Source organism: Ursus arctos, unplaced genomic scaffold (genome assembly GCF_023065955.2).
Source record: "Ursus arctos isolate Adak ecotype North America unplaced genomic scaffold, UrsArc2.0 scaffold_3, whole genome shotgun sequence".
Lineage (NCBI taxonomy): Eukaryota > Metazoa > Chordata > Mammalia > Carnivora > Ursidae > Ursus > Ursus arctos.
Genome location: NW_026622985.1, coordinates 95,481,011 through 95,623,543, shown reverse-complemented (window position 1 = coordinate 95,623,543; position 142,533 = coordinate 95,481,011). Strand labels below are relative to the sequence as shown.

Sequence of the window (142,533 nt, the reverse complement as noted above, 5' to 3'; positions counted from 1 at the left end):
AATGGAATCTTGCACTAGTCTGGGAAAGGGTTATGCAAATGTGCAGCACAGGGAGGAGACAGATTTTGATAGAATATAAATTCAACTAGGGCAAAGACCTGTTTTGTACACTTATGTATCCCAAGTGTTTAAAACAGTGCCTAGGTATCAGGTGTTTGATATGTATTTGTTGAATAAAAAAGACAAATGAGGGAAGCTTTCATAGAAGGGGGCTTATAGGGGCACCTGGGTAGCGCAGTCCTTAAGTGTCTGCCTTCGGCTCAGGGCGTGATCCTGGCGTTCCGGGATCGAGTCCCACATCAGGCTCCTCCACTGGTAGTCTGCTTCTTCCTCTCCCACTCCCCCTGCTGTGTTCCCTCTCTCGCTGGCTGTCTCTCTGTCACATAAATAAATAAAATCTTAAAAAAAAAAAGAAGGGGGCTTATAAACTGAGTTTAAAATAGAATTTGGTTCACAGAGAAGGGAATTCCTGGAAAATGGAAAGCATGGCTTATTCACTAAATGGCAGCAAGCCCGACGTGGCAGCAGCACAGACAGTGAAATGTGAAAAAATTCGGAGCAGGTTAGGTCTGTCAAAGTGTAAGTTCTATACTAAAAAGCTTGCTCTTTACCAGTAGCCAGTCACATCCTTATAAGTCTTGGAGGAGAGCCCATGTCCCAATTCGTGGGACAGGACATTAACTCGTAGCAAAAAGGATGTGGTTAAGGGTAGGAGAGCAGTTGGGTTATTGGAGAGTTTAGGTGCGTAATGATCAGGACCCTACCTGTAGGAACAGGAAGATACACAGATTGGAGTCACTAATGTTTGGCATTTAATTCTTCCTCGTGTTGATTTAACCTAACTTGATCATCTCTATCCTTCAGATAGCTCCACTTCCTGTTTCCTTCTCAGCACCTAGCAGAGCTGGCTTTTGATGGACAGTTAAAGCAGGAAGGAGGTTGATATTTTTTTCTCTCTCAAGAAGGTATTTCTGTGTAGAGAGACTAATCTGGAGATCTTGTTAAAATCTCCAGATTCTGAGGCACCTGGGTGGCTCAGGTGGTTAAGCATCTGCCTTCAGCTCAGGTCATGGTCCCAGGGTCCAGGGATTGAGCCCCATGTTGGGCTCCCTGCTCGGCAGGGAGTCTGCTTCTTCCTCTGCTTCTCCCCCATACTCATCTCCCTCTCACTTGAGTAAAATCTTTAAAACACATCTCCAGATTCTGATTCAGTGGGTCTGAGTCTGCATTTCCACCAAGCTCCCAAGATATGCCGATACTGCTGGCTCACGGTCCACACTTTGGGTAACAAGGACTCAAAATCCAGCCTGGACCCGAAGTGCCTGAGTGTGGTCAACCAGAAGCAACAGCACCCATGGTCAAGTGTACAGGATCTAAGGCAAGATGGCCTGGGTTCCCAGCCACCACCACCTGCTACTTCGCCTCTCAGAATGCTTCCCACATCTCGTGTGTAAAATGGAGTATAATCATACCCACCACATAGGGTTATGTGAGGAATAAATCCATTTTAAAAGGAGTGCCTCACACATTGAACGCTCAGTAAATATTAGCCATTACTGTGGTCCAACTGCCTAATGCACTTATTCTCCTGCCTCAAGGAAAACAACATTGCCAGAGAACCAGAATCCTATCCTGTACTTTGTTTTTCTCCCCACAATGCAAAACAAAGACTGGTCACATTAAAACACTCAGTTGGGGGGCACCTGCGTAGCTCAGCCGGCTGGGCATCTGGCTCTTGGTTTTGGCTCAGGTCAAATGAGATGAGTCCTGCATCAGGCTCCACGCCTGGCACGGTGTCTGCTTGAGATTCCTTCTCCCTCTTCCTCGTGCTCTCCCCCTCCCACTCATGCTCTCTAAATATATAATACATATATACATACATACCACTCAATTGGGACATCAAAATAATCAAGGATGAGGTATAGGGGAATCTATGAGCAAAAGTTTGAGGCGAGGAGAATATAGAAGGAATTTAGGAGAGTAGCTCCTTAGGTTGTCCTACATCTAGTGAAGCTGAACACCTCAGCTGAGCACTGTGCCTGCCCTACAATTTCCCTCCATGCTCAGTTGCTCCACCAAGACAATCCCATACTACAAGGACCCAAGTTTACTTTTATCTATTTATTTTATTTATTCCTTTTTATTCCTATATCCCACTCGCCGCTCCCACAGGCAACTGTAATGCCTTTAAGGTTTAACTTTGGGTTTCTACGTGTTCTTGCCAAATGTTTTGTTTTGTGTATGTACATTTTTAATGTACATAAATAGTATTGACATAGATATCTCATTCAATCTCTTACATTTCCCACTCAGCATTATACATTTCTCTAAGCCAATATCCGTAAGTGCTACCCAGTAGTCCCCGGCGCATACCATAGCTTACCTGCCCTACCTTCCTACCATCTCCAACAACCAACACCCAGACTGTCTGCAGCCCTCGACCACCACACACAGGGTCCCAAGAATACTCTCATACATGCCCTCTGCTCATCTGTCCTAAATTTAAGTAAAAATGCAGGTCAGACTGGGACTTCAGGCCTCTGTCACTGCTCCACGTCTGCCACCTCCTCCACCTTGGTATTCTTGACAAAGGGAGAAAAATATCCAACATGAGTTTTGTTTTTATTTTTGCTAGTACCAAGTTTTATTCTAGGCAACTGTAAATCATCAAAGGGGACATTCACATCGGACCCAGAAGCCCACTCCCATCTCCCCAAACAACAGTGGGGCAGGCATTCAACACTCCTGAGAAACAAGCATTTTTGTGCTTTTTCTCCATCACCTCTGGAACAGTCAATCCCAGAACTAATTTGGAAAATGTGTAATCTACACAATCTCAAGAAACAACTGGTGTATTAAGAACGAACTCCAATACCCACTGGAACAAGTCAGACAACCGAAGTAACGCAGCAGTCTTCTACCCTGGGCGGCAGCAGAACCCAGCGAGGACCACGTCGGAAGGGGAAGAGGATGATGGTGAGAAACCTGGATTCCCGAGCAGCAGCAGCACGTTCTTGGCTCTGTCACAGGACTCTTCATTCTCAGCAGGGGTTTTGGGGTCTTCCCTACCACTCTCCTCCTCTTGCTCCTCTGGTTTCAGTTAGCCCCATATGAACAAGGACCACCACAAGGAGCTCAGCACTCTGCCCCCGATATCTGACCTAACTAAGCGTGGATGGGCTAAAAGAGCCCCATAAACAAATCCCTCGTAGAGGGTAGGCCCAGTCCCCATGTTAGGAACAACTTCTACAATGCTGGAAATTAAAAAAAACAAGTGTCAGACTGTATTTTTTTAAATCAACTAAAATCTAATTCCAAAAAAGTTTCCTCAGAACAGGGTAAGCAGTCATTTAAATTATTTCTTCTACTTATTTTTAACAAAGAGACTACAAAAGAAGAGGAAAGAGAGGGTTATGCGTCCCAGAGCTCTTCCACATACCTGCTTGCTCCACTGACCTGACCCAACCTCACGGGGAGACCTGAAATGCTGGGACAGGACCTGGAACCAGCCACCAGTCCCTGCAGGGTCAGAGAGCCAACCCCAGCCCACGAATATCAGCCCCGATGGGAAAACTGAAGACCTGAAGGTGCCAGAGACAACAAGCTCCACAGCAGGGTAGAGACAGCAGAGAGAGGAGTGGCCCCGGACTCCTCCGCTTCCACAGTTCAAAGGACAGCCTCTGGGCTGGGCCTGGTCTTAGCCAAGGGAAGGCAAATCAAAGTGACTCTCCTCAGGAAGCAGTCAGTCCCTGACTGCACAGTGTCTCTTCGGGGGGACCAATGCCAGCCCCTTCTGCCCCCCCCGGACGGATAAGGGGCTGGCACTCTTAAAGCAGGCCATTGGGCCTCCCGGGCTCCAGGGCCAGCCCGCCCCGCTCCCGCTGGTGGATCTTCTGGTGCTGCAGAAGGTGCTGCTTCTGGACAAAGCTCTTCTCACACTCGGAGCAGCTGTAGGGCCGTTCGCCCGTGTGGATGCGCTGGTGCCGCACCAGATCAGACGGATGGCTGAAGCTCTTGCCACAGTAACCGCAGATGAGGGAACTCCGGCTTTTCCTCCAAGGGATGTGGCCAGGCAGGGCAACCAGGCTGTTGGGCGAGAACCTCTCCTGGACACAGTGGCCAGCACTGGGCCCCTCCTGCAAGTGGCAGCGCTGGTGGGTCACCAGGCTCACCCTGCAGCTGAAGCTCCTCATGCACACATCACACTGATGCAGCTTTGCCCTCTTGGACTGGGGCTTAAGTTGCGGCCTGGGTCTAAGGCTCTCCTCTGGCTCCGACGATGTGTAAGTCCCCCACCCTGAGTGGGTCTGCAGATGTGTAGCTAGCTGCTGTTTATAGTGGAAGCTGATCTCACACTCGGAACATTCATAGGGGCCAGAAGCGTCCCTTTTCAGCTTTAGACCCTGCCCGCACTCCTGACCCAGATGCACCTGCCTACTAGGTTTCTGCTTTGGCAGGCAGCTCAGAGTTCTGCCACTGCTAGGGTCTCTACTGCCCTCAATGGGATCCTCCAGGTGAGTGTCCCCGGGGCCTGAATCCAAGAGGACAGAACCACCCTGACCATCCCAGAGTTCAGCATGTTCTGGGCTCAGGAAAGCCTGCTCTTCAGCAATGCCAGAGAACTCTCCAGGAAGATCCGCAGAGCCTTCCTGAGCATACTGTATCTCCTGCTTGATCATAACCCCTTCTGCTGCCGAGAGAAAGACCAACAAAAAAGATCACATTCTGGCACTGTCGGTTTCTTCAGAGCTAAACAAACACCTGTGAATTTCAGAAGAGCTCAAATCAAAGCACCCCAGGATAAGGGCAGTAGGCAATTTGGAGAAGGACACTGGGTTCTAAGACCTGAAAAACTAAACCCATTTTCAGGTAGAGAAATCTGAACAGATTATTTTTCTAGAACGATGTTATAAATGATAGTTCTCTAAGGCTGTCCATAAATGTGTATTCAATTCCTGTAAAAAATGGCAAAATATACTATAACTATACTAATTTAAGAGTTTAAAAATAATAAATGTGAACGATTAAAAAACAAAAAACACCAACCACCCTTAAACCTAATGCTTAAATATTCATGTATCCAGCCCCAGTCTTCCTGCACATTCCCCCCAAATACCTGGCTTATAAATGCTCTGCCTGCCTCTCACCCAGACAGCTTCACTCCTAAGATCTGACCAACCTCAATCTCCAGCAGGTTTTCACTAGAGCTACTCTATTCTGTACAGTAGCGTAGACATGAAGTAGGATATGGTCACAACACTTAAGGACTCCCTGGTGGTAATAAATGAAGATGTATATATGTAGGTGAACTTACAAAAACCATAAAGAAATCTAAAATAAATAATACCAGATAAGGTTGCTGATAATCAGTGTTTGGCAGTTTAGCAGTGGGGAAGCTCATTATAGGCTGCAGGGAGTGGAGAGAGGGATGGAATATTCTGGATCCACTCACCTGGGTGGACATCACCAGGACCTTCCTCCTCCAAGTCACCCAGCATCCCTGCACCCAATTCCGCTTCTCCTTCTGGCTGGCCAAGGACCTCTGGGTTGGAATAGGCACAGTGTGAGCCCAGGAGATAGTAAAAGCACACTGCGCACTGGTCAGTTGCCAATGAGCAAGGTGACCAATGTCATGGGGTTCATATTAAAAGTTCAAAAGATTAAAAGACTACTGTTCTTCCCACTTTCCCGCCAGTGGCAGCTTGGGACAACTGGGAAATGAGAGCCAATTCAAAACATCTCCTCAGTCAGCGGCTGCCTCCGACGCTCCTTCATTAGTCACCGTGGCTCCGGCAGTCAGGCTCCCCAGCCCACTCCCTTTTCCGCACCACCCCGCCCTCACTCGTACATGGTCTCAAGTGCCGCTTCCTTTCAGCGTATCTCATTTCACCCACGTTGACACACTGTGAGGTGAGGGGGCACCATTATCCCCAGCTGGGACAGACTAAGAAAAAGCCACTAGCAGAGCACAGAACTCGGCCCACGTCACAGACTCCCCTCTGCTATTTCCTTCTCTGCTCCAGTCACACTGGCCTTTTTGACACTCCTCCATGGACCTCAGTGTTAAAAGATTTTGTCAGAGGTCCCTGGGTAGCTCAGTCGGTTGAGTGCCCGACACCTGGTTCTGGCTCAGGTCATGGTCTCAGGGTTGTAGGGTTGAGCCCCACGACAGGCTCCATGCAGTCTGTCTGTCCCTCTCCCTCTGTTCCTCCCCATGCTCAATCTCTCTCTCCAATAAAAGAATAAAATATTAAAAAAAAAAATTCTGTCTACCAAAATCTAACAGCTAATATTTTATATATAAAGATGTACATCTATTAAGCAGCACTTCTAATTAACACAAAATAGACACTGAGCTCACAGGGACTGAATGTAATTCCAGCCAAGGCCAAGAAAAATTTTTTGGTTAACTTGTGCTGCCTGCCTCATCTCAGGTAACAAAGGATTTCCTGTCAAACAGTTTTAAGTATTAAAAACAGTATGAGGAACCCTGGTCACATTACACTACAATACACATTACACTATAATGATGACATCTTTTCTACTAGTAAATATTATCAAGAACTATGTGACCACAGAAAAGTAATAATATACAACACCAAGACCTTTCCAAAAGTCTTCATGAATTGAGGACCTAAAGACTCCCATTTCTTTTTTCTTATTTTTCAAATTTTTATTTAAATTCTAGTTAGTTAACATATAGTGTAATATTTTTTCAGAATTTAGTGATTCATCACTTACATATAACTAACCCGTGCTCAACGCAAGTGCCCTCCTTAACGCCCATCACACATCTAGCCCATCCCCCTGCCCACCTCCCTCCATCAATCCTGTGTTCTCTATCGTTAAGAATCTCTTACGTTTTGTTTCCCTCTCTCTTCCTCTCTCTCCTTTTTTTTTTTTGGAGACTCCCATTTCTCAACCCAGCCGAGACCAACAGAGGACCCAAAGCCAACTAGAATCACAGGTGTAGTCTGAGTCACAAGCTACTCGGCCAGGGATGTAAAGATGTCTGAAAGAGAATTCTCCAGAGAAAAGTGTTACTTACTCAGAGAGACCAAAGTCTCATAGTTGCTCTTCATCACATTTCTATAGAGCTCCTTCTGCCAGTCCTCCAGATTTTCCCATTCCTGCTCTGAGAAACAGACTCCATCATTTTCAAGTGACCTGGACACCTGAAATCACAAATGTCGTACAATGAGTGTCTCCCGTCATAGTCATGAAAGAAAAGCCAGCAACTCAGAATCTTAAATAATAAAGGGGAGGGCTCCCCATTTAGGGTCTTTTGTTTGTTTGTTTTAAAGAGGTTGCTCACAGGTGACATTTTCTTTTAAGATTTTTATTTATTTATTTGAGAGAGAGTGAGCAAGAGAGAACACAAGCAGGGTGAAGGGCAGAGGGAGAAGCAGACTCCCTGCTGAGAAGGGAGCCCAAACTAGGACTCGATGCCAAGACTCCGGGATCATGACCCAAGCTGAAGGCAGACGCTTAACTGACTGAGCCACCAGGCGCCCTAGGCTAACCTTCAATTCCCAAGGGGACTACCTTAGGGACCTCTCCACTGCTACCCGGGGGCAGCCGCAGGACCCAGAAGTTGCTGTTTCTCAGCAGGTTCTCCATGTTCTCCAGCCGCCTCTGGAGCAGCCCGTACTCCTGCAGCAGGGTCCCCAGCATGGCCCACTTGCCCTCCAGCTGGTTCCCGAACTCCACGGCCGTCTTCTCGCAGTCAGCCAGCTTCTTCTCGGCCGTCCCCGTCCGCCCCTCCAGGCTCTGCAGCCGGGCGGCCTGGGACTCCATCTTCTTCTCCACGGCTTGAATGGCAGCCACCACGGTCCACAGCGAGAGCTCTGTGGTCTGCAAGTAAGAGCTTTTCTCTGTCGCTTGTGGGGGCGGTGTGGAAGAAGTCAAAGGTGTGGAGCGGCGTTTCCTCCTGTGCTGAATGAAGAATCACACACAGGGTCAGTCGGTGTCGCTTCCAAACATCAGGTAAAGAAAACTATGGGTCCAGTGGGTCCAAGAGTGCTTAGAATTACCTAGTTTCTACTTTTTTTTTAAAGCAGACTCTTTTATATTCTGATACTGCAAATTACACACACGTACAGTATGAAAAGAAAATACTAAAAAATAGAAAGAAAAAGTTATGTGAAATACCACCATTATGAAAAAAGCTATTAGAATTCTGGTGTATTTCTCTAAGCGTTTTTTAATCTTTTAACTTAGTAGGTTTTTCCACAAAGTTGAAATCATATTGTACATAATGTCTTATTACCTGCACTTCACACCTGGCATATTCTCCAAGACAAACAAAGACACAATTCCTCAGCAGGCCCTATAGGGCTCAACTCATTTACCTCTGCACCCAAGCAGCTAGTAGAGTGAATAACACCAACTAAATCCTTTATAAATGATTACGGACATGATTTGATGAAGCCTACTGATATTTTCCTTACACGGTTCATTTTTATGATCTGTCCCTGAGGAGGAAAATCACTACAGCTGAAGCTCAACATTACTAACGTCAACATGTGGGGAGTCTCCCCACAGCTCCCTTTGACCCCCATGTATCACTCACTGCATGTTCATTTCAGTCCTCAACCCCCAAAGCTTCTGGTTCTTTTATATGGCATACACTTTCTTCAAGGCTGCTTCTCTATCCACAAGGACACTGAGACCAAGACACTGAGAGGAAAGAGCTGTGAAAGAACTGCTGGGGCCAGGACTTAGTGTCTGGAGAAACGGGACAAAATGAACCCACATGGCACAGAAACGAACACGTAAGCTTGGCCATGACCTACTCCAGTGACTCAACTCAGTCAGTTCATTATTGAAACACGTGGATTTAAAGTTTAACTATCCCCCCAGGGGCGCCTGGGTGGCACAGCAGTTGGGCGTCTGCCTTCGGCTCAGGGCGTGATCCCGGCGTTATGGGATCGAGCCCCACATCAGGCTCTTCCGCTGTGAGCCTGCTTCTTCCTCTCCCACTCCCCCTGCTTGTGTTCCCTCTCTCGCTGGCTGTCTCTATCTCTGTCGAATAAATAAATAAAATCTTTTAAAAAAAAAATAAATAAATAAAGTTTAACTATCCCCCCAAAAAGGATTTGAATAAAAGTTTAATGTAAAAGATAAATACAAATGAAACAAAACAGAACATCAGATTGTTGGACAAGCTCCTTTCATCCCATGTTCTGCTTTTCACTTTCAGTCGCTCATCTCTAGCTTTTTCAAGCCTCATTAGCCTTTCTGCGGCCCAGCATTTTGTTGCTTGCTTGGCACAGGAAGGTGGGTCAGGATCTAAGCACTAAGCGAAAGGCAGAAGAGAGGTGTTAAATCAAGCTGCTTCTTCTGTTTTAAACTATCTGTTGAGATGGAAACAATTCAAATGTCCATCGACTGGCGAATCAATAAACAAATCACGGTTCATCCATATGTTATGGGTTGAATTTTATTTCCCCAAAAAGGTATGTTGAAGTCCCAACCCCCGGTACTTCAGAATGTGATCTGATCTGGAGAGAAGAATCTTTACAGAGGTAATCAAGTTAAATGAGGTCATCATATGGGCTCTAATCAAATATGATTTGGTGTCCTTATAAAATAGGGGAGAGATCTGGACAGACACAGAAGTGCACTTAGGGAAGACGATGTGAACACACACAGGGAGAAGACAACTATGTGACAATGGAGGCAAAGGTCAGAATTCTGACCAAGAATTCTGGTCAGATGCTTAACCATTTGAGCCACCCAGAAAATGCATGGGGCCACCAGAAGCTATGAGAGAAGTCTGGAACAGATTCTCTGTCGTGGCCCACAGAAGGCATCAAGTCTGCGGACACCTTGATTTCACACTTCCAGCCTCTAGAACTGTAAGACAGTACACTTCTGGTGTGTAAGCCCCTCAATCTGCAATACTTCGTTACAGCAGCCTTAGGGTGTACACCATACAATACTGTTACATTATTAATATATTAATAATTAATGTATCAAGCATACATTAGCAGTAAGAAGGGAACAAATTATTGATACACCTAACAACATGGATCTCAAAATCATTATGCTATGTTAAAGAAACCAGACACAAAATGCGACCTATTCTATTGCATTTACATGACATTCAGGAAAGACAAAACTGTAGGGACAGAAAACAGATCAGTAGGGGCACCCAGGTGGCTCAGATGGTTAAGCGTCTGTCTTCAGCTCAGGTCATTATCCCAGCGTCCTGGGATCGAGCCCCATGTCGGGCTCCCAACTTGGCTGGGAGTCTTCTTCTGCCTCTCCCCATTTGTGCTCTGTCTCTCTCTCTCAAACGAATAAATAAAATCTTAAAAAAAAAAAAAAAATCAGTGGTTGCCAGGGGCTGGGGGTGGGGGAAGGAGAGTGAATGCAAAAGAACACTTTCTGGGATGATGGAAATATTCTATATTTTGGTATTATGATGGTGGCTGCACATTTATCAAAGCTCACTCAACCATATGCCTGAAAAGTGAATTTTACTCTATGTAAATTATCTTAGTAAGCACGACTGAGAGTATCAAGATAGAAAAAAATGTTAGCTGCCATGAACGATGCCATAAACAAAGGGTAAAAACAAACAGGGAGAGGACATTTCTAAACAAAGTATAAAATGGAAAGAAAAAAAATAATACCAAATAAAACTGCAAACTCTCAGTAATTATGAGAGCAGAAATGCAGGTGGTCAAGAAGCACTTAGGAGTGCAAATACAACCAAGGGAAACCACTTTTCACCCACCAGGCTGACACACTTGAAAAACAGGGATACGAAACTACATTCAGAGGTGACTAGGATATAAAACTGGCACTTTCATTAACATTCCTGGAAGGAATGAAAAATACTACAAACTTTATGGAGGGAAATCTCATAAAAGTCACTAAAAACCCTTTCACCTAGCAATCCCACTTCCGGGACTCTATCTTATAAAAAACAAATGGTATTACTTACTAACACCCATACACAGATGATTACTGATAATATTCTTTAAAAATTCAAAGTTTGGAAATAATCTCGGGGTCTATTCATAAAGGAATAGTTAAATAAATTATGGCACAACCAAAAATGACACTATAGTACCTTTAAAAATAATGAGTTAGACCTGTATGTATGGTTTGGAAGAGTTCTCATCATATCATGCTGATTAAAAATCTAACTTTTAGGGAAATATATTTACTATGATCCCATTTTCCTAAAGAAGAGAAAATACATGAGTGCATGTTTGTTTCAGCCCACAAAAAGGTCTAGAAAGATATTCACCAAACTAAACTGTTAACATGACTTACCTCAGGGAGATGAGAAAGAGATATTTTAATCTTTCCTTGTAAACTATTGCTTGTTTGACTTCTTCAATAAACATGTATTTTTTTTACATAAAGTCCATGTTTAAGAGTATTCCTGATGGCAATAAGAAATATAAAAAGTACACTTACACTGCCCATACTTCTGAATTTTCTGGGGCAGTCCTGCTCGGATATTCTATCATACTGTCAGATCAAGTATCATACAATGGGCCTGCCACTATGGTCTGAAACCTGTCACCATTAAGACACGGTCCCTGTTGCTAAGAAACCTTCAATCTGCTGGAGTGAAAAACTAAATAAATAACATTCTAAAGTGGTATCTAAGGTGGACTAGACAATATTTAAGGTCACTTCTGAGATACCATGATTTTTTAATATTGAATAGTTAAAAAAAAGAAAACTTACACAATACATAAGATGTACCAGGTAACGGCAACAAATCTTCATTAACTACCACTCAGTTATACAAATATCACCTCTGAAATCCTCTGTACAACTCCCTAAAGTAACTACTATCCTGAATTTGATTTTTCACTAGCAATCTTTTTCACATTTTCACCAAATGCTTTTTTTCCCCAGAACAATATGGGTTATTTTAGTTTTGCCTATCTTAGGACTTTATATAAATGGAATCCTTCTTCCACAACTCCTGAGAATATCCTGCTGCTGCAGATGGTTGTAATTAATTTCCACTTCTGCATAATATTCCGCTGTGACACTATCACAATTTACTTTTCCATTCCACTACTGATGTGTCCCCATCTTTGTAATTACAAATAGTGCTACAACGAACAGGACTGTACATGGCTCCTAGCAGACATGGGTAAGTTTCCTGAGGGTATAGTCCTAGGAAGGAATTGTAGGCTAACAGAATATATACACAACTTGAACTTCAGTAAATAATGCCAAATGTTTTCTAAAGTAGTTGTACAAATTTCACGCCTGTCAGAAGTACCTAAGTATTCCGGATGTTTCTCAACTATGTCAATACTTGCTACCGTCAGACTAAAATTTTGTCCCTCATGGAGGTCTGAAATATGTCATCGTGGTTTCCATCTACATTTTCCTTGATTACTAACAAGGGTAAGCATCTTTTAAGTATATATTGGCCATTCAAATTCCTTCAGTAAACTACCAGCTCAAGTCTTTTATCCGTTTATCTTTTGGGTTATGTGACTTCCTTTCTATCTCAGAATTTCTGACAATTCTGGATACTAATCTTTATCCATGCTATACGTGTTGCAAACATTTTCTCTTTATGCATCATCTTAAAAATTCACTTAATTATTTTTTTATTAAAAAATTAATGTAGGGGCGCCTGGGTGGCTCAGATGGTTAAGCATCTGCCTTTGGCTCAGGTCATGATCTCAGGGTCCTGGGACTTCTCCCTCTCCCTCTGCTGTTCCCCCTGCTTGTGCTCTCTCGCTGTCAAATAAATAAATAAAATCCTTAAAAAAATTATTGTAGTTGAGTTTCATCAGAATTCTTTTATGATTTGAACTTCTGGGTCAGGTGAAAAAAAATATCGATATCCCACAATACTGTCTTTTAAACACTTCATGGTTTTGTTTTCACATTTGAGTAACTCAACTAGAATTGGTATTTGTGTATGGTACAGGGCTAAATTTTCATATGGGAACTCAATAGATCTAATATTACATGGTGAAAAATCCATCAATTTACCCAAAGATTTGTAATGCTATCTCTGTAGTGAATCAAATTTTCATACATGGCAATCTGCATCTGGGATCTCTAGTCTTGCTCTGTAGGGTATTTTTCATATTGCCTTCCCAATATTACAGTTTTAACCACCATAGCTTTTTAAAAAATAATTATTGATATTTGGTAAAACAAGTCCTACCTCCTTGTTTTAGAGGATTATCTTGACTATACTGGATGTTGATATTCTTTATACACTTGAAAGGTCTCACGGGCACCTGGGTGGCTCTGCCTTTGGCTCAGGTCATGGTCCTGGGGTCCTGGGATGGAGGCCCACATCAGGTTCCCCCTGCTCTGCGGGGAGCCTGCTTCTCCCTCTCCCTCTGCCTGCCATTCCCCCTGCTTGTGCTTTCCGTCAAATAAATAAATAAAATCTAAAAAAAAAAAAACAGTCTCACAAAAATATCTTTAGAGATTTTGTCTGCATCCAATCCATAGATAAATGTATCCATACACAGTCTGCCACTCCTTTTTTAAGGTATCTTTAAATATCTTTCAATATTTTAACATATTCCCTAGGTACTTGTTCCAACCACTAATTACTACACAACAAACAATCCCAGTATTTAGAGGCTTAAGACAGCATCTACTTTGCTCATGAATCTGCAATTCAAGAAGGGTTTGTCAGGAACAGTTTGTCTCTACTCCACTCCGTGTCAAGTGGAACAGATCACTCACTGGCAGGCAGGCTCTGTGAAAACACCTGAAGAATCCCAAGCCACACAGAGAAAGCATGTGGAGATATTCTGTTCCACAGCCCAACCTAAGGTCCCAGCCTACAGTCAACTGCCAGAACACACTTTCATTTCTAATGGGGCTCCTTTGCTCTCTTCATTTTTTCTTCATTAATCTCTCTATACAGGCATACCTTGGAAACATTGCAAATTTGGTTCCAGAACACCACAATAAGGCAAGTATCATAATAAAGCATGTAAAATGAATTTTTTTTGTTTCCCAGTGCATATAAATTTACACTATACTGTAGTTTTATTAAGTGAACAATAGCATTATATCCAAAAAAATGTACATACCATAATTAAAAAATACTTTATTGGAAAAAAGAAAAAAAAAGGCTAACCATCATCTGAGTTTTTAGCAAACATAATTACTGGTCACAGAACACCATAGCAAATATAATAATAATGAAAAAGTTTAAAATATTGTGAGAATTACCAAATTGGGACACAAAGACACAAAATGAGCAAATGCTGTTGGACAAGGGCAGCTGAGAGACCTGACTCAGGGTTGCCAAAAACCTTCAATTTGTTAAAAAACAAAACACAGTATCTGCAAAGTGCAACAAAGCAAAGCTCAATAAATTGAGGTATGCCTATACACTGATATTATGTATTAACAGATACATGGATTAAAAAAATGTGTATCTGTGCTGTCTAAAAGCCACTAGAAACATATGGCTATTTAAATCTAACTTAATTAAAACTGAATTAAAAGTTCAGTTTCTCAGCCACACTACCTACATTCCAAGTGCTTAACAGCCATATATTTCTAGTGACTATATTGAACAGTGCAAAGCAGAATATCTCCATAATCTCAGAAACTTCTATTGGATGCACTACACCTTAATTTTTTTTCTGCTTGGTAGAAAGGAATTGTTACAGTCTTCTATGCTAGTTTTCCTGGTAGTTCTGTCAGTTTATTTTACATATTTTGAGGCTACATAATTACATGCAAAATATTAGAAATGTCATATCAAGCTGATAAATTGAGTCTTACCATTACAAAAGTAGTAGTGGCCTTCAATCTCTAGCAATATTAATACAGTTGAACCAATTTTCTTTTGATTATATTAGTCTGATATGTTTTCATACTGTTTTATTTATTTTTTTAAAGATTTTATCCATTTATTTGACAGAGAGAGAGACAGCCAGCAAGAGAGGGAACACAAGCAGGGGGAGTGGGAAAGGAAGAAGCAGGCCCATAGCGGAGGAGCCGGATGTGGGACTCCATCCCGGAATGCCAGGATCACGCCCTGAGCCGAAGGCAGACGCTTAATGACTGAACCACCCAGGTGCCCCTCATACTCTTTTATGTTCAACCATTTGTCTTTTAGTTGTATCTCTTACAAACCATATAGTGACAACTTCTTGCTTTTTAACTAGAACATTTAGTCCATTTACATTTATTGTAATTGTTGATCTATTTTTATTGATTTTTTGCCTTTTTTGTGCTTGTCTTTCTTGCCTTCTTTTAGGTTATTTTTTTTTTCTTATTCTATTTCCCCTTCTAACTTGTAAGCTTTACAGCCAATTTCTAGTCTTTTAGCAAGTATCCTAGATGTTACAGGAAGCATATTTGTAAGACCTTTGAACAAATGATTTCTGATCTCTTTCTAACTTTTACACCAATGCTGCCACGTATTTTAATTTGCCTTTGTTTTTAACTTCACAAAAGATTATTACTGTCTTATTCAGTCAGTATTTGTTCAGATTTACCCATTTCCATGAATCACCATACTTTTCTTACATTTTCAGACTTTACATTTGGGATAATTTTCCTTTTACCTCGTATATCCTTTACATTTTCCAGCTCCTAGATGACTCAGTCAGTTAAGCCACTGACTCCTGATGCTGGCTCAGGTCATGATCTCAGGGTCATGAGCTGGAGCCCCAATTCCAGGTCCCTGATAGGCATGGAGCCTGCTTAAGATTTTCTCTCTCCTCCTCTGCCCCACTCCCCCAACCCACACCCCTCCCCCAGCTCTCTCAAAAAAGAAAAGATTCTCTCTCCCTCTCCCCCTACCACCCCCCCGCAGGCTCTTAAAAAAAAAAAAAAAAGATTCTTGCTCCCTCTCCCCCACCGTTCGCGCTCTTAAAAAAAAAAAAAAATCTCTCTCCCTCTGCCCCTCCGCCCCCTGCTCGCGCTCTTTAAAAAAAAAAAAAAAAAAAAAATCTCCTTCACCGCCCCTCCCCCCGCCCCCGGCTCGCGCTCTCTCTCTCTCCCCTCTGAAGAAAAAAGAAAAATCTCTCCCTCTGCCCCTCCCCCAGCTCGTGCGCGCGCTCGCTCTCGCGCTCTCTCTCTCGCTCTATCTCTCAAAAAAACAAAAAACAAAATACAAATAAAACAAAAAACACAAAACAAGCCTCGGAGAAGTTTCTTGGCAACAGTGTGTGTCGCTGGGGCTCCCGCCCGACGAGGAAGGAGCCCAAGAGGGGGAAGGCAGAGCCCTGGGGTCGTGTGAGGAAAACGGTGTTGGCTAAGAGCAGCCCGGGGAGCCCCGGGACCCCTAGCCCCACAGGAGCCCCGCCCCGGCCAGGAGCTCCGCCATCCCGAATGCGCCCGCGATCCGGCCGGGAGCACCCTTACCCGAGCAGGCGCCGACTCCGCCATGGCTGCCAGTCGCCGCTCAACACCCGGGCCCCACCTGATACCCCTCGTGCTGCGTGCGGGTCCGGTGGGCGCCCCCTGCCCCTCCTCGAAGCCGCCACCAGCGCCGTGTTGATACAAGGTGCATTGTGGGAGTTCGGCCCTCCCGCGCCAAGAGCCGCTCCAGCGGCTCGTCCTCACCTCGAGGGATTACCAGCGCGCCCCCGTGCGGTAGGAGGACGAACAGCAGCTCGCGCTCGGGCTGGAGAGTGAAACCACGGAAGGGCTTCCTCCCTTCAAATCAAGTGTAGGTTGAGAATTTAAGGCAAACACGGGCCTTTGTGTGTCTTCTACGTGCCCAGCACCCGGCAAGGTGCTTTGAAGGATTCAAAAATGTATAAAAGTCAGACTTTGCTCTGACGGAAGAATATGTAATTTAGTTGAGGAAAAGAGATATGGTGCCAGATGGCATGTGGTTTTATTCTATTTGTTCGTCTGTTATTTGGCTTTATAGAAACTACAAATATGCTTTCCACATCAACAGTGTGGGGTCAAGGTGCCCAGGCCAACCCACTGTATCCTGTTAATTATGGTAATCACATGCCTTGGAAAATCCAAGAGAGCCCTGATTTCAAATGTTTAATTCAGTCCACATGTTACTGTTAAAGGAGGAGTTTGGAATTTTGATTTGGAAAGCATGGCTGCATTTCCATTTGATCACCCAATACAAAACACTACTGCAACCATACTTGACTAATTTGTACCACATGGTCTCTATAGAGACAGGCAATGAACTTCCACTTTGAATTATAGTCCTGAAGCGCTTCCCCTGAGAACTAAACTCTTAAAATCAACAGACTGGCTCTTTCTTGGCATGCAGGGCTCAGTTCAGACTTGACCTCCTCAGAGAGACATTCCCTGTCCATCCTGCCTACAGCCCAACACCCTTCTCTATCCCAACACTCAATCCTGATTCTCTGATGAAAAGTTTTCATAGCATTATCACTAACCGAAATAACTTCATTTTTTCATCACTTTACATGGTAATGATGTGTTCCTTTCACTAAAATGTCCCTCCACAGTATACACCATGTCTTGCACACAGAAGTGCTCAGAAATATCTTTGGATGATTGCAAGGTGAATCAGAGAATAAGTGTAGGTAAAGTCACCTCCAAGAGAAGGCATAATGCCCACGGCAACCAGATCAACAAGAGACTGACCAAATCATTAATACATCTAAAGAAACGATGCGTCAAGCTGAGGAAACCAGTCAGCAATTGAGATATGTCTAGGGTTTGACCTACTTTCTCAGACCAACAAAAACTTACTGTCAGACAGAAAAAAATGTATGTCTGTGGAGACAGACATACCAGGACATAGGAGACTGGGTACTGGGGTCGTTCAGCGGTTCAGTTCTAGAACCCTCTATTCTGTTTCTGTGTTCACCAGTCTGATGATGCAGGTTCCCATGTAGCTACTGGGAGACAACATGCAGGTCAGGCTGATACAAATGTCCAGTCCGCCCCTGGAAATGATTAAACTGATGGGCTGGCTTATCCATCGGTTCCTTGATTCGGCACCCCTGACTCTGAGCCTGGTACAGTGGGAAAATATTTAGATCAAATTTCCAGTGTGCAAAGGAGACAGCACCAGGCACTGGTCTGAATCTCATGGGCTTGCAGAGATGGTGTGCATGATGCTTTAGAAAGTGGAGCCAAGGATGGAGCCAAGGATGGATGAAATAGGTGAAGAGGATTAAGAGCACACTTATCTTGATGAGCACTGAATAATACAAGGAATTGTTAAAGCACTAAAAAAAAAAAAAAAAATAGAAACCATTTTTTCAAATTATAAATGTTTTAAAATTGGGGGCAAAATAATAGTGTCTATATTGATATTAAGAGAGAAAGAAAGAAAGAAAGAAAGGGAAGAAAAAGAAAGAAAAAGAGAAAGAAAGAGAAAGCGAGACCATTGATCTCTCCCGCTTGCTAGATGTGGGCAAGTCATCAACTTCTTGGCACCTCCATTTCCTCGTTATTAATGGGCAGTAATAATAGCCCATACTTCACAGAGTTGTTGGGCAGATTAAATGAGTTAGTTCAAGCGCTTAGAACAGTGCCTATCAGGTGAAGAGTTCAAAAAGTGTTCCTGATCACTGTTACTCTTTGTGTTCCGTCTCCTTCCCTCACTAAGTGGCGTGACCTATGCTCACTCTGCTACAATGTCTTCCCAACCCAGAATATGAACATCACATTCTTGAGTTGTTGATGGGATTAAAAGAAATCACATGTGGAAGTAAAGTGCTCGTGTCTGCTGAGTGCCTGGCGCATGGCAAGCCCTCAGTGACCAGCGATTTCTCAATTTGGTATGTTTTTGCTGTGGCAAGGTCCAAGCCTTGAGCTGCGATGAATTTACCAACATAAATGTTACCTTGTCCTGTGTCTTAGAAGCTTCCCATTTGTCCTTTCCCAATGACACTCAGATCTTGACACAGGCCTTTAAATAAACTTTTCGATAAGGCTCATAATTATTCCCATGGGTGGCAGTGGTATTAAAGCAATCGAGAAAATGTACTTAGTACCTGTAACCTGTCATCTGTCTGTAAAATACGAATGTAACATGCAGAGCTGAAACTGACCTTAGACATTATCTCACCCACATCCTCGTTTCTAGTGACAGAAAAAAGTACCCTTTGAATCACATATAATACAAATTAAGTTTTAAATAATGCTTTAAAAATATTTTCCTTGTCCTTTAAATGTTCTATTGTGCATACGATTTATAACATACATATGAACATATATACATACATATATGTATGCCCATTTTTTTACTGGAGAAAGTTTATAGACCATGGCTTTATTCCACTTAGTCGAGACCCTTTCTATTCTGTTCCCCTTATTATCCTGAAAGTCTCTAGATGGCAGAGATCAGGTCTTTTGTGTTCCTTCTCTCACATAAATAACCTCCTGGGGGGCGTGCCCAGCAGGCCTCAGCTCAGTGAGACTCCTAGAATGAACACATCTTGGTTCAAGCTGCACACCTCCTCCACCCCCCGTATATGTAAGTGTGTATGGACACAGCAGTTAACACACACACACACAGTGTGTCCACAGGCAAGTGGACATCTGTTAGATTTGTCAACCTAGCACTTTTCCCTTCTTCTGGGCATACATGCACCTCCCTCTCTTTGGAGACAGCTCCTCCCTAGGCTCCAGCCATGTGCTTAGAATGGGTATTGCCATCTTGTTCCATGACAATGCCAGCCTGGGCACAGTGACTGTTGAAGGGTGGGCATGACTCAAGCCAGTCCAATCATAGCATCCCAGCCTCCTGGCCACAGTTATTGAGCCAGGGGTGGGCATATGACTTAAGCTGGACCAATCAGAGCTCTTCCCTGGGATATTTCTAACTAGAGCTGAGGGGACAGGTTAATTTCCTCTGTGGTGAATCTATAAATATATGAGTCAGGAACAGTCTTGTCCCCGTTCTTTGGAGTAAGGTGGTTTGAAAGAATGATCCCATCATACAGAAAGGAGCAGAGATGAGAGATGCATTTCTGTCTCTGTCCAAGATTGGTTGTTTTATTGTTTTTTTGAATCTGTGAAGGATTCCAGGTTCCTTCCAGAAACTTCCCCCTTTCTCCATAGTTGACTAGTCAGCTTCAGGTGGAGGAACTGGGTGACTAGGTGACAAGGTGCTTGTTTTTTTGGTTTTGTTTTGTTTTTTCTGCATATCCTTTTATCCATTTTGAATTCTGAATGAATTAATGTAAAATCTATTTGAAACTCCATAAATGTATTAAAACCTGATGCAGAATTCCTCTTAGGGTTGGAAGAGCGTTTTGTTTTGCAAGAGTTTTACTGGCCATTTTAATTGTGGAAAAACAGGCCCTAGGGAATGGCTTGGAAGGCAGAAGGTGAGGAAAGATAAAACTAAATTGCTCTCCATAATAAATTAGGATTTGGGGGTTTCCTTGGATACTCTGGGAGGGAGGGCATGAGAGACCTCAGAAAGGGGGAAGAGAGCTGCTCTTTAGGGAGGTAGGTAAGACATAAGATCAACAATCGGAGATGGTGAATTCTGAGAAATTCCTGATGGTGAAAACTGTTCAGTCTTTTAAGAATAGAGTAAATATTTTCGGTCTAATCTTGGATTGTATGCTGTTCTAGGCTGAGATGAGACCCTCTCTGTAATCTCCAAAGGATAAAAGTCTGCTACACATAAAATCTTATCTAGAGAAGGCAAAGAAAAGGCAAAGAGCTGTCTGGGTTAATGCAGAGCTGAGAGCAGACCAGCAGCACGAGGCAGACATATGCAAATTTGTGAATCCAGGAAGCATGAGTTAACAAAGGAAAATGAACCTCTCCTCACCCCCACATCCTTGAAATGTGGGGCAGGAGCTGCTGGTTGGGGACTCAAGTTATATTATAATAGAGGATATTGGCCCCGTAGGGATTGAAGTTGTGGGGACACCCCAATAACCAACACTGGCTTTCACTTCTAAGACTGGATATGGGATCTCCCTTGACTCTTAATGGGATACAATTCAAAGGCAGTTTCCTCTTTTAACAGGAGAGAGGAAACCTATAGAAATTACTATGCTGGGGGATGATGTTGGTTTAAAGTACATCTCAAGAGATTTGAATAGAGGTTCTCAATCTTTAGGACACAGTGCCAGCATCACACTAGAAGATTCTTAAGGAAGGGAGCCTATGGGAATCTCACTGGCTGGTGTGGGCCGGGAGAGGGGAGTGAGATTCTCACACCCAAGATCCCTCTTCTCAAGAATTACTCTTTTAGGGGAGCCTGGGTGGCTGTCAGTTAAGTGTCTGCCTTCAGTATGGGTCATGATCCCAGGGTTCTTGGATCCAGTCCCGTGTCCGGCTCCCTGCTCATGCTCTCTCTTGCTGTCTCTCTCAAATAAATAAAATCTTAAAAAAAAAAAAGAAAAAAGAAAGAAAAAAAGAAATATCCCTCCACAATAGCTCCCTGAGTCAGTGGCAGATGGAATGGCAGCCATGGCCTCCCCCAAAATGGTCCTGCTCAGGGCCCCAGGCTGATAGGATGCTCTGTTGCATGTTTTTCTAACAATCAGTTGGGCCAATACCATTAAATATAGTCATAGGCTGGTTCATCTTGAGCCCGGTGTGAAGTTCCCAAAACCTTGATTATAAGAGAACTGTTCACTTGTCATTGTTCATTTTCAGTGGTGTCAAGCTTAAACTTGCTGTCTCAAGACTTCCATTTTCACTCCTTCTGACCTCTCAGAGCTATACACGCGGGGCTTCTAAAGATTTTTTAAGTAATCTCTATACCCAACGTGGGGCTTGGCCCCGCAATCAAGAGTCACATGCTCTACCGACTGAGCCAGCCAGGCACCCCTGGGCTTCTAAAGAGTTCTAAGGGGACGATGAGTGATCTGTGGCACAGCAGATCCCACCCAGGCTAATTGGCAACCTGTCCATGGAATAGTCTTGGCATTCAAGGCCTTCCATGGCCTGGCCTTGACTCACCTTGAAACTACATCACCTACAACTTCCTCATATCCTGAGTATGAGCAGGCCAGTCTCCTGTTTTACAATCCTAATTCCCATCTCCCTGTTTCATCTTCACCTTGACTCACCTTGAAACTACATCACCTACAACTTCCTCATATCCTGAGTATGAGCAGGCCAGTCTCCTGTTTTACAATCCTAATTCCCATCTCCCATGTTTCATCTTCATCCCACATTGCTTTCCGCCTCCTCTCCCCCTGCCCCATCCAACTCATCCTCCGAGCCTTGACTTCTCTGGTACTGGAAGGACATATAAGAAGCTCTTAGCGGAGGATCTCTCTCAACAGGGAGTCCAGTAGGAAAGAGTTTTACTCTCTTTTTTTTTAACCATTTAAATTTTTACTGCATGCATTTTTTAAATTAAAATAGTTAACTTTAATTAACACATTATCAGAAGGAAAATAAAAATCCACCTTCAAAGCAGGACCCTTGGCCTTTGTCCTGCTTTAGTAAGTGGACTCCAGGGTCCATACTGAGGACCCCAGCTGCCTGGTGGAGGTCCACACCGAGTGTCACCACCTTTAATCAGCTCCAGGAGTGGAGCTCACTCTAGGACATGCCCAAGGCCAGTGCCGGAGGCTGGGGTGTCTCATGGTGTAGCCGAGGGACATTTGGTGCGGTGGCATCTGCCAGACCAGGATGTGGGAACCAGACAGCCCTGTCCCTCTCACTGGCTCACTCACTAACCCTCTTTGGGAATCAGCTCCTTGAGGTTAAAATAAAGGGAGGGACTCCAGCTATGTGTTCAGGTGTTCCAAACCCATGTCTCAAACGTGAGTTCTCCCCCTTCTTCGCACTCTCAACAGCCACAAAAATAAATTAATTTAAAAAATTAAAAAAAGTTGTTGGTCTTATTCTCCATGATTTAGATTATGAAAATATTGATTTCCTGCATATACTTTTTAAAGCAGAATACTGCCTCCTCCCAACCAAGACACTGGACTAGAGTGTTCCCTCCCGCTCTGAACAAAACAAAACTCCACTGAACTTGAACTTCTCAACTCCTTAGAAAGCAGAAGGAAGAAAAAAAAAAAAAATCCCAGTTAGTTGGATTCCAGTTCACTGAGGCTTCACTGCACGGAGGCACGCTGCAGAAGCCCCTGGCCTGGTGAAAATGCAGTCTGCAATCTGGACACCGTTTATTTAATTTCGAGAATTCCCTTTGCATGGCAAAAAGGGGTCTGAGGAAAGCAGAGCGGCGCCGATGAGGGGAAGGGTGGAAGCAGAACGCTCACAAACGTGGTGCCGCTGCCGGCTGCCCACCGTGCTCCCTGAGCTGGGAGAGAAGCAGGATCCATGGGAGGAGCAGGAAAAGTCATTCTTGACACAAACAAGGGTCTTGGGGCGCGCCACCCCATCCCAGTGCCTGGTCATGCAAAATGCAGAAATGGAGACCGTGGCCCCTCAGGACCACGGAGCAGTTGCACCAACTCAAGGGAGTCCTTTGGGCGCCTCCCGAGGCGCCTGCAGGGTCTGGGGCCGAGTAGGGACTGTGTCCATGTCCTTGAGCATGGTCGGTTAACAGATAGCACCAGCTGGGAGGCCCAGGGCAGGAGACTGAGGCTCTCAGACTCTAGCACCCACTTGCCCGGCCTTCCTGGGAAGAGACTCCCTTCCTTGCCGGCTGCTCCAGCAGCGGGAGCCTCTCCCGCACCCCTTAGCCCTGGGGGAAACTGGAATAAATCAACAAAGTGAGGTCTGACCCAGGGCACCAGCTGCCTCTGGAGGGCCGGGTCACTATGGGCAGTGAAAAGATGCTGCACCAGATTGAAGGACTGGAGGTGGGAAGGACAGGCTGGGGGAGGGGACCTACTGCCCAGGAATGCCTACAAAGGAAGAGCCTTTCAGATGCACAACCCAGGGCATTGTGTAGCTGACCGGTTCCCCAACCCCCAGAAGCCCCAGCAGTTGGCCCCCTGCTGCTTCTGAGTTTTTGGTGGCTCAGGGGAAGGAGACAGGAGAGAGACCAAGAGAGGCCAGGCCAGAGAAGTCTCTCAGACATGGGAGGTAGGCAGTGTGTGTGGTGGGGGACACTGCACTGGGGTCAGGAGCCCTGGTCCCAGCCCTGCCGCTCTCTTCTTGTGTGATCCTGGTAAACCATCCACCTGGGTCTCTTTTCTCAGTAGGGACAATCCTACCCCACGTACCTCAGAGGGACAGGCTAAGGGTAAAAACGGATAACGGATAGAAAACACGTTTAAAAAAGTATAAAGCGCTATTAGAACGCGAGGCAGTGCTGTCATCAGAGATGTTACCCCTTAGCTCATCCCTCATCTCCCCGCCACACTTCTGCTTCCTTACTCAGCATCTCTTAACCTTAGGGCCTTATTTATCTCAGAGGGCTTCAGAGACTCTCTAGTTGCTTCCCCCGATCACAAACTGTGACTCCAGTGGCCCAACGGGCACGCTAGGTGTCTGAGGGGGATGCCCGAAGCCTCTCGCCTCCTCACTGTTCGTTCTGGCACCTTCCCTGGGGGCAGATGCTCAGCCAGCCCCTTGGTCCACCCTATGAGATGAGCTGGCCATCCATTCAGGCCGGACAGGTCTAGGGGACCCCTGTCCAACCCTTGGGGGACCCTGTCTGGAGTGCAATTCCTCTTCCCAATTTCCAGCAGGTGACAGGCAGAGGGAGGGAAGGCGCGCCGAGAACCATGGGCAGGACCAGGGGTGCTCCGGCCGCCTCCCCAGGCCCTCCCCCCCACCCCCTGCTCCTGCCGCCGGGCCCTCCCCTCCCCCAGCCCAGCCCTAGTCGTGCTCGGGCGGCGCCTGCAGCGGCCGAGGGGCGCCGAGCCCGGGGCCGCCGCTGTGCACGCGCAGGTGGTCCTTGAGCGACTCCTTGTAGCGGAAGCTCTTGCCGCACTCGCCGCACGTGTAGGGCCGCTCGCCCGTGTGGATGCGCTGGTGCTTGAGCAGGTTCTGCTTGCGGATGAAGCTCTTGCCGCAGAGCGCGCACTGGAAGGGCCGCTCGCCCGTGTGCAGCCGCTGGTGGTTCTGCAGGTGCTCCTTGCGGCTGTAGGTCTTCTCGCACTCGGAGCACTTGTAGGGCCGCTCGCCGCGGTGCGTCATCTGGTGGCGGATGAGGCCCGAGTGGCAGTTGAAGCTCTTCTCGCACTCGGCGCACTCGTACGGCCGCTCCTTGGTGTGGCTGCGGTGGTGGATGATGAGGCTCTTGCGCACGCCGAAACTCTTGCCGCACTCGGGGCACGAGTAGGGCTTGCTACGCGCGCCGTGCAGGAGCAGGCTCCGCCGCAGGCCGCCCGGGCAGCAGCTGCCGCAGCCCCCGCCGCCCCCGGGGCCCCCGCCCGCGCCCCCCGCCGCCCGCGGCCCCCGCCTGCGCCCCGCCCGCGCCCCGCTCCCCCGCCAGCGCGGGGAAGCCTTCTTCTGGGGGCCCGGCGCCCGCCGCGTTCGCGTTCTCGGCCGCCGGGAGCACAGGCAGGCTCTGCGGAGCCGGCTGCGGCTGTGGCTGCTGCGGGGCGGGCGGCGGGTTCTTCACCAGCAGCAGGCTGTCACCTGAGGGGGAGACACGGAGAAGTGACGTGCTGACGGCGCTCTGTCCGCCCCGCACCCCCGCCGTCCCTGAGAGGGGCCCAGGTCCTTGATGGATTTCCCCTGTGGCTTCGTGCGAGTCGCAGGCAACCTGGGCCTCAGTTTCTCTGAAAACTGAGGGGGCTGAGCCAGGCCAGTGGCCACGTTCCCTATGGCTCTGGGGCTCCTTGACCCTGACCCGTCCCAAGCCACGGGGCGGGGGGGGGGGGTACCAGAAGTGCGTGGAGCAGGTAGCACGCAGTTAGGAGAGGAAACACCTCCAGAAAGCAGGGGCTGGGATGGGGGTGGGGGTAGGGGTGGAGCTGTGTGGAAGTCACATTGGAAGGCAGAACTGGCAGGAAATAATAGGACTTAATTGCATTCTGATGTTCAATGCTAATTTAAGGAGAATCTCTTGACTGGGGGAAAGAATGTACTAGAACGTATCCAAGGTGAAAGCCAGACAGGTGGCACAGAAACGAAATGCAAGGAGTGGGGACCAAAACCATGCTGCGATTTTCAGTCGTGTTTCCTCTAAGCAAGTGGCCTTCGGACTCGAACAGCAGCATGGTCCCGGGGCCCACCCTGGCGTCTGACCCCATCTGCACCTTGACCACACGGGACCGGGGCTCTCTCACCCCGGTGTGGAGATCGCTGCCCTGCCAGCCCTCCCAGAAAGCACTGTTGTGGCCCACAAAGGGTGGCCTTTTCCTCGGATCCTTGGTTCTCCGCTACCTTGGCAGTCAGTGGGGCACCAAGTCCAGGCTCTGAGCAGCCAAGCAGCGAGCCCAGGCCCAGCCCTCTAGACTTCTGCTTCAACTCCTCTGTGTGCCCACTGTATTTAGGGGTCGTTTTATTCCTTCACCGCCGCCCCCCCCAAGTGCCCATTCACAGTCCTCTCTCCCTGGAGGAGTCTCTCCTCCATGAGGGGCAGTTGGTAGATGAAGTGGAGAAGCCTTTGTCCCCAGGTCTTGTTGGCATCCTCGACCCAGGTCCCGTCTGCTCCCGAGGCCATTTCTCAGGCCACCTCAGCCAGGCTTCCACCCTGCCATGCTCTCAGTGTCTGACTGAGGCCCGTCCTCCTTACATGACACCCCTAAGCACATGGGGCTCAGCCTGCCCTCTCCATTCCCATCAAAACTGAGCAAGCAGAGAGCCCTCTCCACAGGACAGGGGCCAGCAGCCCAGGCTGAAGTTACTCTCCTGGTCTCGCTCCCGGTGCCAGATCTTCAATCCTGGGGGCCTGACTGTGGGCCTTGTTTGTCCCTCCACACAATCTGCGCCTCTCACCCCTTCATAGCTGTTATTCTCAAGAGGACCCCAAGGAAACCACACGCATAGGGGCTGTTTCCTAGGAAACCCAGCCTGAAACAGTCCTAATCCTACCGTGATAACTCTTCAGACACGGTGTGTGCGTCAATCCGCTTTTCTCACCCTTTGATCTCCCTTCCTGATCCAGCGTGGCTCCCGTGGTCAGCGCTGGGGTCACTTGCCATGAAACGTCCTTTATACCTCTGCTCCTCTCTTCTCTGCCCTGCTTGCCTGGGGACCCCCAACCATACTCAAGCAGCTGAAGACAGCTGGAGAAAATTGCACAAATCTCAAAAGCACACCGCCCCCCCCTCCCCGGCCCCAGCCAGCCAGGCACCCTATTGCACTTCTCAGTGTGCCCTACTTTTCCATTCTCTGCGAGGATGTCGTCACACCTTCTCCTCCAAGCCTCCAATGTGAGGACTTCCACTCCGGACCTCACTGGCCAGGAACTGATTCAGACAGAAGCACATGACCTCGTTCTGGCTGATGACATGTGAGGAGGAGGCTTCTGGGAGTTTCCTCACTCCTTAGAGTGTAGGAAGGATGGCCCTTCCTTTCCCTCTGGTCTGGAGGTGACTGCTTGGAACAGCTGCCGCCATCTTGTTCCAGCCATACCAAGAAAGCAGAGCCAAGAGCTGGAAAGAACCTGGGTCCCGGATGATGTAGTCTCATCCTTGAATCCACTGAGGCTGAAACCGAACTTCCTCTTAGTTTGAATCAGGGTTCTAAAGCAAATGGAGAGCAGCCTACTGGACACAGTGGTCCAGTTATCCCCCAAGTTAACACTCTCCCGGGACCCCATGTGCTCCCAAGCTCCAGCTACTGTGTCACCTCATCTCTCTTCCTTTTCATACCAATATTCCTGTTGAGTTCTCCACCCTTGATTTTACCGTTCGCTTTCAAACTCTTGACAGTCCCCACCCACTGGGTCCCAGCACAGCACCGAAACTACTGTTGTCAAGGTCACCGCCAACCTCCAACCTGCCAAATCAATCCACCGTCCTCTTCCCAGTCCAGGATATTCAACCCCTCTGTGTTTGAGCTAGTCGACCCCTCCCTCCTGGAGGAAGTCTCTCCTCTTAGCCTCAGGGATGCCGTGCGCCTCTCCATTTCCTCCAGGCTCACACCTGGGCCTCTTCCATTCGTGGTCTACATTCCCCCTAGATCTCAAAGAGGCTCCAGCCTTAAAACAGCCTCGGTGTAATAAATTTAGCAGGTTTTTGTCCTTGGTTCCTAGGAGGTAGCCTCTAAATCCTTGGAATTTTCAGGGTGATAGGAGTGTCTTTGTTATTCATGGTAGGCTCTGACGTTTTATGCTAACAGGGTAATTCGTGGTAAGTGCCTGAACAGTGTAAGCTAAAGGGAGGACTCAGGATGGGGGTTGGGTATGCCAGAAAGGCCATCCACAGGATTAGAGGGCTGGGGCTTTGAGCCCAAGCTCTGGGGGAGGGGACAGGCTAGAGAATGAGATCACCTCGCCGCCATTAGTTCAATCAGTCATAAGTATGTAAAGAAACTCCAGTAAAAACTGGACACAGAAGCCTGGGTGAGCTTTTCTGATAGGCAATACTCTCCGTATTGTCACACATCACTGTGCTGGGACAGTGACACTCCAGATCCCACCGGGGGCAGACAACAGAAGCTTCGTGTTTAGGACCCTTTCAGAATTGGTCCTATGGATTTCCTTTTGCCTAGTTGTGATTTGAATCCTTTTGCTCCAATACATCTAATTATAAGTGCAGCAGCTTTCCTGAGTCCTGTGAGCTGTTCTAGTCACCTGCTGAACCTAGGGGTTAGTGGGAACCCCTGGATTTGTAGCCAGTGGGTCAGAAGTGAGTGGGCTGGGAACCCTCGAACTTGCAACTGGTGTGTGAAGTAAGAGCAGTCTTACGGAGGAGGACACCTCACCTATGAAGTTTGGTCTAATTCCAGGTAGTTGGTGTGAGAAGTCGTTGCAAGCTACAACCCCCAAACTCGTCTAGCCCGGAGCGCTCCCTTGAACGTCAGGCCCCGCTACATTCACCTGCTTACGGGATGCCATCTCAGGTCTAACAGGCCCGAAGCAGAGCACTGGGTTTACACAGTAAGTGGCTCTTTCCCCAGGACTCAGCATTTCAGTCAAGGGTGCTGCTGCTCTCCTGGTTCCTCAGGGCCCAGCCCTGGGTGTCACTCCTGACCGCTGGCCCACCACACACAATCCCTCAGTGACACTTCCGGAGTCTGTCCTGAATCCGTCCACTTCTCTCCATGCCCACTGCCCCCATCCCAACTAGATGACCGACGGCCATCTCTTCACCCGCTCTGTATCAACAGCGTTTGCTTCCTAAAGGGCTTCCCTGCTTTGGGCTCATGGTCCCCACCCTACTCCAGTCTGTTCCCGAACCTATCTTTTTATTTTATTTTATTTATTTATTTATTTATTTTATTTATTTATTCGACAGAGATAGAGACAGCCAGCGAGAGAGGGAACACAAGCAGGGGGAGTGGGAGAGGAAGAAGCAGGCTCATAGCAGAGGAGCCTGATGTGGGGCTCGATCCCATAACGCCAGGATCACGCCCTGAGCCAAAGGCAGATGCTTAACCGCTGTGCCACCCAGGCGCCCCCCGAACCTATCTTTTTAGATCGTAAACTAGGGGGCACTTGGGTGGCTCAGCTGGTTCAGCGTGTGACTCCTGATTTTGGATCAGGTCATGATCTCAGGGTCCTGGGATCAAGTCCCACGTTGGGGCTCCCTGCTCAGTGGGGAGTCTGCTTCTCCCTCTCCCTCTGCCTCATGCTCGCTCTCGCTCTCTCTCAAGTAAATGAATAAAATCTTTAAAAAATACACATTCTTTAATATACAATTGAGGAATCCCTTTTACTAAAATGTAACGTCCAGTTAGGCTGAAGTCAAACAGGACACCAGATCTTTCTTGCATACCCCCGGGGCTGGGGAAGAAGTTTGGCAGGAACAAGTACCCTATAGTTCTGTGTTTTACTTTCTACTCCCACTACCCTCTCCCTTTCCAGCTCCTCTCCAGAAGACATGATTCCATGTCTTTAAACATCAAAGAAACTACAGGTGAGGTACTATTTTCGACATTGCCAAGTGGAAGGCAGGCCCACTTTGGGAGAAAGTCAAGAGGCTCTGGTGACTGGGCCGGTAGCAGGAGCATTTCCAGATGCTTCTGTCACCCAAACTCTGGACACTGCCACCCTAGTGCTAAGGTTCGAAGGCCTCCCAGAGATAAAACAATATGAAGCAAACGGTTCTGTGACTTGGCATACCCAAACCCAGGAGGTAAAACAGTCTGGTCACTTGCAAGCCTCATAACCTCCGCACGGACTTCCCTAGATCTGCTCCCACCACCACACAGGTCTCCAGGAAAAGGCTCGTCCAGGCCCACATACTCCCAGCTGACTTGGAAAAATCAGACAGTAGCATCGAGGGACAAAGGTTTGGGCAGTTCCTGGCACGAGGTTGGATGGACTAGTATGACGTACGCCTTCAAGGCCAGAAATAGTGGCCTGAGCGCCATCAAGAAAGAAGTGGAAATTGCTGTCACTTCTTCCCGTCCTCACAGACAGAAGCCTGGCTTCCTCTGTCCCATCCCACCCCAGCAGCAGGTCAGAAGAGGAAGCACTTGAAGTTCTGTTTGAAACGAGGGCATACGCTGTTCCTCTCCTGCCCCCTGCCCACTCCTCCAGTCCCAGCCTGCCCTTCCAGGCTGGACTAAATTTGTCTCACAGGCACTGGGATCCACTTACCTGACTTCTAAATGGCCTTCCAGATCAGAGATAATCTGTGTCCTCAGCTCTTCCCTGGATTTTAAGCTCCTGGAGGGTGTCAGGAGTGTGCACAAGGGATATGTTTAGCTGCTTCTTCAACACTCTGACCAGCAGACACTAAGTCAGCCGTCTTGAGAAGAAGATGGTAGTGGGTCTGGCAAGGAATGCCAGCCAGACGCTAAGAGTGTTAAAGAAATAATTCACGAACATATGCCTGAGGTCACTGGCCAATGAGCGGAACTTCAAAAAAAGACCCAGGAGACCCAAGTCAGGTGAGACCTGTTGAGGGTAAAAAAAACCAAAACCAAAACAAAACAAAAAACCCTCTCCCTGTCTGAGCTTCAGTATCTTCACCAGTTATTGTGGGGTGTCCGCTCGGGGCTGGCTTGGGACTCTGGCCAGTGTTCCCGGTACGTGAGCCGCCTGCCGCCATCACCCCTGCTCAGGCACCAGTGGGTCAGCCCCTCCCAGCCCGCTCTCCTTTCCCTGCGCTTAGAGGCCGAACTGCATCTCCCCAAAAGATGTGTTGAGTCCAAACCCCCAGGACTGCAGAAAGTGACCTTATTTGGAAATGGGCTCTTTCCAGAGGTAATTAGTTAGGATGAGGTCATACGGGAGTAGGGTGGGCCCTGATCCAGTCTGACTGACGTCTTTAAAGGAAGACAGCCAGGTGAAGACACAGACCCGCCGGCAGAACGCCACGGGAGACAAAGGCAGAGACCGAGCGTGCACAAGCCAGGGAACGCTCCCCATCGCCACAAACGCCAGAAGCTAGGGCTAGGCAAGAAAGGGTTCCCCTACGGCTTTCAAAGAGGGCATGCCCCTGCTGACCCCGACTTCGGGCTTCTGGCCTCCAAAACCTGAACACACAACACATTTCTGTTGTTTTAAGCCACCCAGTTTGTGGTACTTTGTTAGGACAGCCCTAGGACAGAAGCACACCTGCCATCCTCCGGAAGGAAAGGGGATAGTGCCTGGATACAGACAGGCGAGAGGCTGCCGCGACAGAACATCACCTATGTGGGGCAGGGGGAGGCAGAGGCAAGCAACCACCCCTGTGGACGGAAGACCCAGGGGCCCCAGGGGGCGCATTACTCACTGGGGCCAGAATCTAGTCCGAGCTCTCCTTCCATGGAGTCGCGGGGGCCCCATGGGTATGGCTGCTCCTCCTGCTTGATCCATGACAGAATGTCATGCGCTGAGATCAGAGACTCTGTGGATAGAAAGAAGGCAGTCTGAGATGCTGTTCACTTCCACTGAGCCTCCCATTAGAGCTTAGAGAACCACCACGTGCAAAGGCCACTGCTGGCGCTCGCAGGACACCTGACAGTTGTGGTCTCCCTGTCTCATGACTGGCCCTCCTCACCCCCCCAGCTGCCCTCAGACATGGCATCTTGCTTGTGCTCGCTCCATCTGGAGTTGGCCAGGGAGGAGGAGGCCTGACCCAAAGTCTCTGCGGACGCAGAACTGAGATCAGAACGTGCGTCTTCCAGCTCTGTCCATGGAGCCCCGGAGCAAACTGTAGGTCCAGAACAGGCCAGAGGGAAGCCTGCTGTCTGACGGCCCGTGGAACCAAGGGCTGAGTAGCAGGACCTCAGAACCAGCAGTGGGAGAAGCGGTGAACAAGGGTCTCGCAAGAGCTGTAGTGCAGACTGCTGACTCTATCGGGAAGGGTTAGCTTTCCCTCCTGGCCTGGGTCCCTTCAGTTTCTCCCCTGTGAAGTCGTAGGGTCGAAACGGCAAGAGACTTTGTGTCTGATCTTCCCTTCCTGGTATGTGGGGGAGGATGAGACTCTGGGGTCATAACCAAACAAGAGGACACTGGACTTCTCCAGGTGTGTAAGCGCGTGTACGTGCGCGCGCGCGCGCGCGCACACACACACACACACACACACACACACGTGCAGGCCCCGACGGGTGGAGCTTCTTTATTGTTCTATTGACCCCACCCAGAAGTTTCTTGGAAGGCATTTAACTAGTGTTCATCCACGAAAACTTGCAGAAAATGTAAATTTCTTTCTTTCTGTTACAGAAATATACACAACTTTTAAAAGCCTTTCTAGTTATATTTATTGTTCGAAAACTGTGGTTGTGGAAATAATTTTAGTATCAGTTACGTTGACACAATAAATTATCAATGTAATGATTCGTTTAGAAAAGCCCTCTGTACTTTACGAATGGTTATTTTCCAAAATCTGTACGAAGGTGGTAACTGAGGAACACGCTGTGTTTTATTCTCTGAGCCTTTCACTGGCCTTTAACCAGAAGTGATCAGATTCCCCAGCATACAGAACTCAGTAAGAGTCTCCTGTCCTTGACATTCATCCCGGTGTCCTGCTCACCTGAACTGGGGTCCGTTGGAATATCTCTCTCTGCCAGATCCTGCTGATCCCATACGCACGGGTGCTCCTCCTGTTTAATCCGGGACAAGAGGTCCTGGGCAGAGGCCGGTGAGTCTGTGCAAACAGAGCAACAGAGGCGTCAGGGGACACAAAATGCCTGTATGTTTGTGCGACGAGTAAATCTCTCATTTCCTGCAATTATTTCTTTTCCCTAAAATCCAGGCATAATTAAAGGATGCTAATTAATTGAAGGTGTAAGTTGGCTTGGCCCCAATTAATGGGGCTTTCACTACAATAAGGGTATACTGTAGGGAGGCGTCATTCATGGTGACTTCCAGAGAGTCTGTGCTTTGGGAACGTCAGTCCTGAGACTGAGACTCAGCTCGAGCACAGACACCACCATGGACAGAGGTATTCCTGAGGGGATTTTCCAGAACAGGATGCCTTCCATGAAACCGTTTAGATCCACCACTTTATTGGGATTTTTCTTTCTTCTTCTTTTTGGATTTATGTACTTATTTTAGAGACAGAGAGTGAGCACGTGAGCAGGGGGAGGAAGAGAGGGAGAATCTCAAGCAGAATCCGTGCTGAGTGTGGAATCCCACGTGGGGCTCGATCTCATGACCCTGAGATCATGACCTGAGCCCAAACCAAGAGTCAGACGCTTAACCCACTGCGCCATCCAGGCGCCCCTTATTGAGATTTTTCTGAGATGCATGCTACGTCTTCTTTCTTCTGCGGTCTGTTAAACCTCATTTAACTTTATTGCCTTCTTATCTCTTTCAGATTTCTTTGAAGATACTAATACCGTGCCTCCCTCCAGGAGCATGCCTGATGGAAAGGGACCGGCCTTTCCCCCACTCAGATGCCGCTATCACTTACCTGGGGGTGTGAGGCCCTGACTAAGGGGGGGCTAAGGTTTGTGGAGCTCCAACCTGTGGATAAGTACGTTATTAGATCTTGTGATGGGTAATTTTGTGACAGCCAGTACCCACATAGTTGGCCAGACATTATTCTATATATATATTTTAAAGATTTTATTTATTTATTGGAGAGAGAGAGAGTATGCGCACAAGCAGGGGGAGCAGCAGGCAGAGGGAGAGGGAGAAGCAGGCTCCCCACTGAGCAGAGAGCCCGATGTGGGACTCGATCCCAGGACCCTGGGATCATGACCTGAGCTGAAGGCAGATGCTTAACCGACTGAGCCACCCAGGAGCCCCCCAAAGACATTATTCTAGATGTTTCTGTAAACGGATTTTTTTTTAGAGAAGATTAATATTTAAATCAGTAACCCCTGCCTTCCATAATGTGGGTGGGCCTCATCCCAACAGGTGAAGGCTTCCATCGAAAAAGATGGACCACCTCCAAGGAAGAGGGGATCTGGCCAGCAGACTGTCCTGGGTCTCCAGCCTGCAGATTTGGGACATGCCAGCCACCACAATCACTGAAGCCAGTTCTCAAATCAGTCCGTCGGTCTCTCTCTCTCCACATGCAGACAAACACCCTGTGGGGTCTCTGGAGCACCCCAACACTCATACGCTCTCAGAGGCTTCTCACACAGAGTCCAGCTGGAACGCCATCTGAGAGGAAGCCCCCAAACTACCCCACGGGCACAGAGGCAACAACCCATAAACACCTGAAAGCCCTTCCTGGTCCAGAGCAGGTCCTATGCACTGATACATTCCCCGACCACAGTGCTTCATCCTGAAGTGTCTTACACTTCGGACTTCTGCCCTGATTCGCCTTTCCAAGGGGAGGAAGGAAGTTAAAAACTGATACAAAAAGAGAGAGGAAACAGGCTGAGCCAAGCCCAGATGTGCTATGTTCGTGCCTATGGGAAATCCTAGCTCTCTGCCCATCCCGGACCCAATCCTCCATTTCCAACTCTGGCCTCTGGCCTGCCACACACGATGGACGATGCCCGGGGCCTGCAGACCATCTGGCCCTTTCCTGCCTCCCCAGCCTGGGCAGCTACTGGGCTCACTCACCAGTAATGGACTCCGTGGGGATGGCTCTTTCCTCCAGGCCCCGCTGACCCCGGACACACAGGGCTTCCTCCCGCTTCACCTGCGAGGACGAATCCTGAGCAGGCACCAGGGGCTCTGCTCCTGGGGACAGAGAAGCATGTCATTTGGTGTTTTTTCTGAGCAATCATCATCCAGATGTTCTTGGGGTCAGGAACGCAGCCGACAGCACTTGTCAGCACGGGAGCCTCGGGTTCCTGTGGGCAAGTGCGGGGGACCCCGAGAAGCAGAAGGTCCCAGGAGCAGAGAAATAATCAGTGTTCAGGACAAAGGGGTAGGCCAGGCCTCAGGATGAGCTGTAGTAAGGCTGGGAGAGAGTTCCAGAAATGGCCCCGCCTGGGTTTGCTGCTAATCAGGACGAGGTACAAGATGTTCATTTTCATTTTTCACCCCAGTCAGAGAGAGGTGGCCAGACACACACACAGAGCAGACACACACGTACACCCACGTGCACACACACACACACACACACACACACACATATCATTAGCAAGCCTTCTGCCTGGCCTCATCCTGGGTAGTGCACAGCGCCCTCACATGTACAAGACAATGACATATCCTCTCTGTAGCCCCCAAGGCGTGACAAACAGGGTGTGTCCTTCCGATGCCCGTGGTGCGATATGCTGGCCCTGAGAGCAGGCGGCTCAGGTGGCGGGGCGGGGATCCGAGGAGGAACCCGAAGACTTGGATCCTTGTTTCCACTGTGCCCCCAGCCCAGCAGGGGAGCCACCTGACCTCTCTGCCTCTCGGCCTGCTCGTTCCACCCACAACACGGGCACAACGGCCACCGTTCCAGTTCACGCACGGGGATGGATGACAACAAGGTGACACTGCTGAGGTCCAGAGCCTTAAGCGTGAAAGGCTGCCCCAGCGGCTGACCTCAGCACCTGCAGCTCTTAAAGATGGGGAGGGGGCCGTTCTGATGAACCGTCCGCAACAGGCAACGGCAGAGACAGAGAGCCGATCAGTGGGGGCTGGGGGCTGGGGGGACGTGGGAGTGACTGCTCACGGGTCCAGGGTTTCCCGTGATGAAGAGGCTCTGGAATTAGATCATGGTGATGGTTGCACAACTTTGTGAAGCCCTGAATTATACACTTTAAAAGGGCGACTTTATATATGGCACACGAATTCTATCCCAACAAAGAGAACAGACTGGAAAGGAGGGGGCCGCCTCTGAGCGACCTTCTAAGGGAACGTCCTGAAGAAGGAGGACAGAGTTTGTACCATAAGGCAGAGAAGACAGCTCAGGCTTGGCTGTACCCGGGACAGCACCGCTCAGGAGAGCTGAGGCCCTGAGGAAAGGCCTAAGGACACAGCCGGGACTAGAGCCCTGGCCCCTTCGTCCCAGCGAGAGCTGACCGGGGCGGCGATGTCAGGAACTAGATCTCCTCGGCTCCTCTCCTGCCCTGCCCTGCCCTGGACCTGGGGCTCTTTTCAGCTGTCATCACCTGTGTCTGGATCCATGAGAATTTCTCTCTCTTCTGGGTCACGCTGCTCCCACACGCAAGGCTCTTCCCTGGGCTCCACCTGGGACGGAGCATCTGGCTTGGGCACTGTACCCTCCGTGTCTGGAATGAGTTGGAGGGGAAGGAAGGACACAGTGAAGCTGACCAATGGATCCTGACCTAGAGCAGTGGCAGAAGTCTCCCGTATCCCAGACCCCCTCCCCACCAGAGAGCCCCTCTAGGTGGCAGCCACGACCTGTGTCAGCTAATCTCTTCGGAGGAACCCTGGAAACAAGTTCACAGATTCCCAATTTCTGGTGTAGAAATAGCGGGACTCCGAAAGCCAGGAGCAGACAGACTGGCTCGTCCCAGGCTATGGGGAGGTAGCGTGTAGTCACGTGCCGATGATGTCATTTGGCCATATTCCAGAACAAAAGCGGCACAGCGCTCAATGCTAGAGTGACAGGCCCTGCTACTGGGTTTCTGTCATCTGGCTATACTCATTCTATCTTTACATCATTATGCGCGATAGTTACTTGCATTTCCATGAGGGATGAACACGAACGCTTTGCTGGGGGTGCTGCGTGCGAACGTGGGCTGATAAGCATTTCGCTGCCCTCTGCACAGACTGCTCGCCCCGGAGGAGGGAAGGATCTCTTACCCAGGGACATCAGGGTTTTGTAGTTCTCCTTCACAAGGTTGTTGTAAAGCTCCTTCTGCCACTCGTCCAAGTTCTTCCACTCATCCTCAGAGAAGTAAACAGCGATGTCGACGAACGTCACGGGAACCTTGGCCAAGAGGAGTTTTAGTGTGGCACCTGCTTGCTTCTCCCCACAGCCTCCCCTCCGTCGGCCATGGGGCCCCTTCCACCCCAGAGCCTGCTTCTGCTTGCCATGGCTCCCTGTCCCCCAGATCCCAGCCCAGCCTACTGGAGTGGAGCCAGCCCACTCCATTCCTGATCTTCTCGTGCTCCCCCAACAAGGACGGTCAACACTGCCCTTTTTATGAGGCATTTAACCATATCTTCTGTAATTGCATGTTTAGGGAAACTTGGTGCCTCAAGGTAAAGCAAAGTCAATGTGCTGCTTTTGGCGCTCAGGGTGACAGAAGTGTGGAAGGTTCTCGGCGAGGGGATCAGTGAGCCGAGTACAGTAAAACCCTGTCATAAAACCTGTATTTCCAGTCGGGTTACCTCAGTAAGGTACACAGTTACCTTCCTGTCGTTAAAACACGTAAATTGAAGGCATGTGCTAAGACTCCAGGATCCCGCTGGGTTTCGCTCACCGCCCCGTCCCAAGCATCCAGAGGCACAGAGGCGGGAGCCAGGAAATATTTGGGGAGTACGCGGAACGGCTGTTGCCAACACTAGGACGTGCCCCCGCAGCCTGGGTCCACCACCCCGATGCCGGGCCTGTTATTCTAGGCAGTCTCGTCTGTTCTACAAAACTGCTACTTCGGTTCGACAAGCGTCCTCGTCTGGACTCATCTCAGACGCTCACCGGCATGGCCTCGCCTCGCCTCGGACCACATCGCTCAGGACAGTGTCACTACATGACTTAACATCCGAACTTCCCTTCTCGGACACACAGCCTTGCCCCCCGCCCAAGCCCCCCGCTCTCACACCCACGGGACCAGCCTTTCGCTCGCACTTGGAGGTCCAACCCCTCCCTTCTCCCCGGCCCTAATTTGAGTCCACTGGTCTTCGCACGTGCACACGAGGCCAAAGCTAGGCTATGTGGCACCTTTGTGCCCATCAGGAAAGGACAGCCCTCTGGGCTCCAGGCCCACTGGTGTCCAGCTCGGTGAGTGGGCAGTGCCTTTACATGAAGTAGAAATGGCTGCTCTCCCATCAGGCGTGCATAAGCCTACGGCTCTCCTGTGCAGGTGTGGTGTGCACACTTGTATGCCACCCACTGACTGACAGCTCACCCACCAGCCGTCTTTACATAGAACAGAACTTTTAATTTCCTGGACCTTCCACCAGACTGGGGCATATCCCTAAGCTGCGAAACCCGATACAGACCACTTTCTTCACTTTCATTTCCTGCCCCAAGACAAAAGTCACAAAATTCTGCAGGGGACAGCCACCATAGTTCATGCCACTCGTCCCAAGGCTGATCTGGAAGCCTCTGGTGGCTCTTGTGGATATCTCCTGTGCTCTCTGGGAGGCTTCTTTCAAACTCTTCCCTCTCCCCCGCCCCTCCCCCCGTCTTCCCCATCTGTCCTGGATCCTGATCCCAGGTAGCTGCTGGCAAACTCCCTTGCCCTTCTCACCAGTGCCAACCCCCCGCTAATGTGCCCTTTATTTCTCCTCCAGCTTCTGTCTGTGAAACTCAACCCAAACAAACTTTTCTCTTTGACATCTCAGGCTCTCCCTCGCCAGCGGCTTTCCTTTGAGGGTCATCCAACCTAAGATGAACCGCCACTCAACTCTGCCTTCTCACTGGAAACACCCCAAGAGACCCGCTTTGTTTTCTTCTTCACAATCCATGCATCCTTTAGCACCTTCAGATCTGTGTAGGAACCCCCAGGCTCTGAGACCATACCCTGGAAGGCAGTCAGTGGCCTCTTTGGGTACGGTTAACTCTTCCTTTTCAGACCTCTTTGCAAGGGCAGATGAGCTTTCTGGAATCTTCTTCTGCTTGTTTTCCACAACTCTGCTTCCTCCTGACTGCCCAGCTTACTGCCTTCTCTTCCTCCAACCCCAAGGCTCTGCCCTTACCCTCCCCTGTTCCTTCGCCTTTTCCTCAGCAAGTTCACTCTTTGCACAACTTTAGTGGTTACCTCTTTGCGGACGATACTCTTAGTTTTCCTTGCTCCCTTCAGAGTTCAGATTTCAACAGCCTCTGATTGGCTCCTTTTATTCATGTTTTTAGTACCTCAAAGTAAATGTATCCAACACCCGAGTTCATCGTCTTTTCCAACATGCCAACTCCTGTGCCTCACCTCACCATTTCTATGAAGAGTCGCAATTCTGGAATCATATTCCCACAGTTGGAAAGCGACATCACTACATAAAAACCTCCCTGTGCAGAAGTCTGAGACCGGCCAGAGACGGCAGGGAGCCTCAAGTCTACCCGGACAGAACAGACTACCTGTGAATTATCTGTCAGCCAATTAACAGACACACTAGAATCCAGGAGGCACGAAGGATCCGATAGACAACAGCCTTCCTTGAATCCGACAGAGAATGCACTTAGCATGGCCAACAGTACACCATGGGCTATCGCTATTACTAGCAACATTAATTAACTTTCTCATGGTGCTTCACAGTAGTGGGTTTTAAAATATGTCCACAAATTCTTTGGCCGTCCCTTCAAAAAGTAGAGCCTCGTGTCCTCCCCTTGAGCGTGGGCAGGATTTAGTGATTTGCTTCTGACAAACAAATTTAGGAGTGACATGTACAATTTCTGACACTAGGTCAAAAAAGACAGGACACCTCCATCCGGGTCTTTCTCTTGGATCACCCACTCTGGGGGGAGCAGCTGCCATGTTGTGAGGACACTCAAGCAGCCGTGTTCGGAGGTTCACACAGTGAGGAACTGAGGCTTTGCCAACAGCCAAGTGAGTGGGCCGTCCTGGAGGCAGATCCTCGAGCCTCAGCCAAGCCTTCAGATGACCATGAACTCAGTCAATAGCTTGATTATACTTCATGAGACCCTGAGGCAGAATCACTCAGCCAACCTGCTCCTGAATTCCTAACCCACAGAAACTGCAAGATGGCAAAGAATTACTATTTTAGGCTGCAAAGTTTCGGGATAATTTGTCACACGGCAATAGAAAACTAAGACAACGGGGTACATAGTGTTGTCCATCAACAAAATCAGTGAATCCTCACAACCCGGGTCATAATGTGTTATCATCTTCATCTTACAGGTGAGAACACCGAAACTCAGAGTGACCAGTTGGGTGTTTACTTAAAAAATGACTTACTTATACTTCACTGCTTTCAAAAGAGGGACCGAGGAGGCTCAGAGACAACGAAAAACATACTTGACCAGTTATGGGAAGACAATACAAGCCAAGATTCAAACCCTAGTCCTCTGATTCCAGACCCCATAATCGTTCCACCATTCCACGAGGACACAGGTCACCTCGGGACTCCTAATGCCTGATCCCACGCCCAGAACACACAAAGGTGCCATGGGAGGACACAGCCCCGAGTTGAGACACACAGCACAGACAAGAAAGGGTGGTGTGTGAGGACATGTTGATTGTGCCAGAGAAGCAGTGTGCCAGACCATACCAAACAGGGGTCTCTGCGGCTGCAGCGACAGGGGACAGCCTAGGGAGGAACCAGACCACTCTTACAGCTCAGCTCTACGAGGCTTCAATCCACCACTGCCAAGCAACTCTGCTGGCAAAGTCACTGGCTTGGCTGCCTCGGCTGACACGGAGACCTAGAAGACCCAGTCCGTCACGTGGCAGCGGGAGCTGTCCGGCGGGACAGATACTTTCTGGATACCGACTAAAGCTGGTGCAGCTACAGGAAAGGAGACACAGCGGTGAACCAAGCAGAAATGACATTCTGGGCAGGGAAGACCATCCAAGAAGACAAAAAAGAAGGAAATATTTAAGGTGCCTGATGGCTCAGTGCCTTGGAGAAAATGGGAGCAGCGACAGGGAAAAGAGTGTGCTGGGATTGGGGGGGATGTGGTTCTTTGGTGTTGGGGGGCCATGGAAGGGCAGACCCCTGATGGAAGTGATGGGAAGGGAGCCAGGCAGGCTCCCAGAGAGGGAGCTTTCCCATGGACGGAGGTCCCTGAGGTGAGACTGTGTGGCTGGAAAGGAGTGGACAAGAGGGGCAGAGGGGAGATGAGGTCAGAAAGGTAGGGCTGGAGAGGGGGCCCCTGACAGAACAGGGGCTTTTATGCTGCATGAGGTGGGATGCCATTTGGGAGTTTAAGCAGAGGTAACTGATTTATATTTTTAAAGAATCACTCTGGCTGCTCTGCTGAGAGCAGATTGCATAGGATGAGGGACAAGGACAGAGACAAGGAGACCAGGCAGGAGGCCATGGCAACTATCAGAGGTGAAGTGACAGTGGCTCTCACCAGACGATGGTGGCAGCAGAGGAGGTGGAAAGGAGTGGTCAACCTGGGGACAGTATTTTGAAGAAAAGGCAGATGGCATTTACTAATATATTGGAAGGAAGGCTGAGAAACCCCAAAGGCTTTGGCTCGAGCCGCTGGAAGGGTAGAGTTGTCTTCGTGGACACAAGGAGGGGGTAGAACAGGTTTCAGGTGGAAGACAGGAGTTCAGTTTGGTCGTGTTACATCTAAGATATTTATTGAGTCTCGCTGCATTAGCAGGTAAGCATGTGAATCCGGCATTCGAGAAGGAAGTCTGGGCAAGAGACACGGAAAGAACGGGCAGGGGGGACTGCATTTGGGAGCTGACAGCACACAGGCTGCATTTAAACCCTGAAACTTAGTGAAATCATGAGAGAGGAAGCGTAGATAATGAGCCAAAGGTCAACACCCAGCCCTGGACCACTCCAAACATAAGATGTCGGGAAAAGGAGGTGAAGCCAGTGAAGGAGGCTGAGCAGGAGCCACCAGGAGATAGGAAGAGAATCAAGAGAGGTCACAGGGAAGCCACATGAAAAGGTGTCTCAAGGAGGGGGTGGCCACCTGCACGTGATGCCACCTTCAGAGCAGAGAAGATGAAGGCAGAACTGTGGACATCACCAGGGCTTTGGCAAGAGCAACAGGATGAAGGGGTAGGGGCACCTGGGTGGCACAGCGGTTAAGCGTCTGCCTTCGGCTCAGGGCGTGATCCTGGCGATCCGGGATCGAGCCCCACATCAGGCTCCTCCGCTGTGAGCCTGCTTCTTCCTCTCCCACTCCCCCTGCTTGTGTTCCCTCTCTCGCTGGCTGTCTCTCTCTCTGTCGAATAAATAAATAAAATCTTTAAAAAAAAAAAAAAAAAAAAACAGGATGAAGGGGCGAGGGGCAGAAGCCTAACTGGCAGAGGCTCCAGAATGATCCAATCAACACCTTACTGAAACACTGAGAATAGAGGAACATGTTCAACGAGACCATGGAGGATGCAGCAGCAGAATCCGGACACACAGAAACTCAAGAGGATGCGCGGCCTAGTTTCTACAGATGGATTTCAAGGAAAAATGAAAGAGATGCAGGAGGAACTGACAGATTTAACAAGACTTAAAAGACATAGCCCCTTCTTAAGTTCTGATTCAAGCAAACTAATAGAAAACAAATTAAACTGTGTTTGGAAGAAAAGAACATCTGAATACTGATTGGATATTTGAGTGGGCTGAGCTTTTGTGGTGGTGGTAGTAACACTGAGCTCTTATTTCAGAAAAAGAGTCTCTCCTTTCTGAGCTACACAGTGAAATATTACCCCAAATCCCAAAACAAAACAAAACCCTGATGTCTCAGACTGGCTTCAAAGTAAAACGGGAGGGGCGCCTGGGTGGCACAGCGGTTAAGCGTCTGCCTTCGGCTCAGGGCGTGATCCCGACATTCTGGGATCGAGCCCCACATCAGGCTCCTCCGCTATGAGCCTGCTTCTTCCTCTCCCACTCCCCCTGCTGTGTTCCTTCTCTCACTGGCTGTCTCTCTGTCACATAAATAAATAACATCTTTAAAAAAAAAAAACAAAAACCAAAATAAAACGGGAGGGGATGTGGGTGGGGCTTTAGAGGAAACAAGACTGGTCGAGAGCCAACAGCTGTGGAGGCTGGATGATGGGCACGTGATGGTTCCTCACAACTATTCTATCTATTTGTGCGGATGTTTGAGCTTTCCATAATAAAAAGGTCAAAAAGGAGAGGGAGAGAAGGAACTGGACACAGCAAATGCAACACGTTTAAGGAATTCTGCTTAAAGAGGAGCAGAGAAATGAGGCCCTAACTGGAGGGAGAGGCAGGGCCTAGGAGGTCTTCATCACAAAGATGGGTGATGTTCTAGGACGTCTAGAACGACCAGAGGGGGAAGAGCTGATGACGCAGAGGAGAAAGGGGAGAAGGCAGGGAGGCCGGGGGAGGCAGTGAAGGGTGGCAGGGTGGGCCGGCGAGGCCACAGGCTCGAGGCAGCGCCGGGTGGATGAGCATAGTGGCTGTACGTGTGCCTCCTGTAGCGACTCCGTTCTCAGTAGACCAGAAGGCTGGGTCATCGACCTACAGTGCAGTGTTGATGATCCGGGGGGTGGGGGCGGGTGCAGGAGGACAGGGATTGGAAGAGGGAAGTGGAACATGAATTCTGAGCTGCAAGAACGGCCCGCAGAGGGGATGGTCACAACTTCCCAGGAATTCCCGTTAGCGGGGTTTGTCTCAGCTGCATTCAAATGAGCGTGTACAAAGATAACCAATGACAAGAGGTCCTGTGCAGGTGCCAAGTGGAAAACCCAAGCATGAAGAGTGGCAGGAATGTGCAGACACCCAGGTATCTCGGGGGTATTGGGAAAGGTGACAGGAAAACCTGACAGAAGCAGGCAGATTCTGTGGGCAATGGTGGAGGGCAGCCTGATGGAGGCAGACCATTCACGACTAAGTTGGTTAAGTGGAGGTAGGCTTTAAGAGACGCTGAAATCAGGGGCACCTGGGTGGCTCAGTCAGTTGAGCGTCCAACTCTTGATTTTGGCTCAGGTCATGATCTTGGGGTCATGAGATCGAGCCCCACATCCAGCTCCACGCTCAGCAGTCTGCTTAAGATTCTCTCCCTCTTCCTCTGCCCCTCCCCCCACCCATCCACGTGCACTCTCCCTCAAAAAAAAAAAAAGAGAGAGAGAGAGAGAAAGACATTGAAATCATACAAGAGGGATCCACAGAGTTCTGTGGGAAGGACTGGCCAAATGAAATCAAGAGTTTTGCTCACATGTGTTGGTCCTCACTTCCATCCCTGCCCCTGGGGACCACCACGTACCTTGGGGACCTCCCCCTTGCTGCCCGGGGGCAGCCTCAGGACCCAGAAGTTCCTATTTCTCAGCAGGTTCTCCATGTTCTCCAGCCGCCTCTGCAGCAGCCCGTACTCCTGCAGCAGGGTCCCCAGCACGGCCCACTTGCTCTCCATATGGTTCCCGAACTCCACGGCCGTCTTCTCGCAGTCCGCCAGCTTCTTCTCGGCCGTCCCTGTCCGCCCCTCCAGATTTAGCAGCTGGCTGGCCTGGGCATCCACTTTCCTCTCCACGGCCTGAATGGCAGCCACCACGGTCCAGAGTGAGATCTCTGCCGTAGGCAGCTGGGGCTCTCTCATCATGCGGTCAGGGAAGACAGGTGCCCTGTCTGGGAAGGGCGGGAACTGAAAAGGCATCGGTCGCCGGGCATCCATGTCCCACTCTTGAGCCTGTGTGCAGAGAAGAAAGTGACAGCCTGGGCTGAGACCCTATGTGAGGCGGGGAGGGGGGCCTGAGAACAGAGAACAACTAATCAGATGCCCCAGATTCTCGTTCTTCTGCTATGCTCCCACCCCCCCCAGGCTATGGTGTTCATTCCTGTCCCCAGCAATGAGTCAAGGAGCCACCCAGCCGACCTTCCCATTTCTTGCCTGCAGGAGTCAAGATGGTCACTCGTTTACCCACCTGACCCTTCGCAAGTCAAGGCTGTGGACCCCCACCTACAATGTCACCTACCACTTTCGCAGCACAGCTGCGCTCTTCAGGGGCTAGACCTGATGATGAACTCTCTCTAGAGTGGCCTAGTGCCTTCTGATTCAAAGGAAGAATTCTGGCGTAAGTCATCTGACCCTAATCTCCTGTGCAATCTCTAAGCAGGTTAGGGCAAGAATGATTATCTCTGCTTTAAAGATGATGGGATTGAGGCACAGAGACGTGGCTGGTCATTCCACGGCCCCTGGTTTCACCGCCCACTGCAGCAGCGCTGGGTGCCGCGGGTAACAAAAGCACGGTTCAGGCAAGCGCTGCTGCCCCCAGACCCAGCAGGGCTGTGACCAAGGGAGACCCCAGAGAGCCCAAGTGAGTGAGCAGACGAGCAGGCTTCTTTCCATATCCAACTCTTGAATCACATTTTCTAAAATGCAAATAGGTTTGCCAAGAAACGTCATTCACTGAGGAGGGGAGGAAGGGACATGCCCGAGAAGAGACTTCCCAGTCTCCTTCCTGACCCTCGAAGGTGAGGCGCCATGGGTCCACGTTGGGAGCTGAGCCCTACGACCAGGAGACGGTGGTCCCAGGTCACTGGTGACCTGGGAACTGACCCCATACCATACCAGTACCCGGGGCTTTCTGGCCAACAGCAGGGCTGGTAATCAACTCTCCTTGCCACGTGGGCTGGGAGGAGGTGTCATTTTCTTTCCTCTCTGTTGCTGCTGACAAGGCCCTCGGGCTGGGCAAAGCGGAGGCCTGCGCTGAGAGGTAACGTGGGCAGGCCAGCGACAGGCATGCCAACTGCCCTCTCTAACTCCAAGCAGCTGTGATAGCCACAGAGGAACATCCCACAGCTTCCAGGGAACTGCTCCGAGACATGGGATAAAGGGGAGCAGGGCCCTGGGTGCCAGAGCCTGCTAAGTAAAGAGGCGATGTTTCCGTCGAAGCCATCCATCGGAGCTCATGTAGGCCTTGCTCCTCACCGCCCACAAGGGCTGACAGTGGAAGTTCAGAGCGTCACGGGGCCCAAATGACTTTTGGAAGGTTTGGAGACGTAAGACTGAAAAACGATCCCACACAACACAGCAACGCCTGGCTAACTGGGCAAAGCAGGGTTGAGACAGCGAGCCAGGAGCAGAGGGGGCTTCTGCGGGGTCTGGGCGGGGGGGGGGGGGGGGGGGGCAGTTCCCACACTCTCCCCGGGAACACTACTCAGGACTCGTTCAGCACCAAGTCCTCACGTCGTACACAGTACATGACTCCAAAGCACCGACTCTCGACCTCGGCGCACACTGAGAGCCTTACGGAGGTTCAGGAACTGACTGCTGTCTACTCTCCACCCAGAGACGCTGATTTCACTGGTTTGCGACGAAGTTGGGCGTCAGGAGGCTTAAAAGCTGCTCAGGTGCCTCCAATGTGCCCCCAAGTTTGCCAACGGCTGAAAAGCAGGCACAGTCACCTCTCAATGGCCCCCTTCCTCCGTCACGCCCGGTGCAAGGGAAAATTGAATGACTCGTTATACTTGGTGAGAGATGGCAATCCAACATTAATAAAAATCTTTCTGTCGAAGGGGCGAGGGTGTGCACCCGATGGGGCACTCGGTGCGCACACGGCCGGGGCACAAGTGCGGCGGGCCGAGCGCGAAGGCGAGCCCGGCCGGGGTGGGTGCCACGGTCACGGCTCCGCTAGGTCCCCGCCGCCTTCCCCGCGGGGCGTCCTCCCGGCGCCCGCACCGGGCCCGGCCAGCACGCGGCCTCGGGGCCTGCTGCTCGGCGGCGCGCGCGGGCCGGGCCTGCGCGGGCGCCGGGGCCGGGCGCGGGACTCGGGGCCGGGCCTGCTCGGGGCCGCTGCGCCCCGCCTGCCGCGCGAGTCCGCCGGCGCCCCGGCCCACCCCGGGCCTCCGATGCGGCGCCCGCGCGCCGAGGGCCCTCGGGCGCCGACGCCCCCCACTCCCACCCCACGGCCCCCCGGCGCCCGCAGCCCCGTGCCCGCACCCCCAGCCCCGCGCCCCGCCCCCACGGCCAGGCGGCGCGGCCATGGCGCTGGGCGGGGGCTGCACCCACCTGCATGGGCGGCATTCCCTCGGCCATTTCCCCGCGCAGCGCCGGCTCCTGGTGGCAGACCTCCTCCGGGGGCAGAGCCTGGGCCCAGCTCCAGCTCCCGCTGTCCAGCCCCAGGCCCTGGATGCCCAGCTGCTGAGGCTGCGGCCGTGTTGACACAAACTGCATCCTGGGAGTGCTGTTCCCCGCTCGGGCCGGCCAGGGAGAAGAAGAACGTTTTCCAGGCGCCTTCCCCCTCGCCGGGGCCGGACAGCTCCATCTACAGCCCGTAGGAGCAAACAGTCCCCTTCGGCGGCGCTCCCCGCCCCTGCGCAGCCAGCTCGCCAGCCAATGGTCTCCGAGCTCCTACCCGCCTGCGGGGACCGGCGGGGGCCACTTCGCGGCCCGGGCCACTCCCACCGCCGCCCCCAAAGTGGCCCTGGGAGGACATGCTCGTCAGAGCCCTCCGTGTGGGATGGCCTGCCCTAAAGTCCCAAACCATGCCAGGTCCTGATTTCTGTTAATTCTGCAAATATGTATTGGGCATCCCAAAGGAAAATGGTGCCTGACCCTTTGGAAAAATTTGCAAGACTAATTGTGTCTCTATCTTCTGGCCTTTGCCCTTCCCTCATCCCTTTGCAGGCTTTACCTCCCACTCTCCCTCCCCAGTCCAAATTCACCGGGACCAATTCCAGGCCTTTGCATTGGTCTGGATGGTACAGAAGTGACCCGGGTAACGTGTCAGAAGAGGGCGGAACTCGACCTCCCAGGTAAGGCTCACCGCGTTTTAACAGCAGCCTCTTCCAAAAACCTTTAAACGTAGGTCAACATCACTTCGAAACATCAAGCCAAATCAGAGGAGGAACCAGGGGAAGGCCCAGGTAGGCTGATGGAGAAGATAGGGTGAGGGTGGGAAATCCACTCGCTCATTCCACAAATGTTTACTGAGCAGCTACTATGTGCCAGGTGCTGCTTAGGCAGAGGGTGGGCTTTGCATTTGCATATACCTGAGTTTAAGTTCCAAGATCACAGCTCTCTAGCTGTGACTGTGAGCCATTTAACTTCTCTGAGCTTCCCTCAGTCTCTTCAAATAGAAAGGAAGCAAATAATGTCTACTCCGCAGTTGTACAGTCAAATGAGATGAGATCAGGGCTTAGCACATAGCAGGCACCCAACAAAGGTAGTTACCCCCCAAAGATAAGTTTTATCATTATCCTTAAAATTGTATCTACTTTGTTTTCCTAAATGACTAGTTCCTATCTTCTTAAGACCGAGCTCTCCAGAGCCACTTCCTGCCCTATGTAGAGGCGGACCTGCCACAGAATCACCCCAGATGGGGACCCTCTGCACTTAGTAAAATAAAGGGCATTATCTGCCCAAGTGAGACGTGTGCTTAGAGCATCCTATTCAGAAGAACAACTATCAGATGCTTTCTCTATTAGGCGTCCTTTCTGGATACAGAATGAGTATCTTGTGGACTGTCTGATCCTCAAGAAGCTTACAGGCTAGTGAAGGTTCTATTCCCAGAAGTCAATGATCTCCTTCCCTCCACTCCCTGGCCACAGGCTGTCCCTCGACTGTAAATACCATGTCCACTGTTGTTGGGGGAACAAGCAGAGTCTGAAAAGTTCCAGGTAAATTCATTTCCACGAGTGAGACACATCAGAGTACATATTCTGACCTACCAATCATCAGTCATCTTCCCGCTTTCCTAAAAGTGGCAAAGAGAGGCTGGGTTAGCCCCAAAGGTTTAAGCCATCTTTTCAGTAGAAAGCAGTTAAAACTACTTCCCCTTAAGCATTAAACTAGTTATAATACTAGTTATAATAACTGGCTTACACAATAAGTCACCATCATAGTACATCCACTGCACGTTTCTCCTTCACAGAGGGTGGATTTTCACAAAGCCAGCCTCTCTTGAAACCCCTGCAGCCAGCGCGGCTGCCCAGGGCCACGTTCACTGCCACGATATGCGCGAAGCCACTCAACTCAAACAGAATTTAAATCCACAGGTTTCCTTGTACTAGCATGGTTTTATAAGTGTCATACCTAGAAACCATAGGCCACCAGAACCAGTAGTGGCTGCAGCAGGGGGGGATGTAAGTGGGGGAGGTCAGGGGACACCTCCCAGAAGGAAAACAAGCCCGGCGTGAGGAGGGGACTGCTGTGGCAGCACTGGCGTGGACCCTCTGAGGGGTACTGCAGTGACCGAGGGACTGACGGGGCTGGGAGCTGTGCTAGGGAGGGAGCGATCCTGTCCCGGCAGAGCTGTCTGGCCGCTAGGCTTGTTTCTCTGAATCACTGGGTAACCGTGAGGCAGTTATCTAAATTACTGAGGGACACAGTCGGCAGCTGGGTAATGTGGATTAGAAGATGTCAAGTATCATTGTTAATAAACATCTCCTGAATGGGAAGGACCCAGGACCGGCCCCTCCGTCCCTCAGGTGGGAGCTGCTTTTCTTCTCCTCACTAGGAATTCTATAGCTACTGTTCTGGACAGGGTATTCGAAGTGATAGGTGCTGAACCAGAAGATGTGGGAGAGGCCACAGGAGAGGGGATGCAGAAATGCCAGAACGTTTATGCATCCCGATGGTTAATTTTATGAATCAATTTGACTGGGCCAAGGGATGACCAGATGGCTGGTAAGACATTTCTGGGTGCTTCTGTGAGGGTGTTTCCTGAAGAAATTAGCATTCGAATCCGTAGACTGGAGAAGATGCGCTCACAAATGGAAGTGAGAAGCATCCAATCCCTTGAAGGCCTGAATAGAACAAAAAGGCAGACAGGAGCAGATTAGCTCCTTCCTGGAGCTGAGACATCCATCTGCTCCTGCCTCTGGACGTCCACTGTCCTGGTTCTTGGGCCTTTGACTCAGAATGAATGACACCACTGGCTTTCCTGGTTTCCCAGCTTGCAAATGGCAGATCATGGAACTTCTAGACCTCCAGAATTACATGAGCTAATTCCTAGAATAAACCTCCTTTCAGAGATCTCTGTGTATCCTTTTAGTTCTGTTTCTCTGGAGAACCCCAATGCATGTGTCCATCATTCCCTAAGTCTTTCTGGTGCTCCCGTGCACTCCAAGACCCATCAGCAACCGCAAGCTTTATTTGAGAAAAGGAACCTCCAGATTCACTCAGCAAAGTGAACAGGGTAACCAGATTCGCACTTCTATCTCAGTGTCTCCCATGCCTAATTTAACAAGCAACCTTAATAAGGACGACAATGTAATCCATGGGAAGGAGAAAGGAGAGCAGCTTCAGCTCCCCTCACCCACTGGCAGATCTGTGGTTACAACTTCCTGTCTTCACTTGGGGATCTAGTTATGCCAACCTCCAGAGGAAGGGTAACCTGTGGGTGTCCACGTCCCTGGCATCCTAAGTGTGCCTAAAAATCAGAGGCAGGGCTCATGGAGGAGAGGGCGCTACTTAGAAGAGGGAGAAAGTGTTGATGTGGGGATCACAGTAAAATATTTTTTATAACACAGTTTTCAGGTCAGTTTGCTCTTGCTAATGAGTTTTCAACACGTTTGCCTTTTCAGACCCACTTTTTGCCGACATTTTTATTCAAACCAAGTGCGTGCACACACACACTTTCCCTCTTTCTCACTAACTTCTAAAAATTCCTGCTTTTCAGAAAGTTTAGAGAAAATGCTACTTTTTCCCTCCTGAGTTTATTCTCAGCCTACCTCAAATAGGCATTTCATCACCTTTTTTACAAGTCTCGACATAGTAGATGAGTGAAGTTTGTTGGCTTTTCTTCAGTTCTTAATGACTGTGTGGTACTTTGCTCAGTCTTAATAAACACGTAATTGCTTGGGTGACTAAGTGAGTTAGCTACTCAACAGTTCTACCGCAACGGGTACCTGGCGCTTAGGGAGCCTGTGTATGCAGAAGGCAGGTTTTGTGTTGGAAATGAACAATTGCACTATATTCTCTCGAATCTTCTCAGTGGGTATCCCTTCAACTTTTAAGTGTGGATTTGATTACTAAAAATGGTCAAAATTCATTCAAAATGAAGTCCTGAGTGCATACAGAATAATACTGGTTTTCCTAAATGCAGCAGATAGGGTGTGAAACCACGTGTTATTGTTAAATCTGAGCTGGTGAACTATGGACTCTGGGAAACAAACTGAGGGCTTCAGAGGGGAGGAGTGTGGGGGATTAGGATAGGCCGGTGATGGGTATTAAGGAGGGCACATATTGCATGGAGCACTGGGTGTTATACACAAACAATGAATCATGGAACACTACATCAAAAACTAAGGATGTACTGTATGGTGACTGACATAACATAATAAAAAATTATTATTAAAAAATAAAAAATAAAAAATAATAAAAAATAAAACTAAAAAAAAATCTGAGCTGGTGATGACATCATCACGGTCCCTCTCCATTCTTCAGCAAACTGCTAGCGTCACAGTAGAAGTCAGGGTACAGCGCAGGCACCCGTCTGTGCTTATCCAGGATCCTGCCTGTGTTTCACAGACCAGGGCTCTGGACAGCGCCTGCGGTGGGCACAGCGGAAGTGAATGCTGCTTTTCCCACTGCCTCTAGAGGTCCTAACTTAACTACGGAGACCAGTTAGAACTTTTTCAACAGCAGTTCTCACAGCCTTATCTCCCACTAAGTTATGACGTCCCATTGTAGATTCATCTGCCCTTTATTAATCTCCGGTCCACAGCCCCCTGCTCCAGTAAAGCAGGCTAACTGGTCACTTCCAGTCCAATACTTTTCTCATTCTATGATCTTCTAAACTTGCAGGCACACTAGAATCACGTGGGGGAACTTAAACAAACAAAACACCCAGGCTCTGCCCCAGGCCAATTAGATCATGCCAGCGTAGGCCCTGGCATAAATATATATTTTTTTAAGTTCCCCAAGTGATTCTAATGTTCAGCCAAGAACAAACCACTGTAACAGTCTCCCTCCCCATGTGCTTGTCCCAGCCTCACGGGATCACTATGCAGAAATGAACATCCTGAATTATTACTTAGTGGCTATTAAATATAGGATTGGTTTAATTATTGTTCATTGTTTTTATCCTGCTGTTTACTCAGTGAGGTTGGCTTAGATATTGTTTTTCTTACACAGTTTTTTTAAACTATAATTCAAAGCCAAGTACTGACTTATTTGTACTGCTTTCTGTACTTTCTGCTTGCTTAACCCAATCTCTCCAGTAATATGCCTGCTTTCCTAACTTGTTAGAATTCCTCGTTTACATAAAACTGGTTATCTTGCATACGTTGCTGGTAGAAGCCAGTGCATTAAGTGGGTTGACCCAACACTTTCTGCAGCACTTTGTTTTCAATCTCTAGCTTCTCCCCAGCACAGGCAAGCAAACTGGAAGCAGAGAAACGACCAACAAAAACAACATCTAGGAAATTGTTGAACTGGTCAACAAGTAATTCTGCGCTGACTACATCAACAGTTTCCTAGGCCTGCGATGTTCCAAAGCACTTCTGAAGACCTTTCCTCATTTGAGCGCCCCAACACCTATGTAAAGTTGGTCAAGTGGTGTTATCTTCATGCTAGGAATGAGAAAACCCAAGCAAGTTTATAAACTCTGGCCTCCTGACTTCCTTTCCAAAAACTTTACCATTCCAATAATCCTTATTCTTATAAAGTATTATAAATGCTGTACATAAAATATTCTACATTATAAACACAAGGAAAAATAACCACTGAACGACCCCAGTACCCTAGAACCATCATTATTATTTTGGTAGGTCTCTTTTTTCCCTATGCTTTAAAAAATTGCAATGAAATGCATACTGCATTTCTAAAACAAAATTTTATTGTTTTGCTAGGACTTTGTCAGTTCGTGTGGCTTTGGAGTAATTATAATATGGTTAGAATGAGATTATAAGAATGCATACCTCTCCAAGGTGTTTATTCAAGGTGTGTCAAAACAATCTCTCAATAGGGCAGAATGTGGGGAGAAACCAGACCCAGATGTAAAATCTTAAATTCCATGATTTTAGAGCTGGAAGGGACTTTAAATCACCATCGTGTATCTATCTGAATTAGGAAAATGAAATCTACACGAATCGAGTGCCTTTCTCCATATCGAGTAGGTAGACAATGTTCAGCTGGGACCAGAATCCAGTTCAGGTGGTCTTCCCACCGTGCAGTCGTGCACTGAGCACCCACGTCTCTGCCAGCACAGGGCCCATGAGGGATACAAAACAAGACGTGGCCTCTGTTCTTGGGTAGCTTACTTTCTGGACCGGTTTCAAGATTTTACAGTAAATACTGACTTTGCTGATAAACACAAAGCCACATAGCTCAGTGAGATTTCATCAAATATTTTAAATGTACCTGGCAATGTTTGAGAGCATGGCAGCACACTGCTTTTGAGGCTTCTCTGACTGGCCTGTACTGATCTGCCTTCCTTAGTGGTTGATTGGTCCTCGGGGTGAAATACTTTTTAGAAGAGGCAACTTGACCAAGCTGACAAAAGTCATTGTGGATGTGTATATGATTATGGCCAGAGTTACAGTTTAAAAAGAAACTGGAGAAGGGTCGTAAAGGGAGGAGTAACACCCCAGAAAGTGAGAGATTGCTCCTTTTGCAAGATATATAAATAGTACCTTCCAGGTCCTTTATGCTAAGGACAATAAGCTCTGGTCTATAACAGTCCTAATGAAGTAGAAGTCTTTGAAGGAATCCTGTCACAAGTGGGGACACTGAGATTCTCGCCTAGCCTAATAGTACTAGAAGTGCAATCTGGGCCACATTTGCCATTCCCAAGTGAATCTACGGGCCCGCGGACCCTGATGTTGGGAACACAGGCCCCTTCCTCCTCACTACAGCTGTCTAACCCAAGAAGAGCCTGTAACCCAAGGGCAGCCAATCCAAGGGTTGGCTGGAAGCTTGTGTGACCTGGTGTAAGAAGAGGAGCTGGGCCAGAACCCCTGCTTTAGAATCTGAAGAACAACAAAAGAATCAGAGCCGCATGGTGTCATGGTACACAGAAACTTGTGGGAGCCAGGAGGTAGAAAAGATAGGGCACAAGAACAGATTAAATGGAAGCAAAAGATGGCAGGCAAAACGCTGAGACATCCAGCAATCGTGTGCTTCCGTAGAGCAGCCTGGATTTGACCGTCTCTCTGGTCGGGCCTGGACACCTTTCGCGATAGTTGTCATAGTGGCGCTTTCTGTGTCAGGCTCTGTGCTAAGGACTTCACACTGGCTTCCTTTCCCTCGGAGATACGGATCTCGTTCTCACTGCTTTACAGATAAGGAAACTAGGCTCCTGATGGTGAAGTAACATATGTTACTTATGATGATGCCAGGACCCGAATACAGGTCTGACTCAGAGTCTAGGCCCATTACGCTGTGCTCACCCACGTGTGTCCTTAAGTTAAGGTTCTGTGCGCTCCCCCACCCTCCTCCTCCTCCACTGCCTGCCGGTGTGACCTCACTTGAGGTCCTTTTGCTGCGAAGAGCCTGACACTTCCCTAGTTTAAGAATGTCTTGTATATGGACCCTATGAGGAGTGAGTGCTTCCTTTGTAGAGTGAACAGAACAGGGTCGAGGTATCCACCAAACACACAGAGAAATCTGATGATAGGAGTTCCTCATCTGTGAGCCATTTGGGGAAAGACTGGCTTTTACTCATTGCTACTGAATAGCCCTCAGATAGCTTTTCGTTGTCTAAGAAGCTGCGATATGGGGGGATGGGGGGGAGAAGGACTGGGGTCCTTCTGATTCTCCTCAGAGAAAATGTGAGCAGAATTTTCCATCCCATTTGGAACGAATAAAGGAACGGAGACAGTGAACGTGTTATTCTCCAGTAAGCCATAGGGTCTGATCCTGGTTGACGTAGGCATGGTTACCCAAGTCTCTCCAAAATGCTCCAAAAAGAAGCCCAGTAGAGTCCCCCCACCGGGAACTTTGCCGTCCTGATTATTAACGATGAGAAAGTTATGTGAAGCACTGCTCTAGCCAGAGCCCAGCTATGGTGTTTCCAATATCGAATATCCAGCAAAAAGGATCAGAAACTTCTCTCACTTTCTAGGCAAGCAATCAACTTCCATTTATTTTCACAACTGTGGCTGAAACAGAGGCTCATCTAACGGTGACAATGAAACACGGTAAGCAAAGAGTGAATCTGGTCATAGTCCACCTCTGGACCTACTCTGAGGAGACAGGCCTATTTGTGTGTGACAGACTTCTTAGCGCAGGGGGCAGACTGATGAAGAGCGCATTTCTGGGTTCTCCTCTTTCCTGCCTGTCTTGTCCTGACAACCAACCCTCAAGTACTTCAACTGCAGTTAAACGCAGGGGTTCTCTCAGGAGCCCTTGATGGACCAAGTTTCTCCACACACTGAAACCTTCCCGTTGGACTTAACTTTTCCACCGAGCACATTTTATGTATCTGCTCTTGAATCTTAAGCAAACAAACTCTAGAGCTGGCCTGGAGTTCTACCTGGTAGAGGATGGGTGCTGGGAGAGGAGACCAGAATGCACAGTTGAAAACCCCTGGTGTGCATGGGGCTGAGGATTAGGAGAACACCTACTTCCATCATTCTGGCCTGGCCCTGCCCATTCCCTTTCACTCAGCGTCATGGCTCTGCCTCATTGATATTTGAACCGTGTTCACACCCTGCCAAAGTTTGGGTCCCTGCTGGCTGCAGTTCCTTGCAGAAAGGACTGTGGGATCTATCTGCAGCATTTTAACCTACAGGTCTCTTTCATTAACAAGCTCCATGTCCTCATTAAATCTTTGAGTAAAAAAGAATTTCTGATGTTATCTAGACCAACATCACACCTAATGTAGGAATCCCTTTCAAGCACACCCTGGCAAATGTTTAAATGCCTCCAGAAAAGGGAGCTCACCACCTGAAGATAGTATTTTAATTCTTCTCTCTTTTAATTAGGAGACCAAGGTGCAAACCAGAGCTGGGTCTCACACCAAATTCCTAGTGGGTCAGCAGTGAAGCCAAAACCTTGGCTTTGGGAGCCCCAGAACCCCCACATTTACGCATGGTATGGGTCCAGATTCTAGCTAGAAAGCTCTCAATCCCAATATGCCAGGGTTCTGTTCATCAGTTGTCTTGGTTTGCTCTATACTGGGTTTTTTCATGGCCTTCAGACTATAAATTATGGCAGCAGACTAGGTCTCACACCCATTTCTTAGGTCTCCTGTGACCCCCGGTATTGTGCATGTCACGGAGTCGATGTCTCATAAATGCACTCATTCTAAAGAGCAGCGCGTTCAGACAGAGCCTTCCCAGGAGCGAAGGCTAACACTTTTCCTAGTGTGTTTAGGCAGAGCTAGGCTGGGTGAAGCTTGGGCTGGGTGATAAGGAAAAAATGGGTCTCTCCCTTATCATTTCATCAAGAAAGTGTTCTAACTACTTGCAGACCTTGTTTCCAGGCATCTTGAAAAGATTCAGGGGAAACAGAGTATAGGAATAAACAGCTTTACTGCCCAAGACTTAGGGCAATCTCTGTCTCCCACCTCAGGCTCGCAGCAAGAGTAAAACAAATCGAGTTCAGTCAAGTTTCAACAAGAATGTCTCTGCTCTGATTTAGGGGTCTTATTTGGCTTTGCCTGGATAGAAGCCAGAGATAGAGAATTTTGGCAGAAGAAATGTGTCACAAGTTTTATTTTTTTTTTCTGTTTTTTGCTTAATTTCTAGAGGTTCACTTTTTTCCTTTCACCAGGCTCATTTTGCAGATGAAAATTTGCAGTCTCTAAAGGGAAAGGGACTTATGCCCAACTGCAAAGCTGCTGAGGAGTAGGACCACACTCAGAAGCTCTCCTCTGACTGAATGTCCCCAAAAAAGAACACATGGTAGCCAAGGTCCCTAAGAGCAGACCAAGCAGCAAGAGGCTGTCCTTGTCTGTATGTGGTGCTTAGCGCTCAGGGATCTACAGAGTTCCTCAATCTGCCCGATGCCAACAGGGAGAGTCAGAAGGGGTGCACACACACTGTGATGGCCCCAGAAAGCTGCATTATAGCACATCGTCTCACTACGGAGGAAATGAAAGCTGAGCTCCACTGGCACTTTGTGAAGCTCATAACGCTTCCGGAAAGTGCTGTGATCTTTTCTGCTGAGAACTGTCAAGAATATGAGACACCAAGAACAGAAAAATCAGCTTATTAGCTTGGAAATACGGAAAAATTTGACGTAAATGACTCCTTATAAGAAACATGGTTCAGGCACAAATTTTAGGCTGTTCTGGGCTAATTTCGCTGGGCTCTCTAGATTTTAAAGCTAGCGCTGAGAACACTGCTCCCACTTTTTTAACCAGGACCTCGGCAAATGTTCCTGGCAGTTTAAATGCCAGTAAGAGCCTGAATTCTGCAAATCAAACTATTCAAAGAACTGTTCTCCTTAAGAAACTTCAAAAGTCAGACTTCTTGCCCCCCAATATTAAACAAAATGTGTTAGAAGAATTAATCTAGGAAACCTAGGGAGGCAGTCTTGAGCTATCATTTCGGGAGAGGCAGCACATGAGCACATGAGCAGACTAGCTCCTATCAGGGAGAAGCAGTACCGTGGCCTGAGGCTCCAGCACTCTCCTCTAACAACCATCTTACCATCAGGGAATTAATAAGGTTCCATTAAACATCCTCATGCCTCAAGATGGGCTTCGGATTCTGGAGGCTCTTCCCATGCACCTGTCTCTACCTAGAGCCACAATCATTATCAATTTATCACCCTGTGATGGATTAACAGGGGTCAAATCTTGCTTTCCAACCTCTGCAACGTTCTTATATAACTTCTGTTCAGGTAATACTTTTGTAAAGATCGGGATGCTGGGCTCCCTTCCAGGTCTTTCTGGGTTTCAAAATGTGGTGTTCTTGTGATGTTGTGAAGTTCCAAAATTCCAGCATGTCTCTCGTCAAGTGTCTAAGATCCCAAATTCCTCGACGGGCCACATAGCGATTACTGCAGGGGGTGGAGGGGCTCGCGGGCACAGATAACCGGTGAGCACAGATAACCATGAAAGGAGCGAGGTTTACAAAACTCCCCCTCCGCTCCCTTCCCCATACCACTGGCTGGCCTCTAGACCTTCGGTGTTAACGGCTAGGCCGGAGGTCTCGAGCCCAGGGAGGAGGGGCCCCGGGGGTTCGGGCGGCTGTCCGGACGGGTCACTGTCGCCCCCGCAGCCTCCACTGTGGCCCGAGCGCAGGTGGTCCTTGAGCGTCTGCTTGTAGCGGAAGCTGCGGCCGCAGTAGGCGCAGGGGTAGGGCCGCTCGCCCGTGTGGATGCGCTGGTGCTTCATGAGGTGGTGCTTGCGGATGAAGCTCTTGCCGCAGTGCGCGCAGCTGAACGGCCGCTCGCCCGTGTGCAGCCGCCGGTGGTTCAGCAAGTGCTCCTTGCGCATGAAGCTCTTACTGCAGTCAGTGCACGGGTACGGGCGCTCGCCCGTGTGGATCATCTGGTGGCGAATCAGGGCCGAGTGGCCGTTGAAGTCAATGCCGCACTGGGGGCAGGAGAAAGGCCGCTCCTGCGCGTGGCCCCGCTGGTGCAGCAGGAGGCTGATCTTCAGGCTGAAGCTCCTGCCGCACTGCGCGCAGCGGAACGGCCTCTCGCTGGCGTGAGCGCGCCGGTGGCTGGTGAGTCGTGCCTGGTCGGCGAAGCGCTTGGGGCAATCGGGACAGGGGAAGGGGCGCTCGGTGCTGTTGTGGACCCGAAGGTGGTAGGTGAGTCTCGACGGGTGCGTGAAAGTTCTGGCGCAGTGTGGGCAGGTGGGGGGCGTCTCGCTAGCGTGGGGCTGGGAGCTGCTGCTGAGGTCAGCCTGCTGGGGAAAGTGCTTAGGGCACTGGGCACAGGATAAGGGGTGCTCACCTGTGTGGCTGCACTGGTGAGTCAGCAACATGTCTTGGCTGAGGCTCTTGCCACAGTGGTGGCAGGAGAATACCTGCTCCCCAGCTGGAGGTGGCAGGGGGTAGCTACCCAACTGAGTAAAAGTCACTTGGCCCTCAGAGGCTTCGGCCAGGTCAGTGGCTGGACGTCCAAAAGGCGCCATGGATGCCGACGGCTGGCTTTTGAAAGCCACATCTGAAAAAGTATCCTTTGCTGGTGGTGGTGGAGAAGAGAAGGCCACTGGGACCTCTGGGCACAAGGAGGCTCTGGCAAGGCTTTCGGCTTTGATGACGAGCTCTTCATCTGAAAGAAAGGACTCAGAGTCACACCTGTCAACAGCTGTCTCGTGGTAACTCCCAATAATCCCACCCAGCTCTAGCCGAGTGCTCCCAGCTCTTAATTGGCTCAGATAGGAAGCTCGGTGGAGGTCTGAGATAATCATCAAGGCATGTAGAGTCCCTGCGGCAAATCATCAGAGAGCTCACCGCGGGCCCTCTTCAATGCCCCCTGCTCCGAAAAGGAGAAACCCCGGCAGCCACCTTACCAGCGCTCCTTTCATTAGGTCTCTCCTCTGCTCCCGGACTTTGAGTCCGCTGCCTTTTGTGACGAGGCCTAAAATTATTCATTCACCTGCTCCTACTTCTCTTCAGTTTGCCAGATAAATCCTTCATGACTGTTAGCTCTCCTTACTTTCCCTGAAAATCAAGCCCATGTTTCTGCCTCTGCATCTCTGCTCATTCTGCCCTCCCTTTTGTAGCGTGCATCCCTCTCCTCCCATCTTCCCAAAGTATCCCCGACCTTATCACACCAATCTTAGAAGGCCCAATTCTGGCTTCACAGCCTGCTGTGGGCCTTATCTAGACACCCAAACTAAAACTGACGTATGTTCTCCAAACTCCTCATTTCTTTTATAGAAGTTATCCGTCCCACTCACCCTGGAGACTTAACAGTAGGCACGCCCAGTACTGATGTGTGTGTGCCCGATATAAATATCCCAAGGAGCAGAAACGGTTATTTTTTATTTCTGTTTCCTAGAGTCTAAAAGAACATGGGGAATAGAAGATATTTAAAAATAGGCTGCATTAAGTCATATAAATGACTGGGTTCCTTCTGGCCTTGAGATTCTCTTCTACAATTCAGATGGCAAAATACAGATGGCGCTCAGGATCTTGGAAAGAAACTATTTGCTGCTCCTGCCATCAGTTTGTCCTGAGGGAGAGCTCGTCGTCCACATTTGTGCCTCTCCAAGGATACTCTTGTCGCTAAGGCCAGTCTCTTCCCATTTTTGTTCTATCCTTTTCGACACAAGCCTCAAGTGTTCTTCGGTCTTTCCCCGTTCTCAAGCCTTTGGTCCCTCTGTGTGCACTTATTTTTCTTCCTCTAACAAATCTACTTTGTCTTTATACTTAAAAGAGTGTGTTTTCTCACTTAAAATTTATCTTGGTCTGATCTCATTTTCATCTTTCACTTACTTGAGCCTGTCTTTTCTCCCCTTTCCCATTCTTCTTCCACTTCCTTGCCTCCACAACCCCCTCCTGTCTGCGGCTTCCTCAGCTGGTCTTGCCCTAAGCAGAGGCTGGGTGGGGATTCCTCACTCACCAGCATAGGCGCCCTTGTGCATGTCACTCTCCTTGGTCTCCTGTGGGGCCCCCACCTGGGGCTCTTCCTCTTGTTTGATCCAAGACAGAATATCTGATGTTGAAATGCCAGGCTCTATTTGGGGGGAAAAAGAGAATGGCTTTCAGGGTTCGACTCGGAAAGTGAAAATGATCATGTGGACTTGTTGAACACAGTCTTGCCCAAATATTTATCTCTAATTACAAAACCAAAACTGAACCAGCCTTTAAAAGAAAGCATACAACAGCTGGAGAACCAGTTCAAAATGAAGCCAAATTCACGTGTTTTTACATGATATACTCAACTTGAGTGACTGTTTTCATTTTAAGACAAATCGTAGTTTTCATTTTGGAGAGGACACCCTGACACGCACCTAGAATTAGTCAGCAGTGCTTTCCATTTTGTTAGTACTCGCACTTCCAAAATGTTTTCATTTGCTCTCACAGCTTTTTTTAATGAAATAATGAAGCAGGGACTATTTTCTCCATTTCGGTAGAGAGGGCCCCCAGAGGTCAAATACATTGCCAGTAAGGAAGTATTTATGGTGAAACGCTGTATTATCAAAAGTTTGCTTTAGGGGCGCCTGGGTGGCTCAGTCGTTAAGCGTCTGCCTTCAGCTCAGGGCATGATCCCGGCGTTCTGGGATCGAGCCCCACATCAGGCTCCTCCACCGGGAGCCTGCTTCTTCCTCTCCCACTCCCCCTGCTTGTGTTCCCTCTCTCACTGGCTGTCTCTCTGTCAAATAAATAAATAAAATCTTTAAAAAAAAAAAAGTTTGCTTTAAAATATAACAAGAAGGGGCGCCTGGCTGGCTCAGTCAGTTAAGTGTCTGCCTTCAGCTCAGGTTGTGATCCCAGGGTCCAGGGATCGGGCCTTGCATCAGGCTCCCTGCTCAGCCAGGGAGCCTGCTTCTCCTTCCCCCTCTGTGATCTCTCTCACTTTCAATCTCTCTCAAATAAATAAATAAAATCTTTAAAAAATAAAATAAAATAAAATGTAGCAGGAAAAAAGCAGAAGAAGCCAAGACTGACCAAAAAAGTTTTTCTTAGATGTTAATTAAAAAACAAAGACATTCCCAGAATTACAAAGTCAGGTCCATTTAAACACAGATCTGACTCCTTAGAAACATAATTTTCAGGTTCCCAATTCTGGATTCTAACAGATCATATTACTTCTGCCTATTAAATGATACAGCTCATTGTTTCCTGAACCCCCAGGGAGAGGGGAGAATAGTCTTTGTGAGTCCCTCAGGCCTGGATGGGGGGGTCTTTTGGAAAGAAAAAAGAACAGCCTGTAAAGGCTTTGCACATAACATGGCTCATTTGGTCAGTACAGAAACAGCTGTGTGTGCTATTCCAGCCAAGGCCTATATAGCCTTTTTTGGCCTAAAAGGACAAGCTGGCAAGCTGACAAGGTGCGGAGAGAAACTCAAACTATATTATTTCTCAAAAAAGCCTTATAGGCAGGTTCTGGTTTTATGTGTAGCAAATAGTCAGAACTCACTGTTTTGCCCAAAGCCTTTTAAATCAGAGACCACTGAAATCTAAAGGTGTGCCCAAAGCAGAAATATGAGGTTGGACAAGGCTGAGGCCCAAAAGACTGGCAGGTTGTGCGGCGAGACTGGGAAGATACAGGTTTTGGCCCGCACAGCAGACTGCTTTTCCAACTCCCTACTTTAAACTACAGGATGAAATGTATTAAACATAGTCCAACCTTATCTTTCTTTTCTCCCAGATTTTATACCCACACACGTCCTTATATATAAAGAGAAAAGCAGGAGGGGACAGACTGGGTTTAAGGAAGAGGATCTTTTCGCAGATACCCAGAGGATGAACTTTCTATTCATCAAAACCATGAGACTTTTAAAATGCATAATTGCTTCTCTTCATCAATTTTCTTTTTTTGTTTTTTTAAAGATTTGATTTTTATTTATTCGACAGAGAGAGACAGCCAGCGAGAGGGAACACAGGCAGGGGGAGTGGGAGAGGAAGAAGCAGGCTCTTAGCGGAGGAGCCTGATGTGGGGCTCGATCCCAGAACGCCGGGATCACGCCCTGAGCCGAAGGCAGACGCTTAACGGCTGCGCCATCCAGGCGCCCCCTCTTCATCAATTTTCTGAATGAGTTAGTGCTCTAGAAACCTCCCAATGTCAATCACATGGTTTTGACCTTTTTTTTCTTTTTTTCTTTTTTTTTGGTTTATCATTATGTACTCATAGAATGTTATCTGGTGAGTTTTAGTCCATTGCTCAGATTGTCCCTTCTTTGGCCAACAGGAGTCCCTTCAGAGCAGCTCTGTCTTTTCACATCATCAAACATCTAGTTCCCTTCATTTCTGGTGTGACAGATTATCTAGGTTCATCCTGTACATTTCCTGCTTCATGCACACAATCACTGATCTGAGAAATGGAATTCAGAGACTGCAATCTGGATGATAAGGACGCGAACTGCTCATAGGTTGTTGTTGCTTCTAGCTCCTCTCCATGGACAGAGCTATTAAAATATGTATCTTCTAGAAAAAGTGTCAAGAGTTTATGTTAATATTTATGATTCATATTTAAGATTACAGGGTTTTAATTAAATCCTTTGATTTTATACTTGTGTCTTTTCTCCCTTACCCTGAAAATTTTGGTTCCTGATGACATTAACATAATCTTTCGCTTTATCTGAATACTTGTGTCAAAATAATACCAATATTATAAACAAAAATATGAACTCAATTTAAGATTATCTTGTGAGGGGCGCCTGGGTGGCACAGTGGTTAAGCATCTGCCTTCGGCTCAGGGCGTGATCCCGGCGTTCTGGGATCGAGCCCCACATCAGGCTCTTCCACTATGAGTCTGCTTCTTCCTCTCCCACTCCCCCTGCTTGTGTTCCCTCTCTCGCTGGCTGTCTCTATCTCTGTCAAATAAATAAATAAATAAATAAATAAATAAATAAATAAAATCTTAAAAAAAAAAAAAGATTATCTTGTGATTCTTTTAGTCTTCAGGATATATCCCTCTAGGGATATATAGTTAAAATATTATGTTTAGTCATTTGAAAGAAATCTATTCTATGTATTTATGTTACACACCTATCATACAGTAATTATTTCAGCCTGTGCCTGATTTTTTTAAATTTTTGTTTTTTAAATTATGTAAAATATTTATAAGGTTCCAAAATCAAAACTATAAAACAAGATACATTCAGAGAGGACTAGCTTCTACCCCAAATCTACCTCTTCTTGTATAGGTAATCACTCTTACTGGTTTTTGTTTTATTTTTCCGTTGTTTCTTTGTAAAAATATAAGCAAATATATATACATCTTCATTTTCCCCCCTCTTTATATGGCATACTATCCAAACTGTTCTGTACCCCAGTATCTTACTTGAAAATATATTCTGGGCATCTGTGTATAGCAGTACACAGAGATCTTTCTCATTCTTTTTTATAGCTGTACCATGTAGCGGTACCACTGTTTATTCGAGAGTGCCCTATTGATGGGTATTTGGATTCTTTCTAATCTTTTGTTACATTAGTCAGGAGCCAACCATAAAAGCTATGGAAGGGTAAAAAAGCAACCCAGTTCTCCAGAATGTAAATGGCTGTTGCTATTAGAACCCACTGGGTAAGTATATCTTCACTGAACTTGGGAAATCCCAGGAGGCTAACCCTTCCTGTTGAATAATGATGCTAAAAGTTCCTCTGGTCATTTAACTAGATCAGTACAACTAACGAAATATCGATTTGATTAAATAAATGGGGCTTGGCACTATTGTCATAGAATGCACAGCATACTGTAGTGTCTGCTATCATTTGGTGGGAGTAGTGGCAGTAGAGTCTGAGGACCTTTTGAAAGTGAAATGAAGGAGAAGACCCTGAACACTGTGATGGCCTGACACAGACACCTGCATGGTGACAGTATTTGGCAACTGCCGGCCAGGCCACCACAACAGCTCACACAGCACAGCCCTCACAGGCCTGAGGAGCCCCAATAGTGGATACTTACAGAAACCCGGAATGAAAGTAAAATCATGGGCTCATGCCAGCAGCAGGCTTTGGAGAAAGCCAGAGAATAGAGAAAAACTGAATACTAATCAGGTAGAAGGAAACGGAAAAATGCCAAGGTTCTAGGTTCAAGAGGAAGTTAGAAAAGCTGAGGGGTGCCTGAGTGGCTCAGTCAGTTGAGCTTCCGACTCTTGATTCTGGCTCAGGTCATGACCTCAGGATCATGAGATCAAGCCTTGCATAGGGCTCTGGGCTCAGCGGGGAGTCTGCTTGAGATTCTCTCCCTTTGCCCCTTATTCTGCTCGTGCTCTCTAAAATAAATAAAAATCATTTTTTTTTTAAAGATTTTATTTATTTATTTGACAGAGATAGAGACAGCCAGCGAGAGAGGGAACACAAGCAGGGGGAGTGGGAGAGGAAGAAGCAGGCTCATAGCAGAAGAGCCTGATGTGGGGCTCGATCCCATAACGCCGGGATCACGCCCTGAGCCAAAGGCAGACGCTTAACCGCTGTGCCACCCAGGCACCCCATAAATAAAAATCATTAAAAAAATTAGAAAAACTGATTACAAGAAAATATGAAAATTCAATGTCTACACTGGTTGAATGTCATTTTAACTATGAGGAAATCTGATTGTGTGTGTGTGTGTGTGTGTGTGTGTGTGTGTGTGTGTGTTTTAAACAGGTAAGGACCCATGCTGTCTGAAAAGAAGCTGGAACCCTGAGGTTCTGGAATATGTACAAAGGTATAAACCGAGTTAAAATGGTGCTGAGATTAAGCAGACAACAAACAATACTTGACACATGAAACAACCATTGGTAAAAATACAAAAACTTTCTTTTGAAACTTTCTCGGAAACCGGTGTGGGACTAAAACTTGCCAGGTGAATGTGTTAAGTATTGTGTAGTAAGTTAAACCTCTAAGTTTTATCACTGCCAGGATGATTCTTGTTCTCAACCAGGATAAACTAAAATAAAAGGATTATCATATTGGGAGGTGCCTTAATCACTGATTTTGTTTAGGAAAAGATGGCCTCACTGGACTAGAGTGAACAGGTGTAGACAGGGGATCATGGCGATGTACCCGCAACAATGACCATGAAGTCTCCCCACAACTGCAAGATTTAGAAATGAATTCGCTTTACTTCTAGGTCATTCTACAGTCTTGGCGTGAGTTCATGGCTTCTGAACCAAAAGAAAGGCAAAGATAATGGACTTCCAGTAATTATTCCATTTGAATTCCTGGGTCAAGTTTTTCTCCAAAGAATTCTAAAAACTTGGTAGTTCAATATTCAAACTATTAGTGACCATATAATGGCCACACACACACAGCTGGTCTGCTCTTGGCCCTAGTGATACAGTCAAAGAACGGCAGAAAATCTCAAGATTATATTTTTCTGTGTTCTCCCATTCACTACTATTCTCCACTAATTGTATGCAATTTTATCCAAGATACTAGGCATCAATAACTATTCCCTAGGGAGATATGATAATTTTTCTTTCCCTTCATTGGATTCAGATGATGGGCATAGAGACAGAATGTAAAATTAATTCCAAGATATTTGGACATAAAAAGGAAGGGGTGTCACATGGTACCATTACTATCCTCATATCCATTCTACCCATTCTACCTATATATTTAATTATAATGCGTAGCTCTTCTAAAGCTCCAAAATGAAATACAATAATAAATTATGGGCTTTATGTTTTAAGAAATATGGACAAAATCCAAATGTATTTTAGAAAATTGAGGTTTCTAAAAGTACATCAATATTCCAATATAAACACACTGGACTAACAACAAATTACACTGTATGTGAAAATTGATTTTTAAAACTATGATGTTATTTTAGAGAAGAGAAGCTGCTTGCTGAAAAGCAAAAAAAAAAAAAAAAAAAAACTTTGGGTATAGAGATTACTTAATTAAAAAACAACTCTAAATGAAGAATAATCTATCAAAAAGATATTTTATTAGTTATATCACTAAAGTGGCCTAGAATTAGTACCTCTGCCTAGTATTTGTGTGGAACAATCTGTTACGAACCCTAATAAGCAGACAGTTTACTACTATTCTCTAGTGAAAGGAATCGGGATTTTTTTTGCGTGTATTAGGAGAAAGAAAATCTGAGAGGCAGCCTGAGACTGCCTGTTGTCAGAAGGGCCAGCCAGCAAGGTTTACATCCCTATGCTGACAGAAATCTTCTCCTCGATGTTAGGAGTGCCTCACCAGGCCTAAACCGTTTGTGCAGTGTAGTGAATGCTGAACGTCTGTCTTCCTTCCAGGAGTCTAGAATTTTGGTATGTGTGAGGCAGAGGATGCCTACGTGACCAGCTCACAGCGAAACCCCTGGATGCTGAGTCTCTAATGAGCTTCTCTGGGAGGCAACACTCTGCACATGTTGTCACAACTCATTGCTGGAGGAACAGCATGTGTCCTGTGAGACTTTACAGCAAGAGGACTCTGGAAGGTTGCCCCTCGTTCCCTCCAGACTTTGCCCTGTGCGCCTTTTATCTTTGCTGGTTTTGCTCTGTATCCTTTTGCTGTAATAAACCTTAACCCCAAGCAAGACTTTATGCTGAATCCTGTGTGTCCTCCTACTGAAGGACAGAACCTGGGGGTGGCCTTGGGGACCCCCAGCACAGCCTAGAGCATGTCTCTGTGTGTGTGTGTATGTGTGTGTGTGTGTGTGTGTGTGTATATATATATTTTCTTAAGATTCTATTTATTTAAGAGAGAGAACGCGCGCGCGCACGCGCACATGAGTGGGGGGAGGGGCAGAGGAAGAGGGAGAAGCAGGCTCTCTGCTGAGTGCAGAGCCAAACTTGGGTTTTGATCCCTGGACCCCGAGTTCATAACCTAAGCCAAAGTCAGACACTTAACCAACTGAGCCACCCAGGTGCTCCTGGAGTATATATATATATTTTTTAAAGATTTTATTTATTTTTGTGACAGAGACACAGCCAACGAGAGAGGGAACACAGCAGGGGAGCGGGAGAGGAAGAAGGAGGCTCCCAGCGGAGGAGCCTGATGTGGGACTCGATCCCAGAACGCCGGGATAACGCCCTGAGCCGAAGGCAGATGCTTAACGACTGCGCTACCCAGGCGCCCCTCCTGGAGTATATTTTTAAAGGCAACAAGTACTGAGGCGCCTGGGTAGCACAGTCTGTTAAGTGATCAACTCTTGATTTTGGCTCAGGTCATGATTTCAGGGTCATGAGATCAAGCCCTGTGTCGGGCTCCACACTCAGTGGGGAGTCTGCTTGAGATTTTCTCTCTCCTTCTACCCCTGTCCCCCACTCACACATGCTCTCTCAAATAAATAAATAAATCTTAAAAAAAAAATACGCATGCCTGGGTGGCTCATTGAGTTAGGTATCTGACTCTCGATTTTGGCTTAGATCATGATCTTGGAGTCATGGGATTGAGCCCTACAGCGGGCTCCTTGCTCAGCGCAGTCTGCTTGTCCCTCTTCCTCTGCTCCTCCCCCTACTCTCTCTCTCAAATAAATAAATAAATAAATAAAATTTTAAAAATGCTATATATTGATCAGTCCAAATCATCTGAATCCTATACTCAAGTTCTAGTAAATATCTAGGTCGATAATCAGCAACGTAAGCTAAAACTACACAGAATCAAACCAAAGCATTAAAGAAATTCAATGCCTACACTGCTTGTTTTAATTTTATGTGAACATGTATTAACATATTTGGTTGACCACCCACAAATGGAGTCTCAAAAACCATGGTAAAAATGAACTGACAAGATGGCAGCTAAATGAAACTTTCATATATCATTACAAAACCAAGTTACTTACATCTCTGCCATGTGTCCCCAAAAGTGAATGACACACTAATTTATACTAGCTGAAAACTATGTCAGATAACTAATAATGTAAACTAAGGAGTAATTTCCAATAATTACTGTAATCAAGTCACCCATCTTTCTGATATGATTTTAGATTTACTGTTTATATCCATGATATAAAGTTAATCAAGTTCACCTGTTACATTGCTTAATACAATCACCCACACATTCCTTTTTTTTTTTTTTTTAATTTTATTTATTCATTAGAGAAAGAGAGAGCACAAGCAGGGGGAACAGCAGGCAGAGGGAGAGACAGAAGCAGGCTCCCTCCCTGCTGAGCAGGGAGCCCGACATGGGGCTCGATTCCAGGACCCTGGGATCATGACCGGAGCCAAAGGCAGACACTTAACTGACTGAGCCATATTCTTAATAATATGTATGGGGGCGCCTGGGTGGCTCAGTCAGTTAAGCATCTGCCTTTGGCTCAGGTCATGATCCCGGGGTCCTGGGATCAAGCCCCAAGTCAGGCTCCCTGCTTTGCGGGGAGCCTGCTTCTCCCTCTCCCTTGCTGCTCCCCCTGCTTATGCTTGCTCTCTCTCTCTGTCAAATAAATAAATTTTAAAAATCTTAAAAAAAAAATGTGTGCGACAGATAACATGCATTCCTCAAAAGTCAGAGAATGTTAAGTAAATTGTATGTAAACTGTATGTAGTTAATTGTATGTAAAATTTGCCTCAAAAGAAAAAAATATCAAACTCTAGGTTAATGATATTCATACTGAACTATTTATAGGGGAAATGTATTAATGTCTTTATTGATTTGGAAATACATTGAAAATAGTATGGATTGATAGGGACGCAGAGATGGATAAATATGGGCTATCGAAGTAGAGTAAATTATTAGTGGTAGACTCTAGGTAGTAGGTATCTAGGTATTCACTGTAAAATTATTTCAACTTTTCTCTCTGGAAATTTTTGTAATAAAATGTTAGGAAAAAAAGCATATGGGAGAGGGGAGTAGGCTGTAGGAAAAGTTCATCTGATAGAGATGTCTGAAGGGTGAACTTTCTGTGAGCTTTCTATCCAGCAAAGAACAAAATGATGAGCTTTTTCTGAGAGCAGAGGTGGGACTTGAGAGAAATAATACAACTGGACTTGGGTGAGCAGTTTTTCCCACACAGTATCAAGTAGCTACCAACCAAATAAACTAGGGAGAGTTCACTAATGCTGGCTGGCTCCCAAACCAGGCAAAGTCCGCTTGGCCCCGGTGGACATCCTCGGGCTCCGCTGGTTCAGTGCAGACTCCCAGCCCGCCCCCAGCATTTCTGAACAGCTGGGTGTACATTCACTGAAGCCACTTCCCTTCATATGAGCATAACTGCTTCCCCTGCCATCTAAGGACATATTTATTTTACTAAATAATTCTCAGAACTTTGTCATGGAATACCATTAACAGCCGTCAGAGGCATGGTACTGATGGAAGAAGGCAAAGGACCAGCAATCTCTAAGTGCTCTCTCCTATTTAAATGCCTGAAGATCCATTCACGGTCTAGCTGCTTTAGCATGGAGAGGCTCTGGAAGCCCCAATCCCTGCTTACTCGGTTCTGAGCCGCTGTCTCCGACCAGGAAAGGGAGATAAGGAGTGGATAATCTCTTCTGCTACTTACCTTCGCTGGGGTCTGTGGGAATCTCACTTTCCTCTGGTCCTGTCTGCTCCTCTGTATTATGTTCTCCTTCTGGCTGAATCTGAGATAAGACATCGGGTTGATTCATGGCATAATCTAGGAGAGGAAGAAGGGAAAGGGAGGATGACCAAGAGATCAATGAGGATGACAATGAATTGCCATTAAGGCTGAGCTGTAGGCTTTGAGGTCCACAGTCCCAGGGGATTTCTTTCAGAATTTTTATCATTGGCCCCATCCATTCACCTCTTGTACGGATGCTGTCTCTTTGGAAAGCATGTAAGAAGAGAGGGAACGTGTGGGAAAGGCACGCGTGCCACGTTAGCACTGCCTGCCTGCTACCTTCACCGAGGGACAGGGACAGCGTGCCTCAAGGTGCAGAACAAGGCCCTTTCAAAGTGAAGGACACCCATGGAAACCACCCCGCTGGCACAGCCAGAACCCTTAGCTGCATTCTCCGTCCTGCAAATTGGCAGAAGAAGAGATTACGATTTCCCATTAAGCAAGGGCAAACTGGAAATCTTTGGCTCGCGACCAGAATGTGAAGTGTGTGAGGAGAGTGAAAATGAGGACTGCTGGAGGACAAGGGACTGTTCGAAGCCCCGTTGGAGCTGCGGTCGCCTCATTCAAAAGGTGACAGCTTGGCCTCACCCATGGAGATGAGAGACTCGTAGTTGCCCTTCATGATGTTCTTGTAAAGTTCCTTTTGCCATTCTTCCAATTTTTCCCACTCCGGAGTGGAAAAGTAGATGGAGATATCATCAAATGTCACAGGCACCTGAAATTATAATCACGCTGGGGTTAGTCCCTCCTGCTGCAATTCAGTCATGCATGAAATCTTACCGAGAGCCCACTTGTCACAAAAAGCTGTGTGAGTTGCTGGAAAGATACAGGAAAAACTGAAGGCACAGATCCAACCTCCAGGAGTTGAAGACATTTTCAAGGAGAAAGGTAATAAACTTCAGGGCTCCAAGTTTTGGGAGGTTAGAGGATATTACTTGTAAACTGTCCCTCATAGAGATAGGCACAAACGCAAAGCAGTATTTAATTCACACAACATATTCTGAATGTCCACTAAGTACAAGGCTTATCCTAATCATCAAGATTATAAAAAAACGGTTTCTGTCCCAAATAAGCATATGGTTATATTCAAATTAAAGCCATGGGCCAGAACTTTTGTGTACTGAGCTATAATGGGGCTGGGATGAGTCTATACAATACTATGAGGCAACTGGCTTATATTTTCCAACTGCTTCATTTGTGGAATTTCTTTTACCCCAAACTATAATTCCTCATTTTACACTTTGCTCAGCATCTAAAGCCAGGATGGGGACAAGTATAGATACTCAATAGCATACTTTCATCTAACATCACTACACAAGAGATTTGTGATATGTTACAAGAGAAACACACATGATAAAATAATGATAAAAATAAAGGATCAGGATGGGCTTCTGGTTCAAGACTATGAACTAACCACATATGTATTTCCCTTCCCTCCTAGAGTTCTACTGAAATGACAGTAAGTAAGATCAGCAGGGACTAAATCTAAAGCAGTGCCAAGAATGGGGAAAAGCCATCCCTGGACCAGAGTTTTTGATGAGCTTCTCACTGAGACACAGAGGACGGCCATGTGCTGGGGCTTACGGTGCGTGAGGAAGCTGCAGCTCTGTGACCACGCACAGGAGGGACTACAGCTGAGGAATCCAGAGAATTCCAAGCTCAAAGCTGGCAGAGACACGGAGTAGGAATTAAGGGGATTATAGACTGCAGTTTGAAGGTTTGTCTTTGGAATAGCAGGGATCCCCCCACTGCTATCTCAGCAGCCCTGGTAGAGCGACCGAGCAGCAGCGCTGACCCCAAAGCTGACACCGCAGACATCACCTCTAAAGAAATGGAACAGCCTCCCTGGAGACAGCATGCAGTCCCAGCGTGGGTGTTGACAACACAGCACTGCCTTACTCCTAGTCTCTGGGTGGTCCCTACACTCCTTATTTGCTCCTTGCCACAGCACCTCAAAGTGAAGCCCACCCACATCTAGCATCAGTGGAGACAGCTCTCTCCTGTAAAGGAAAGATCTCTTGGCTAAAGACTCACATGGCGGTGCCTGGGTGGCTCAGTCGGTTAAGCGTCTGCCTTCGGCTCAGGTCATGATCCCAGGGTCCTGGGATGGAGTCCCACATCAGGCTCCCTGCTCATGGGGAATCTGCTCCTCCCTCTCCCTCTGCCCCCCTCCATGTGTGTGCTCGTGCACGTACTCTATCTCTCTAATAAATAAATAAAATCTTAAAAAAAAACCCAAACCCTTTTAAACAGACTCACATGGTGGCAGAGAAAACAGGCCAGCTTCCTATGATTAATCTATTAATCAGTCAAATCCTTCACTTATGAATATATAACCTAGCATTACTCAATATTAAAAAAAAATTACAGCACCAGGATGAACAAACATTACAAACTATCCTAGAAGGAAAAAAAACCACAAACAATGAACTAACAAATCAACCAAACCTCTAATACATATTTCCAGGGAAATTCAGATATTGCATCCATTTAAAAAAATTCAGGCTGCTTCAAAAAAAGAAGCTAGAAATAAAATATTCTTTTTTTTTTTTATTTTGTTATGTTAGTCACCATACAGTACATCATTAGTTTTTGATGTAGTGTTCCATGATTGCCTGCATAGACCACCCAGTGCTCCATGCGATACATGCCCTCCTTAATAGCCATCACAGGGCTAGCCCATCCCCCTACTCCCCTCCCATCTAAAACCCCGTTTGTTGCCCGGAGTCCATAGTCTCTCACAGTCCAGAAATAAATATTCTTGAAAATTAAATTGTTTAAAAATGAGAAAGGCTGGAAAGAAAGGTCAGGGAACTCTAAAAAGGTGAATAACAAGAAGGGAAAGTTAGAGACAAAGATGATGATCCAGCTTTCCAAAAAGAACAGGAGAAATGGGGATGAAATATTACAAAAATAGAATTATGGAAGAAAAGTTCCCAGAGCTGGAAAGACACCCATTTTCTGGCTGAAAGATCATACCAAGTGCCTGACACAAATATTAAAAGACCTAAATCCAGACACAACCTCAACAAATTTTAGAAAAACAAGAACAAATGGAAGATGAAAACTTTTAGGGAGAAGAAAATAGATTTCTTACAAATGGATTTGGTATTTATTTGGAATACCGAGATATTAATTTGGAATTGATCTGGCACTAAGGTTTTCATCAATGGCATTTGATGTTATGAGACAAAGGACCAATGCATTTAAAATTCTGAGAGAAACGGAATATTATTTAGCCTTAAAAAGGAAATGCTGACACTCTATAACCTGGGTGAACCTGGAAGGTGTTACGCTGAGTGAAATAAACCAGTCACAAAAGGACAAATTGTGTATGATTTCACTTATAAGAGGTCCCCAGAATAGTCAAATTCACAGAGACAGAAAGTAGAAGGGTGGGTGCCAGGGGCTGGGGCAGGAGGGCTGGGGTTAGTGTTTAATGGGGACAGAGTTTCAGTTTGGCAAGTTCTAGAGATGGCCGGTGCTGATGGTCGCACAGTCATGTGAATGTACTTCATGCCACTAAACTACATTAAACGTGGCTAAAATGGTACGTTTTATGCTGCATTTACTTTACCACGATTTTTTAAAAAAGATTTTATTTATTTATTTGTGAGAGAGAGAGCAGGAGCAGTGGGGGGGAGACAGAGGGAGAGGGAGAAGCAGACTCCCCACTGAGCAGGGAGCCCAATGTGGGGCTCGATCTCAGGACCTTGAGATCATGACCTCAGCCAAACTCAGATGCTTAACCAACTGAGCCACCCAGGAGCCTCTATTTTACCACAATTTAAAAAACCGAAACCAAGAAGAAAACTGTGGGAAAATTATTCTGAACTTGGTCCTCAAAAGTAAGGACAGAATAAGAGCATTTTCAACAAAGCAAAGATACAAATTTTACTTCCCATATTTAAAGCTTATAAATCTTCAGTATATTCTAATTTCATGAAGAAATCTTTAAGAAAAATCACGTTATTTTATATATGATTTTGGAATTTAAGATGGAGAGTTTATATTTTTTAAAAATATTTCATTTATTTGGGGGGGAGGGGCAGAGGGAGAGGGAGAATCCCAAGCGGACGCCCCACTGAGCATGGACCCTGACATGGGGCTCCATCTCACAACCCTGAGATCATGACCTGAGCCAAAACCGAGTCATGCGCCACTCAGGTGCCCCAAGAGTTTAAATGTTATCCATTTATCCAGATAAGACAATGGATACACACTTTAACTTACCTTTTCTGCTAATCTTATGGCAAATACTAAGTCTAAATTATCCCACAGAACTCCGGGAGAGGCTGCAGACACAAGTGAAACACACTGGGGAAGGTTCTCTGTCAGATGCGGACTGATGTCCCTCCGTGCAAACCTGGACAGAGGCGTCAGTCATCATTCTCTCTTCACACTCACTCTTCCCACTCACTCTTCAACCCGCCCCCTTGCAGATTTCTACACACCCCGCCCCCCATACACATGCATGGGGCCAAGAGAACTCTTGGCAAAGTCACTGGCTAGATCTGTATTGCTAAATCATATTCTGTCCTCATCTTTCTAGACCTCTCTGTAACATGCAACCCAAACAACAGCTCTCTCCTTGAATGCCTTTTGTCCTTGTCCTGTGACCCCACATAGTGCCCCCTCTTGTTCCCACTTCTCTGGCCACTCCTTTGCAGCCTCTTTTGCTGGCTCTGCCTGCTCCGGGAGCATGGTCCTTGGACTTTCTCTGGCTTCTCCACTTTCTCTGAGGCAATCACTTCCAGTCTCATGACTTACAATATGAGCTGTGCACCAGTGACTGCCAAATATTTCTCATCTTTGAGCCGTGGAGACCACTTAACATCTCTCCTGAATGTGTCACAGGCATCCCAAACCTAATACCGCCAAAAGAGAAGTCCTCATTCCTTCCCACTCCTCAACACATTCCCCATCCCAGTAAATGCCACCACCATCCATCCGGTTCTTCAAGCCAGAAGCCCAAGGGTCAGTAAACCTAAGGTGGGTTAAGAGCATATGCTCTGGAGCCAACTGGGTTATGATATCACTCTATTATTTGTATTTCCTCACTATATGATCTTGGGCAAGTTAGGGTTCTTTTTTTTTTTTTAAGTTTATTTTAAAGATTTTATTTATTTGACAGAGAGAGCGAGCATAAGCAGGGGGAGTGGCAGGCAGAAGGTGAGGGAGAAGCAGGCTCCCTGTGGGCAGGGAGCCTGACGTGGGGCTCAATCCTCCTGACCTGAGCTGAAGGCAGACGCTTAACCAACTGAGCCACCAGGCGCCCCTAGGGTTCTTATGAAAATAACTAAAGCACTTAGAACAACAAGTTCTAAGTGCGTTATCATACAGTAAATTTACAATGATCATTGTTCTTCGTTCCTGACTCCCTAATTCCCATCAGTGACTCCTACTCATCAATTCCACCAAACGTCCTGAATCTGCCCACTGTCTGTCTCCACCACTGCTACCCTCACCCAAGCTACTCTCATCCCTCCCACTGTTACAGCTGCCTACTGTTTCTCCCTGCTTCTGTTACAACCTTGACCCATCCTCCACAGAGCAGCCAAAGCAATTCGTTCAAAATATAAACCAGATATAACTCCTCTGCTTAAAACCCTCAATTTCGGGGCGCCTGGGTGGCTCAGTCATTAAGCATCTGCCTTCGGCTCAGGGCATGATCCCAGGGTCCTGGGATCGAGCCTCACATTCCTCTGCTGGGAGCCTGCTTCTTCCTCTCCCACTCCCCCTGCCTGTGTTCCCTCTCTCGCTGGCTGTCTCTCTCTCTGTTAAATAAATAAATAAATAAAATCTTTAAAAAAACAAAAAAAAAAACCCTCAATTTCTCTCCATTATGCCCCAAATAAAACCAATTCCTTACCTTGGTCTCCAGACCCCTATATCAGTGACTCACAGCCCCAGTTGCATATTAGACTCCACTATGGAGCGGTAAGATTTATGCTGGGGGGCCTAGGTGGCTCAGTTGGTTAAGCATCTGCCTTCAGCTCAGGCCATGATCCCAGAGTCCCGGGATCAAGCCCTGCATTGGGTTCCCTGCTCAGCAGGGAGTCTTTTTCTCCCCCAGTCCCGCCCCCCCCCCACCTCATGCTTTGGTGTACACTCTGAAATAAATAAATAAAATCTTTTTTAAAAAAAAGAAATTAATGTTTAGGCCCCATCCGGGACCCACTAAATCAGAATCCCTATCTGTGATGCCCCAAAATGTAAAAAGTCAGGGCTGAAAAACACTGCCCTGAAGACCTGACCCCTACCCACTTCTCCAGGCATATGCCTATCTCTTCACTGCACACCAGCTAATGGGCCTTTCCCCTGCCCTGAGTGCTCCACGTGTGTTTGCGTCTTCAGGACTTTGCACTGGGGATTCTCTCTGCCTAGAAAGCTCTTTCTCAGATCTTCTCACAGCTGGGTCCTTCCTGTCATTCAGTCTCAGCCTAAGTATTAGCGTCTTTATGATAGCTTCTCTGAAATCCCATCTAAAATAAATCACCAAATAGCACTTTTATTTTTATCTACACACTTAAATGGATTTATTTTCTTGTTCATTTATATTATCTTTCTCCACTAAGACTCAAGCTCCAGGGAAGCTTATATGAATTGTTCAGTGTTGTGCTTTCAGGATATAGATATGGAGCAAACAGTATGCGCTCCAGGAAACTAGCTGCCTCAAGGCTGTATTCCATAGCTTAAGAACGATATTTATTTTCTTTCGGTTTACGGGCTACTCCCTCCAGCAGGGCCGGTCCCTAGTACCACAGCACACTTCTATAAAGGATGCTGAAGGACAGGATCATGTCAACCCTAGATCTACAGAGCCCCAAACCCTTCTGTTAACCACTTATTCTACAGCTCTTCCCTTGCCCTCCTCTTTTTCACCAGAACTACCAACAGACTTAACAGGCTGATTTAAATGATACTTAATTTAGTTTCCACACCAAGATGGAGGCAAGCAGGTTAACAAAGAAAAAAGTGACTCAGAGTTAAAGGGCAGGAAAAAGCATAAGAGGAAAAAAAAATCTACCTGCCAGGTATCAACTCTGAACTGGAAAGTGTTTTCCAATCTTAAGTTTGACACTTCAGTCATTGCTAAATTGAACATGAAATGCTTCCCAAATGGATAAATAAAAAAACATCTTCATCTTTCCTTTAGCCTGATTGGCGAACACTGTCCCTTCCTCATCTAAGGACTAGTGGCACCACTCTCCATCTAGAAGTGAGGGCCTTACCTTTGGGATATCGCCTTTAACGCCCGGGGGCAGGCGCAGGATCCAGAAGTTCCTGTTTCTCAGCAGGTTCTCCAAGTTCTCCAGCCGCCTCTGCAGCAGCCCGTACTCCTGCAGCAGGGTCCCCAGCACGGCCCACTTGCCCTCCAGCTGGTTCCCCAGATCAGCCACTGTCTTTTCACAGCTGGCTAGCTTCTTCTCTGCTGTCCCCGCCCGTCCTTCTAGGTGTAGGAGTCGCCGGCTGTGGACCTCCACCTTTCTCTCTATAGCCTGCACGGCTGCCACCACTGTCCACAGGGAGATGGCTGCAGTCTGCAGGTGCGCCTCGTTTGCTGCTGGGGGCGTGGGAAGAGGAAGGGGCTGCAGGGATGTAAGGCATTCAGAGTCCCATTCAGAAGTCTATATGCAGTGGAGAGATGAGACAAGACATTGAGTGTTGGAAGGAGCCCTAACCCAAACTAAAATAAAAGAAGGACTGCTTAACTGGTTAACCAGCTGAGATGACTCTAACTAGAGTTTTCATACTGCCCGCATTAAGCTTCATCTTTGTGGAGCTCATCAGCATCCAAAGCCAAGAGAATTGCTTTGGTGGTTCAGAGATGAATTAAGACAGTGAATGAGTGAGACTGGATCAAGAACTAACTTGGCATATTCCCTGGGATGCTAGGGCCCTGGAGCCAACTGTCCAGAAGCTCAGGTTGCTGCTGTCCCCTCTATTTCTGGAAAAGGCCTAAGTGCACCAGATCTTTCCAGGTTTCACTGAACTCACTGCCCTCTGATAAACACTTTATTGACATACGCTTTGGCCCTGTCCACCACCTTGTCACAAACCACAACCATACCAATCAGTAATAGCAAATTAAAGCTGAGAATGTTGAGCACGGAGAAAACACGATGGCTACTGTCAAATATTTGATGGCTATAAAACAGAAGGCAGAACAGCCTTAATATTATACTGCATATACTCCAGAGGGCAAAACTAGAACATGGAATTTTCAGGCAGGCAAATTCTGGCCTATATACATAATTTTTGAAACTAGATCTCTCCAAGAAAATAACAGGCTGCCTCATCACTGAAAATGCTGTGAAACAAAAGTGTATTAAAAAAAAAATTCTGACAACAAATAGGAGGTTGGACCAGAATGACCTCTACAAAGCCTTCCAACTCCATGAATCTGATAATGCCCTCCCTGGCCACAACCTCCCATCTCTCCAGCTCACCTGCTACTTGCTCTGCAATCCTACTAAACCCCTCACCATGTTTTCTGCTCCTGGCTTACCAGCCTGTTCCAGGCTTTGTTTTCTTCCTCAGTTGATCATTTCAACCACCTTCAACCCCTTTCTGTCTCTCTGCCTCACCAGCTCCAGCTTTGAATCCATCTAATTGTTCTTTCTCTCTTCCTGTAAGCAAGCTGGGAAACCCTACTAAAGGAAGTCACACAACAGGGAAAACTGGTGTCACCACACAGCAATGGTTTCTAAGCAAAGCAGGAATTCAATGCTGCCTGGTGCCCTCCGTGCTTCTCTTCCCATTCCATAAAGTGGCCACTACAGACCCCCAGCACACTCCTTAAAGTTTTAGTACAGCGCTTCTCAAACTAATGTGCATAAGAATCATCTGGAGATCTTGTTAAAATGCAGACTTTGATTCAGTAGGTCTGGGAGGAAAACTGCAATTCTGCATTTTGATGCTGGTGCTGCTGGTGCAGGGAGCACGTGTGGAGCACTGACTCTTGTCCACTGCAGGCCACCTCAATCTCAGGGGACAACATGGCCTCCTACTCTGATAAGAAAATTAGAGTAATGAGACTGAAACTCTCTTTTGACTTTCTCCTTTTTTTCCCCACACCCCCTCCCACTTCAGACTCATCAGTAGCTTAATCCATGCTTTCTCCCTTCCCACAGGAAAAAGTTTCATCCTATTTAAAACTAATCTCTCCACTTAGGCTGTGAATGCCAACTTCTTCCACATTTTTAGAGATATTGTTCTTTTCTCTTTATGGTATTTCAATCTCTCCCGAATCTTCTAAGATAGACCTGCACTTCTCAATATGGTAGCCACATGTGGTTACTGAGCACTTGAAATGTGGTTATTTTGATTGGGATGTGCCATAAGTATAAAATACATACCAGATTTTGCACACGCAGTATGGGGAAAAATGTAAAACTTCATTAAGTTCTTAATATTGGTTATATTATTAATATTCATTATATAACAAATTATACTGAAATATTGTGTATGCATTGGGTTAAATAAAATATACTAAAATTAATTTCATCGATTTGTTACTTTTTGAATGTGACTACTAGAAAATTTAAAGTTAAATTTGTAGTTTCCACTATATTTCTTAGATAGGGTTGGCACAGAGACATAATCATCTCTACCACACTAAAAAAATATATATATCGGAAAAAGGAAAATAAGTCTTAGGGCAGAGACTGCATTCCCCTCTGCCCTACTCCCCACCCTACTGCTACTGTTCTCTCTTTTCCTTCCCTTCTCACTTTCCAGGCACTCCTCAATTGCTCATTCTGGCCCTGACCCATAAAACGGCACTCCTTGGGGTGACTAAAGGCTTCTTAGCTGACAAACCAAGGCATGTTTCAATCCTAGGTTACTGGACCCGTCCCCGTTCGTCCTACGTGGCTCTTGTGCGCAGGGACTCTCTTGGTCATCTCTGCAGCTATAGCAACTGGGAGAGGGCTTGGCACGCCGCGGGTCTGCGGTAAACACCGGCGGAATGAATAAACACATATAAGCTTATCCCACCCTCGGAACCCGCACCAGTCCGTCATTCAGCAGCCCTGACCGAGGGCCTCCTGCGTAGCGGGCATTGTCAGATACTGGGCACTGGGGATCCCTGCGCTCACGCAGTCCTTCCTCCCGCCTCGCTGTTACCGTCCCCGCCGCCTCTGCGGTTGTGCGAGGCTCAGGTGGACGCACCGAAGGTGATTTTGTGCGGACGGCTCCCGGAGCCGAGAATGGCTGATGCAAAACCCAAACCTAGCGTACTGCCCGAAGTCTGGCGGGCTGTAGGGGGGCTGACACCAAGCGGCAGGAGCCCCTCTTCACTCAGTCCTCTTTCATTAGCGGAAGAGGCGCTCTCCGCCACAAACGTCCAAATGGGAAGGGGGAGCCTGGGCCTCGCACCCAAGGCGCGGGGACTTCGCGATGGGGGAGGGGGCGCGCCCTCCCAGACCCGAGCTCGGCGTGGGCGTCTCACCCGGCGCCTCAGGCCCCTCCCCGCCAGCGGGACCCCGGTAGCGCCCGTGCTCCGGGGCCCGGCGCCTGACAGGCCGGGCGTCCCGTCCTGCCCCGCTCCCTCGGGTCCGCGGCGCAGAGCCCTAGGCGCCCAGACCGTCCCGGGCTCGCGGCGCTCGGCGCGCGGGCCGACCTTACCGGAGCCGGGGCCGCCTCAGCCATGGCCCTGCGCTGTGTCCGACCCGGCCCGGAGTCACCGGAGTCGCTGCCGCCGCTGCCGCCGCGCGGTCCCACACAGGCCGGCCCCCGGCCTCTCCGCAGGCGGCGCCCGCCCGGCCCTGCCTTCCCAGCCCGGGCTCGCGCGGCTGCTTGGGACGCGGGGACGCAGCGGAGGCACGGCGGCCGGCCGACGAAGCTGGGTGGCGGGCAGGCTCAGCGGCGCTCGGCCCGCAGCGGCCCCTCAGCTGGCGCTTTGTGGGCACCGAGCGCACCCTGGGAACGGCTCCGGCCTAGACGCGCCGCAGGCCCGCGCCGCCCGCCCGCCGCCGCCGCAGCGCGCCCCCTGCCGGCCCCGGCGGCCACTTCCGCCCCGGCGGTGCTCGTGCGGCGCCCGAGGGTTGTTTTCTCGCTTACCCCCCGAGGCTTTCATAAAGAAGAGCTCAGGGCCCAGCCCCAAACCCGGGCTCTTTCTGGGGAGCGCTTTTCTTCCTGAAGGCCCAGTTAGTAGGCACCGCCCGAAGGGAGGCGCTCCGGCGAGAGGGCAGCCCAACTTGGAAAGGTGGCAATGGGCGGGGTGCGAGAGCTAAACCCGCCCGAGCGAGCCGGTGCGTTATAACAAGTGGCACAAATCTGTGATGGAGAAACGTTCATCGTTTGCAGAAATAGCAAATGTGGCGAACAAGGCGAAGCGGCTCGCGTCTTACGTAGCCCGTGTTAGGACCAAAACTGAAGACTACAGTCGTCTTTACCTCTCAGATTATTGAGGTTGTGGTTTGCTGGGTCTATACTAATGGACAGGGGAAAGCCAAGCGTTATCTATGGAGGTTGTGTGTTTCGGGTTGACAGAGCGTGTGTTACAGTTACGATAACCACATAACCCTGAGTTTCTAGCACAGTCCTCATTTCAAAGATGCTCAACATGAATGAAAATCCTCCCAAACCTGTATTTCTACAAAGGAATCAAGTCAATGTCCATAACAAAGTACCGAATCACAAAAGAATGAGAACCATCCTGTTGGGGCACCTGCTCTTGAGCGCACAAGCTATTTTTAGACTGTAGCTATACCTGTAGTTTGAAGTCTGCGGAAAAATATATTTTGGTCAAATGGTGAGTGTTTGATCGTTAAAAATTGCTATTCTTTAAATGCGAATGTCAACATAACAGAGTGAACTTGTAGAAAGAAAAAAAACCACGAACTTTCTTGGAAAGGAAATTCATTTTTATGATTTCATCATTAAAAACATAGTAAGGCAAGAACAGTAATTTCTCAGCTCTGGCGACTGCTGGATGCTCTTATGGCCAATAAATAGGTACATTTACATTACTAAATAAGATACTTTCACCTGAGCTTCGTGGAGTAGCAAGGCCACTTCTGCCAGTATAATGCGGTAATACTGCCACCAATTTATTGTGTTTCTTCCTCTAATAGGAAATTATTATGGCAAAGACTTTGTTCTTTTTTAATTCTTGACCTTGATAATTAATTGGGCAATGACAGGATTCCAGTGAAACACTTTCACCCACTGAAGTTTTGTGTACTTTCAAGAAGATGCATGATATTTTCAGAAGCAGATTTAAGATGGTTGTATTCATATTTTTAATTTCTAAAATTCTTGTCTGTTCTTGCCACTATACACAATCACTAGTGAAAAATTTGTCCTTAAAGTTTGGATTTAGAAATATGACAATGAAGCGATTTAATTACTTTTCAAGTTAAGAAAATAATCAAAGTTTCCATGTGTATTAGCTTTCCTTGTATGCACACCAATTTCAGCTTCTTCCCAGGAGAAGAATCAAAGGAAGATCTTTTCATCAGGAATCATTGTGCAGGAAATACACTCTTAAGGTACATCAATTTATTCAGCAAGTTCCAATAAACAAACTGCTTTCTATGTAACCAACCATTGGTTATTAGTAAGTTTCGCTACTTTGCTAATGTTCTCTGGGAAATACAAAATTAAGGGCTCATTGATCAGCCTTTGAAAGACATATAGCTGCTATTCCACCTTGTTTAAATATCTTGTATATGTATGTGACAAAACAATTTCACAATCTCTTGTGTATTGTATAATTTGTTATTGGCTGAAGAAAAATTATGGAAGGGGTCTACAATCTTTCTGCTTGCAGCCATTTTTTATTACTTTTTTTTTTTTTTTGGTAGGCAGCAAAGTTTATTAAGCAATAGCAAAGTAATAGTACAAAGCTCCCAAGGAGAGAGGGGACCCCAGGGGGTTGCCCTTTTATTACATCTTTTAAAGCTATAACCATTTCCTGAATATAAAACTGACAGGTGCAAACAAATTACAGTATGCTTGTGCTCATAGCCTTTACCATATTTGTTCTAGAGTCAATGATAATTTTGTGCATTTGTCTTTACTGATTTTATATTCCATCAATATTTCTCAAAGTCAGATTCACTGTGTGAGACACAAGAATCTTTTTTTTAAAAGATTTTATTTACTTATTTGACAGAGAGAGAGGGAGAGAGAGAGCACAAGCAGGGGGAGTTGCAGGCAGAGGGAAAGGGCGAAGCCGACTCCCGCTGAGCAGAGAGCCCAACTCTGTCCCTGGGATCATGACTTGAGCTTGAAGCAGACGCTTAACTGAGCCATCCAGGCGCCCCAAGAATCTTTCATCAAGTAAGGAAAGTAATCCTCTATGTTGTCAAACCTAAAAAATTAAGGTTGATTCTTCCAACCTTGTGTCCAAATGTCACACCATATACTTTGGGAGCACGTTGAACATTTTCACTAATCTTTCTGTGTATACCAAAATATAAACTAGAATAAAGTTTTTGGGAATGTTTTCTAGGGGCTCCTGGGTGACTCAGTCGGTTAAGCGGCTGCCTTTGATCCTAGGGGACTGGGATGGAGTCCTGTATGGGGATCCCCGCTCAGCAGGGAGTCTGCTTCTCCCTCTCCCTCTGCCATTCCCCCCACTGTGCTCTCTGGCTCTATCACTCTGTCAAATAAATAAATAAATAAATAAATAAATAAATAAATAAATAGGAATGTTTTCTAAAATCAATATTTAGAATCCATAGCCTCGGCAAATCTCAAAAAACCTTCCTCTTCCGCTGCTGAAATGGTTATTAATCTATTGCAATTATTTCTAATGCCGTGAAGCATTAGCCCTCATAGATACTAAACTGTGAAGTATTGCCTTATTTAAAGCATTCTTGAAAAGTTGTTTAGAGAGAACAAATGTATTTTGGGTGTCTCATTTTATCTAAATGTTCTTTTTTTTTTAATGCTGTCTCTATGTTTTTAATCATGACTCAAAGATGATTTATCATATATGCGTTGTACATGAGTTTTTTCGGCTTTGTGAAATTTTGAGGTAGCCATGTTGACATTCTGCTTTTAATTTATCCTCCTAATACGTGAAAAATTACAAAATAGGGTTTTTTTTAAATTCACAGACTAAATGGAATTAAGTAATTAAACACTAGTTTCTCTATATATTTTTATAAAGTATTTTTTATTTTATTTTATTTTTCTAAGTAAGCTGTATGCCCAACATGAGGCTTGAACTCATGACTCCTGAGATCAAGAGTCACATGCTCTGCCTACAGAGCCAGCCAGGAGCCCCTCTACAGATTTTATTTAGTGTTATTAATGTAACTGCATCAAAGAATTCTACAGTAATTAGAATTATGATATAATCTAATCTTTACTATTTTGCCCTGTGGTAGTATTTATATGTTTATTAATATCTGTAGGCTCAAAAAGGATATGATATTCTTCCTAAAGTTATCTGGATAACATTCTTTCAATATTCACATTAACTGTTAACATATTTATTTAACTATTTGAAAGGTTTTTTTATTACATAGAACCAACATCTTTCACAATCCTCAATAATTATTGCAGCATTTTACTTTTGCAATATTAAAAATACAATCATATATACTTCAACTGACTGTTAGCAGTTCAACATATAAAGCACATCATCAAATTTAGCATTTCAAGTTACCAAGTTATCTAGAATTTAGAATACCTACACTTGAGAGTAGATATTCAGATATTTTTTTTAAATAAGATTTTATTTATTTGAGAGAGAGAGAGTGAGAGAGAGCATGAGCAAGGGGCGGGGAGAGGGAGAAGCAGGGTCCCCACTGAGCAGGGAGCCCAATGTGGGGCTTGATCCCAGGACCCTGAGATCGTGACCTGAGCCGAAGGCAGATGCTTAATTGACTGAGCCACCCAGGCGCCCCTTCAGATATTAACAATAAATATGAATGAGACGCCATGTTTGTGTTATTGAAGACTGATGCACCGATGGGACATGATAGAGATCTACCCAATGGCACAGTCATCACTCTTGGACAGGTCTAAGAACGACACTGAGCGAGCGTTCAGCTATTCCACTTTGCAATGGCAGAATTGGGTCACACTGAGTCTGAAGCCAAAGGTCAGTGCACCCCCAGTACACATGCATGTAGCTTTCATCCAGGCACACGTGAAAGATCTGGCAACTGCAGTGATCAGATTACCGTGGTTGTAGATGAAAATTTCCATAATTCCACCCAGAACAGACACGAACATGAAATGAAAGTAGCTGTAGTAAGTAGGACATAGGAAAGAAAACAAAACATTTCTGTGTCTTGGGAGTTTCAGGGAAGGCTTCCTGGAGTAGGTGATACGGTAGCTGAGTCTTAAAGGAAAAACAGAAGTTATCAGACATCCTGAGAATGGAACATGGACATTCCAATCATAGTCAACAGCAATGCAAACTCCTAGAGGTGTGCTCAGCACGGGATATTCAGAGAACTCTACATGGGGTAGTGCTGCTAGATCTTAAAATGTGGAAACGTGGGGAGGAGAGCATGCGTGCATAGGATTAGAGAGGTTGGCAAGCTAAATGAATTTATAGAAGCTTGACAAAAGGGGTTGGAAAGAATTAAAAACAAATACCAGTCAGGTAATAAACTAACATTGAGCTGGTGATTAGCATTTACTGAGCACTTTACACAATCATCTCTTTGAATCCCTACTTCAACTACATGAGGCAGATGCTGCCAATTTTTTTTACACCTCAGTCTATGTGAAATTTTGCTGGGCGATTCTCCATGGTGTTTCTACATGTGTTGTGACAGCTTTCATCCTGGACAAGCTTTCCAAGGATATTTGTTTGGCAAACAGCCTGGGAAAACAGAGGTAGTGTCTCCCTCTGGGGGAGAAGGCAGATTTGTTTCTTCATCAGGATAATAAAGATACCATCTTCCTCCAGGTCCAAGATTGCACATGCGTGCTAGCATCACTCTAATAAGATTAGAATAGGACTGCCGGGTGAAATACTGGATACCCAGTTAAATTTGAATTTCAGATAAACAACAAGTGTGCCCTATACAATACTTTAAAATTTTTATTTATTTATTTATTTGAGCAAGAATGAGAGAGTACAAGCAGGGGGGAGTGGCAGAGGGAGAGGGTGAAGCAGACTCCCCGCTGAGCAGGGAACCCGACGTGGGGCTCAATCCCAGGACCCCGGAATCGTGACCCGAGCTGAAGGCAGACACTTAACTGACTGAGCCACCCAGGTGCCCTTCTTGTGTTTTTTATTTTAGCCATTCTGACAGGTGTGAGATGATATCTCATTGTGGTTTTGATTTGCATTTCCCTGATGATGAGTGATGTTGGGCATCTTTTCATGTGTCTGTTGGCCATCTGTGTAGGTCTTCCTTGAAGAAACGTCTGTGCATGTGTTCTGCATATTTTTAAAAAATATTTTATTTATTTACTTGACACAGAGAGAGAGAGAGAGCACAAGCAGGGGAAGCAGAAGAGGGAGAGGGAGATATGGGGCTTGATCCTAGGACCCTGGGATCATGACCTGAACAGAAGGCAGACATTTAACTGACTGAGCCGTCCAGGTGCCCCTGTTCTGCACATTTTTAATTGGATTATTTGCTTTGGATTTGGGAGGGGGTGTTGAGTTTTATAAGTTCTTTATATATTTTGGATACTAACACTTTATCGGAAATGTCATTTGCAAATATCTTCTCCCGTTCTGTAGGTTGCCTTTTAGTTTTGTTGATCATTTCCTTCACTATGCAGAAGCTCTTTATTTTGATATAGTCCTGATATTTTTTCCCCGGATAGTTACTTTTGATTTTGTTTCCCCTTGCCTCAGGGGACCTATCTAGAAAAAAATTTGCGATGGCTGATGTCAAAGAAGTTACCACCTGTGCTCTCTTCTAGGATTTTTATGATTTTAGGTCTCACATTTAGGTCTTTAATCCATTTTTAATCTATCTTTGTGTATAGTGTAAGAAAATGGTGCAGTTAATATTCTTTTGCATGTTGCTATCCAGTTTTCCCAACACCATTTGTGGAAGAGACTGTCTTTTTCCTGTAGGATATTCTTCTCTGCTTTGTCAAAGATTAATTGACCATATAGTTGTGGGTTTATTTCTGGGTTTTCTATTCTGTTCTATTGACTTATAGGTCTATTTTTGTGCCAGTACCATACTGTTTTGATTACTCCAGTTTTGTAATATAACTTGAAGTCCATAATTGTGATGTCTCAGCTTTGTTTTTCTTTTACAAGAGTTCTTTGGCTATTCTGGCTTTTTTTTTTTTTAAGATTTTATTTATGAGAGAGAGAGAGAGAGAGAGGGAGATCACAAGCAGGGGGGAGAGATAGAGAAGCAGACTCCCCACTGAGCAGGGAGCCCGATGTGGGACTCAATCCCAGGACCCTGGGATCATGACCTGAGCCAAAGGCAGATGCTTAACCAACTGAGCCACCAAGGCATGCCCCACCCCTTTCCCCCCATTTGGGTTTTATGTGGATTTTAGAATTGTTTGTTCTAGTTCGTGAAAAATGCTGCTGGTATTTTGATAGGGATTGCATTAAATGTGTAGATTGCTTTGGGAAGTATGGACATTTTAATAATATTTGTTCTTCCAATCCATGAGCATGGAATGTCTTCTCATTTCGTTGTGTCATCTTCAATTTCTTTCATTGGCATTTCATAGTTTTCAGAGTACAGGTCTTTCCTCTCTCTGGTTAGGTTTTTTCCTAGGTATCTTATTATTTTTGATGCAATTAAAAATGGTATTGTTTTCTTAATTTCTCTTTCTGCTGCTTCATAATTGGTGTCTAGAAATGCAACAGATTTCTGTAGATTGATTTTGTATCCTGCAACTTTACTGAATTCATTGATCCATTCTAGCAGGTTTTTGGTGGAGTGGTGGAGTCTTTTGGTTTTTCTATATGTAGAATCATGTCATCTGCAAATAGTGAAAGTTTTACTTCTGGATTAAATTACCTTACCAATTTGGATGCCTTTTATTTCTTTTTATTGTCCAATTGCTGTGGTTAGGACTTCCAGTACTATGTCAAGTAAAAATAATGAGGGTGGACATCCTTGTCTTGTTCCTGACCTTAGGGGAAAGGCTCTTAGCTTTTCCCCATTGAGGATGATGTTAGCTGTGGGTTTTTCATATATGGCCTTTATTGTGTTGAGGTATGCTCCCTCTAAGAGATGTAGTTTGTCAAATGCTTTTCCTGTGTCTATAGAAATGATCATATGGTTCTTACTCTTTCTGTTACTGTTGTGATGTATCCTGTTGATTGATCTGTGAATATCGAACCACCCTTGCAACCCAGGAATAAATCCCACTTGATTGTGGTGAATGATTTTTTTAATGTGTTGTTGGATTTGGTTTGCTAGTATTTTGTGGAAGATTTTTGCATCTGTGTTCATCAGAAATGTTGGCCTGCACTTCTTTTTTTTTGTGGTGTCTTTATCTGGTTTTGGTATCAGGGTAATGCTGGCCACATAGAAGGTATTTGCAAGTTTTCCTTCCTTTTCTATTTTTTGGACAAGTTTGAGAAGTCTAGGTATGAACTCTTTAAATGTCTGGTGGAACTCCCTTGTGAAGCCATTTGGTCCTGGACTTCTGTTTGTTGGGAGTGTTTTGATTAGTAATTAAATTTCTTTGCTAGTTATGTCTGTTCAAATTTTCTGTTTCTTCCTGTTTATGTTTTGGTGGTTTATGTTTCTAGGAAATTATTTATTTCTTCCAGGTTGTCCAATTTGTTGGCATATAGTTTTTTATACTATTCTCTTATGATTGTATTTCTGTGGTGTTGGTCATTACCTCTCCTTTCTTATTTGTGATTTTATTTATTTGAGTCCTTTCTCTTTTTTTCTTGGTAAGTCTGACTAGAGGTTCATCAATTTTTTTGATTTTTTCAAAGAACCAGCTCCTAGTTTCATTGATCCATTTTATTGGATTTTTTATTTGTTTTTGTTGTTATTATTTTTAGTTTCTATATCATTTATTTCTGCTCTAATCTTTACTTTTTCCTTCTGCGGGTTTTACATTTTGTTTGTTGTTCTTTTTCTAGCTCCTTTAGGAGTAGGGTTAGGTTGTTTATTTGAGATTTTTCTTGCTCATCAAAGTAGGCCTGTATTGCCATAAATTTCCCTCTTAGAAATGCTTTTGGTGCATCCCAGAGGTTTCGAACCATTATGTTTTCATTTTCATTTGTTTCCATGTACTTTTTTATTTCATCTTTTATTTCCTGCCTGACCCATTCATTGTTTAATAGTATGTTATTTAACCTCCATGTATTAGTGGTCTTTCAAGATTTTTTCTTGTGGTTGACTTCTAGTTTCATAGCATTGTGATCAGAGAAGATGCATGGTATGACTTTGATCTTTTTTGAATTTGTTGAGGCTTGGTTTATGGCCTAATATGTGATCTCTTCAGGAAAATGTTTCATGTGTACCTGAAAAGAATATGTATTGTTTCAGGATGGAATATTCTGAATACATCTGTTTAAAACATCTGGTCCAATGTGTCATTCAAAGCCATTGTTTCCTTGTTGATTTTCTGTTTAGAAGATCTGTCCATTGCTGTAAGTGGGGTGTTAAAGTCCCGTACAATTACTGTTTATTTTTTATTAGTTCCTTACGTCTATGAACTTTTATGTACTTTGGTGTTTCCAAATTGGGTGCATAAATATTTATAATTGTTATATCTTCTTACTGGATTGTCCCCTTCCTTATTGTATAGTGTCCTTCTTTGTCTCATGGTATAGTTTTTGTTTTATTTATTTGTTTATTTATTTTTATTTTTAAAGTAGGCTCCATGCCCAGTGTGGAGCCCAACCAGGGCTCGAACTCACAACCGTGAGATCAAGACCTGAGCTGATATCAAGAGTTGGACACTTAACTGACTGAGCCACCCAGGCACCCATTTGGTCTTCGTTTTAAAGTCTACTTCGACTAATGTGGATACTCCCGGGAGGTCATTCTCCCCCGGCTCTGTCCAGGTGGTGAACAGAAGCATAGGGCTCTGCCCCATGACATACAGTCCCTTTCCACAACGTTGGAGATGAAGCCAGGCCTTGAGTCTGTGCCTGCATATTCCTACAGCTTCTCAGAGTCCTGTGGACAATGACTGAGGAGACAAACCATGCAGGAAACAGCTCTCTAGTCTATCTGGATCTAGGTTGACTGGAAAAAAAAAATCTGCTTTTATCAACTGCTGTACTACTGGATTAAGCTCTTACCTACCTTGTTTTGCAGTGATCACTCAGGATTCCAAATAAATTGATTTGAGGAGAGAAGAGGAGCCTCACATAACATTGGCAGTTGACTCTTATACTTTTGGGTCATTTATTTGGCAGGGAGAGTTGGTAAAATGAATGATAAATGCTGTTTTTATAAGATAAGCCTGGACGTTAGGAAGCTTGGGCACATTTGACCCCTTTTTAAAACTGCCCTTTATAGCAAATTGGGGAAACAAGTTGAATGTTTTATAGGACAGGTGCCCATTGAAATTTGAGGAATCAGGACAGCACTGAATATGGACAAGTCTATTAAAACAGTCTAGGGGCGCCTGGGTGGCGCAGTCCTTAAGCGTCTGCCTTCGGCTCAGGGCGTGATCCCAGCGTTCTGGGATCGAGCCCCACATCAGGCTCCTCTGCTAGGAGCCTGCTTCTTCCTCTCCCACTCCCCCTGCTTGTGTTCCCTCTCTCGCTGGCTGTCTCTCTCTGTCAAATAAATAAATAAAATCTTTAAAACAAACAAACAAACAAACAAAAAACAGTCTGGTCCTGGGGTGCCTGGGTGGCTCAGTCATTAAGCGTCTGCCTTCGGCTCAGGGCGTGATCCTGGAGTCCTGGGATCGAGCCCCACATCAGGCTTCTCTGCTGGGAGCCTGCTTCTTCCTCTCCCACTCCCCCTGCCTGTTCCCTCTCTCGCTGGCTCTCTCTCTCTCTCTGTCAAATGAATAAATAAATTTTAAAAATCTTAAAACAAAACAAAACAACAACAACAACAAAACACACACACAAAAAAACCCCAGTCTGGTCCTTTGACCCACAAAGCCCAAAGATTCCAGAATGCCTATCAGCAGAAAATTTGTCTTAAGGAAACTGAGATACTTCTTGGCCTTTTCTACCATTCTCAAGTGTACCGGCTTTTCTAACTACATAACTGAACAGAAGACAGGAGCCCATCAGATCTTAAGTGTGTCTTATTAAAGATCCAGATCTGTTTATAATGTATTTATGAATTATAATAAAGATTACTGTATATTTAAAAAAATAAAGTCTATTTCATCAAAAAAAAAGTATTGCTACTCCAGCTTTCTTTTGACATCCACTTGCATGATAAATGTTTCTCCATCCCCTCCCTTTAAATCTGCAGGGAGCTATAGGCCTAAAATGATCTCTTGTAGGCAGCATATAGATGGATCTTGTTTTTTTGGATTTTTTTTTTTTCTTTTCCATTCTCTCATCCTATGTCTCTTGATTGGAGCATTTAGTCCATTTACATTCAAAGTAATTATTGATAGATACATATTTATTGCCATTTTATTACTTGTTTCGTAGTCGTTTCTAAAGATTTTCTCTAATCCTTCTTGTCTTGTCTCTCTTTCATGGTTTGCTGGTTTTCTTTAGTGATGTATTTGGATTTCTTTCTTTATTCTTTGCATATTTATTCGTGGTTTTTGACCTGTGGTTACCATTAGGTTTGTATATAACCTCTTCTGCATAGAGCAGTCTGTATTAAGTTGATGGTGATTTAAGTTTGAACCCATTTACTCTTCTCCCCATGTTTTAGGTATATGGTGTCATATATTACATCCTTTTATATTGTGAGTTCCCTGACTGATTTTTTTTTTACAGAAATATTCATTTTTACTGCTTTTGTGTTTCATACCTTCATTCCTATCATTTTTGGTCTTTCCTTTCCACTCAAAGAATCCTGTTGATATTTCTTGCAGGGCTGGTTTAATGGTCATGAACTCCTTTAGTTTTTGTTTGTCTGGGAAACCCTTTATCCATCCATCTATTCTGAATGATAGCCTTGCTATTGTATTGTTTTAAGATTTTTCTTACTCAGCACTTGGAATGTATCATGCCACTCCTTTCTGGCTTGGAAAGATTCTGCTGAGAAACCTGCTGATGGTCTTATATGGTTTCCTTTTATGTAACTGTCTTTTGTCTTGCTGCTTTTAAGATTTTTTTATCACTATATTTTGCCATTTTAATTACAATATCTTTTGGCATGGATCTGCTTTTGTTGAGTTTGTTGGGTGTTCTCTGTGCGTCCTGAATCTGGATATCTGTTTCCTTAGCCAGATAAGGGAAAATTTCAGCTATTACTTCCTCAAATAAATTCTCTGCTCCCTTTTCTCTCTTCTTCTTCTGGGACTCCCATAATATGAATGTTTTTACATTTGATGGAATCACTGAGTTCCCTAAGTCTATTCCCATTTTGCATAGTTATTTTTTTCTGTCTTTTGTTCAGCTCGATTACTTTCCATTACTCTGTCTTCTAGGTCATTAATTTGTTCCTCTGCTTCCTCCAGCCTGCTGTTCATTCCCCCCAGTGTGTATCTCGTTTTGTTTATTGACCCCTTTATCTCTACTATGTTATTCCTTATCTTTATGTTAATGGTGTCGCTGATGTCCTGCATTCTTTTCTCAAGTCCAGTGAGCATCTCTATGCTTTAAATTCTCCACCACGCATGTTACTTATATCTGTTTTGCTTAGATCTCCTGCCATGGCTTTGTCTTATTCTTTCATTTGGGACAAATTCCTCTGTCTTCTCATTTTGTCTAAGTCTTTGTGCCTGTTTCTCTGTGTTAGGAAAGTCAGCGATGTCCCCTGTTCTTAAGGGTAATTGCTTTATGAAGAAGAGGTCCTGTAGTGCCCTCCTACGTAATGTCCTCTATTCCCTGGGGCCTGGCACTTCTGGGAGCATCTCCAAAGTGTGCTGTGTGTGCTCTGCTCTAGTGTCCTGGCTGCTTTATCCTTCAGGCCAGTCATTTGCAGAGGCTCTCTTTGCCTGTGGTGGGCCGTATTTGGTCCTTGGCCTGAACGTGCCATGTTTTGCACTAGGTGTGCTTTTGTGAAATGAGACTTGTTACCACCACCAGAACCAAGGCGTTGCAAAACTCCTGGGTTGGGAGACACAGTGGTGGCAGGGGTTTGGGCTGGTCTTCTGAGGAAGGCAGCTCACTGCACTGGGACTGGAAAGGGTGGTTCCATTCCACCAGAGCATGGGGGGAGGGGCGGGGTTTGGTATAAGCAAGTTAAGTAGTGAGTGTTGGCCCTGGGCCCTGTGTTTATAATGAGGGCCAGGGGAGGGAAATGGCTCCTGACAGTTTCTTTGTTCCTGGAGGGGTCTCTCATGAATGCTACCTCTTTGGGGCATGCTCTGAGACAAGCAACTAACCTCCCACTGTGTGCCCCATAAGCTCTTCTGATTGCTGTTTCCATACTGTACGTCTGTGGGCTGTTTGCCCTGCCTTCTCTCCAAAAGCAGCCCCAGTGTCCGCCAACCTCTCTCACAGCCAAGCAGGCTGACCTTTAAAACTCCAGGCTCTAAGCCCCTCTCACTTTCCAAGCCAATTTTCCCATGTGCTCCCCCGTGAGCTAGTCTGTCTCTTGTGCTTCTTTCCCTAAGACCGCAGCTCCCTCCTCACTGCAGCAACCAGGATCCATTTCTTTTCCAAGCTACGTCTCTGTATTTCCTACCTTCTTCTATGCGGCCTCTTGTCTACCTTTAGTTGTGGAGTTTGTTCTGACAGTCTTCAGATCAATTCCTGGGGTATTTGGGATGATGTGATAGTGATCTGGTTGTGTTGGTGGGACAAGGTCCTCCTAGGCTCCTCCTGCTCCACCACCATCTTCCCCTCCACTCTGAGTTGTTGATATTTTCGAGTCGCATGAGCTCTTTATATAGTACGTACATTAAACACTTGTTTTTCACATTATATATACTATACCTAGTAAAGACATCTGCCATTTGGCATCTTGCCAAATAGAAATTTAAAATTTTTATGTGAACATTTTGAGTGTTTTATGACTTTTGGTTTTGGCACCTCCTTAGAAAGGCCCTCCCCTTTCTCAGTTTTTTGGTTTTGTCTTTTTAATCCTTCACATTTTTTGAAGAAGTCTTCATGAAAGAAACAATGACTCAAAACTTTAGCCTGGCTTTGGAAGCATTTTGTATCTCTCTAAGATACTTTTGGTTCACTGACATTTTCACAGCAGGAAGTACTTACTAAGTTGGCACACTTGTGGGAATTCTCAGCACTGGCACAGCAGAGGCTGTTTTGCGATTTATCAGAGGAAACTCTTGACCATGTCTGGGGTGCTGCAAGTCCCAAGGAAGCACTCTCTGTTACTTCCAAAATGAGACTTTGACACTGGATTTCTCCAAGTTTCACTATCCAAGAAATAGAAATTTTCATACCACAAAAGCAAAATATAGCCAGAACAACAAACACCATTTAATTTGATAAGATGATGAGGCAACAACAGGGTCCCAAGGTTTCCAATGAACAGTTTCTCCAAATCCACATTTATAAATTCATATATGCCTCTTGGGGAGTTATTTCAGGAACTCCCTATCTGTATTATTGTTACATTTTCTCCAACAGTTACAGGCAGAGAGCTTTGAATTAACATATTTTTTCTTACGTTCACTATAACTGGAAAAGCTTCCTGGACGTAAGATTAGGAGTGCAGATCTTTAGAAAGGAAAGGGTAATTTGACCACCGGGTGATGCACTTTTGCCTGTTATGGCAGGTAGGCATGGCTAATACGGTTTCCAAACAGAACACTATGACAGGGTTCTGATAATGTGCAACTGGGGACCAGACTGCCACATTCTCCCCAAATTCCTGCATTCAATACAGACTCCCCCATTCATTCCTGTTTGGAAAACCACATTTTGCCTCCCGCTTATTAAGGAGAAAACATCAATGTTTGCCTATAAACAGTGATTCAAATCAGACTTCAAACCTGACAAATATAAACATTACAGACTTAGCTGCCGTTTACAGTGTGTATTCTCTTTGGGGGTTAATGAACACCTACCTCCTCATTTCTAGCACCTACTGGAAATAAGAACAGTGAACAGTTAATCCTAGTAACGTAAACAGATCCTGGCTTAGTAAGCCCCTGGAGAGAAGTAGAAATAAAACATTATAGAGTACTATAGGTAATTCTAGGTAAGAGTCTTCCTCCTCGTATGAGTGTATGTGTGGTTTTTCAGAATCTCGGGTTTCTCTTAATCACATATTTAAAAAGGACTAGTCATATATTTTCATTTAAGTGTCTAAGATGCTACTCAGCAAAATGAGAAAGGCAATTTTCCATCTGGTTCTGGGATTTTGGATCCTTTATCTACTCCTTTTCAAGAAGATAATAAAAACAGTTGCTAACTTACGTTAAATGCTTATTATGTGTCAAGCACTGCGTGAATAAGCACAGTGTAGCTTTTAGTCCTCATAGCGCCCCCATGTGATAGATACTTCTTAAGTCACATCCTGTGTGCTTAGTGGAGTAATCCTCTCAGTAAAGAAGTCTATTGACTATGTTAAGGTTATAGAGATTTAATATTAATGTGGAATGGAGTAAGTCCAATAGGCAAGCAGCAACACTTTCGATTTCTCCATTTGTTGCTTCACTATCTCCAGAGACCTAATGATTACCTTAGAGGCAGAATGGTTTGAATGCATAGACATCTATGAATGGACTTTCATTTTCTTCCTTCCTTTGATCTAAGTGAGTGGTTCTGAAACACGTGTATGTAAGAATTGCTGTACAGAGTTGGGTAAAACCATTTTTACTGTATTTTATAGTTTAGGAGCAATTTAAGAGATGTTCAAGGTGATTTTGACTATATATGATTTTTGCCTAATATGTTGGCTTTATGCTGAATCATTTGCAGGGAAATGACAAAGGACCAAGAGATTCAGGCTAGGAGAGAAAAGAAGACTCGAGAGAAGAGAACCAAGAAGACTTCCAGGTAGAGTGAAAGAGTGCCTACCTGGATACTGGACAATCTGAGGTCAAAGGAGGTGGGAAGGAAGCAAGGCCACGAGGAATGAATGCCAGATACTGTGGTGAAAGTGCTTTCTTTATCTGTGTTATCTCAATTATTATAGTTATCCTTTGGATATGGAAACTAAAGTTACGAGTGTTTAAATGACTTGCCTGGTGTCACAAAGATGGCAGATGGTTGAGCGAACATCCAAACCCAGGTCTTTCTCACTCTAAAATTCAAGGTCTTCCTACCATAGGTGGCTTCCTTATGGGTTAGGACTTCCTGAAGTCAGCCAGAAAGAACTCTGAGGAATGGTGATATGTTGGCTTTGGATGACCTAAAGCTTTGGGCAAGTTTCTTATAAGGCCATGTAGGGAAATCTTCATTCCTCATGGAGAACAGACAGGCTGAGCTGGTATGGATAGTTTAGGAAACAAGCAGAATTTTACAAAAATAGCTGCATCCTTGCCTATTCATGATTTCTTTCCTTCTGAAAACATGGAAGAGACATCAAGACACTGGGCTTTCATGTACACAAGTGTGTAACACATGGTGGTGTCTTCAGGTGCTCACTTCTCTGGTCCCCTGGGAATATAATTTGAATGTCCCAGTAAAAGACACTGTAAACCCAGATGCCAGACCTTAATTAGGCTGAAAACTGTAATCGCTCTACAAAAAACATGCCCCCAACTTTGAAGACCTGCTAGCAGCTTTAGAAGAAATAGCCATGGGCTACAATGACAACAGTGGAGATGTGTAGCTAACCCTGCCATGCTCGTTGGCAGCAGGAGAAGGCAGAACACTGGAGAAATGTAAGAACCAGTAGGGAAGTCAGGGAGTGCCCTAGACACTCATAAAGAAGAAGGGGCTCCATTGGCTTTGAAGGCTCATTAACACTACTAGTCAAGGGTGTAAAGTGAATTTCACTATAATAGACCAAAGGCTGTCCGTGTAGTAAAACTGGACTTTAGAATAAATAAGAACTACTTTATATTCACAACTAACACCACATACTGCTATCATTATACATAGCCAATGGCTTTACTCAAAGAAAATAAATGTGATGTGATATGAAATTTATATAAATATGCAAGATCATTTTCTAGGATCTACCAGTGAATTACCAATAGGAGATGAAGAAAGAGTTTACAGAGGAGGAAAAAGGAATTAATGCATAGAAAAGTCTATAGCCTCATAAAACTAAACACACACACACACACGAGTACCAGTAAAACATGGGCTCTCTCTGTATTATTTCTTATAACTCCATGTGAATCTACAATTATACGAATAAATTTTTCTATTTATAAAAGTCTACAGCCTCAATAGTAATTAAATGAATGCAATCAAAACAAAATTAAGTTCTGCTTATAAAACATGGATGCCAGAGCAAATGAAAAATGTTGGCAGGGGTACCCGGCTGGTTCTTGATCTTGGGGTTGTGAGTTCAAGCCCCATGTTGGGTGTAGAGATTACTTAAAAATAAAACATATTTTTAAAATGTTGCAAAAAAGATGGGAGACATGTTACACTCTTACACCGTTAATAACATTGCAAGTCAGTTCAATCAGTTCTGAAACAATCAGAGTTTTGAATTTTCTACAGTTAGAATTTTATATAGGCCATTGTGCAGTTCTTTTTCCTTGGATTTTTAAATTTTGAAAATCCTGCATGCTTCTTTTATATGGGAAAGTAAGGGAGTAATGAGAACTCTCCATACTTAACACTCATTTTTCTGTAAATTTAAAACTGATCCAAAAAAGTCTATTAATTAAAAAAGAAAGAGGGACGCCTGGGTGGCTCAGTTGGTTGAGCATCTGCCTTCAGGTCAGGTCATGATCCAGGGGTCCTGGGATTGAGTCCTGCATGGGGCTCATTGTTCAGCGGGAGCCTGCTTCTCCCTCTGCCTGCCACTCCCCTGCTGTATTCCCTCTCTCTCTCTCTCTCTCTGACAAATAAATAAATAAAATCTTTAAAAAAATAAAAATAAAAGAGAAAGAAAAAAGGAAGAAGCTGTGAATACACGAAAAGTCATTAAACTGTATGCTTTAAATTGGGGAACTGTATGGTATATTAATTACATCCCAATAAAGCTGCTTTCTTTAAAAAGTAAAAGAACATGAAAGTGTATTTTGTAGTTCCTAAGGCAACCACAAAATAAAATATAAAAAGATATAGTGAGGGGCACCTGGGTGGCTCAGTCGTTAAGCATCTGCCTTCAGCTCGGGGCATGATCCTGGCGTTATGGGATCGAGCCCCACATCAGGCTCCTCCGCTGGGAGTCTGCTTCTTCATCCCCACTCCCCCTGCTTGTGTTCCCTCTCTCTCTGGCTGTCTCTCTCTCTCTGTCAAATAAATAAATAAAATCTTAAAAAAAAAAGATATAGTGAAAGTTATAGTAAGTAAATTAAAATGCAATACTAAACAGGTTCAAATAACCCAGAAGAGGAAACAGACAAATGAAAAACAGAGAGAAAAAGCAGAAGACTAATAATAAAATGATAGAGGTAAATCCAAATATATCAATAATTACATTTAGTGTAAATGACCTAAATACAAAATAAAAGAGAGATTATCAGAGTAGTTGAGCAAATTGCTAGCAGCCCTACTGTAAGAGTGGGAATCCCAAGGTTTGGGTTCCTCACTTGTGACATAAACCCATCATAGGTGTAGCATGCATCTGGGTCACCCCATATCATTCCTATGGGACTTGGGGGCAACCGAATGTGTGAACATAAAGTTCATTCTGCCTATGACCCATGAGCCTTGTGTTTTGCCAACATGAATGAAACTTGGCAGGTGGATCTGTTAGCTTCTTAGAGCGGTGGCATTTCAGACCTTCCACGGTTTTTTACTGTGAGGTTTATGGCAGGAATGCAAGGCTGGTTCAATGTTCAGAAATCAATCCATCTAATCAACCATATTAATTGCTTAAGGGAGAAAAACTACACAATAATAGAAATCTACGCAGAAAAAGCACTGGACAAAACAAAACCCCACTCACAATATACACCCTCACCAAACTAGGACTAGAAGAGAATGTCCTCAACCTGAGAAGATGTAGCTACAAAAACCTAGATTAAATATCAGCTCGGTCTGTGTCCAAGGTAGACCAGAAGTGACCTCACTGAAGAAGGGCAGAATTTGGTGGATGAATTCCCAGCCTCCCAGCCCCCGGCCCCTGGCGGGAGGATTCTGAGATGGTCTGCACACTCTCAGAGTGCCCGGCACCATAGACTCCCCATTGCCCACGGCGGGGACCTGTTCCTTGACCCCCTTGGCCTGCTCACCTCCCTCACTCCGTTCCAGGGATGGCCTCACAGATGATCCTACCCTCACCTGGGGTCCGCTTCAGGGAGGAGCCAATCCCCGCACCCCCTTTCCGCCCTGGGCTCAGTGAAGAGCGAGTCTCCTCCCCACTTGCAGCTCGCTCTGCACGTCCACCTCTCCGTCTCCCTCTCTCCAGCTCCTTTCAGCGCCTCTGGGTCTCGATCTTCCCCGTTAGGAGACTCTGGCTGAGCGAGGGGACCCGCCACGCATGGCGCCGCAGCCCTTGCGGCCAGCTCTGCTCAGGCCGCTCCCGCGGGCCAGGCGCCGGCACCTCCGGGCCGCAGGGGGCGCTGTGGGGCGGGGGCCGGGCCCGAGTCCCAGCGTGCACCGCGCGGGAGCTGGGCCTGCGGGGCCGGGCGGGGCGGGAGGCCGCGCGCCTAGGGAGGTGCTGCGGAGCTACCCTGGCGTTCGGCGTCTCTGGGGCAGGCGCTGGGCCCGGGTCAGGGGCCGGGCGGAAGCGCTGAGGGCCATGGCCGAACCGGCTCTGGTAAGAGGGGCCGTGGAGGATCCGGGCCGTATCGAAATTCGTCCCTGTCGCGGTCTGGAGTGGGGTCCCGAGTCGGGGAGTGAGGCGGCGGGGGACTGTCCGGGACCCAGGACTGAGCTCCGAGCCCCTAGCCGGTGAAGGCGCGGTATAGGTGCTCGAGTTGTTCTGCAGTTGAGCTGGAAGAAAGGGGCCACGTGGAGAAATCCAGGGTCTTACCGGTCGTCCCCTCAAGTCACCCGCTGTTTCCGCCCTGTGTCGGGGCTCTTTGAACGTCGTGGTTTCTCTTGGGCTCTCGTTCTGTGCTCTGCTGGCGAATGTAGCCTCGGCGAACCTCATCTGTATATACGGATGAAAAAAGTTAGGGGAAGGAAGACTGGGCATGAGAGGACCTGGAGACTGGTGCCTCTAGGAAATGAGAGAAAATGTGAAACCAGTTGGGGCTGTTAATGGAAAATGTGAACCCTGGTTTTAGAGTTTAAAAGGCTTATCCTGAGCTTAATCCAGGAAACTGTTAAATTCAATTAAGTATAATCTGCCTACCTATGCAAGTTTTCCTTCTGCCTTTCTGAAATTTCATATCTAATAATCTTACTAATGTAATGCATTTTCTTCCCTTCTTCTCACCCCTTCGCGAAACAGGAACAGGATAGAGGGAAACTTCTTGGACTGTACTATCTTTGCAACTTCCTATGAATTTGTAATTATTTCGAAATAAAAAGGTTTTTTTTTTTTTTTAAAGTCTTGCATAGCAATAGTTGCTGCCAAGTAAAGGATCCCCCTCTAGACGGTACATGTGCTCAAAGGTCTGCTAGTCATTCATTCACTAGGTGGGCCTCTGTGACCCCTCCATTACATCGTTCATGGCACCATCCAGAGAGGCGGAGACTTCAGTATAGTTTCTTCTTGTCTCTTAAAGACATGGGAATTGAAAGAAAGTAGCTTAAAGGTGAAAATGTGTGTATGTACTGTTTGTGATTCCAGGTAACGATGACATTTGATGATGTGGCCTTATATTTTTCGGAGCAAGAATGGGAGATCCTGGAGAAGTGGCAGAAGGAAATGTATCAGCAAGTGATGAAGACCAATTATGAGACTCTTGATTCCCTGGGTAAGATGGGCTTCAAAGGAATCATTTTTGGGGAACCTGCCTAATACCAATAGGCTCTCTGTTCTGTATTAGCTATTGGCTGGTTGAATATGATTCTGTTCCTGATTTACACTCAGAATATGCCCTTAACTTCCTATTATGACCTTGGAGTATTTAACTTGTCCTTTTTTTTTTTTTTTTAAGATTTTATTTATTTATTTGACAGAGCGTGCACGCACTCACAAGCAGGCAGAGTAGCAGGCAGAGGGAGGAGGGAAGCAGGCTTCCTGCTGAGCAAGGAGCCCGACTCGGGGCTTGATCCCAGGAGTCTGGGATCATGACCTGAGCCGAAGGCAGTCGCTTAACCCACTGAGCCACCCAGGCGCCCCTAACTTGTCCGTTTTTATCTAACGGCATCTGCACCCCTCAGTCTTATTAATTCTTCAGTCTCTTTCACCCAAACCCTCCCTTGTTTCTCCCACAGTTAGAGTTACTAAATAATCTAATCACCTCTCTCTTTCTTTTAAGTATACCCTTTTATTTTTTTGACTGATACTTTAATGCTTTCTTACGTTGTCTAAATAGGATGAATTTTCTATCCTCATAAGAACTGGGAAAATAACTCTCTGATAGAGGGAGAAGGAGCAGTGGGATGGGATGTTTAGGTATCCCTAGAGAAATACTCGGGGCAGATTTGAAGAGAAATTTGTGGAGATTATACCTTGCTGTTTATCCAACTTGCTCTGATTCATTCTTGTTTCATTAAAACCATTTCTGCTGTTTTCACTTTAATAGGTGATCTCAGTATAGCCCGTAGCATTCTCTCCCTCCTTTGGGGTTTATAACCTCTTCCATCTGAGATACAAAAGACAAGATAAGTCAATTGTGTGAAATCAGGGGGAAGAGAATTCTAAGCAGAGGAAGGACTAGGGCAGAAGTTCAGGATTGGAATGTATATGCTCAGTATGGGTTGGGGGGGAGGCTACTGGAGCACATGTGTAGAAGGCTAGGAGAAGGGGACAGTAGTATACCAAATGAGGAAGGGGCCTCTAGGATTTTATTCTAGATGAAGGGAAGATAAGATGATGAGAGGATTTACACGGGAGTAATATGTCAAAATTTGTTTTAACAATTAATTACTTGAGCCACTATGTGGAGAATGAGTGGTTGTGCACAGCAATGAAGGGAGAGACACCAGCCAAGATTCTCAGCAGGGCAGGTGAGGCTTTATGGCAGCTGAACCAGGTAGTTAGTAATGAAGAGAGAAGTAGACGGGCTCTGGATATCTTTTGGAGGTAGCATTCCAGCATTGCTGGTGGATTGGATGTGGAGTCTCAGGGTGAAAGAAGAATCAGTCCTAGATTTTTGGCTCAAGTATATTGAAGACAATGGCTTTATTCACTGACAGGACGAAGCTTGAGGAGAGAGCCTTCAGTTTGAGATGCTTATTAGATGTTTATATGGAAATCTATATAATTGGGTATGTGAGACCAGAATTTCAAGTGAAGATCAGGGCTGGATTCACAAATCTGGTGTTTTAAACCTGAGGGCTAGATGGGATCATCTAGGGAGAACATGTAGATAGGACAGAGCACCGGGACACCTCAACTTTTGGAGTTCAAGCTAAGCAGTTGGAGGCCAGTAAGGTATGAGAAACTAGAGCCATGTGCTGATCCAGTGTTGAGTTTGGAGTTACCACAGCTAGTGTCTGCGGGCTTGGAAAATCCAGTCTGATTTTCCCGCATTTTAAAACCCAAAGGGCATTATTATTATTATTTTTTTTAAAGATTTTATTTATTTATGTGACAGAGAGACAGCCAGCGAGAGAGGGAACACAGCAGGGGGAGTGGGAGAGGAAGAAGCAGGCTCACAGCGGAGGAGCCCGATGTGGGACTCGATCCCGGTACGCCGGGATCACGCCCTGAGCCGAAGGCAGACGCTTTAACGACTGCGCCACCCAGGCGCCCCCAAAGGGCATTATTTACAAGTGGTTTTCTTTTCTTTTCTTTCTTTTCTTTTCTTTTTTTTTTTTTTTTTAAGATTTTATGTATTTATTTAAGAGAGAGAGAGAGAGAGCACAAGCAGGGGAGAGGGGCAGAGGGAGAGGGAGAAGCAGACTCCCCACTGAGTGGGGAGCCTGATGTAGGACTTGATCCCAGACCCTGGGATCATGAGCTAAGCTGAAGGCAGATGGTTAACGGACTATGCCACCCAGGCGCCCTACAAATGATTTTCTTTACAGGATGTCCAGATATCAGCCCCAGAGATGAGGATTTAGCACGTCCAGCCTCAGGCCCAGGAATCTACCATTTTTCACAGGCACTTTAGGTACTGCTAATGCTGGTGGTACCCAGTTCACTTTGAGAAACACTGACCTGAGGGCTGAGCAGTTGGTGGCACTACTACACGGTATCCGTTGCATCTGCTAAAATCACTCCATTGCTTTGTAACCACCCTTCTTCCCTTCATGCTTATGTCATTAGACACATTACTCTCTCCCCCTTCATAATCGTTGTCATTGAACAACTTCCTGGTTCCTTCACTGTACCTTAGTAGTTAGTTTCCTTGGATGTGGGGAGTCTAGTCAGAAGTGTTTAGTGGTCAGGATCCCTCCTTAACCCCCTGCGATTTTGCTTTTTATTGTTCTCATAATGGTCATTTGTTAATGCTTTCTGCCCAGACCTGTTGGCCTTTTAAAAATCATCGTCCTTAACTTCTCTCTTTCCTTTAATTTTGTGAAATATTGCAGAGGACATTTAAGCTAAACAGTCTTGGTTAGGCTATATTTTATTGTCATTCATGTAGTTTCAAGGGCTTCAATTTCTTTAACCTAACTTTGATGATGTATCTTCAGGAATCAAAGTTAACTGTGAAAATCACATTTAGTGAAGTACTCAGGTAAACCCAGACTGAGTCTATGTGAACTCTCTTTGCAGGTGGTGTTTTTTCCAAGCCAGATTTGATCACCTGGATAGAACAAGGGAGAATGCTATTAATCAGAGACCAGGGACCCTTGGAGAAAAACATGACACTTAGCCCTTCTACTGATGAGCAGTGGGACTTGCAGAAAACTGGAAAATTGCTGTATTTTGGTAAGTGTGATGGATTTAGGATCATGACTCATTTCATTTTCCTGAATCTTTCTGGATAGGCAGCTGGACCTGGTGAATAAGAAACATTGTTTTGATGGAGAATGTTAGGGTTTTTTACTCAAAGTGGGAAACAAACATAAGAATGTATTACTTTTTATAAATAGGGAAGTTGTGTATGTTTCATTAAAAAAAATTATGACCCTGGAAAGAAGTACCTGTAAAAGAGCAAGTAAAGGACCCATTTGTCAAGTCCTGAGGAACGACCACCTTCTCCATCACACCATTGTGTCCATTTGAGTATGGAGCAGTGGAAAACTGTCCAATTTGGTATAATGTATTATTGTTTATTATACAGATTTTTAGAACTTGGGTTTTTTCAAGTTCTTTTTGAAAGATTCCTTTTTGAATTCCTTGTATCATAAGAAAAACATTGGAAATATTTTATAACACTTTAAATACTTAAGGGAATATGTCATTTTTTAGACTATGCTAATGTTTTATTAAATGGAGAGCTTCTAAGTCCCTGGAAGTCAAAGGATTCTCCTGAAGAGGAGGGGATTTGAACCAGGGAATGTATGGTTAAGTCCATCAAAAGAATAAAAGAATTCCCAAGGACTTTATTTCATTGCCACCGTCTCTTATTTTATTCATCTAATGAGAATTGAGTCCCTACCATGTTCATAGGACTGTCAAGTTACTACTTAGGCTGGGGGGGGATGGAGAGATTTATATATCTATACGTATATTCTCCTGTGGGAGTTTATTGTCTGACATGGCAGTTAAGTTAGTCGATTACATTGAACTGTTGTACTAGTCATCTATAAAATGGGACTGTATGCAATTTAATAAAATAGTAAGTGGCAGTGGTAGTGGTGCTATATAGGGATTTAGGGAGAAAAAGTAGAGTAGAGATAGCAGTTTTTCAGGAGGACTTCTAAGGAATTAGGATTTAAATAGCAAAGAATGGGCAGATTTGGTTAGAGAAGATCAGCAGGGGTCATACATGAGCTGAGACTCAGAGGTGGGAACAAGACCATTGTATTTAGAAAATGTATAGCTAAATGTTATTCTTGGGGATGGCATGGGAGATGGAGAAGGGGAAACATAAATTAATGCCAGATAGCTGAGGCTAGGAATGCCAAGGTGGAAGTTTGACTTCATCCTACAGAAAGGGAGGACCTAGAAAGGTTTCTGAGTACCAAAGAATGAACAACTTTAGTGGCTAACCCTAAAAACTAATGTTCCTTTCGTGCCAAGTGGCACTGACCCAATAATCACAGCTGCTCCTCTGCCTGGAATAAATAGTACATGATAAGAAACAGGATTCAAGGAGACAGGTAAGTATGACCTAGACATCAGCTGTGGAGTGCTAACTTACTAAATGACATCACCCAGTTGGAAACGTAACCTGTGTTGTTATGAAGATGACCATAAAGCGTAATCAGAGTCCTTCTCTGGGGGCAGGCCCGCCCACCCTTCCTGACAGGTGAATTTTCCACCTGTGTTAAGAGACTTAGAAAAGGAGAGCCCCAGGACCCAGTTCGACAGGTGGGAGAATAAGCAGTTCTGAAATACAGAGGCTCCAGTGAGCATCTGGAATTGTTCTCTCCAGTTTTTGTGGGTGAGAATAGATGCTACCTCAGCTCCCTGTTTCCTGTCGTCATGGCTTTTACTTTGGGAACAGCACTGACTATGCTTATATTAATACCTTTCTTATAATGCAGAGTTCCTCAGAAAAGGGAATTATCTCCATAGTGTTCTTTGTGAATTTAGTCAATTGCCATTTGACATTCCTAAGAAAGATACTTTCTATCAGCATTTCTTCCAGAAAGCTTTTTCTGAAATCTGTGGGTAGAAAGGGCAAGAATATGACCGAAGGCCTTCATACTTAAATATGGTGCTATTTATTTCACAGATTTAAGGAAATAGAATAGAATGGTCATATTCTCAGACTAACTTAACTTTATTTTCTTTCAACTTCTGTTTACCCTCTGAGGGTCATCCATAAGTTCACAAGATATATTTACCTGCAATTTTTTCCCCCACACTAAGCCATTTCTTAACACATAATGGAAGGATTTGCATATCGAAGTTAAACTTAAGTATAATTTACCTGTGGCAGGCAGTTGCACAGAGTCATCAAAATCAATGAGATTCCTTTTCCTGTGCAACATGTTAGAGATGTGAAGACAATTCTTGACCCCAGCATAGCACGAACACATTACTGGTAAGGGTGGGTCTTCTTTTTTTCTCTCCAGGTGACCAAGGAACTCTCGGGGCAAAAGAGGAGGAAGGCCATTTAAATGGTCTCCTAAAGCAGGGTTCATGTGCTACCTTACCAGGGGAGGAAAGAAGGATCTTACCAGATCAGAGAGCCACCTTACAGCATCCACATTTCCAGGAAATGGGGATTGTACATAAAGACCTCTACCTCCGAGCATCTAATCAGGATAAGAACAATGCATGGCATAAGCTGATAGGTGCTCCAGGTCACTTGGAAATTCCACCAGGACCAAGATTTTATTCCTGCTTTGTCTGTGGGAAGGTCTTTCAGCTAAAGAGTGACTTGGTAAAGCACAGAAGAAACCACTCTAAGAGCCAGCCCTGCAAATATTCCAAGTACAAAAACAAATCGAGAGGGAACTCTGAACTCAGGTGGAACCGGATGATCCTGTGTAAGAAGCAGCGTTTCCAGTGTGGCAAGTGCGAGAAGAGCTACTATCTCAAATGCAGCCTGCTCACTCACCACCAGGTTGTTCACACGGGGCAGCAGCCCTTTCCGTGCCCCGAATGTGACAAGACCTTCCAGTGTAAGGCCACTTTGAGGAAGCATCTGTGTTTGCATAAAAGGGAGAAGTCATTTTTCTGTGAGCAGTGTGGCAAGGGTTTCATCCAGCAGTGCAAGCTCACTGAGCACCTCAGGGTGCACACGGGGGAGAAGCCTTTCCAATGTCCAGAGTGCAACAGAAGCTTCCGTCTGCAGAGAAGTTTGAAGACCCATCTTTGCCAACACAATGAGAAGAAGCCCTTCTATTGTCCAGAATGTGGCAGAAGCTTCTCCCGGAAGGCTGCCGTGAAGGCCCACCAGAGGATACACAGTGGAGAGAAGCCATTTTCTTGTGACGAATGTGGTAGGAAATTCACACACAAGACGAAACTCACTGAACATATCAGAGTTCATACAGGAGAGAAGCCCTTCCAGTGTCCGGAGTGTAAGAAAAGTTTCCGCCTAAAGAGAAGCCTAAAAGCCCATCTGTTTCAGCACAGTGGGAAGAAGCCCTTCCAGTGTCCGGAGTGTGACAGGAGCTTCTCCTGGAAGAACGCCATGAAGGCCCACCAGCGTTTACACAGTGAGGAGAAGCCATTCTCCTGTGGGGAGTGTGGCAAGAGGTTTACCCGGCCCTCTAAGCTCACTCGCCATAGCCGAGTCCACAGCAGGCAAAAGGAATTCTCCTGTGACGAGTGCAAAAAGACCTTTCCTCGGCAGTCGAGGCTCACGGAGCACCTCAAGGTCCACACCAAAGAAAAGCCATTCTCCTGTTCGGAGTGCAGCCGGAGCTTCAGCCGACACTCGCACCTCACTGAGCACATGAGACTTCACAGTGGGGAGGAGCCTTTCCAGTGTCCTGAGTGTGACAAGAGCTTCTTCTGGAAGGCCTCCATGAAATTCCACCAGCGGATACACCGGGGCGAGAAGCCCTTTGCATGTAGCGAGTGTGGTAAGACCTACACTCAGCAGTCTCAGCTCACTGAACATAAGAGAATCCACAGTGGAGAGAAACCCTTCCAGTGTCCTGAGTGCAATAAAAGTTTCCGTCTCAAAGGAAATCTGAAAAGCCACCTGCTCCAGCACAGTGACAAAAAGCCATTCTCCTGTGTTAAATGTGGCAAAAGTTTCACTCAGCAGTACAGGCTCACTGAACACATCCGAGTCCACAGTGGTGAGAAGCCCTTCCAGTGTCCTGAGTGTGACAAGAGCTACTGCATAAGGGGAAGTCTGAAGGTCCATTTGCATACGCATAGTGGAGAGAAGCCCTTCAGGTGCTCTGAATGTGGCAAGGGGTTCCTCCAGAAGAGAAGTTTGAAAACCCATCTGCACCACCACAGAGGGGAGAGGCCTTTTTCTTGTGATGAGTGTGGAAGGAGCTTTACGTACTTGGGGGCACTGAACACCCACGTTGCGGTACATGCCCGGGAAAAGCCCTTCAGTGTCTAGGTCAAGCCACGCAGAAAGGAAGCAGCAACAGCTCTTGGATCCGTGGCATAAGCTGGATAAGGAATTCACAAAACACTCGCTTCAGATACACTGGCCAGCTGCAGGCAGGCAAGGCGGGATGGCTCCCCGACAGATTCCAAATAATCCAGACATAAAAAAGGGGCATCTCTCCTCTGGAATCCCCATGGGCAGGGCCTGCCAGTCATGCAAGGAACAGTTTCTTTCTGCTTCCTATTACCAGGCCTCCTTATTTAAATTTGTATTGAGATTTTCAATTTTCTCATAGTGAATTTTCATTTTCTTCCACATGGTGAGAGAGCATCTGTGTCTCGGGAGAATTTTTCTCTGTTGCCAAAAATAAATGTCATCTACCATCTCCTTTGTTAATGATGGTGGAGAGAACTGTCATTTCCCTCTGGATTAATTTAAATTACCTAAAAGTCCACCATTGCGGGTAACAAGCAATGACTTGTATCTAACCCCTGTGCATTTCAATAGTGTATGTCAACTCAAGAAACATACTTGCCTTAATATTGGGGTCTCTTAGGTAAATACCAAAGGAAAAAATATTGCCAGTCCAAGACATCACTCCATTTTTTGTTCTGTGGCTTAATCTATCATCATAAGGTGATTTTCCAGCCTGTTCTAGCAAACCTTCATCCATCTCTTAGACTGTCAATCTTTTAACATCGTTCCTACAAAAATGTATAGGTTTGCTTCCTTAGGGAATCCTTGGGGCCTGTGTAAATTTTCCATTTTTGTAGTACATGGCGGTCGCGGATTACCTGACTCAGCTGGAAGCAGGGGCACCTGACAAATCAGTGTTTATATAGGAAAGATGCCACCTCTGGTTGGCACATTCCTGTAGGTGCAAGCCTCTCATTGAGTCAGTGGTGCCTTCGTGTAAAGAAAAACACTTTCCCTAACCTGTGCCAGGCTACGTGTGGGCTGGATGTCAACCTTGGCTGGTCTCTTCACCAGCGTACCTCAGGACAACTTCGTGCCTGCCAGGGATACGTGTTGAAAATGTAAGGCCTTGGGGACCCTCCCCAGATGTACTGAGTGACGGTCTTTTCAAGTGAACTTGTTTGAAAAGTTTCAGGACATTTGACCTAGTGAGTGGAGAAACCGGAGGAAGGAAAGCTCTGAAAACATTCTAGTCATCCTGTGACGTTGAGCTTAGGCCTTTTCCTTTAAGCCTTTTCTCTCCTCCAGTTTCTAATAAAGCTTCTTATGATAAAAGTTTCTTACATTATGCGTGTATTAGCTGAGGCCGCCATAACAAAACGCTACAGACTGGGGGGCTTAAACCACAGAAAAGTTGTTTTCTTACAGTTCTGAAGGCTAGCATTCCAAGATCAAGGTGCCAGCAGGGTTGGCGTCTGATGACACTCGCTTCCTGGGTCCTCACATGGTTTTTTCTCTGGGTACAGGGTGGGGGTGGGGGAATCTCCGGTGTTTCTTCCTTTTATTAAAAGGACACCAATCCTATTGGATTAGGGCCCCAACCCTATGACCTCATTTAGCCTTAACTAATTAATATTGAAGAACCCGGTGATGTGCACTAGACCTGAGTGAAGTGAATGAGGAGGCACAAGAGATTAGGAGTGCTAATGGAATTTTTTCCTAAATTCCTAAATGGAAAAAAATACCAAGAATGGGGAAGAAACACCCCCCTCCAACAACAAAAAAACCTAACAGCTAGCTGTGTGTGTCTGCCCGTCTCTCTCTCCTGAGCCACAGCTTGTGTAATAATGTCATGTAGTCTCTCTTAGGTGCTGATGACTTTTCAAGTCTACATATCCATAGTTCAACTTCCTCCTGAGTATTTCTGACTTCCACAGGCATCTCAAACACAAAATGCCCAAAATAAGACTCCTCGTCCAAATCAGCCCTCACTCTGCACCTCTTCCTTACACTGTCTTGTATTTCCCGCCTCTAAAGTTATACTAACCAATCTCCAAAGCTGTAAATCTGAGAATGATCCCAGATTTTCCTACACCCAACCGGTCTCCTAAATTCTTCCCAAACGTCCTTCTTTATCTCTACCATCACCACTAACTTAAGCCAACTTTTAAAAAATGTTAGTGTTTTTATTAACAGTTTTTTTCCTGCAGTGCATTCATCACCCTTCTAACAGATTGGTTTTCCTAAAATGCAACTCTAATGTTATTCTCAAAAAATATTTCTAGATGTTTCTGATTTTATTATAAATGCAAAGTCTAACATGACATTAGGAAAAAACGTCCGAGCTGACCCAGACCTGCCTTTTCAGCTTAAGCTTACCTATTCACCATATGAACTTCACTCTTACCAAATGACTCTTATCTTTCCCAGGTGCATCATATCCTCCTGACTGCTCCCTCCTCTTCCTAACTCCTTGTTCCACCATTCAGTTTCAACACCAGGAACATCTGAGATATGCACACGATGTCAGCGCATCCTCCAAATACCTTTCTCTTATAGCACTCTTCCCATTCAGCTGTAACCTGCCTGCTTCCCTCATAGGCTGAACCCCTGCCATGGCAGGAATTTGATCTTGCTTTTGCATTTTCTCCATCCAGATCAAGCCGTTCTGTGGCTTAGAACATGGATCTGTGATATACCCCCTAACACAGGGCAGGGTGGGGGTGAAGGAGCACTGAACTACACAGGACTTGATTATGGACTTGGGGGTTCTAGGGAATCAGGTAGACACAAGTGCAAAACAGCTAGACAGGAATAGTTGGATGTGCACATGTTCTCACATATACACAGAAACCCTACCCACCCCCTTCAAAATGATCCTATAGACGTAATTCCAAAACCCATAAAGACATCTAAGTTTAAGTGGGCCAACAAAACAAAATCAGAATTCACTCCATATAAATTTAAAATAATAGAGAAGTCTGGAAGATATCTTAAAATCAGTACATTTCATTCACCAAAATATAAATGAATTCTAACATTTAAAAATACTAGGAAATAAATGAAGAAGTGATATACAAATAAGTGGATATGAAAAAGAGCCTCGGAAATGAGAAAGTTACTGACTGAACTAAAATCCTGAATAGAATAAGCTTTAGGAATGAATTAGATAAATATGAATAATAAAAGTATGAAAGCAGTGAAGATACATAGAGAATTGATTGAGAGCTTCCAATATATAACTAACAGTTCCAGAAGGAAAAAAAAATAGTAAGAAAAAAGTGGCTGAGTAGCAATACTTGAAAATGTCTGAGAGGTTTCCAAAATTCTCAATTGAAAAGTGCACTTCCATTACATAGGAGGATGGTAAAAATTAATCGACACCTAGCAATGATGGTGAAACTAGCACTAGCTTCAAGAATAAGGAGAAAAATCGGGGCGCCTGGGTGGCTCAGTCAGTTAAGCATCTGCCTTTGGTTCAGGTCATGATCTCAGGATCCTGGGATTGAGCCCCACGTCAGGCTCCCTGCTCAGCAGGGAGTCTGCTTCTTCCCCCTGCTCATGCTCTCTCTCTCTCAAATAAATAAATAAATCTTTAAAAAGAATACGGAGAAAAACATGAAGGGCTTGGAGAATTTGGGGGGATTACAGTTATGTTTATTATCTTGATTTTGAGGATGGTTTCGTGAACTTATACATAGGTCAAAACTTACCAAATTATAAGTTTTAAATATATAGAGTTTATGGTATGTCAATTGTACCTCAATGAAGCTGTTAAAAATATCAAGATCAATCACTAATATGTTAATATATAGTTTCTAAAACAGCTGAAGAAGAAAGGAATATAGAAAAGTTTCAATCCACCTGAAGGCAGGAAAAGAAGAAAATAATTTCCAGGGTGATGAAAATAATAAAGTAAAATAATGAATTAAGTACAGTCAGAAGACAGATATTTTAAAACTTCATACTTACTATACAACGTTTACAAGAGAGATGACTACAAACAGTAAAGAATAACAAAAAATGATGGAAAAAGATTTACTGAATGAAGGCTAGTGAAACTACATGAGAACAAGTTAGAATTCATGGCAAAATCCATAAAAATCCACTAGGAAGATTTAAGAATCATGAACTTATTAAAAAAGGGAAAAAAAGAATTATTAACTGTAAACAACTAACAATGTAGATTTGTAATATGAAAAACAAACGTTATGGGGCACCTGGGTGGTTTAGTCGGTTAGGTGTCTGCCTCCGGCTCAGGTCATGATCCCAAGGTGCTGGGATCGAGCCCCGCATTGGGCTCTCTGCCCAGAGGTGAGTCAGCTTCTCCCTCTCGCTCTCCCCCTGTGAGCTCTCTCATTTTCACTCACTCTCAAATACATAAAATCTTTAAAACAAAACAAAACAAAAGTTAACAAAACGACCAAAGTAAACATACCATAATTTTAGTTGGATAGTTAGCATACCTTTCATAAATGTGTGTATCAAGCAGACAATAAACTGAATAAGCATTAATAATCTGATGTGAATAGCAAAAAATTTACTAGTTTTGCCCAATAGAAAGCCCTGTATAGGAAGTAACATCGGTTTTAAACACATACAGAGGACTTAGAAAAATTAACTATGTAATAGGTTACAATGAAGTCTCAACATATTTTTAAAAGGCCATTTCATGGTGATGAAATTTCTCCTACCATGAAGTGTTAACTGAGGAATAAGAAAGAAAACTTTAAACTAAAAACAAAACTTCCTAGGCTTGGAAACTTTAAAAATACACTCCTGAGGAACTCATAAAGAGAAAATCACAATGCAATTTTAGAACTAAACGCTAGAAGTTATATATTACCATATTCGTGAACTGAAGTTAGAATGACATAAGTCATGTGTATGTGTACACATATATATTGTAAAATTTTGTGAAAAAATTAGTTTCATAGTCAAAAAACTAGGACGAAGGGAGTTTTCAATGAACTCTTCTTCTGGAGATAGCTAGCTAATCCCTCCTCTGATGTTCCCATAGCACTTCATACTTTCCTCTGTTAGTAGTATTATTGAATATTATTTTGACATTGTTTTTTACAAGCCTGTGTCCCTCCCCACGAGATAGCAAAACTCAGTGATGACTTGATTAATTTATTTAAATGTATCTCGCAATGTTAAAGATATTCAGAAGGTGTAAAGAATGTTCACCTGTGAGCCCTTGGCTCAGCTTGAGTAATAAGTCATTAGTTTTGTTTTTTTGTGTTTTGTTTTTTAAAGATTTTATTTATTTATTTGACAGAGAGAGAGACAGCCAGCAAGAGAGGGAACACAAGCAGGGAGAGTGGGAGAGGAAGCAGCAGGCTCGCAGCAGTGCAGGGAGCCCAATGCAGGGCTTGATCCCAGGACTCTGGGATCACGCCGAGCTGAAGGCAGACGCTTAACTACTGAGCCACCCAGGCGCCTGAGTAATAAGTTATTAGTAGTACAGACCTGTGACTTACAGTGGGGTTACCTCCCAGTAAACCCATCATAAGTTGAAAATACCGTTTAAAACACCTAAACCTACTGAGCATCATAGCTTAACCCAGCCTATCTCGAATGTGCTCAAAGCACTTACATTAACCTACAGTTGGGCAAACCACCAAACACAAAGTCTATTTTAGAATAAAGTGTTGACTAACTCATGTAATGTATTGAAAGTGACAGACAATGGCCGTGTGGGTGCCAATGGTTGTAAGCACGTCGGGTTTTGCCCTTTGTGATAGCATGGCTGATTGGGAGCTGCAGCTGCCCAGCATCACGAGAGTGGATCCTCCAGCATTCACCAGCCCAGGAAAAGATCAAAATTCAAAATATAGTTTCTACTGAATGCATATTGCTTTCACGCCATTGTAAAGTCGAGAAATCGTAAGTGCTACCATCACAAATCAGGGACCATCTGTACTGATGGCGCACCTGTGTAACCTTGGTTCTGGTCCTTTCTTCCTTACCACCCCTTCCCCATCCTCGCTCCCAGAGATAACTACTATCCCATTGAGTATTCCTGTACATGTCTGTATGCTTTCCTACATACGTATTACTCCTAAATAATATATAGTGCTATTTTATATGTTCTAAAGTTTCTGTAAGAGGTACCATACTGTATGTAATCTGCAACATGCCTTTTCACTCAACATTATGTTAATGCTATTCCTGTATGCTGTTTTTAGATATAGTTCATTAGTTTTTGCTGCTAGTTTTCAACGTATGGGGAAAAAAAACCCACAAGATACCCATCCTCTGGGTGATAGACATTTAAACTGCTTACCTGTTTTTGCTCTCAAAACAATGCTGCTGTAGAGATTCTTAAATATGGCTCCTATGTAAATGTGCAAAAATAGCACCAAGGTAAGACTTGCTGGGTGATAGGATATACACATCTTCATAAGCAGATACTGCATTTCCCTGACAAACAAGATCAAACATTTTCTTGTGTTTATTGCCTATTCATTTCTCCCCTTTCTGTGAATTCACTATTCATAATTTTGCACATTTTCTTCCTGGATAGTCTTTTGATTTTTAGAAGTTATTTATATTCTCTGGATGCTTTTTGCTTGTTGCAAATATCTTTTCCCAGTCTGACCTAATTTTGGCTGTGCCATCATGTTTTTTGATGTAAAAAAAGTTTTAAATCTTAATCTAATTTAATGTATTGGTCTATCCTTTGCACTTTTTTTTTAAAGATTTTATTTATTTATTCGACAGAGATAGAGACAGCCAGCGAGAGAGGGAACACAAGCAGGGGGGAGAGGAAGAAGCAGGCTCATAGCGGAAGAGCCTGATGTGGGGCTCGATCCCATAACGCCGGGACCACGCCCTGAGCCGAAGGCAGACGCTGCCACCCAGGTGCCCCTGCACTTTGTACTTTCTATATTTTTAGACTATGTATATGAAAATATTCAAGCAGCATTATTTATGGCCACATTTTTTTTAACTGCCGCTAAATATTTCATACTGCCCTACCTTCTGTGGGCTGAACTGTCTTCTCCCAAAATTCGTATGTTGAAGTTCTAACGCCCAGTACATCAGAACAGAACTGTATTTGGACATAGGGCCTTTTAAAGAGGCAGTTAAGGTAAAATGAGGTCGTTATGGGTGGGCCAGTGTGAAGAGATTAGGACACAGAACATCCAGCCAGAGGAACAATCTTGGGAGGACACTGGAAGAGGGGCTCATCTGCAAACCAAGGAGTGCTCAGAGGAAAGCAAGTCTGATCTCAGACTTCTGGCCTCCAGAACTGTAAGAAAGTCAATTTCTTTAAACTACCCCATCTGTGGTACTTTGTTATGCCAACCCTAGCAGATTAATACATTGCCTTGAATTACATCCATTTAAGAGTATAATTATAAGATTATGAGAAACATGAAAAATTTTGATGCGGTAAGTGAAACAAGAAAAAATGATGTGTCTCAGAACCATATCTCTGTGGACAGAGACTGGAAATTTATATGAAGAAATAAAGCATTTACATGAGAGTACCAGAATTATAAACAATTTTTACTTTTTAAATTTGCTTTATTGTTAAATTTCATATATTTTTTAATTGATTTTTTTTTTTTTTTAAGAAAACCTTTAAGGTGGGGATGGCAATTACATATATTTCAGCACTTCAACCACGCTGGGTGGTTAAGAGTGAAAGACGGTAAATTTAAGATCCATTTCATATTTAGGTTATAAGACAATTTCTTGATTTTATAAATTGTAAATCTATGTAAGTCATGTTCCTAATTTAAGTCCATGGGGTCAGCGATGCCATGTGTCTGCCAGACTCTCCGAGAATGAATTCCCAGCCTCCCGGTCCCTGGCGGGAGGATTCTGAGACGGTCTGCACTCTCTCAGAGTGCCCGGCACCATAGACTCCCCATTGCCCACGGCGGGGACCTGCTCCTTGACCCCCTTGGCCGGCGCACCTCCCTCGTTCTGTTCCCGGGATGGCCTCAAAGATGAGCCTACCCTCGCCTGGGGTCCGCTTCAGGGAGGAGCCAATCCCCGCACCCCCTTTCCGTCCTGGGCTCAGTGAAGAGCGAGTCTCCTCCCCACTTGCAGCTCGCTCTGCCCGTCGACCTCTCCGTCTCCCTCTCTCCAGCTCTTCTTAGCGGCTCTGGGTCTCCATCTTCCGCGTTTGGAGACCCCGGTAGAGCGAGAGAACCCGCCACGCGGGGCGCTGCGGCCGGCGTGGCCAGTCTCAGGCGGCTCCCCACGGGCGGCGCTGGCACCTCCCGACCGCAGGGAGCGCTGTGAGGCGGGGGACGGGTTCGAGTCCCAGCGTGCACCGCGCGGGGGCTGGGCCTACTGGGCGGGGCGGGGCGGGAGGCCGCGCGCCGTGGGAGGTGCTGCGGGACAGCTCGAGAGCTCGGCGTCTGTGCGGCTGGGGCCGGGCAGGAGCGCGAAGGGCCATGGCCGATCCGGCTCCGGTAAGAAAGGCTCCCCGCGGGGACGCCCGGATTCGGGGCTCGGGGTGGGGCTCCGGCTTGGGGGGTACCCATCCGGGGTCTTCGGGGTCCGGCTGCAGAGGACGGGAGGAGCGGAGCCTGGGGGTCGCTTAAGGCTCCGAGTGTGTCTGGACCTTGGACGGAGCCGGTGACCGCCACTTCTGGGGCTTGTCGGTGGCCGCCCTCGCGAACAAACCGAGCGTGGACCAGGCCGACTCAGCAGCGGGCCCAGCCTGGGAAAGGAGAGAAACGGGTTTGGTGCTAGCGGTGCTTGTTAGAGCTCAGCCAGTTTTACATCACAGTTACAGAACAAGTGTTTTAAAAGACTTAAGATTTTGAGGGTTGAAGCGATTGTCTGGCAGCGGCTTGAATAAGATAACTCAGCTGCTAACGTGTTACAGTTTGTGTTGAGAGGAAGGAAGGAGGTTGGAAGAGATAGAATAGGATATAAAAACCTAAACGGAGTACACATTATTCGATTATTTAATATTTTATTAATATTAATTAATTTAATTAATTAATTAAATATTTTATTAATAATGTCATCGAGGTTTAGAGGGAATGGCCATTATGTTTTTGAAAATATCTTATAGGGGCGCCTGGGTGGCTCAGTCGTTGAGCGTCTGCCTTCGGCTCAGGGCGTGATCCCGGTGTTCTGGGATCGAGCCTGCTTCTTCCTCTCCCATTCCCCCTGCTTGTGTTCCCTCTCTCTCTCTGGCCATCTCTACCTCTGTCAAATGAATAAATAAAATCTTTAAAAAAAAAAAAAGAAAATATCTTACAAACTTTCATTTTGACCATTTTTCCTGATTACTAAACGAATTCATGAGGTTATTAATTTCCAAATAGCATTAACAGCCTCCGCTAAGAAAATGTACTTTCTAGGATTAAATATTCAAAAGATATGCAACACCTTTATGGGGGAAATTATAAATAAATGGGAGATAACCAGGCCTATAGATGAAAGACTAAATACAGTAAAAATGATACTTTTCTTCCAACTTAATACATACATTTACTGCAGTTTTATTAAAATGGCAAATTTTTGAGAATTTAGACAGACATTCTAAATTTCATTTGGAAAATAAAGATCATAAATATGATTCTGAAAAAAGAACAACGAAAGGGGAATTGCCCTAGTGGATAATAAAACTTATAAGCCCATAGAATTACTACCCTGCTATTTCATGCAGGGATAGATACACAGAGGGGCGCCTGTGTGGCTCAGTCGTTAAGCGTCTGCCTTCGGCTCAGGGCGTGATCCCGGATCGAGCCCCACATCAGGCTCCTCTGCTGGGAGCCTGCTTCTTCCTCTCTCACTCCCCCTGCTTGTGTTCCCTCTCTTTATGGCTCTCTCTCTGTCAAATAAATAAATAAAATCTTAAAAAAAAAAAAAGGGCATAGACACACAGAGCAGTGGAAATGGAAAAAGAAGCCAGATTCAGACTGTACTGTGTTGAATAGTGTCTACCCAAAATTCATGTCCTTCCTGGAACTTCATTGTGACCTTATTTAGAAGTAAGGTTGTTACAGATTTAATTGGTTAAGATGAGATCATACCAGAGTAGGGTAGGTTCTTAATCCAACATGACTGATATCTTTATAAGAAGAGACAGAGACCCAGACACAAAAAGTGAGAACACCTTGTTACAGTGGAGACAGAGATTGGAGTTACGCAGCTTAAAGTCAAGAAATGCCAGCGATCACCAGCCACTATGGAAGCTAAGGGAAAGGCATGGAATGGATTCTCCCCTAGAAGCTTCAGAGATAGCATGACACTGCTGACACCTGATATCAAGACTTCTAGCCACTAGAACTATAAGAAAATAAATTTTTATTGTTTTAGACCACCCAGTTGGGGTACTTTGTTACAGCAGCTTTAGGAAAGTAATACAGAGACCTTCAAAAGTAGCATTGGAACAATTGCCTTTTCCAGTTGGAAAATCACATAATGGTAGATCACCACTGTATACCATAAAAAAAATTATGTTCCAGATAAATTTAAAATCTAAACATGAGGGGTGCCTGGGTGGCACAGCGGTTAAGCGTCTGCCTTCGGCTCAGGGCGTGATCCCGGCGTTATGGGATCGAGCCCCACATCAGGCTCCTCCGCTATGAGCCTGCTTCTTCCTCTCCCACTCCCCCTGCTTGTGTTCCCTCTCTCGCTGGCTGTCTCTCTCTCTGTCAAATAAATAAAATCTTAAAAAAAAAAAAATTGTGACATATTCAGACAATGGAACATGACACAAAATTCAATCAGTTCTGTATATATCAACATGGACAGATCTCAAAATGTTGAATGAAAAATACAAGCTGCAGTACAGTATAATAAAGGATTTGTCCATAAAAGACAAAGCAATAACTATAGTTACTTATGTGTATGTAAGAATTAAAAACTGGAAAGTTACTGCATGGATCATGTTTGCTTCTTGGAAGAAACAGTAGGACTGAGTATAAGAACAGTATTGAAGAGGGACTAGAAGGCTTGAGTTTCATCTGTCATATTCCATTTCATTAAAAGGAAATCTGAAGAAAGATGTTAAATTTGTTAAATCAGTCGTAAATACTAGGGTACTTGTTACAATGTTCTGTAATTCTCTGAGTCTTAAACTTCTGAAAATTAATAACGAATGAAGGCTTTTTGAGCATTTCTTGAAAACATTTTAAAAGTAAGGACTTTAATCAGGAAAATGAGTATATTCTAAGCAAAAACATGCATTCATTTCTGCTATAATACACCACATGCATTTCTAAAAATCACAGTGCAATGCAAAATCATGCAATAAAACCCACAGCTTATGGGAGAAAGGGTGTTAGTGCGTAACACTTTAAAAGTTTGTCACTGACATGTTTTTGTGTTCGTTTTAATTCACTTAAGCTAACATATACTGTATTAGTTTCAGGGGTAGAACTTAGTGATTCATCACTTATGTATAATACCCAGTGCTGATTATTACATCAAGTGCCCTCCTTAATGCCCATCAGCCTGTTACCCCATCCCCTCACTGGCCTACCCTCCAGCAACCCTCAGCTTGTGTCCTATAGTTTTTTGGGTTTTTTAAAAAAATATTTTATGTATTTACTTGTCAGGGAGAGAGCTAACAAGCAGGGGGAGTGGCGGGCAGAGGGAGAAGCAGGCTCCCTGTTCTCACCCTTGCCACTACTGACATTCTGTATTGGATAATTTTGTGTTGTGAGGGGCTCTCTTGTCCATTGTAGGATGTTAATCCTTGGCCTCTACCCACTAGATACAAGTAGCAGTCCCCACCCAGTCATGCCAAAAATGTCTCTAGACATTGCCAAATGTCCTCTGGGGGGTAGAATTGACCTAGAGTTTCTCATAGACAAAATTGCGTATGAGCAAGTGTAAAATTTTGTGACAAATATTCCCTACATTATCAATCACGTTAGAACAAACGTAGCAAAAACATAGCAGAAATGACTATTTCATTAAACTTAAAATAATGAATTTCTGATTTAAATGTAAAGGAACTATTTAAAAACATAAATCTAGGGGCGCCTAGGTGGCTCAGTTGGTGAAGGGTCTGCCTTCTGCTCAGGTTATGATCTCAGAGTCCTGGGATGGAGCCCCACATTGGGATCCCTGCTCAGCGGGGAGCCTGCTTCTCCTTCTCCCTCTGCCACTCCCCCTGCTTGTGCTCTCTCTCTCAAATACATAAAATTAAAAAAAAAAAAAGAAAGAAATGATAGGCCTAAATCATTAAAAGAAATGTTAATTTGCAGATCTCATTCTCTATGTAGACACTCCAAGGCAATCAACTGAAAGTGTTAGCCAACAAGGGAATTCGTTTCCAAAATAAACATAAAAATTAGCTTCCCAAGCTTTCATAATTAGAAAATTTAGTGGGACGAACCCCTCAAACGTAGCAAATGGACTTTACAGTCCTTAGGAATGAATCTATCAAGAATTATATAAGGTCTATATGAAGAACACTAAATTTTACTAAAGCACATAAAAATGTCTAGATAAATGAGAGATGTTTCTGGATGGAAAGATCCCGTGTTTTAGAGATCCAGTTCTCTCAAAATTAATACGTTAAGCACATTCCTATCAGAATCCAAATAGGATTTGTATAAATTTGACAAAGTTTCTTTCCTCTGTATGTAGAAGAGAAAACAGGAAAAGTCAAGACAATTTCCTGTGGAAAATGATGGAGGTGGTGGTGGATGACCATGTCCTCCTAAATAGCAAAATATCTGATAAAACTATGAGAATTAAGCAGTGCAGTATTGTAGCAAAAATGGACAACATTCACCAGTGAAATAAAAATATACCCAAGTATAAATGGAAACCAAGTTAATGAAAAACAATCCCAAATCAATGATAAAAGAATAGACTTCAATAAATTTTGTGACAAGTGAATATCCACTTACAAAAAGAATTATATTCCTTCTGGTTATGATATGCAGAAATAAGTTCCAGATGAAAAAAGGTCTAATTCTTTTTTTTTTTTTTTAAGATTTTATTTTATTCATTTGACAGAGAATGAGCACAAGCAGGGGGAGCGGCAGAGAGAGAGGGAGAAGCAGGCTCCCCGCTGAGCAGGGAGCCCAATGCAGGGCTCAATCCCAGGACCCTGGGATCATGACCTGAGCTGAAAGCAGAGGCTTTCTTTTCTTTTCTTTTTTTTTTTTTTTTAAGATTTTATTTATTTATTTGACAGAGAGACAGCCAGCAAAGAGAGGGAACACGAGCAGGGGGAGTGGGAGAGGAAGAAGCAGGCTTCCAGCGGAGGAGCCCGATGTGGGGCTCGATCCCAGAACGCCAGGATCATGCCCTGAGCCAAAGGTAGACGCTTAACAACTGAGCCACCCAGGCGCCCCTGAAAGCAGATCTGCTTAACCGACTGAGCCACCCAGGTGCCGCAAAAAAGGTCTAATTCTAATAAAAGTTATAACAATGTTATGAAGAATTTAGGAAAATATTTTATAATGTTAGGAAGTCTTCCAAATCAAGATACTAAACCCCAAAGCCACAAAAGACGTTCTTCTGAAAAGTATAACAATATAAGCAAAAAGCAGTGTGAGGGGCGCCTGGGGTGGCTCAGTTGGTTAAGTGTTTGCCTTCAGCTCAGGTCATCATCCTAAGTCCTGGGATCCAACTGGATCCTCTGCTTACCCCTCTCCCTCTGCCTGCCTCTCCCCCACTCATTCTCTCTCAAATGAATAAATAAAATCTTTAAAAAAAATCGTGGAAGATGGAGTAATTATCTTTATTTGAAAATTTAATTGTATCCCACTAAAAACTTAATAAGATTGATAGACAGATATGGTACATTAACCGGACACAAAATAAGTTTACAAAAATCAGTGGCTTTTTTTTTTTTTTTTAAACTAGTAGTAATTTGAAATGGCAGGGGTGATCCCATTTACAATTGTTGGAAAAACCACAGAATACCAAAAATAAAGTTAATAAAAAAGACTCAGAACATTTAAGAAGAAAATAAGTTTATTTAGGGTAGCAAGCAAAACCAAATAAATGGAGTGATAAGATGTGTTCCTAAATGAGATCAAAATCTTTCCCAAATATATGTATACGTTCAATGCAATTCAGACTGAATTCCAATGCACTTTTTTTGTTGTTGGACAAAACAATTTTGGAGTTTATAAGAAAGAATAAATATCCAGGAATTCACAGGAGTAACTTGGAAAAGAGTGGGAGGAGGGGATAAGACTTGCCCTCCCAATATTATAATATTGCATAGGTACTGTAATCAGATCCATAGGGAAATTATAACAGATTAACAGACTCACATATTTATGAAAATCTAATATATGCAAAGGTTGGCATTTCAATCTAAGGAGAAAGAATGGTGTATTTAATAGTGTGTGATTGGCTCTCCATATGTATATAATAGATGCCAATCTCATCAATAGAATTAAATGCAAATCTAAATGCAAAAAAATAGTAGAATATTTGTACAACTTGTTGATGTGGGGACCACTTAGAAAGCTGGAAACTATGGAAGAGACTTACAGATTAAAACTAAATAAAAGGATATTTGGCAGAAGATAAAGTCAAAATACAAATAACTGGGAGAAAACGTTTTCTGGGGTGCCTGGGTGGCTCAGTCAGTTAAGCATCTGCCTTCGGCTCAGGCCATGATCCCTGAGTCCTGGAATGGAGCCCAACATCCCACATCCCACATCGGGCTCTGCTCAGCGGGAAGCCTGCTTCCCCCTCTGCCCCTCCCCCTGCTCATACTTCACGCTCTCTCCTGAAATAAATATTTTTTTTAAAAAAGCTTTAGCTAGTCAATCAAAGGATTATTAACCCTAATATAAGGAAGTCCATTCAAATTATAGGAGCCCACTAGAATGTTGAAATTAATGCAAATTAAAACAATGAAATATAATTTTTTACCCATTATGTTGGCAAAAAAAAAAAAGTTTAAGAAGAACCTTTGGTGGCAAAGGTGTACAGAAATAAGTCTCATCTTACTAGCAAGGGCGAAAATGCTGAGTTCTTTTTGGAAGGCAATCGAATGATATTTATTAAACCAAACATGTTTCTGCCTTTTGATTTAGTAGTTTTCCTTTTTAGGCTTTATCTTACAGAGGTAAAAGCACAATATATCAGGAAGCATATTAGAGCATTGTTTGTAATTTATAAAGGAAATGGAAACAATGTATGTCCCATCAGTGGGGAATATGTACCCATGGCATGAAATATACTGCAATTTACAAAAACCTGGTTTTGACTCTACACATTGACCTGGAAAGATATCTGTAATACATTAAAGTGAATGAAGTTACCCAGCGATTTATTCCCACTGTTGTTTTAAAAGAAAAAAAAATCTTTACTATCCATATGCATATAGTTTGAACAAGCACAAAGAACTGTGGTCAGTGTAGTGGGTAACAGCAGAACCACATGACTGGAGTAGGGGAAGGAGCAGTTCCCAAGGAGGAAGCTGCCAAATAGACAAAAACAGTGTCCACTACAAATCTTTTTTAAATGGATGACAGGGAAGGGCACCTGGCTGGCCCAGTGGGTAGAGCATGTGACTCTGGATCTCAGGGTTTTAAGTTTGAGCCCCGCCTTGGGGATCGAGTTCACTTTAAAAAAAAAAGAAAAAAATTCATGAGAAGGAGCTAAAGTCCTTTTGAAGCACTAATGCCTGTGTATGTATTATGTCTGTAATTTCAGTTACCTCTGACTTTTGAGGATGTGGCCATTTATTTCTCTGAGCAAGAATGGCAGAATCTAGAGGCATGGCAGAAGGAGCTTTACAAGCATGTGATGAGAACCAATTACGAGATTCTTGTTTCTCTAGGTAAGAAGTGCTCGATTTTGTGGGTAAGTCATGGAACTGGGTCTGGAAGAGGTCTCAGTCACTTGATGCTTCTGTTAGGTCAGATTTCTCAGAAATTAACTCAGAAAGGTATTTTTTACCCCAGTGTCCTACTTGTTAATACTTCTGTAAGCATTGCTAATCCTTACTCAAGGGTAGACACTGTTACGTGAGAATGTTTAAGACTTTGATGTATGGTGGTCAGAGGTGACTAAGTCAGGGCTTTTAGTCACTACACACTCACGGATTGCCACGATTTCCATATGGGAGCACTCCTAGCTTGTGTCCATAACGTCTATATCTTTACCCTAGGATGTCCCTACCTGTCAGTTTTTACCGTGGGGTCTGTATAACTCAGAAAAGCTAAAATATTTCCCTGCAGTGAGATTTTGTCAGTCTATACCGAGATAGTTAACAGCAGCAGTCTCTTCATGGTTATGGTAATGGGTGTTCTTTTTAGTCTTTTTGCTTACTTGGTCTTTATACATACATATTTTGTATTTATCAAGTGAACGATAAAGTCTTTGCTTCATCCTCACTTCTGCACTCAGATAATTCCCCAAGGTAACCACTGTTAACCTTTTCTGTTTTAGTTCTTACTGTACTTTCCTCCAATCTAACTATCATGCTTCCATCTCTATTACTTGATTTATCAAGTTGAGGCAGCATTAAGTCATTACTATGAAAAATTAGGCATTAACTCACTTAAATTATCTTTTATCTCCTTTTTTCCATTTTCCCCAAATTTGGGGGGGTTTATGCCTCTATTGGCTACCTATATAATTTAAATTTCTAGATCAAGTTTCATCAGCTTTATATGTCTTGATTCCTTCAGTGTATGAAGATAAGGCAATTAGTTCTGTACTTCCTGCCACCTCTCTGGCTAGCTCCCGACAACCATACCCCTTCCTTTATATTGCAAGGTTTCTAATACTTTATGTTCTTTTCCATTACCAAATATAAGTTTTCTAGGCTTTATGTATACGGTGTTGTTTCTAAAACACATAATCCAAGATGTTACATATTATTATTGTTACTGAAGGACCAATTAAAGTAATTGAATTAAAGTAATTGAATCTGTAGAGAAATAAATACTAAATCGTTAATCCTGTTCCACCCAAAAAGAATGTTCCAAACGTCAAGATCAAATGGATGCGAAATGGCCTATCATTGTAGTTTTGATTTTAATTTCCTTAACAGCTAATTATGGTGAGCATCTTTTCTTTTGTATATCTTTGTAGAAGAAATGTCTATTCAAATGCTTTTCCCATTTTTAAATTGACATATTTGTCTTTTTGTTGTTGAGTTTTAAGCGTTCTCCAATTTTAGTATATGTGCTGCCGAAGCGAGCACGAGTTTTAGGCGTTCTCTATTTGTTCTGGATACTGGACCCTTATCAGATACATGACTCAGATATTTTCTCCCATTCTGTGGGTTGTTTATTCACTTTGTTGATGGCATCCTTTGAGGCACAAAAGTTTTTAATTTTTATGAAGTCCAATTTTTTTTGTGTTGCTTGAGCTTTTGGTGTCATGTATAAGAAACCATTGCCTAATCCAAAGTCACAGAGATTCACTCCTGTGTTTTCTTCTAAGAGGTTTATAGTTTCAGAGCTTACATTTAGGTCTTTGATCCATTTTGAGTTAATTTTTTTATATAGTGTGGGGTACGGATCCAGCTTCTTTTGCATATGGATATCCAGTTGTCCCAACACCATTTGTTGAAAAAGATATTCTTTCCCCAATTGAATTCTCTTGGCACCCTTTTAGAAAATCAATTGACCGTAAATGTAGAAGTTTATTTCTGGATTCTCCATTGTTTCATTGATCTATGTGTTTATCTTCATGCCAATACCACACTGTTTTGATTACCATTACTTTTAGGATCAGTTTGTCAATTTCTGCCAAAAAAATAAAAAACCATAGTGGATTTGGCGACTATTGTTGTCTTTTTAAAAAAAATTATTTTACTTTTGTTTTTTACATTCACATTGTTTAATTATAGCTATATACTCTTTAATTTTTTTTTCAAATTGTAGTTGACACACAATATTACATTAGCTTCAGGTGTACATCATAGTGATTCACCATCCCTATATGCTATGCTATGCTCACAAGTGTAGCTACCATCTGTCACCACAGAACACTATTACAGTATCATTGACTATATTCCCTGTGCTGTGCATTTCATTGCTGTGACTCATTCACGCCATAATTGAGGCCTGTATCTCCCACTCCCTGTCACTCATTTTGCCTGTCCCCTTATCCCTCCACTCTTGCAACCATCAGTTTGTTTTATTTATACATCTGATTTTGCTTTGTGTTTGTTTACTCATTTGTTTTCAAACAAGGTAATTCTAAGTAGATTATAAACCAAAGAAGAAATTACAAGAGAAATTAGAAAATATTTAAAGTTGGATGATAATGAAAATATAAAGCAGCAAAATTTGTGAGGTGCACCAAAGCAGCACTTAGAGGGAAGTGTATAGGTTTAAATGCTTGTATCAGAAAAGCAGCAAGGAACCGGGGATGTACTGTATGGTGACTAACATAATATAATTAAAAATCGTTAAAAAAAAAAAAAAGGAAAGAAAAGCAGCAAGGATTTCTTCTTCTTTTTTTAAATCTTTTTACTCATTTTTTAAAATTTAAATTCAATTAATTAACATATAATATGTTATTGGTTTCAGAGGTAGGGGTCAGTGATTTATTAGTCTTACATAACACCCACTGCTCATTACATCATGTGCCCTCCTTAATGTCCATCAGCCAGTTACCCCATCCCCCCACTCTTCTCCCCTCGGGAATATGTCATCTTAACAATATTAAGACTTCCTGTTCATGAACATGAGATATCTCTCCATTTATTTATGACTTTTAAAATCTCTTTCAACAATATTTTGTAGTTTTTATTGTGTAAGTCTTGCATTTCTTTTATTAAATTTATTCCTAAGTGTGTTATTCTTTTTGGTGTTATTGTAAATTGAATTGTTTTCTTGGTTTTATTTTTGGAAAAATACTTTTATTTTAAAAGATGCTGGGATTTCAACAGGTGAAGATTGAGAATAGGTGTATGAATTTATTTTTTTATTTTTATTTATTTTTTTAAAGATTTTATTTATTTATTTGACAGAGAGAGAGAGACAGCCAGTGAGAGAGGGAACACAAGCAGGGAGAGTGGGAGAGGAAGAAGCAGGCTCCTAGTGGAGGAGCCTGATGTGGGGCTCGATTCCAGAACGCTGGGATCACGCCCTGAGCCAAAGGCAGAAGCTTAACGACTGCGCCACCCAGGCGCCCCAGGTGTATGAATTTAAATAAAAGATAGTGATTCCTTTTCTAATGAGAGCAGCCATAGAATTCTTTTGGGATTGAAGTCAGATTTCAGAGGGCAAGGAGGGATCTAAAACAGAGTGACCAGTCTCCACACATACTACACCACTCTGACATTTTATCCCTGAGGCATTACCTGGTTTACCCTATTCCTCTGATCTGAACCTTACACTGATCTCCCTTTAGCAATCTATGAAGCATACTTTAGGTTCTGTAAAAGAGATATTATTGAAAGAAAGTTTTACATGAAATTACATAAACATTTCTTATAGAGGGTTGGGGTCATATATTAGAGAATCTTGTAACTGTTTTCATTTGCTTATTTCATTGCTTGCAACCTTTTTTATTCAAGCAGAACTCCACCGTGTTTTGGGCTGTGATTAGCACCATCACCAGTGGACTTCTGAGAGTGTTTTACCTGGAGCTACCAACTTTGAAATTTCCTTGGACAGGCATTCCAGTTCTTATTTCTGCATATGCCCCTCTTCCCGTGGTATCTCCAGTTGTCTGCAGGGCTGTTCCACCATTCTCAAAGCATGCTACTAGTGAGCTTTGTGAAACCCACAACAAAATACATACTGCTAGATATATGGGGACCAAGACAGGATTTAAACAGTAAACTGATTTAACAGGTCCAGATAGATTAGGAAGTACTGTTAAGATGTGTGGGTAGTTTTGCTCCTCCTTTTGTAAACTTGTAATCTATTTTTTGACATCTTGTCTCATACATTTTCCCAGGAGTACATTTTGAAAACTTTAAAGCAACACAGTGTGCTTTAAATTTAGTGCTCAAAGAAACCAAACTACCCTGTCTGACTTCTTTGCACAGATGATGGACTTCCCAAGCCAGAACTAATATCCTGGATTGAACAGGGGAGAGAGTTCTTCAAGAACTGGGGAGAATCACAGAAGTCAGGAAACATTATTTGCTCTTCTGCTGATCTGCAATTTGGTCCAGTTATCGAGGGACATCAGTTTTGGGGTGAGTATTAAGAAATTAGGGCCCTGTCCTAATTAGGGGCCTGACATCACACTCAGTTTGACTCTGATCTCGTCTTCCTGTTTGGCTGGGCTGAGGCTGGACATCTGATATATTCTAGAGAAACACAGTGCCGTAGAGTGGTTAGGAGTGTTTTAAGATCTGTTAGTGACAGTGTCTTCATCACTTGTTGATTCCAGGAATTTCTGCACATCAAAATGGCAAAGTGTGATGATCCTATAGTCATGATGGTGGTGAACACTTACAGGTGCATGCAGTATGCCAGGCAGGTGCTCAGCACCCTACATGCAGGAACTCACCCAAAGATCATGACAGTCATATATCCTGTTGCTTCCCTGTATCTACAGAAGGAGGAACTGAAGCCAAGAGAGATTAGCTTGACAAAGGCTACACAGTGGAGAGATGGGTTTGAACCCAGTCTGATTACAAAGCTTAGGCCCTATGTTTGAGACCTATATTTTCCTCTTTTTTTTTTTAAGTTTAATTTATTTAAGTAATTCCTATACCCAACGTGGGGGTTGAACTCACGACCCTGAGATCAAGAGTCACACGCTCTTTCACTCTTTCGACTGAGCCAGCCAGGCGCCCCTCTATTTTCCTCTTTTTTTTTTTTTTTAAAGATTTTATTTATTTATTTAACAGAGATAGAGACAGCCAGCGAGAGAGGGAACACGAGCAGGGGGAGTGGGAGAGGAAGAAGCAGGCTCATAGCAGAGGAGCCTGATGTGGGGCTCGAACCCAGAACGCTGGGATCAGGCCCTGAGCCGAAGGCAGACGCTTAACCGCTGTGCCACCCAGGCGCCCCTATTTTCCTCTTTTAAGATATGTTTTTTCAGTGTAGTTTCAGCAGACTCTCATCAAACTCTCTGCCATGAAATAGAACCACAGTGAAATGTCCCTGCTTGTGGAGCTCCGTGGGAGCTGAGTTCCCAGGCCACCACAGGTCACCGTGACCGCTCCCTCTCCTGGTGACATAGACCTTTCACAGACAGGAATACGGACTGAATTTTTGTTTTCCATTTCAGGAAGCCAGCAAGCTGTGAAATCAGGAGACGCTGAATGCCATTTCCAGGTAGGTCCCCGAGAGGGCCAGTGCTCCTCTGAGCCCTCGCGAGAAGGGGAAGATGGTTCCTTCGGGCCTGACCGAAGCATCGCCTTGATGAGCCCACACAGACGTGACGCACAAGCTCCACTTGCAGGAGTGCACAGCTCCAGGGAGCCTCCCCAGAGAGAAGGAATCCCGAGTCCCGGAACGCTGGGTCTCCCAGGCTCGCAGGAGGCCTCCTCCTGGCAGGGCACCCCGCACCCCTGCGCTGTCTGCGGGGAAAGCTTTTGGAAGAAGGATCACTTAGAGAAGCACCAGAGGAGCCACTTGAAGGACCAGCCATGGCGGTCCTGGGAGAAATTCAGCAAACAGGCTGAGGCACAGCAACAGCGGAGCATCCCTCAGGGTGCGAGGCGCTTCGGCTGCCATGACTGTGGGAGGAGCTTCCACCTGAAGCGGTATTTGCTGCGACATGTGGCTGCCCACGCGGGGAAGAGCCCGCCGCAGTGCCCTGAATGTAAGACGTGCTCCCCGCACAGGCAGACCCTTCTCGGCCACCGGCTCCGGCACAAGGGGGAGAGGCCTCCCTGCTGCCCCCAGTGTGACAGGAGCTTTCCGTCAAAGAGCAACACGCAGGCTCCCCAGGACCAGCCGGGCGGGGAGCGGCTGGCCTCCCGGAGAGAAGGCGATGGGGCCTGCGCGGGGAGGGCTGAGGCGGCCGCTGCGCCCTCGGCGGGGACGCCGAGCCCCCGGCCGGCCCGCGAGGAGCACCGCCCCCGGAGGGGGACCGGGGAGGCTGTCCCGCGCTACCCCCGCGGGGAGAGCCCGTTCTCTTGCGCCGAGTGTGGGAAGCGCTTCAGCGCAGGCTCCGAGCTCGCCGGCCACAGCACGGCCGACGCGGGGGAGAAGCCCTTCCGGTGTCCGCAGTGCGACGACAGCTTCCGCCTGAGCGGCCGGCGGAAGGTGCACCAGCGTCCGCACCGCGCCGAGCGCCCGTTCTGCTGCCGGAAATGCGGCAAGGCCTTCGCCAAGCAGTGTAAACTCACCGAGCACAGCCGAGTGCACAGCGGCGAGAAGCCCTTCTGGTGCCCCGAGTGCGGCAGGAGCTTCCGCCAGAGGGGCCAGCTGCTGCGGCACCAGCGTCTGCACACCGACGAGAAGCCCTTCCAGTGCCCCGAGTGCGCGCTGAGCTTCCGCCTGAAGAGCATGCTGCGGGCACATCGACTCCGCCACAGCGGCGAGAGGCCCTTCTCCTGCAGCGAGTGTGGCCGAGGCTTCACCCACCAGTGCAAGCTCCGGGAGCACCTGCGAGTGCACAGCGGGGAGAGGCCCTTCCGGTGCCCCGAGTGTGACAAGAGCTTCCGCCTGAAGGGCATCCTGAAGGCGCACCAGCGCACGCACAGCAAGGAGCGGCCCTTCTCGTGTGGGGAGTGTGGCAAGGGCTTCACCAGGCAGTCCAAGCTCACCGAGCACTTCCGCGTGCACAGCGGGGAGCGGCCCTTCCAGTGCCCCACCTGCGACCGGAGTTTCCGCCTGAAGGGCCAGCTGCTGAGTCACCAGCGCCTGCACACGGGGGAGAGGCCCTTCCAGTGCCCCGAGTGCGGCAAGAGCTACCGCGTGAAGGCCGACATGAAGGCGCACCTGCTGCTGCACGGCGGGGAGATGCCCTTCTCCTGCGAGTGCGGCAAGGGCTTTGCCAAGCAGTCCAAGCTCGTCGAACACGTCAGGACCCACACAGGGGAGAAGCCTTTCCAGTGTCCCAAGTGTGACAAGAGTTTCCGCCTGAAGGCGCAGCTGCTCAGCCACCAGGGCCTGCACACCGGGGAGAGACCTTTCCGCTGTCCCGAGTGTGGTAAGAACTTCCGGGAAAAGGGACACATGCTTCGGCACCAGCGCATCCACAGGCCCGAGAGGCCCTTTGCCTGTGGCGACTGCGGTAAGGGCTTCATTTATAAGTCTAAACTGGCCGAGCACCTCAGGGTGCACGCGAAATCCTGCCGTGCTCCCAGCGAGCCCGACGTTAAGAAGAGGCTCGGCCAGCTGTTCGCGATGATCGAGGCTGACTGGAGTTGAGGCCGCGGAGGGCATCCAGAGCGTTCCGCAGAGTTGATGTTGCCTGGGAGTCCACAGCAGCTGTAGCCAAACCCACCGGGAGACCGATTTTAGGAGCGGGGCCCTTTTTTGATCAAGAACGAAAGGTGAGTTAGGAATTTGGGAAACCACACGGGATTTTCTCGTTTAACGCACCACCTGTGATATTTACTATCTGTTGATGAAAGATATCTGTTCTTCTCACCATCTTACGTGGTAGTTTCCCCGCAAATGCTAAGGTAGCTCTGAAATCCCAGCTTGAACTAAGCCAGCCCCTCCAGTACTGTTCTTAAAGCTGAGGAGATGGGGTGGCTCTTAAACGTCCACTTGACTCTTTTTTCACAGTATGATCCTAAACCGAAGGTTTAAATCCGTTGAATTTTGTTGCAGGCCTGATGGGATGTTGGATTTGGTTTTGATTCTTTTATTTTTGAAACTGATAGCAATAAAACGAGTTCTCTGAATCCCGGTCTGTCTATGTGAATGCTGGGGTCTCATGGCTGCCTCCACGGTGGTTGTGCATAGTTCCCCCTAAGAAAAAGCTGATAATTTAGCAAAGTTTGGCTCATCTGAGCTGAAGAAGCATAAAAGCAGGGGTGCTAAGATGTATGGGGCTAGACTATAGATACGAGGTGGACTGAGACAGGAGGTATGGGTTTGGGAGCTGCAAAACAGAGGTGCTGTTCAAAGTCAAGACAGTGAATGAGATTCCCAGGAGTCACTGTCTAAGCGGTGCCTAAATCTGAGTAAAGACAAAATAACAAAGCCAAGGGGCGCCTGGCCGGCTCGGTTGGTGGAGTGTGTGACTCTTGATCTCGTGGATTGTGAGTTCGAGCCCCACGTTGGGTGTAGAAATTACTTAAGAATAAAGTCTTGGGAAAAAAAGGAACAAAACCAAACAGCTCTGTCATGCAGCACTACTGGCAACAGCAGTTTAGCATAGAGAATTTTCAAGCAGATGTTAAAAGTAAACATAATACAAGTAGAAGTCCAGGAAACTGCCCCGTTTGTTACGTAAGGTGAAGGTTGTATGAGCACAGAATGTACTTCAGGGAAACAATTGCACCCCATTCAAAGAAATCCTGACTTTCAGAGGGTTCATGTTTCATGTAAAAGACCTGAAATTCTGGGGTGTCTGGGTGGCTCAGTCGGTTAAGCGTCTGTCTTTTGCTTGGCTCATGATCTTGGGGTCCTGGGATCGGGCTCCCTGCTCAGCAGGGAGTCTGCTTCTTCTCTCCCTCCCTGTCTCTCAAATAAATAAATAAATAAATAAACTAAAAAAAAAAAAAAAAAAAAGCCCTGAAATTCCGAGGGATGACAGAAAATGAGATTGTCACTAAACTATAACATGTTATTACAAAAGAGTGTTTCACACATGATGTTCTCTGGAACACTAGCTCCAAAGATTCTTTTTCTAAAAAAAAAAAAAGGAAAGAGGGGCACCTGCGTGGCTCAGTCAGTTAAGCATCTGACTTGATTTTGGCTCAGGTCATGAGCTCAGGGTGGTGAGATCAAGTCCGGTGTCAAGCTCCACGCTGGGTGTGGAGACTGCTTAAGATTCTTCCTTTCCTTCTGCCCCCCCCCCCAACTTGCACTCTCCCTCTCTAAAAAAATTTTTTTTTATTTAAAAAGGAAAGAACGACATTGCCAATTAAAGTAAAACAGTTCTCCCCCATCACCCCCTACACACACAGAGAGTCTATGGCTCTCCCAGAGGAAGGTGATATTGTGAATATATTTGACCTTGGGATTCTTTCTTTTTCACATTTACTATGATCTTGTGGACATAGAGTTCTGCAGGATTCATTTTGAAAAAAATTAGTGAAGAGCAAGTATGCTTGGCTCCAGCAAACCAGCTCTTTGTCCATTAATAGGAATGAGAATCCAAGGAAATGAGGTCTTCAGTTTTAGGGGACAAAGAAAACAGACCTGTAGGTCACAATAAATCCCTACTTGGTTGTAGAGCACCCTCTTTCCTCAAGTGGGGGGACACTAACAAAGGCAACTGATAACCTTAAGAGATGATATCATTTAGGCAGGTTTACAATCACTCAGAGCCCGGCAACGTCTGTTGTGTTCACGAGACAGCCACCTTCACAAAGCACGGAGTTAAGACTCAGCATAAGCAAAGAAAGGACAGAGGCCGTGCTGCAGGTGAGTGCTTGTGGTGGGGACCTGGAGAGCAGGATGTGACCATGAACCCAGCAGGGGTTTTGAGGGAGACTGAAGGCTGGAGCCTCAACTGCACGATCTCAGAGATGGTAAAAGATCCAGAGTGTTTAGAGTGTTGCTAAAAGCTGAAGTTGTTTTGGAAGATGTCGAGAAAAAGGGTAAGATCCAACCAAACCCAAGTACCCTAGGCTGCTCACACTCAACATGAAAAACAGGTCCCAGAGTGGTACTTAAGAGAGAGATTCTGGAAAAGAAGTTGTCATAAGCACAGGTTCACAAACCCTTTTCTATCCTGCCCAAAATAACTAAAAAGAAAAATCCATGCTGAGATACCCTATAGAAATCCTTGAATTTCAAGAATAAGGAAAGATGTCTAAAAGTATCCAAAAAAATAATCCTATCACCTCCAAAAGAATAATAAATCTGACTGACCCAACAGTGAAGATCATATTCAAAGGGACAGATTTTTTTTTTTTTAAGATTTTATTTATTTATTCGACAGAGATAGAGACAGCCAGCGAGAGAGGGAACACAAGCAGGAGGAGTGGGAGAGGAAGAAGCAGGCTCATAGCAGAGGAGCCTGATGTGGGGCTCGATCCCATAACGCCAGGATCACGCCCTGAGCCGAAGGCAGACGCTTAACCGCTGTGCCACCCAGGCGCCCCCAGAATTTTTTTTTTTTTTTAATTCCCATTAAGGTCAAGAAGGCAATGATCTCTGCTGAGCCATTACTTAACATTATGGAATGTGTTCTATCACTGTATACCTGGGTCATCCAAGAGAACCACCTAAAGAACTATTACAAGTAAGAAAAAGATCCTATTCACAAAAGCCCAGTATCTTGACTCAAGATGGGAACTTAGCACACTCGTATTTGTCTTCTGACTCTGGATATCCCAGGAATATTATAGTAAAGGAATTTTTTATATAAATCCACAACCATGAAAAGAACTCAGAGGAAACCATCAGCGGACGAGAAAGTTCAACAGATGCCAGAAAGTTATTGGCAGAATGGTATCTAATGAAGGAAAGTGGAGTCATCACAAGCAGGAAGAGGCAGAAAGGGGACTGAGTCTCAGAGGAGTGTGATTGGTTGAGCAGGTGCTCAGCCAGGGAGTCAGGCAGGATGGAGGCCCAAGACCAGGGCAATTAACTGAAAGTCTGTCAGTGACTAGTCAGGCCCTCTGTCCACTACCACCAGCAGCAGCACCAGGAAGGCAAAGGGAAAGATGGAAGGGGAGTTGCTTAACAGATTTGGGAGTCTGGAGCTCAGAGCAGATGTCTGGACTAGAGAGAGAAACTTGGTCGTCAGCATTAAATATCTAAATTCTCTGGCACTGAGATCACCTAGAGCTCAGGGGTAGACAAAGGAGAACAGAGGACCAAGTCCTCAATAACCCTAATAATTTGAGGGTCAACAGATTTGGAGAAGTAGGGAAAGAAAACAAAAAGTAGGGAACTGTGAGATGGGAGGGATTCTAGGAGGGAGTGGTGCCTCAGAAGCCAAGCAAGGAGAATATTCCAAGAAGCAGAACAACAGAGATGAGTGCTGCTGAGAAGTTCAGTGCAATGAGAACAAAGAAATGGCCAGAAGATTTGGCAACATCGAGGTAGATATTGACCTAGACAAGAACACTTCCCTTTGTGTTGGAGCAGAAAGGCAGACCTTGGTTGACTGGTGCACAGTGTGAATAAGGAATTGGAGACAGGCTGTATAGAGAACTCCTTCCAGAGGTTTAAAGTGGAGCAGAGAAATTGATAGTAGCCAGAGAAGTTACTATTATTGATACTGGAGCAGATTTGCCTGCTAACCGGGAAGGATTCTGGAAAAGGAAGAGAGTGAAGATGTAGCAGAAGACAGACAGCCAAACAGGCGGAGGAATTGGCCTTCGGTGGAGAAGGGACACTTTTCCCAAGTAACTGGAGGAGAGGGGGAGAGGCTGCTACTACAAACACAATTTGGTTATAGAATTGGGGGTTCACATCTGATGGCTTTTTCATTAGCTAAGAAAGAATAGGGGACATTAGAGGAGAAACATGAAAATATGAGTCACCTGAATCCTTGCAAAATTGATCTGTTGGGAGTAAATCATCACCAGTAGCATCTGGTAGGATGTCTTACATAGCACAAACTCAGTAGGCTGTGCTGATTGTCTCAAGGGAATCTGGAAATTTCTGACTGGTGTGGAAATTTGAACAAATTTGCATAGCAAATCCCCAGAATTTACAAGAGAAGGGGAATAGTTTGAAACGTTAGTGAGAATTTTAGGGACAAGAGGAAGTACTTTTTACAGAAGTCTTTATCTTAGAGGCATAAGCAAAAAATAGAGATGGGAATTTATTTGGCTGAATTGAATGTCACAGATGCTTTTTTTTGTTTTTGTTTTTTAAAGATTTTATTTATTTATTTAGTTAGTTAGTTAGTTAGTTAGTTATTTAATAGAGAGAGACAGCCAGCAAGAGAGGGAACACAAGCAGGGGGAGTGGGAGAGGAAGAAGCAGGCTCCTAGCGGAGAAGCCTGATGTGGGGCTCGGTCCCAGATCGCTGGGATCACGCCCTGAGCCGAAGGCGGACGCCTAATGACTCCGCCACCCAGGCGCCCTAGATGTCACAGATGCTTAACCGATTGAGCCATCCAGGCGTCCCCAGTAGAAGGCTTCTAAGAGAAACACTAGAAATATGCCTAACTTCCAAAGTCAGTGACAAGTTCTGTACGGTATTACTTAAATGAGCCCTTTCTCTTGCTTCCCGTTGCCCTAGCATTTCTCAGAAAATTCTTTTGGGCCTGTTTTCTGTAAGCTGAATAGTATATGGTTTAAGTCTCTCTTGCTCTTGCCCCACTTACACCTGTATCACAAGATTTCTTTAGTGTAACTAATAAAGGCTCTGGGGAGGCGTGTTAAGAGCACAGAGAGCTAGGGTATTTCAATATTCTTTTAAAGTAATAGTTTCCAGGTCCGCCTGGGTGGCTCAGTCAGGTAGGCGTCTGCCTTCGTCTCAGGTCATGATCCCAGGGTTCTGGGATCGAGCCCCACACCTTTGACCATCGTTAGTGCACCTTCCCCAGTTTGCCTCCCTTATCACCCCCTTCCCGCCCCTTCCGGTTCCTCACAGAAGCTGGAGGAGTTGCTCTGAGCCCAAGGGAGCCCAAAACTTTCCCGAAACAACGAAACGGTGAAAAACACCATGGTGGACAGGTGAGCGGCGGAGAGGTGGATGGAGTAGTGAATGGCTACGCAGTGATGCACAATTTCATTTTGAAGAGTGGCGATCTGGGGCAGCAACAATTGAAGCAGTAAAAGGAACGTTATACAGGATCCAATTCCCTGACTTATATGCTGATCAGTGTTAGATCTAACCTTGTGTAGCCCTCAAAGGAGGGAGGGTCAGAGCTGTGGAGACTCTGATGCAATTCCGGTTCTTCCAGTCCAGAGAGCAGGGGACAGCCGGATGCTGTTAGAGGATGCACAGAGCGGCTGAACGCCGCCGGAGCAATCTGCTCCTCCTGCCAGCAGGCGGCGCTGTGGGAGCCGAGTTCACGCGTAGGAAAGGCAACGTTCCCAGGATGCCCTGCGTATTTCCAGGGCGACGGCCGCCGCGGGGCGGAGCTGACGGGCGCAGGCCCCGCCCCCGGAGCGGCTGCTCTGCCTCCTCGACCTCCCCGGTCTCACGACTCCAGGCGTGGGCGGCAGCGGGGCCTCGGCCCGGCGTCTCGGAGCTGTCGGGTGTGAGCGGTGACATATCTGCCGGGCAGAGGGGGAGGCCGCGGTCGCAGAACAGCCGGCCGGTGTGGTCCGGGCCAGTAGGAGGCGAGGCTGGACGGTGGCATGTGCAGCCCTCTGATCCAGCAGTCCAGCCTGAGGTCGCGCCCCGGGGTCCGGAGAGGGCCGTGCAGGCAAATCCGTGCGCTCAGCCCAGGACTAAGTTCCATGAAGCAGAGACTGATTTTTCCTTCTTACCCATCGAGTGTAGGGCCTCAGTGGGCGCTCGCCGAACGCTTGATGAGTCGATCAATGAATTAATGAATGAAAGAGTCCTGCACACAGCCACTGATTCTAGTCAGGCCCGGGCTTTCTGAGTGTTGCAGTTTCTCGGAAGCTCAGCTTGCATGTTGGTGAGCTGCAGAATGGGAGAAAGAGGAGCAGAGGAGATAGATTTTGGCTGGGAAAAGGAAAGACGTCCCATAGGGGGACATATGATAGTACGATTCTAAATTGCCATTTTAGGCCCTGTCACTTTAACAGCTCTTTAGAAAATGCTAATGATGGTCGCAACTCTTTAGTTTTAAGTTTTTCAAAGAACCTTCCCCCTCCAGGGGTGATAGTAATTCAGTTTCCTGATATTTAGCCTAATTTGAAACAACGTTTCCAAAAGCATGAGAATTAATTTCTTACTGCTTTTTTCACTAATGCAAAAAAAAAAAAAAGTATTAAAAATAGAATCCTTAGTGACCATAATCTAGCATCCTCATCTTATGTGTGAGGAAAGTGACTTGCTCCAGGTGACTGATAATACAACTTCCGTTCCCTGAGTTCCAGTTCTGTGCTTTCCTTCCTCTCCTTCAACTAATATCTGTCGAGGACACCTGGGTGACTCAGTCGGTTAAGCATCTTCCTTCAGCTTGGGTCATGATCCCAGGGTCCTGGGATCAGGTACTAGGATCGGGTGCTGTATCGGGCTCCCTGCTCAGTGGAGAGCCCTTCTCCGTCCGCCTGCTTGTGCTGTCTCTCTTTGACGAATAAATAAATAAAATCTTTAAAAAAATCTGTCGGGACTTCTTTCCTTTAAGAAATATTAATATTCGCAATATTGCTTCTCTTGGGTGGTGGCTGCCTAATCAATCTCCTGTTCCACATTTTTCAAGTTATTAGGAAGCTATAGGACATTTTCCTTATTCCTCTTTGTCACCTTCTAGGGAAAGTGCTATTTTGATGTTCTGATGCTAAAGATCATTGATGTTCTGTTATTTCTTTCTGACATTTGTAATGTGTTCTTGGGGCAAATAATCAGTTTTCAGTTTAAATTGCGTTTTTAGTGGACTGAAACAATACCAGATGTAGAAATCTCTGCAGATGTGACTTTCTGTATTTCTTTCTCATAAACACAGGTGTTTTAAAGAGATCTCCCAGAAAGTGTTGAAGACAGTTCTATGCTTACTTTATCATGCAGTACTATACCTTGTTGACATGACTACATCCTCAAGTATGTTACTGTGTCCTATGGTATGTACTCAAATGTTCATTTAATTGAATCAAACTATCCACTTCAGGTTGTGTTTCTGCAGTTAGAAATGAGTGTCTGTGGCCGTTCCACTGACTGACTCCCTTAGGAATCCCCCCATGACACACACGTTCTTCTTATGAAACAAGAACCTATGTATTAAATATTCCACCTCTGCCAGAGTGTACATCCGTTTTGTGTGACGTGTATGTTAACTTGTAGAAGGAGGACCAACAGCATCATCACAAGCTCTTTCTGGAATTATGTCACCAAAGCCTTGCCTGTCTTACATATTGAAAAGTCTGGCTTCTCAGGATCCATGTCAGAACCCCTTATCCGATATGAACGAAGGTAGAAGGTTTCTAAACATTTCTGATGAGGACAGGTATGAAGCTGTCCTGAGTCTAAAGCAGGTGTGTTTGTGGGACCAGGTGGCAGTGTCCTTTGATGATGTAGCCATCTGTTTCTAAGCACAGGAGAAGGAGAATCTGGATGAGCGTAAGAAGGAACTTTTCACGGGGCACCAGGGTAACTCAGCTGTTTAAGCGGCCGACTCTTGATTTTGGCTTGGGTTATGATCTCACGGTTGTGAGATTGAGCCCTGCATTGGGATCCATGTTCGACGTGGAGCCTGCTTGGGGTTCTCTCTCTCTCTCTCTCTCCGCCCCTCCCCTCTCCCCATCCCCCCACATGTGCTCTGTCTCTCTCTCAAGAAAAAAAAGAAGGGACTTTTCACACATGTAATCTATGAGATTGATCTTTCTAGGCCTGATGTGTTTTTGTTGAAAATTTAAGAGTAATTCATGAAATCAAAGACCAAGCAAGTCTCAGCAATTCATCCATCCTTTCCGTTTGCTGCTTGGCCAGACTCGATTGTGACATCACGCTTCTTAATCAGTAGGATTCCCTGACCCACCCCTCCAATGACTTTTAAGGTCACATATATTTATTTTTGAGTCACGTGCTGTTGAAGATTCAGCAGTGATTCAGTAAGGGATCCACATAAGAATGAAAGAACGTAACTGTATGGGAAACTATCCCCTTTCTCCAGCCCATTAGAGTTTTCATGCAGGAAGAAAAGAGAAAATGCCTGCAATTTTGCTATTTGAAAATCATGTCATAACTTTTTTATTCAATGAGAATAACTTACGTGGGGAAAAACACCCTCTTGCCTGCTGGGTAGGAATGAGGAAGGATGTGACCCCAAGAACTGCTCAACCAACATTTGGAAGCAGAACTGAGAGACCGGGAAACCTCTTCCTGTTCACCTTATTTGAGCCCTGGATTAAACTATGCCTGAACTTATGCCACCCCTGGCTCTTCAGTTATGCGAACCAGAAACATCTTCCTCTTGTTTAAAATGCCTGGAGTTGAGTTTCCTCTTACAAAATAGAGTCCCAAGAGACACGGGAATTGCTGACAGAAGGGGGTTTGCAAGTAATAGAGACTAAAATGTGGAATTGGCTGCAGAGAGAAAGTAGAATGGAAGGCAGTAATGAGTGTCCTGGTCTGAGACACTGACAGTCTTCACCAGGTAGTAACCGTCACCTGTTGAATCTTGGGGCTCAGACCATGTACCTACTCGTGTGTAGTTGGGGACTTGGGAGGTAGAAAGAATATTCAGGTGCTACAGCTTGCTTGTTTCAGCCTCCAGTAAGTTTCTGGAAAAATAAAGAGAGAGAGACAGCTTTAGGCTGTCAGGACCCTTATACTTTTCAAGAATACAGGACAGTTGTTTTGTAGAATGTTTTGTAGAATGGGGGTGTGCCTGGCGTGTCTTCAGGGGTAGGGTCAGGTTATTTGCCTGTGGAGGGATAGCCAGGCAGTGATGCTGTGTTCTCACTGCATCTTGTTGGGCAGCACGTGATTTCAATTCATTCCGTTACCGATGATGCTCACCTTGGTCAGTTATTTAAGGTAGTACCTGCCAGACTTCTTCATGGTGAAGTTGCTTTTTTCTTCTTTGTAATTATTAAATATGTGGTGCTTTTGTGGGGACGTACTTCGAAACCATGTAAATATCCCATTCCTCATCAGATTTTTCATTTATTTAGCTATATATATATATATATATATATATATATATATTTTAATTTTATTTATTTACTTGAGAGAGAGCGCTAGCACAAAGGGAGAGTGAGAGGGAGAAGCGGACTCCCTGTGGAGCGGAGAGCCCAATGCGGGGCTCCATCCCAGGACCCTGAGGTCAGGACCAGAGCTGAAGGCAGACGCTAAACCAACGGAGCCACACAGGCGTCCCAGTTTAGCTATATTTTATATCTGTATGGACTCACAGTTTCCTATTTTATTCTTATTTTATCCAGTGGTTTATAATCCTTTCCTGCCAGTATTTTTTTTTTAAGATTTTATTTATTTATTTATTTATTTATTTATTTGACAGAGAGAGACAGCCAGCGAGAGAGGGAACACAAGCAGGGGGAGTGGGAGAGGAAGAAGCAGGCTCCCGGCGGAGGAGCCTGATGTGGGGCTCGATCCCAGAACGCTGGGATCACGCCCTGAGCCGAAGGCAGACGCTTAACGACTGTGCCACCCAGGCGCCCCTTTTCCTACCGGTATTTATTGTGATGCTCTATCCCAAGTTTGGCCTGTGGGGGCCCCTTACACAGGCTTCTGTGTCCTTTTGACCTGTTCCCATCACTCTTGAGCAACTTCCTTTGTTCTCTGGCACAAGTTGTTCCGGGCACATCTTCTGTTTTCCCCGTTGGAGCTCTGGAGCTGGACATTTCCACGAGGAGCCCTGGTTCCTTGTAGCAGACAGTGGAATAGAAGCCAAGATCTGGTGTTATGTGTGCTCATTGCTACTTGAGTGTTGCTACTTCCAGGCCGTCTCAGTGGCTTGAGAGAGGACATGCCTACGTATAACACACACATGTTTACATGTGCACTTATTTCTCTTTCCCTTTTTAAAAATGACTGCCCGGCAATACTGCCAATTTCATTCTGACACCACAGTGTCCTTTCAAGTTTTGTCGCTTCTCATATTTGTAACTCTATCTGAGACAGTAAGAAGCTTTGAGCCCATTATTCTTCATATATTTATTTATCTGACCAGTCCCCCTGTATGTAACCCATCTCACATGGCCACTGCCACTCCCTGCCCTGAGCAGATGCCCTCCTTGCCCTCCCCCTGCAGCTCTGATGCTCTGCTCCAGGCACCCCACTCCCCTCCCATTCCCCCGCTGGTGTGGATGCTTACCTTACTGGGCTCCATTTAATCATTTTGGAACGGAATGGTTCGGGAAAGGAAGGGAAGAGAAGGAGGAAGGCAAGGAGAAGGCGGTGACACAGTTCATGGAAATGGTTTAGCTGACAAAACGAATCAATGTGGAAGTGGAAAAAATATACAGGAGATAATGTAATATGCAAGTGGATATATGACTGAAATTAATCCCCGAAAGTGAGTCTAGAGTTATAGATTTGGGAGTCATTTCAGTAAGGGTGACTCTAATTCTATTAAATGAGAAGTGGGTGGCTCAGTCAGTTGAGCGTCTCTCTCTTGATTTCGGCTCAGATCATGATCTCAGGGTGGTGAGATTGAGCCCCGCATCATCGGGCTCCATGCTCAGCAGGGAGTCTGCTTGAGATTCGATCTCTCTCCCTCTGCCCCTACCCCTGCTCGCACGTGCTCTCTCTCTGTCTCAAATAAATAAATAGATCTTTAAAAAACATTTGGAGTAGTTCACTGGGATCATAAACATCAACAGCAAAGCATGACAGCCACGAGCTGATGTTTGGAAAGCACCAGGAGAAAGGACAGCAGCAGGAAGGAAAGCAGCCCTATGCATGCGACAGGCACTGATATGGCCGGTCTCGTGGGCAGAAGGAGGAATTCATGGGCAGTAAAGTGGAATGAGCGCCAGCTCAGAGGGAAAGCGCCAGTGGG

The 142,533-nt window shown here is 45.6% G+C and overlaps 5 protein-coding genes, 1 long non-coding RNA gene and 1 other non-coding gene across 8 annotated transcripts; 3 read left to right on the top strand and 4 right to left on the bottom strand.

Annotated features, from left to right (window-relative positions):
* Window positions 1-2,614: 2,614 nt before the first annotated feature.
* ZNF212 (zinc finger protein 212) lies at window positions 2,615-16,527 on the bottom strand. The gene is made up of 5 exons (XM_026479120.4): window positions 16,351-16,527; window positions 7,546-7,935; window positions 7,049-7,175; window positions 5,453-5,542; window positions 2,615-4,690 (listed from the first exon to the last, which is right to left on the bottom strand). The coding sequence occupies exons 1-5, from the start codon at window positions 16,372-16,374 to the stop codon at window positions 3,828-3,830; spliced, it is 1,494 nt and encodes a 497-aa protein (XP_026334905.1). The 5' UTR covers window positions 16,375-16,527; the 3' UTR covers window positions 2,615-3,827.
* An 8,095-nt stretch (window positions 16,528-24,622) lies between these two features.
* Window positions 24,623-47,234, bottom strand: ZNF282 (zinc finger protein 282). Its single transcript, XM_048213019.2, is given in 9 exon segments — window positions 24,623-25,216; window positions 25,218-25,419; window positions 31,617-31,730; window positions 32,859-32,972; window positions 34,847-34,966; window positions 36,331-36,450; window positions 36,989-37,115; window positions 44,217-44,636; window positions 46,959-47,234. Coding segments are annotated over 9 exon segments (1,944 nt in total). The 5' UTR covers window positions 47,124-47,234; the 3' UTR covers window positions 24,623-24,654.
* Window positions 47,235-54,946: 7,712 nt separating this feature from the next.
* On the bottom strand, window positions 54,947-80,881 carry ZNF398 (zinc finger protein 398). The gene is made up of 6 exons (XM_026479118.4): window positions 80,550-80,881; window positions 77,153-77,548; window positions 70,506-70,632; window positions 69,840-69,953; window positions 60,363-60,476; window positions 54,947-59,066 (listed from the first exon to the last, which is right to left on the bottom strand). The coding sequence occupies exons 1-6, from the start codon at window positions 80,571-80,573 to the stop codon at window positions 57,913-57,915; spliced, it is 1,929 nt and encodes a 642-aa protein (XP_026334903.1). The 5' UTR covers window positions 80,574-80,881; the 3' UTR covers window positions 54,947-57,912.
* An 8,934-nt stretch (window positions 80,882-89,815) lies between these two features.
* On the top strand, window positions 89,816-90,020 carry LOC113241544 (small nucleolar RNA SNORA73 family). Its single transcript, XR_003311621.1, has one exon. It is a non-coding gene; the product is annotated as a small nucleolar RNA SNORA73 family (small nucleolar RNA).
* A 4,301-nt stretch (window positions 90,021-94,321) lies between these two features.
* Window positions 94,322-106,208, bottom strand: LOC130542054 (uncharacterized). The gene is made up of 3 exons (XR_008956335.1): window positions 105,993-106,208; window positions 101,509-101,642; window positions 94,322-100,036 (listed from the first exon to the last, which is right to left on the bottom strand). It is a non-coding gene; the product is annotated as an uncharacterized LOC130542054 (long non-coding RNA).
* Window positions 99,559-109,337, top strand: ZNF425 (zinc finger protein 425). 2 transcript variants are annotated; one of them, XM_026479117.4, is made up of 4 exons: window positions 99,559-99,700; window positions 100,682-100,808; window positions 103,724-103,879; window positions 106,138-109,337. In XM_026479117.4, the coding sequence occupies exons 1-4, from the start codon at window positions 99,683-99,685 to the stop codon at window positions 108,093-108,095; spliced, it is 2,259 nt and encodes a 752-aa protein (XP_026334902.2). In that variant the 5' UTR covers window positions 99,559-99,682; the 3' UTR covers window positions 108,096-109,337. The 2 variants fall into 2 exon arrangements, with proteins under 2 accessions (XP_026334902.2, XP_044248191.2); XM_044392256.3 differs by lacking the exon at window positions 99,559-99,700 and adding an exon at window positions 103,030-103,115 and having other exon boundaries at window positions 100,721-100,808.
* Window positions 109,338-116,337: 7,000 nt separating this feature from the next.
* ZNF786 (zinc finger protein 786) lies at window positions 116,338-134,071 on the top strand. The gene is made up of 4 exons (XM_026479116.4): window positions 116,338-116,437; window positions 123,627-123,753; window positions 127,930-128,082; window positions 129,126-134,071. The coding sequence occupies exons 1-4, from the start codon at window positions 116,420-116,422 to the stop codon at window positions 131,216-131,218; spliced, it is 2,391 nt and encodes a 796-aa protein (XP_026334901.2). The 5' UTR covers window positions 116,338-116,419; the 3' UTR covers window positions 131,219-134,071.
* The last annotated feature ends 8,462 nt before the right edge of the window (window positions 134,072-142,533 follow it).

Excerpts from the sequence above, each read along its gene's own strand:
- ZNF212 (XM_026479120.4), bottom strand. The coding sequence starts at position 16,374 with ATGGCGGAGTCGGCGCCTGCTCGG. Across the intron at positions 7,936-16,350 it reads CGGAGTCGGCGCCTGCTCGG|CACAGGAGGAAACGCCGCTC; the intron begins GTAAGGGTGCTC and ends TTCTTCATTCAG. Across the intron at positions 5,543-7,048 it reads TGAGACTTTGGTCTCTCTGA|AGGTCCTTGGCCAGCCAGAA; the intron begins GTAAGTAACACT and ends ATTCCAACCCAG.
- ZNF398 (XM_026479118.4), bottom strand. The coding sequence starts at position 80,573 with ATGGCTGAGGCGGCCCCGGCTCCG. Across the intron at positions 60,477-69,839 it reads TCCCACAGACCCCAGCGAAG|AGCCTGGCATTTCAACATCA; the intron begins GTAAGTAGCAGA and ends CCCCCCAAATAG. Across the intron at positions 59,067-60,362 it reads GCACAAGGGCGCCTATGCTG|ATGAAGAGCTCGTCATCAAA; the intron begins GTGAGTGAGGAA and ends CCTTTCTTTCAG.
- ZNF425 (XM_026479117.4), top strand. Across the intron at positions 100,809-103,723 it reads TGAGACTCTTGATTCCCTGG|GTGGTGTTTTTTCCAAGCCA; the intron begins GTAAGATGGGCT and ends CTCTCTTTGCAG. Across the intron at positions 103,880-106,137 it reads TGGAAAATTGCTGTATTTTG|GTGACCAAGGAACTCTCGGG; the intron begins GTAAGTGTGATG and ends TTTTCTCTCCAG.
- ZNF786 (XM_026479116.4), top strand. Across the intron at positions 123,754-127,929 it reads CGAGATTCTTGTTTCTCTAG|ATGATGGACTTCCCAAGCCA; the intron begins GTAAGAAGTGCT and ends TTCTTTGCACAG. Across the intron at positions 128,083-129,125 it reads CGAGGGACATCAGTTTTGGG|GAAGCCAGCAAGCTGTGAAA; the intron begins GTGAGTATTAAG and ends TTTCCATTTCAG.